This window comes from Hemiscyllium ocellatum, chromosome 19, assembly GCF_020745735.1.
Source record: "Hemiscyllium ocellatum isolate sHemOce1 chromosome 19, sHemOce1.pat.X.cur, whole genome shotgun sequence".
Taxonomy (NCBI): domain Eukaryota; kingdom Metazoa; phylum Chordata; class Chondrichthyes; order Orectolobiformes; family Hemiscylliidae; genus Hemiscyllium; species Hemiscyllium ocellatum.
Genome location: NC_083419.1, coordinates 13,469,256 through 13,576,194, shown reverse-complemented (window position 1 = coordinate 13,576,194; position 106,939 = coordinate 13,469,256). Strand labels below are relative to the sequence as shown.

The window sequence follows — 106,939 nt, the reverse complement described above, 5'->3', positions numbered from 1 at the left end:
TGAGGAACAAGAGATGGCCAGAGTGAGGGTAGGGCCGATCAGGGATAGTGAAGGGAACTTGTGTCTGGAGTCGGAGGAGGTGGGGGGGGTCCTTAATGAATGCTTTGCTTCAGTATTAGGCTCGAACCAAGGTTACTACAGGAAGTGAGAGAAGAGATTGCTGCACCTTTGGTGATGATCTTTGCTTCCTTACTGTCAACTGAAGTAGTACCAGATAATTGGAGGGTGGCAAAAGTTATTCCCTTGTTCAAGAAAAGAAATAGGGATAACCCTGAGAATTACAGACCAGTCAGTCTTACGTTGGTGGCGGGCAAGTTATTGGAGTGGATTCTGAGATACAGGATTTATGATCATTAGAAAAGCATAGCTTGATTAAAGGTAGTCAGCATGGCTTTGTGAGGAACAGATCATGCCTCACAAGCCTTCTTGAATTCTTGGAGGATGTGACAAAGCACATTGATGAAGGTAGAGCAGTGGCTGTGGTGTACATGGATCTTAGCAAGGCATTTGGTAAGGTTCCCCATGCTAGGCTCATTCAGAAAGTAAGAAGGCGTGGGACAAAGGGAAATTTGGCTGTCTGAATACAGAATTGACTGGCCCATAAAAGACAGAGGGTGGTAGTTGATGGAAAGTATTCAGCTAGCTCGGTGCCCAGTGGGATCTGTTCTGGGACCTCTGCTGTTTGTGATTTTTATAAATGACTTGGATGAGGAAGTGGAAGGGTGGGTTAGTAAGTTTGCTGATGACATGAAGGGTGGCGGAGTTGTGGATAGTTTGGAGGACAGTTGTAGGTTGCAATCTACCATCGGGGAGAAGGTTCAGAAATCTGAACACACACACACACACACACACACACACACACACACACACACAAACACACACACACACCAGCCGGTTTCATTACAGTTTCTACCCTACCGTTGTGAAAATATTGAATGGACTCACAAGCTCTTAACATTCGCCTGCACCTGTGTCTTTTGTTTTTGTCGCTGTTTACCTATTATTTACTTATCTATGCTATTTAACTCTGTGATCTGCCTCTATTGCTCACAAGACAAAGCTTTTCACTGTGCTCGGTACACATGGCAATAAATTCAATTCAATTCAATGGGACATTGACAGGTTGCAGAGTTGGGCTGAGAAGTGGCAGATGGAGTTCAACCTGGAAAAGTGTGAAATGATTAATTTTGGAAGATCAAATTTGAATGCAAATTACGGGGTTAAAGGCAGGATTCTTGGCAGTGTGAAGGAACAGAGAGATCTTGGGGTCCACGTCCAAAGTCTCTCAAAGTTGCCACCCGAGTTGAAAGGGTTGTTAAGAAGGTGTATGGTATAATAGAGTAATAGAGTCATACAGCATGGAAACAGACTCTTCGGTCCAGCTAGTCCATGCCAAACATAACCCCAAACTAAACAAGTCCCACCTGCCTATTCCTGGTTCATAGTCATCCAACCTTTCCTGTACATGTCCAAAACTCTTTTAAACACTATAATTGTACTCACATCCACCACTTCTTCAGGATGTTCATTCCACTTGTGAACCAACCTCTGTGTAAAACATTTTTTTTGAGTCTTTTTAAATTTCTCTCCTTTCACCTTAAAAATGTGCCCAATAGTCATTCTTGAAATCCCCCATCCCAGGGAAAAGACAGCTACCATTAATTCTATCCTTACCCCTCATTATTTTATAAAACTTCCATAAGGTCGCCACTCAACTTCCTATGTTGCTGTCCTGTGAAAAAAGTCCCAACCTTTCTTTATAACCCAAACCTTCCATACCCAGCAACGTCCTGGTCAATCTCTTTTGAACCCTCTCCAGCTCAGTGATATCCTTCCTATTTCAATTTTGCTACCTGAGGAATAAGAAAACATCTCTAACTTAAATAGCAGGCCAAATGTGTTGTTTTTTCAAACTTTACTCTTAGTTCTAATCTCTCCAAAAAAGGGAAACATCCTTTTATCATCCTGCCTGTCACTCCATGCTAGGATCATAAGTGTATCAATAAAAGTAGTAAACTCTCATGTTAAAATGTACAAAATGGTAATAAAACTCATCAAGTGTAACAACAATTCAAGTTATGTAATGTGTTGGCATGGATGCATTGCAATGTTTAGAAAATGCCCAATCATGACAACAGGGTGGCACAGTGGTTAGCACTGCTGCCCTGCGGCCCCAGGGACCCAGAGTTCACTCCACCCTCAGGAGACTGTCTCTGTGGAGTTTGCACAATCTCCCCGTGCCTGCGCGGGTCAACCCCACCCCCGGTGTTCCAGTTTCCTCCTACAATCCAAAACTGTACAGGCCATGTGGCCTGGCCATGCCAAACCGCCCACAATGTCCAGGAATGTTCAGGCCAGGTGGACTAGCCATGGGAAATGCAGGGCTAGAGGAATTGATTGGGGGCATGCTTATGGTGTATTGGCTTTCATTAGCGGGGAGATTGAGTTTAAGAGCTGTGAGGTCATGCTGCAGCACTGTAAAACCCTAGTTGGACCACTCTTGGAATATTGTGTTCAGTTTCGTTGCCTTCTTATTGGAAGGATGTGGAAGCTTGAGAGAGCATGCAGAGGAGGATGTTGCCTGGACTAGAGGGTATGTCTTATGAAGGAAGGATAAGGGAGCTAAGGCTTTTCTCATTGGAGCAAAGAAGGATGAGAGGTGATTTGATAAAGGTGTATAAGATGATGAGAGGCATAGATAGAGTGGATAGCCAGAGACTTTTTCCAAGGGCAGAAATGGCTATCAGAAGGGGTCATAATTTTAAGATGATTGGAGAAAGGTTTAGGGGAAATATCAGAGGTAGATTCTTTACACAGAGAGTGGTGGGTGCATGGAATGCACTGCCAGCAGTGGTAGTAGAGTCAGATACATTAGGGACATTTAAGCAACTCTTGAATAGGCACATGGATGATTGTAAAATGTAGGGTATATAGGTTAGTTTGATCACAGAGTAGGATAAAAATCAGCACAACATTGAGGGCCAAAGGGCCTGTACTGTGCTGTACTGTTCCACATTCTACGTTCTATGTTTGGCATTGTGGTAGTTGGTAACTTCCTTTTAGCTTCCAGAATGATCGATCTGCAAAGGTATTAGTTATGGCACAAACAGAACTGGCAAGTAACAGTATCAAAGATGGCATTTATAAACCACAAGGATAACTTTGTTTGTAAGTTGAGTCACGTTTGTCTGCAAACTGGAACTTTTAAATGATTTAATATATGAACATTTGAATTGCTGAGAAAATACACAGATGTATTTGATCTTTGCCACATCAGAAATTACTTATGACCTTGTAAAGCCTCAGAGAGGTTTGCTTAATTTGGCATTTATGTTGGTTGACTTTCATAACTTATCAGTTAAGATTTCTGTTTGTACTGTAAATACAAAATTAGTTCCATAAGAAGTGGAAATATAAAACAGAGCCCTTATATAGAACACAAAATTGCAAATGCACAGCATATAGGTCACAGATAGATATTGAATGCCTAATGTACAAAGATTAGGAGACAGATACGCAATTGGATGCCTGAAAATGAACTGACAGGACATAATGTATGACTCAGTGGCATACAATGTGAAATTTCACATGTTGCAAACAGGAAATTATGCAGTGCAGTAGATAGAAATAGATAAATTGATGCATTACATTTACTATATTGCCATCAAATCCCCATAGCACAGTTCCCGTAAGCTATACCATGCATTACTTGACAGGAATAGGAACATTATAGGGTGGCACGGTGGCTCAATGGCTCAGTGGTTAGCACTGCTGCGTCACAGCACCACGGTCCCAAGTTCAATTCCAGTCTTGGGGAACTGTTCGTGTGGAGTTAGACACATTCTCCCTGTGTCTGCGTGGGTTTGCTCCTGTTTCCTCCCACAGTCCAAAGATGTGCAGGTCAGGTGAATTGGCCATGTTAAATTGCCCATAGTGCTAGGTGCATTAGTCAGAGGGAAATGAGTCTGGGTGGGTTGCTCTTCAGAGGGTCGGTGTGGACTGGTTGGGCTGAAGGGCCTGTTTCCACACTGTAGGGAATCTAATCTACTATTTTGTATATTGCTCCTAAGGTGTAAGTAGAGTCATAGAGATGTACAGCACAGAATTAGACCCTTCGGTCCAACTTATCCATGCCGACCAGATATCCTAAATTAATCTAGTCCCACTTGACAGCACTTGGCCAATATCCCTCTAAAGCCTTCCTATTCATATACCTATCCAGATGCCTTTTAAACATTTTAACTGTACCAGCCTCCACCACTTTGTCTAGCAGATCATTCCATACATGCACCACCCTCTGTGTGAAAAAGTTGTCCCTTCAAAATTTTTCCCCTTTTACCCTAAACCTATGGCCGCTGGTTCTGGACTCCCCACCCCAGGAGAAAAAAAAACCTTGTCTATTTATCCTATCCATGCCCCTCATGATTTTATAATCTTTCATAAGGTCACCCCTCAGCCTCAGATGCTCCAGGGAAAATAGCCCCGGCCTATTTAGTCTCTCCCTCTAACTCAAACCACCCGCCCCCCTCAAACCTGGCAACATCGTTGTAAATCTTTTCTGAACCCTTTCAAGTTTCACATGATGTGGAGGAGCCGATTGGAGTATACTTCACTTGATGAAGGAACAGTGCTTCGAAAGCTTTAAATAAATCTTTTGGATGTAGGGTTGCTCGCTGAGCTGGAAGGTTTATTTCCAGACATTTCGTAACACATCTTCAGTGGGCCTCAGGTGAAGCAATGCTGAAAATTCCTGCTTTCTATTCATATGTTTGGGTTTCTTTGGGTTGTTGATGTCATTTCCGGTGGTGATGTTATTTCCTGTGGTGAAGTCACTTCCTGTTCCTTTTCTCAGGGGATGGTAGATGGGATCTAACTCGATATATTTGTTGATAGAGTTCCAGTTGGAATACCATGCTTCTACGAATTCTCGTGCGGTCTTTGTTTGGCTTATCCTAGGATGGATGTGTTTTCCCAGTCAAAGTGGTGTCCTTCCTTAACTGTATGTAGAGATGTACAGAGGTGCTCCAGTTTCCTCCCACAATCCAAAGATGTGCATGTTAGGTGAATTGGCCATGCTAAATTGCCCATAGTGTTCAGGGATGTGTAGGTTGGGTGCATTAGTCAGGGGTAAATATAGGGTAGGAGAATGGATCTGGTTGGGTTACTCTTCAAAGGTCTGGTGTGGACATGTTGGGCTGAAGGGCCTGTTTCCACACTGTAGGAATTCTAATTCTAAAAGTGTGACACTCCCTTTTCACAGCTTTAAAGTGTCAGTTTTGATTTTGGGCTGAAATCGTAAAGCAGAATTAGCACATGGACCCTTCTGATTTAGTGCAATAATGCTATCAGAAGAGTTAAGGCTAATGTCCAATGTCTATTTACTAAATAGCAACCAAAACTGTACCATCTTGATAATATACAGGGTTGTCTGCATCGATGTTTTCCTTTGACTTCTTGGAATGTAGAATTTATAAGGTTAAATAAATGGTCACAGACAATCCTAGTTGTCATGTCGGGAAAGACAACGTGAAAACAATTTTGCTATGATGTCGCAAGTTGCACATCACCTGGGTTTAAATACCACAGTGTGGGTAGAGTTAGAACACTCTTGAAGAAAACACTATAGGATATACCAGAGTGACTACCTGAAAGAGACATAGAGCACAAGAACATGAACACTCAAAGAAAGATAGCTCAGTCTTTATATAATGTAATTATGTCAGAGCTTCATATAAGATTAGCATTTACAACAGTATTTAGTATAAAGTAAAACAAAGTGTTACTTTGAAGGTAAGCCTGAAGGCAGTAACAAAGGGAGATTGTTGGAGAAACTCAGTACGTCTAGAAGCGTCTATGGACAAAAACCAGAGTTAATGTTTCGGGTTCTTCAGTTTCGCCTTTTTTTGTTTCAGATCTTCAGCATATGCAGTTCGTTGTTTTATTTTAGAATGAAGCCATCCCTTGATTGCCTTCCCTTCCATCAGTCTGTTTCGAACTGAAGACGTGTAGTTTGGTAATAAAAAAAACACAGGCCAAAGGAGGAGCCGGTGTTGGACTCACTGGACACAGTTAAAAACCACACAACACCAGGTTATAGTCCAACAGGTTTATTTGGAAGCACTAGCTTTTGGAGCGCTGCTCCTTCTTCAGGTAGTTGGGGAGCAGGACCATATGATCTTAAAATGAACATTAAAATGAACATGGTCTTATGGTCCTGTTCCACAATCACCTGATGAAGGAGCAGCGCGTCGTAAGCTAGTGCTTCCAAATAAACCTGTTGGACTATAACCTGGCGTTGTGTGATTTTTAACAGAAGACTAATAATTATTTTAGAAAGCAACATTCAGCTCCTCAAAAGCCTACATGAAGATAAAATACCCTGTGGTTGAGTATAATGGATGTGAGATGGAGGGTGTCATTCATGTATTGGCCAGAGGGGGCGCGGTTGGGGATGAATGAGGTGCACTCTGGGGCGGAGGAGGTCTAGCCGCGGTGCCCCCTGGTCAGAGGAAGGTCTGGGCCGCGGTGCACTCTGGGCAGGGTGCAGTAAGATGGCGGCTCCCTCTCCCAAATGGAGACGGGTAACCGGAGCCACCGGACCGGTCCCGCGGCCCCGACACGGTCACCGGGTGGTGGCGATCAAAGAGTTGATGATCATATTCGGCGGCGGCAACGAGGGGATCGTGGACGAGCTGCACGTCTACAACACCGGTGGGTGAGAGGACGGTGTTGTGTGGTGAGACAAAAAAAGACCCTCCTCGGAGCGGGAGGGAAGGCGCCATTGGTGCCAGTGTCCAAGATGGCGGCGGCGGCTGGCGCCCAGCGGGCCCCTGTTTCAAACAGAACCCCGGCTGTTCCCCGGCGGCCGAAGGGTCCCCGCGAGGGTGGGAGCGCAGAGGCTCGGAGCTAGGGCCGTGCCTCGCCCTTCGGTGCGGTCCCCGGCCGCTGACAGCGCGGAGGGCGGCTGGTTTACCGCCTGGGAAGTGGTGGGGGGGATAGATCCGGGGAGGGAGGGAGGGGGGGGCGGTTTAGGGGTGAGGGGAGGGGGTGAGGATACAAGAGATTGAGGGGTGAGGGGGGTGTCGAGCCTGTGCTCGGAGTGAGGTGACCCCCCCCCCCCCGGTAACTGTCACAGGCACCTCAGGGTGGGGGTGGGGGGAGGGAGGGAGGCGGTACAGGACAAGGCGGAGGAGCCAGCGCCACTATGGCCGCCCGACTCTCTCCTTTATTCTTGTCATTTTAATAACATGCTGTTACCCACAGCAGCCCGGCTGTGTCTTTTTTCTTATATATTACATATATCTACTGGGGGGAGGAGAGGGAATCTTTTTTGTTGTTGACAGTGGGAGGGACTTGGTTCCGGGGTTCGGTTCAGGGAGAGGCGGAGCTCCGACTCCACTCGAGATCGAGCGCCTGTCTTTTGTTTACACCGGGGCTGGGCTGAGCCCTGGATCTTTCACCCTCCCCATTCCAGCGCCCCCGGAGAGCTGAATGCACCCACCGCTAGATGTGACACACAACGGGACGTTGCCACTTCTCCCACCCACCGCCCCGCCATTCAGTGCCCTCTTACAGCTTTGAGACATGAAAGGCGAACGTTCAAAATCCCTATCACTTGATGAAGGAGCGTCGCCCCGAAAGCTGGTGTGCTTCCAATTAAACCTGTTGGATTATAACCTGGTGTTGTGTGATTTTAAACGTTGAAAATCCCGTCCTGGTCCTTTAAGTCGCTCCTTTAAAACCCCCAGCCTTTTTGGTCACCCGAGAATGTGTTTACCTGTACGTGACTCCATGTCACATTTTGTGTGATTGTCGTTCATGTGAAACGGCTTTGAGATGTTATCTTGTTCAGGGCAGTATGGGAATGCAAGTAGGAACAAATTACTGCAGATACTGGAATCCATTCTGAGAGCAACAAATGCTGGGGATCACAGCGGGTCAGAAAGTATCCACGGCGAGAGAGTAAGTTAACGTTTCGTGTCTAGTTGAAGAGGCTCGAAATGTTAGCTTACTGTCTCTCCGTGGATGTTTTCTGACCCGCTGTGATCTCCAACATTTGTTTTCAATCGAAATGCAATTATTTAAAAATTATGCAAGCTTCTGTTGTAGCAATTTGATTATGTTTGGGCGGGAAGTGTGACATTTTAAAGGCTGAATACCTTCGTGTAATGGAGGATGCACCATATTGTTCATCCTTTTCACTCGTTCCTTGTTTACATTTTTTGACGTGTCTTCAGATTTGCTGCTTGAAGCTAGCCCAGGAGCTGACATTTTGTGCAGGGCTCCCCCTGCTGTGAATCTCTCCATGAATGAGAATTGCTGTTCATGACCCGCTCCAATCCCGACGTTACTGAAGTTGAAATTTCTTATTATCGCACCAAGATGGGTTCTTGCTGAAGCCCTCTACTTTGTCACTTAACCTACTGCGAATACTCTTACAAGGATGCCTTCCTTGAAGCTCTCTTCCTCTCTCTAGATCTCCTGCTCCTTGGATGCTGCCTGACCAGCAACACATTTTTCAGCTCTGACCTCCAGCATCTGCAGTGCTCACTTTCTCCTAGTTGATTTTAATCTACTGCGAATCCTCTTGCAAGGATGCCTTCCTTGAAGAAGTTCTCTTCCTCTCTCAACATCTCTCCTTGGATGCTGCCTGACCTGCTGTGCTTTTCCAGCAACACATTTTTCAGCTCTGATCTCCAGCATCTGCAGTACTCGCTTTCTCCTAGTTGATTATAACCTACTGCGAATCCTCTTGCAAGGATGCCTTCCTTGAAGAAGCTCTCTTCCTCCCTCTACACTTCCCTACCTTTTACCTTAGCCTGCTTGGCACACTTTCTTCATTCCTGAAGAAGGGCTTATGCCCGAAACGTCGATTCTCCTGCTCTATGGATGTTGCTTGACCTTCTGTGCTTTTCCAGCAACACATTTTTCAGCTTTGTCACTTAACTGCCAGTTTCAAAGCAGAACACGCATTGAAAAATGGCAATATGACAGCATTAGGGTTACAAAAACTGAAGATACTGCAATAGTAGATCAGTATTGAGATTAAAAGTTAATACTGACTGATCTGTGGCGCGAATTGTAGTCGTTTGAGTTGCAGGATCTTTTTTTCAAAGTACTGAGGTAATTTTTTAACATTTAATTTGAACATACTCCCTTTTACATCCTGAATTGCCACCTCATACAAATTTAGTATCAGCCTAAGCACGTCGAGATAAGTTATAACATTTAATAGTATGTTTGTTTACAAACAGTTAATATTAAACTTAAATAAAATACTCAGTATTGAACTTTTGTGTCTTATGGATACTTGATTGCATTTGAAACATTTCATTTGGAGATTTTTAAAGAATGTATACATACATTAGAATTTGCACTATTTTCTCAGTTTGTTATAGTTAAAAAAGAGTTTATAGTCCAATAAGTTTATTTGGAAGTACAAGTTTTCAGATTGCTGCTCCTTTGTCAAGTCACTAGCTGTGATTTTTTACTTTATCCACCCCAGTCCAACATGGACACCTCCACATCTTGACCTGGGTGGGGGTGGAGGAATGGGGTAGAGCATTTAACCATTTGAGTTTGTCCATTCAGTGAGCTGATTTGTTGCACAACTTGACATACCTGTTTTCGCGTCCATACCTTTAGGTGATAAAGAATCTGTGGATGTTACATTTAAATATTTTTTAAAAAAACCTAATGTTAATTGCCATTTTCAGAAGACAGTTCCAGATTTCTGTCACCTTTTGCATTAATTCCTAAAGGCCTTGTCACTGATATTTAGATTGTGCTCCCAGGTTCAAGACTCTAAGTCAATGGAAGTAGTTTCACGCAATCTGCCCTATCTGTTCAATTTAATACCTTTAAAATATTGATCAAATCTTCTCTGACCTTTCCAAATTTCAGAGAGTGTAATTCTACTTTTTGTATTCTCTCCTTGGATTTGAAGGATTCTCATTGCTTTGACAGATGCACATTCTGCGAATAAGGGTGAAAACACCAATTTATAGTTTGATGTCATCTTGTGTGACACTAAACCAAGTCTCTGAAAAAGAGTCACACTGGACTTGAAATATTAACTGCTTCTCTGTCCACAGATGCTGCCAGACCTGCTGAGATTTTCCAACATTGTCATTGTTTTAGACAAAATCTTCATTTGTGTAACACATTGCAGATTGTGCACATGAGGGTCAGTTGTGGCAGTGGCTTTGATTTTTGAGACAACTCAGCTCTCTTTCTGAAATCTGTGAGTGAGCCCACTAAATGCTGATCTTGTTTTTGCCAAGCAATAATTTATCATCGTGGAGAATCTCCTAAGATAGCAAAATCTCTACTGAACAGTACTGTGTTTTGTTGACTGTAGGATTTGGATTACATGGTGGGAGTTGCCAATCCAACATCCTTGCAGTTTAAACATTAAGAATTATGTTGGCAAGCTTCTGAACTCCCACCAAGCTTGTCATCACCTTCCAGAGGCATTGACTCGATTCTATGAAATCCCTGGCATCCTGCTTATGTGAGCCTAGTGATTGCAAACTGGAAAGCATTACAAATGAGCCAAAACCTCTCCACTGCCTTTGCATATAGATGGATCGCTGGTAGTTAATTAGGTGTGTTGTGGAACTGTACTGTTCTAATTTAAATGCACTGCGTTTGTTAGGAAGCACATGCCTGTGCTACTGAAATGATAAAAGATAAATATGACTCAAGCATCCTTAATTTTTTATGAAAACCGACCTCAACACAATCAAGATTCAGAACCCATTTCTGACTGGTATTTATGCCACAATTTTGCTTTGTGCTTGGAAGTGCAGGATAAAATGGGGCTGAATCAGCATGGTTTCATTAAGTGGAGGTTATGCCTGACACATCTGATGGAATTCTTTGAGGAGGTAATGAGCAAGTTAGACAAAAGGAGGCCAGTGGACGTGATCTATTTGGATTTCCAGGAGCCTTGAACAAAGTGCCACACAGGAGGCTGATAAATAAGAGCCTGTGGTATTAAGAACAAATCAAGATGAAGATTGGCAGGAGGCAGTGTTTGGGGATAAAGGGGTCTTTTTCAGGATGGCAGCTGGTGACTCATGGAGCTCTGCAGAATCAGTGTTAGGACTGTAACTATTTACATTATATGTTAATGATTTGGATTAAGGAATTGAGGGCATTGTTGCTAAGTTTGCAGATGACACAAAGATGGAGGGTAGAGGAAAAAGGGAGGCTGTACTAAAACCTGGACAGTCTAGGAGAGTAGCAGGTGGTGCACAATGTGGGAAGTGTGAGGTTTTGGTAGGGAAAATAGAGTTGCATGCCATTTTCTAAAGGAGGATAGGCTTTGGAAATCTGAGGCTCCAAGGCACTTTGGGGTTTAGGATTCTCAAAGTTAATGTGCAGGTTCAGTTGGCAGGTGGGAAGGCATACACAATGTTAGCATTCATTTTGGGATGGCATGGCGGCTCAGGGGTAAGGATTGCTGCCTCACAGTGCTGGGGACTCAGGTTCGATTTCAGCCTCAAGCGATTCTGTGTGGAGTTTGCACATTCTCCTTGTGTCTGTGTGGGTCTCTGCCAGGTGCTCCGATTTCCTCCCACAGTCCAAATATGTGCACCTCCGATTTCAATGTCATCTGCAAATTTACTAACTATACCTCCAATGTTTGCATTCAAATCATTTCTATAAATGATGAAAAGTGGTAGACCCAGCACTGATCCTTGTGACACACCACTGGCCACAGGCTTCTTATCTGAAGAGCAGATTACAATGGGATCTTGATCATATGGGCCAATTGGCTGAGAAGTGGCAGATGGAGTTTAATTTAGATAAATGTGAGGTGCTGCGTTTTGAAAAGCAAATCTTAGCAGGACGTATACACTTAATGGTAAGGTCCTAGGGAGTGTTACTGAACAAAGAGACCTTGGAGTGCAGGTTCATGGCTCCTTGAAAGTGGAGTCGCAGGTAGATAGGATAGTGAAGAAGGTGTTTAATGTGCTTTCCTTTATTAGTCAGTGCATTGAGAATAGAAGTTGGGAGGTCATATTGTGACCATTAGTTAGGCCACTTTTGGAATATTGTGTGAAATTCTGGTCTCCTTCCTATTGGAAGGATGTTGTGGAACTTGAAAGGGTTCAGAAAAGATCTACAAGGATGTTGCCAGGGTTGGAAGATTTGAGCCAGTGGGAGAGGTTGAATAGGCTGGGGCTGCTTTCCCTGGAGCATTAGAGGCTTAGAGGTTTAGAAAATCATGAGGGGCATAGATAGGATAAATAGACAAGGTCTTTTCCCTGGGATGGGGGAGTGTAGAACTAGAGGGCATAGGTTTAGGATGAGAGGGGAAACATACATAAAAGAGACCTAAGGGGCAACCTTTTCACATAGAGGGTAGTGTGTTTATGGAATGAGCTGCCAGAGGAAGTGGTTAAGGCTGGTACAATTGCAACATTTAAAAGGCATCTGGATGGGAATATGAATAGGAAGGGTTTAGAGGGACATGGGCCAAGTGCTGGCAAATGGGACTTGATTAGGTTAGAATATTTGGTCGGCATGGATGAGTTAGACCCAAGAGTCTGTTTCTGTGCTGTACATCTCTATGACTCTGTGCTGAAAAGATGGGTTGGCCATGCTAAATTACCCATAGTGTTCAGGGTTGTATAGGTTAGGTGTGTTAGCCATGGGCAAGGCAGAGATGGGGTAGGGGGAATGAGTCTGGGTGGGATGCTGTGTGGAAGCTTGGTGTGTTAGACCGAATGGCCTGTATCCATAAAAAATTTGAGAAGTCTCGAATACAAGAGCAGGGATATACTGCTGAGGCTGTATAAGGTTCTGGTCAGACTGAAATTTGAATATTGTGACCAGTTTAGCCTGCTGTCTAAGGAAGGGTGCGCTGGTCTTGGAGGAGGTCCAGAGGAGATTCACAAGAATGATTCTGGAAATGAAGAGCTTGTCATATGAAGAGTAGTTGTGGACCAGGGGTCTGAATTTGCTGCAGTTTAGAAGGATGAAAAGGTCTGTCATTGAAACTTAGAGTAATCCGAGAGATCTGGACACCTTGGACATGGAGAAAATGTTTCCACTAGTAAGAGTGACGAGGGCCTCAGGGCACAGCCTCAGAGTGAAGGGATCACTCTTTAGAACTGAGATGAGGAATTCCTTATGTTGAATTTATGGAGCTCATCGCTGCAGAAGATTGTGGAGGCCAAGTCATTAAATATCTTTAAAATATCTTTAGAAAGGCGATCAATGGTTGCAGGAAAATGGGTTGAGAAACCTATCAGCCACGATCAATAGCAGAGCAGATTCAATGCGCCAAATGACCTAATTCTGCTAAAATCAGCTTTAAAAAAGCAATGGAAATGTTTGTGGTTTTAATCTTCCTAACATTCTGGCTGCCCTAATGCTATTTTAGTGAATGATTGAGAAATTAACACTTCCAAAAATAAGTGTTTGAAGGCATATTTGCTTATTTGATTTAGTTGCTGCGTATTTACATGCAAATGGGAGGAGCATTGTCCGGAGAAGCTCTGGTAGGGTTAAACTTGTCATTAGTTGGGAGTCACTACAAGGCATTGGAATCAATATGATTAGATTAGATTACTTAGTGTGGAAACAGGCTCTTCAGCTCAACAAGTCTACACCGACCGTCCGAAGAGCAACCCACCCAGACCCATTCCCCGACATTTACCCCTTCACCGAACATGACAGGCAATTTAGTATGGTCAATTCACCTAACCTGCACATTTTTGGACTGTGGGAGAAAATCGTTGCATCCGGAGGAAACCCATGCAGACATGGGGAGAATGTGCAAACTCCACATAGACAGTTGCCCGAGGTGGGAATTGAACCAGAGTCTCTGGCACTGTGAGGCATCTGTGCTAACTACTGTGCCACCGTGCCACACAGTGGTAGTGTCCAGACTGCAAGGCTAGAAGATCTGTATTCCAAGATCCCACCTCTCCAGAAGTGGGTCAATGTGTCTAAGCAGATTGATTAAAAATATCTGTTGGCCATATTCAATAAATGCACTTTGAAAAGCAAATTTCGTTGATCAGGATTTTAGCTGATCGATGCTCTTATTTGGGACTGGTACAGCTGATGGCGATGTTATAGTGAACATACAATAAGCTGAGGGCTCTAGAATTTAAGACCCGATTCTGCATTATGTAGAACTCTTAGAATAAGAACAATTCTTTAATATGTGATTTCAATTTTAAGTTCCAAATGCATTTTGCAGTGTTCACATAAAGTCACGGCAAAACCTAAATTTTGATTTGATGGGGAGTAGAAGTAGTGGAAACTGCCATCTTTGTATGAAAATCATCCTTATTGTAGTGTATCAGTTGGTTTACAACTTGATGACATTTTAAGGGCTATAGTGTGAATAGCCTGATCATATCACAGCATTTAGCATTCAGCTAAAAACTTGTGTCACTTGCTGTTGAACCACTGTGAAACTACATACTAAAAATAATTAGAAAAACAGATAGTCAGGCAGAACTCGTTGAAGGAAACCACACCAGGAGTTCTCTCTCTAATGCTGTTGTGGGTCTACGTATAGCACATAGATTTAAGCAGTTCAAGAAGGCAGCTCACCCTCACCACCAAAGGTGATGAGGGATTGGCAACTAATGCTGGCTCAGCATTAACCTGGATGAATAAAAAAAAGATACTGACCAGGGTTGAATCGAGAAGAGAGTCTCAAACCGATTGGAGTTGATCATCCTGAGCAATAATCTTTTGAAAAATATTTTTATCATGAATCAACAAATCTCACCAACCAGCAAGCTGAAGAAGACTTTTAAAATTTCCAGTGAGATGAAATCTCTCAAAAAATGAACATTTTTGTTATGAAGAGAGTCCACCAAGTTACATCAGAACCAGGCTGTTTTTATTTTAAACTTTGCAGGTTCCAAGTACTATTTGGAAATGAGATTTTGTTTACCAAATAGCATTATTTGTTAAAACACAAAAAGAGTAGTGTATATTATGTATAAAGTGCAAACAAGTATAAAAACATATTAGTTTTTTAAAATTGCTTTGTGTTGTGAGATTTGCTGGTAAGACCAGTGCTTGTTGTTATCCCCATGTAGTGGTAGTGGTGCTGAGTTGCCGCCTTGAACTGCTGGAATCCAGATGGTGTGATTATGCCCATAGTGCTGTTAGAAAGCAACCTGCAGGAGTTTGGTCCAGGAACAGTGAAGGAATAGCGATTATAGCTCCATGTCAGGATAGTATTTGGCTTGGTGGGGAATCTGCAGGTTGTGGTCTTACACTGGGTTTGCTATCTTTGTTCTAGGTAGTAGATGTTACAGCTTTAAAATATGCTTTTGAAAGAGAACATATTGTCCAGTGATAGAGTGAGTAAATATTTACTTTGGTGAATGGGTGATCAAGTAGGCTTTTTGCTCTGGTTAATAGTAAGCTTCTTTTGTTGGAGTTGCATTCATCTAGAAGTCTGGAACTCTTGGATATTGAACAGGCTTTGGGGGGATGGAAAGTGAGTTAGTTGCCTCTAACCTGCACTTGTAACTACATTTTGATGTCCAGTCAAGTTCAGATTTTGGTCTATGATAACTGTCAAGATGCTGGTTGTGGGTGGTTCAGCAAAGGTAATGCCCTTGAGTATCTTGCGGAATTATTCCCTTTTGGTGACTGTCACTTGCCACTTCTTGGTCCAAATTGATATGTATTACAGGTCTCGCTACATATTGATATGTCCTGCTTCAGTATGAGTGTTCTGCAGCAATAGTCTGGAAGTGAAGTGATTGGCCTCATTAACCACACCATATTCTTTTGTTCTAAATATGGTTCCAACCAGTGGAGAACTTCTGCCTTGATTCCATTGCTCTGAATTTCATATTTCATAACATTTGTACAATTCTTTCTTTTCTGAAGAAAGACACAAGTTTCTGATTGAAAATATCTCATTGCCTGTTTCAAACACTAATTACAATTAATATGATGAAAATGTCTATGTTCTTAGAAAAATATTAAGCAATGCAATTATATTAATTTGAACTTGAGGTTCATAATGTGAAGTTTGTATGTATTTGTTCCTTTAATATGATTTTGTTAATTGAATCCTATCCTTTTTCTGTTTTCTGTGAATATTTGATTACAGCTACAAACCAGTGGTTTATCCCTGCAGTTAGGGGGGACATCCCACCAGGTTGTGCAGCTTATGGCTTCATCTGCGACGGCACCAGAATCCTGGTATTTGGAGGAATGGTAGAATATGGAAAGTATAGCAATGACCTATACGAATTACAGGCAAGCAATTGTTCCAACTACTACATTTATTTTGTGGTGTTAAAATTTCATCTCAACTCCTCAGAATCTTAATTTCTTCAGTTCAGAGGTCTCTTTGATAAATGGCATATTATGTTTGCAAATGTAATTTTCTGTTTGAAATTTCAAATTAGTGAAACATATTGGAAATTTGACATTTTAAGGTTCTCATCTATATTTTAGAATTCTTCCCCCACCTCACCCCTCCCTATCTCTTTGCAAGACCTCTAGATTTCTGTACCACACTAATTCTGGCCTTGTGTAATCTCGATTTTAAATGCTCCACCACTGATGGAAAAACATTCAGGGATTCTTTCCCTAATTCTCTCCACTTCTCTGCTTATCATACTCTCTTTAACATGCTCCTCAAAATCTTTGAACAGGTTTTGGTTATCTGACCAGATATGTCTATCTGTGATTTTATCTCATTTTAGTTCTGTAAGGTGCCTTACATTGCGGTAAAGAACACTATATAAATACACGTTGTTGTTTACTTGATTGTAAAAATCAGTTATTTTGTTTTGTAGGCGAGCAGATGGGAGTGGAAGAAATTAAAACCAAAACCACCTAAAACTGGTCCACAACCCTGTCCCCGCCTTGGCCACACCTTGTGTCTTGTTGGGAATAAGTGTTATTTATTTGGTGGCCTGGCTAATGACAGTGAAGACCCAAAGAATAATATTCCAAGGTACCCCCTGCTGACTTCTGCTACAAATAGTACTTTATGTTGTAATACTATGATACCTGATGCCGAATGCTGTTGCTAATCATTGGCTATTGCAGTATTGACTTTTGCTACGTTCCATGTGGATTTAAGAGCATTTTCAGCTACCAGTAAATAGGTAGATGACTGACATTTTGAGAATTCCACAATTGTTAATTCCTTCTATTGAGCAATTTTTAATTTTCTATTCATTTATAAAGTGAGTGAAATTGATTCTGACTGCTAGGCAGTGTTATAAGTCAAGCAAATGCAGTAGGATTGGAAAGGTGTTTTTCATGAGACACTTGGAACTAACTGATGCTGTAAAGCAAAGCAAGAAGTAGGATTTTGGATTATATCCATAATAATATTATGTAAGCAGAATTAGAAAATTAGAGGATTGGAAATGAAGATCATGACTGCAATTGCCTCAATCTATCTCTTTTTGCACTGCTTCCTCTTTTAGCAAAGTATATCCTGTGATGTTTCATAGAAGAAGAAATGGATATCTAAGGGAGAAGTTAAAATAGGTGACTGAATGAAAGGTTAGAAAGTTAGTTGCTGAGAAGGCTCTTTAGTGGGCGGCACGGTGGCACAGTGGTTAGCACTGCTGCCTCACAGCGCCTGAGACCCGGGTTCAATTCCCGACTCGGGCGACTGACTGTGTGGAGTTTGTACGTTCTCCCCGTGTCTGCGTGGGTTTCCTCCGGGTGCTCCGGTTTCCTCCCACAGTCCAAAGATGTGCGGGTCAGGTGAATTGGCCATGCTAAATTGCACGTAGTGTTAGGTAAGGGGTAAATGTAGGGATATGGGTGGGTTTCGCTTCGGTGGGTCGGTGTGGACTTGTTGGGCCAAAGGGCCTGTTTCCACACTGTAAGTCTAATCTAAAAAAAACAGATCCTGACGGGAAGGGTGAGAGAGGTAGTTGCAGAGTTTAGGGCCAAGGCAGCTAAATGTATTGCTTTGTGTATGCTCCAAACATACAATTTAAAATCAATTCTGTGTCTTTAAAAAAAAGGCAATGTTCTACCAGACACTTCAAAAGCATGTATGAAGGAAACTGAATGCAGTATGCAAATGGGCTTATGTAAAATATGATTGCCATGAAACTTGTATATTGGCTGTAAATGTAACACAAATACTTTTTAAACTAACATTCTGATGGTGAATTAAATGAGTCTGTTTCATTCTGTATTCACTATTTTCATTCTTATTTGGGAAAAAGTCTGATGAAGGGGCTATTATTTAGATGTATTAATGTCACTTTTGGCACCTGTATTTAAAAAGTAATGGTGCATGGGTATTGGTTACATTTGTGAAGAGTTATCTTTAAACAAAAATAAGATAGAAGAGTCTTTCTGGGCTCCTTCAGAGAGCAAATGGCTGCAGACCCTTGTAAGATAAATTTTTAAAAATTATTTATACGCCAGTGGTTTAACATTGAAGTTTGTTAGATTGTTTTGAGTACACAATAATCGAGGATTGATTTTCGTTTAGAAAACCGTGAGATTGTAAGTTTTTAGGACAGTTTGGAGCAGCTCTGACTGGAATCAACTATGGTTTGTCTCCAAGGAATGAGTTTTTCATAGTAGTTTGAGGGCTAAATTAACCCAATCCATTAGTTTGTCGACCTAAACTATATTCATGTAAGAGGACTCCAATTTCAAGGGAGGAAACTGGGAAGAATTAGTTGTGTAAAAGTTGAAGATTTGATATAAAAGCATAATTTCTCTGGACTTGTTTTGCTGTGAAATGATCGTTTTAGGAAATAGATTGAGGCCTTTGTTTTACTGTGGGTTTTAAGATTATTCTAAATTGTCTTCAATATTTAAATAGCTTTTGGTTGTTTTTATGTCTTTTGTGAAATAAACTTACGTTGTTAAAGAAACTTTTCAGCCTTCTGCAATTATGCTTCAGTGATTGATTAATTTTTTTTGTATTAGTTAACATGGTAATCCATCAGTTGTTCCATTAGCTGGAATCATAACTTTCCCTTTAATCTGTAGCTTGGCTGTAACCTTTGCACCACAGCTAACCTTTCTACCTTGTTTGTCAATGCACTTAACCCCCTCTTCATTGGTTTGCAGCTGCCCAGTTGTCCAGTCCTTTTCTGACACTGGTTTATTAACTCTTGCATTCATAAAAACAAAAATCAACTGTGCTTCACTTGACTACCATTAACAGACCAACACTGGAATCTGACTAATATTACATTTACATTTAAAACCTCACATCTGTGTACACACCATTGGTAAAAGTCATAAATTCTGTGAAACGAGTAAGTGATTTTTGTTATAATTGAAGACACACGAATGTATAATGTATTATATGATAAAAGTATGACTTTGATATGGGAGCTAAATTATGGCTCTGCATCTGGTGAAATTATTCCCTGTGCTCTATCCCATCTTTAATTGAAGAATGCACTTCGGAAAATATGACTAAGTCTGCAAGGAACATCTCCATGTTTTGAGAGAAGAAAATTTGACTGATTGTGCCTTTAATGTTTCTAGAGTGTACGGCTAAGGTACTTTTGTGTCGATTTGAGAATGCTGAATATTCCATCAAGTGTGATTAAGATCTGTTAAACTTTCATCAACTTCAGTATCAAACTCCTTTAAAGTTGATTGGGGGTTAAAATGTAGCTTGCTTTTATTGTTGCTTGTTGATGGTTGAAGAGTCACCACTGATGAGGTAGACAGCCAATCCATTTTTAAACTTGGGTTGGTTTTCTCAGTCTCCATCTCATATTGTTAAATGTGAACATTTTTTTTGTTTGCTGTATACGAAGGTACTTGAATGACTTGTACACTGTGGAGCTTAGATCTGGATCAGGAGTGGTGGGATGGGACATTCCAGTTACACATGGCACTCCGCCACCTCCAAGAGAATCTCACACTGCTGTTGTTTATAAAGATTCGAAGAAACCAAAGATGATCATTTATGGAGGAATGAGTGGATGTCGACTTGGAGACCTTTGGATATTGGATGTGGGTAAGTACACAAAAAGCTTAAAGTCCACCTAAATGTTTACGGGCTCCAATTGTGTATGGCCCTGTGACGTTTTACATGTAAAATGTACTACTGAAAAAATGTTTGTTGTTCAGAAAGTATGTGGTTCATTTTCAAATAGTTATTTATCCTGACAGGTGATATTGCAAAAATACATGGGAGGGCAGATGAAGAGAGACATTGCTTGTCCTTTTTGATCCTTTCACTTCAAAACTCTTCTTGAATGTTCTTCTCACAGCTTGTATGGTTAGCCAACAAGAGGAATTAAGACCAGAGCATCATACTCATTAAAAGGAAGAAAATTGAGTTGCTTATGATTTTCAACAGCTAGTTATGTTTGGGACTCCAAACCAGATCACCATCTTCATGATCTGGTTAAGGACTGATCATCTTTCATTTTTAAAGTGACGGAAAGGTTAGATCTCGGGGCAAAAAAAAAATAAGGCCACAAGATTTCACAGTCTTGAACAAAATAACAGTACTTTACAGTTTTTAGAAAAGTAATACAGTTTCTGTTAAATATACAATTATTTCCAACGGCCAGAATTAGCATGTTATAAAGACAAGTAATATATTGTCCCTACAGTGCATTTCAAAGGCAGATTCCCCACCCCAAAATGAAATACATTTAACAGCACAGATGTTCATCAAATCTTGTTAAACTTCACAAGTGATTATAATTCTTCACTCTTCCTCATCTGGCCATAATTCCCTCTCGAGAGCAACTTTGTCATGGACTGTTCCTGCTCTTGTCAATCATCCTCCTATTCTGGGTTCACACTCTCGTTGGTTCTGAAACTGTTCCAGTACTTGTTTACTGAGGCATCTCCAGCCTTTTGCCATTAACTAGCTTCAGTGAGCTAAAATCTGCTCTTAGGGTTTTCCCAGACCTTAATTGTATGAAACCGGTGCCGCTTGTGAGCTTTTCGATTCCATTCTCTCAGGTCAACTGAAGTATTAATACTTGCAGTCGTCTTCTGAGCCCTTAGTGATTACCCCCAGAAGTGAACCTTTACTTTCTTTCACTCCCCAGGACTTCATCTGAATCTTAAATTGAACACTTAGCTGCTTGCTTCTTTCTGACATTTTCTAATAACACAACCATTTAACTGCTCTTGATTACCCTGCAACACAGCTCTAAGTTAGTACTCCTAACATTGAGTCTGCTCTCTGTCTCTGTCTCACAAGTCAATAACCTGCAGTCCCTGTCTATATTCTTTCAAACAGTTCTTCTGTGACCCCCAAAGTGACCTAATAAATACCTTGCAATGAGCCCAATTCTTTTGCAGGACAGAATTGAATGTTGTAACTTCACAACCTCTAGTTCTGTAAATGTTACAGTTTTCACAGCATGCTGGAGGTGGGTTTCATGACAAACTACAATATGCAGATGATTGGCTATATTATAGAGTCATAGAGATGTACAGCATGGAAACAAACCCTTTGGTTCAACCCGTCCATGCCGACCAGATATCTCAACCCAATCTAGTCCCACCTGCCAGCCCCTGGCCCATATCCCTGCAAACCCTTCCTATTCATATACCATTCAAATGCCTCTTAAATGTTGCAATTGTACCAGCATCCACCACATCCTTTGGCAGCTCATTCCATACACATACCACCCTCTGCTTGAAAAAGTTGCCCCTTCGGTCTCTTTTATATCTTTCCCCTCTCGCCCTAAACCTATGCCCTCTAGTTCTGGACTCCCCAACCCCAGGGAAAAGACTTTTACCTATTTATCCTATCCATGCCCCCAATAATTTTGTAAACCTCTATAAGGTCACCCCTGAGCTAGATATCGCATTGGCATTGTTTTAGATGTGCACAAAATGCTGATAGTCTTTACTAATTTTCAACATCAGATGTCTCACCATATTGTGTGTTTAGGGCAAACCAAAAAATGCAAGGATACTTATTCAAGCAAGCACCCAATGTTTGCAAGTAACCACATATAGATATATCATTTAGAAAACAATCATGACATGTGGTGGTGCGAGGATCATTTGTTCTTTCCAGATCCTTCAAATTTGGCTGTCCTTACACAAGCACATAATCATTACTTTCATTATTCATGCTTGGACAGTGGGTCACTTCTGTTGTCTTCCTCAGACTAGAGTTGATTCCTTTGTGGCTTATGTTGACGTGACTTGATTTAAGCAAGACACCTGTTTGTCACACTGAATATCTGCCTTTTTTGGGTTTAAGACTTCCAGACCTGTTGCTGCTTGTTGATTCTGGAAGCTTTCATGCTCTGTGTTTGTGTTTGTATTTCCATCATAAACGTCCTTCAATGGATATGTATTTTTTAACAGCATACATATCTGAAATGTCAATGTATATCTGCTTTACTTCCTTGTGCTTCACTTCCAAGTGGTAGCTCTGCAAATGAAGTGACATCATTTGTAACTACTTTTGCAACAGGTGGAAATGGTTTGAGAAAGATGCTTCGGAGTGGTTTGTGGTCAACCTCTATTATGTGTTTCCCTCCTGACGTCGTACTGGCTTAAATACTCAAAGCAAAGACAGTAGCCAGGTGCTTGTGATCTGTGCACAGAGTCTTTTATTTGGAACACAAATTAGGAGCAGAAGTAAACCATTCAGCCCCTCAAGCCTAGCCACTAAAGAATGAGTCACTGATCTGTTTTATCCGCTCTCCCCTCCTCCAATGCTCAGTAACAGCAATGTATACCTCTACAAATGCAGTGCAGAAATTCACTAAAAATCTTTAGATACCACTTTCCAAACCCCTGACCACTGCCACCTAGAAGGACAAGGGCAACAGGTGCATAGAAATGCTGCCATCTGCAAGTTCCCTTCCAAGCTACTCACCATGCTGAATTGGCATTACATAGCCATTCCTTCAGTGTCACCAAGTCACAATCCTGGAATTTGCTCCCTAATATCATTGTGTGTCTCCTTACATGTCATGCATTGAAGCAGTTCAAAAAGGCAGCTCATCATCACCTTCTCAAAGGCATCTAGGGTTTGGCATGAAATAATCACTTCAACAAAATTTATATTTTGTAAATTAAGCTCTTCTCTACACTAGATAGGCTGGTCATTTTTAATCTTTTCATTTGACAGTTTCAATTTCACGTCATCACCTTGAGGAACTTGACGCAAATATGTAAAACGCAGAACCAGTGTCTGATGCTTCACATCAATTGATGCTTTCCTAACTGTCCCAAAGCAATTAATGACTCAAAATGTGACAAGACAAACTTGTTGTAGGATGTGGGATGACTCTTCACAATCTTCTCAGCAGGCCCACTTTTTATTTTCCAATTCATAAGATTCAGTGAGATCTGCAATGCAATGCAGTCTGCAACACTCCTCCACCCATCAATTATAGCAATGTTACTAATCTTATCTGTTCAGATTTCTTGCCCAACTGTGTATCAATTTCATAATTCTCCCATCCAGACCAGAAGAATTGCCAATTACCCTCAAATCTTTAAGTATATAGGTCCAGTTTCTAGAAAGTTCAGAGGCATCATGACTTACCCAGCTGTTGATGTCCTGTGACAGGTTTTGATCCAGCTTCCATGAAAACTACTCACATGGACAAGACAGGTCTTTTAAGAGTTCTAAATATATTACTCCCACTCACCTGCAGATGTATGGCAAGCTCTAATAGGTCAAACTGCTGTTCCAGAGTGCACTAAATCTTCCCAGCTGGAACTTCACACAGGATAATTATTCTTTGTTGGTTTGCATATCTATTGGCTGACCTGCAAAAGACATGCCTCGATCCAAAAACAATCAAAATCCCAGTGACTCTCTTCTAGCACCATGTTTTCACAAAATGTGAGAGCCTTTGTTATTTTAAATTTGATTTGAGCAGTTAAACCATATCACATGTCTATGGCAAACCAAAGCTGTGGAGGTAATTATTTAAGTAGAATAGACCATAATCAATGAATTTTAAGGTCAGAGGCTTTTCTGTTGCAGAGCTTAAAAATGTCCAGCCTGTTTGGTATAGGGAAAAACTTAATTTACAAGTATAAATTTGATATGTTCTTGGTTTAATTACAATTCTAAGTAATCATCTCAAAAGTGCTCTCTGACTTTGCCCTGCTGCTGAAGTGATTATATCATGAAAGTAGTCTTAATTAACTTTACAGTAAATACAAATTTAGAATACAAAACCTGCTGTGATTCAGCGTTAGTTAGGCAAATATATCATGCCCTTAAAAATGGGTGGATGAGAGTTCTCAAATTTCCACTTCATATTCTCTTCTTTGGAATAATGCATGTTTTTGTGGCAATGTTATCCTGTATTTGCACAATAGCTGATTTTAATTGGATACTGACACTGGATGCACAAGACCAAAAGAAATATCTTTGCAATGATTTCCTTAAATGTTTTTAAAATATTGTTTTATGGAATTGTGGATATCATTATCTGGTAAACCATTGGAAATCAGCAGAAAGCAGGAAATTAGCAAGCACTCAACACAGACTACGTTTCAGTGTCTACACTGGAGTTTTGCCAAGTGGGATTGGGGCTTCTGTTGTAGTTGTGAGTGGAAGTTTTGGTTTGTGCGAGCGCCATGGAAGCAATGCACCCAACACTCCTTTTAACCCTGTTCCAAAACGCAGTCACATCAGAATCAATAACATTTTCTGCCTCCAAAAGTGCTGTCAGACCTGTTGAGTTGCTCCAGAAGTTTTGTTTCTACCCATGGTTTGTTCCCTCTGTTGGCCTCTGTACTGAGCAACATTTTTATCCTCAATGATTTCAATATTCATTTTGGCTCCCTTTTATCCTCTAGTAACGTTCAGTCCTCCTTCTCTGCCCATCTGCCTTTCCTTACTGTATTGCCCTACCAATACATATAGCCTTATGGATAACTTTGTTATTGGGTTGAGAATATCATTTCAATTTCCCGTCCTTTCTCTACCAAGCTAAATTCACCCTTCTGCTGGTTCCTTGTACCCTAGCCCTAGAAACTGGATCACTTTCTAGTTCCTCTCCTGTGTCCTGTTGTGCATCTGGTAATTTCTGTTATGTTTTAATCCCTTAAATTCATTGCTGGTAAACTACCGAGTAGCTATTCTCTCTCGCTGGTTTACGTAGTAGCTGACATACTAACTAACTTTGCTTATTGCTCCTCCACTTTCAAAGCTGTGTCCTCACCCCTTTTGTTTAAAAAAATCTTGCCATATTTTTGACCATGCAAACTCGTCCTCCAGCTCGTCATCTTTTTCTCGCTAAAATGCTTGACTGTGTAATAGTTTCCCAATCCACACCTATCTTTCGCGCAGTTCTTTTTGTCTCTGAGTAGATTTTCACCCAAAGTATGGCACATCAGTACTCCCAAATAAACTAGCAAATGCCATCCCCAATGAATGACTGGTGCATTGTAAGTCAGCATCTTCCCTAACCTCACTGAGTCTTTGGTATGTTCTAACACCAGTGTCTCTTAACTGTTTTCTCTTGTCCATCACAATGGGACTGGCCTGTTAGGTTCTATTGGTGCCTGTTCAAGGTAAAGAATCTCCAGCACTGTCTTCTCTTCCCACCCCTTCACCATTGTATCCAAGACGCACACTATCTCCTAACGTATGAGCATCTCCATGCATGCTGTAACATCAACTCTCTCTCTTCAGCACAAGCATCGAATTTTCCATTGACTCAACTCTGTATCTGGCATCCAACCTTGGCTGTGCTCCATTTTCTTTTCCTAGGTAACACTACTAAGATCGAAACCTTCCATTATAAATTAATTATCCTTCATGCTTCCATTCCCTGGCTTAGACTTAGTATTTTTGCTACATTTGTGCATTGTGCGACTCTGAACTGAGTTTCTGACTATCATTTTTGGAAAAACAGCTGTCTGTTTGCACCCCCACTGCATTACCAATCTTCACTTCAACTCTTATTATGACTAGAATTGACTATTTCTTACTACTTGATCAGGTCTATTGCTGACCCCTCAGTAAACTTCAATTCATCCCGTAATCAGTCCACTTTCCCCCGTACTATTGCCCAAAATCTGGTTTTCAAATCCTGACATATAAATGTCTTCATGACCTGAGCCTTCTATTTCTGGAAACTCCTTTCAATCCCACAGCCATCCCATCTACCACTTTAATCTTCCCTGCTTTTTGTTAAGCCTTCTAGAATCCTATGTTCTAGAATTCGATCTCTACACTCCCTATCCACTTCACACTCCCTAACACCCACATTCTCAATTAAGATTTTGGTTACCCTTCCTAATATTTCTATCATTGTTTTAGCATTCATATTTTCTGCCAGGGTACCTTTAGAGAGACTTGTAGTATGTATTGCTTGTTAAAGATACCATATAAATGCAAGTTGATCTTGGAGCTGTCCTTCGTATGTTTGCAAAAGTGTTGATTGATGTGTAAAGCTGTGCACAAATGATTAAATTGCTTGTCTTCAGCTTAATATATCACTTATTAACTATCGAAAAAAACATGAAGTGAATTGCAGACTGTGGGACTATCTAAAGGGAAACATATTACTTTTGGACTCTTATCTGACCAACAGCGTTGTGCAGATGTTTACTGTATATTGTCAAGTATTTCTTCCATTGTTTACAGAAAGCTTGGTATGGACTAAACCAGCAACCAAGGGTTCAACACCACTCCCTCGGAGTTTGCATTCTGCTACTGTTATTGGAAATAAGTAAGTGCTGTTATCTGTAGGTTATCTGAAAAGATTAGTGAACAAGAAAAATGATGGTGATAGAGAGTCATTGTTCATGGCCACAGGGTAGTGAGTGCATATCATTTCTCATGCACATGAGTTTAAAAGAAGCGTACCACCTCAATCAGAATGATAAATGCTCTATTTCAAATAATTCGGAGAGGTGTGAGAGAGATTTTTGAAAATATGCATTGATCCATCTTTTACTGGGTACTTAATTCTGGCAGGTGAATATCGTGAATGATGAGCATCTGGGTGCTACACTCAAATCATTGTGACTTTTAAAACACCTTTCCAAATATAAGCTTGCATGTACTGTAGTTAAAAACTGAAGAAGACTCCTTTCCCATTCCTAGCCAACAGAAATGATTTGCTTCTAGATGAAAGATTCTTCATCAAGGTGGTGAATCAAGTCATCTCTGCATGCTGGTCACATCAGTGCTGATTCATAGCTGTTGAAATGCGAATCACATCTACCTACCACTTTTGATTATAACCACGTGCGTTTGAATATCTGCAGAATTGTTTTCAAATGTAGTCATCCACGCAGGTATCCTTACCCCTATGTGGAAGGTTCCTATAGTAGTTCTGCTAGTTTGCTGTTCTTGTGAAGCAGGTTTAAGGTTGCAGCAATTAAAAACACAACACAGACTAAGTGGCTGGCAGTGAGTGTATTTCAGTCTCAGGCAGTATTTTGCGTTTGCATCACTTGCGCCATAGTTTTATAAACCACTTGAGTGGTTTAGAGCATTCAACACCAACATTGTTTAATTATACTTTTATGAGAAATGTATTACCATTGTAGTGAACCTTTGACGCGCTGATCCTCCAATTTTTATAAGTTTTAACTAAATTATCACTGAAACTAAACTTCAAATATAAATGGCATTTGAATTTCTGATATTTTATACCTGGTTATATTATGTTGATACATTTTTGTTCATTAAGTTGTAATTATCATTGTTTAGCATCTCATCTGTTATGTAACACATTTTCAAATTAGGTGCTAGAATCCTGTTATCAGTGGTCTTTTTAGTTTGCGTAAACTCTTACCTGTACTTGTTGCTTTGATAATTACATATTCATTTAAATTCTTTTATAAATTAGACGGTCAATTGTCCAAATTGTTTGGGTTTCCTCCCAACACTTATTTCTAAATGAGCTTTTCAAAAGTATGTTTCAGAGTAAGTGTATCTGAACACTCCAAATTTCCCATCAGTTTGGATAATTGACATTCTGTTGCATTTAACCAGCATGAACCATAGCCGATTGTGTTTTGCTTGTTAAGTCTGATATATCTGTTTCAAATACAATTGCACAGTTTTGTTGTAAATGGTTTTGAGCACAACCTGTTTATGTTTTTGTCTGTATTTATTTTCCTTTAGAATGTTTGTCTTTGGTGGCTGGGTACCACTTGTGATGGATGATGTGAAAGTTGCCACTCATGAAAAGGAATGGAAGTGCACAAATACACTTGCTTACTTACATTTAGGTCAGTCCCTTGAGTTTCCTTCTTAAGCAACTAATGCATATGAAATCAAACCATATTTTCCCCACTTGTTATCTCCAGCCATTGTTTACAAATTGTAGCCAAAATAATGTGTTTTCCATTTCTCTTTCTTGTGTAATTTTGAATTTTGTCCATTAGGTGAGTGTTGTGGGTCAGTCAGTAACTCAACTGAGCCAGAAAATTGCAGATTCAAATCTCATTCTGGAGACTTAAACACGCAATCAAGGCTAACCGTGCAGTTCAGTGTCGATGGTGTCCTGCACTGTTAGTGACACTGTCTTTTGAATGAAATGTTAAACCAAGGCTTAGTTTGAAAAAAGAATATTAATGATCAACAACAGTTTATTCAAGATATTTTTTAGCCGAGAGAGTTATCTATGCTAGAAAGTAGTCTAGAATGTAATGATTCAAAATTTCCCAGCAGTATTTTTCCACTTCACTTTTTGAGCAGAATTATTGTGCAGTTCATTACAGAAACAATTTTAGGTTGAACAATTTAAATAATTTGATTGTTTACTTGATCTAAATTCAACAAATAATATGTATCTGTTTGAGGAGGCAATTCTTCATGTTATACTTGAACTTTTTGCTATCTTCTAAATAAGAGCAAAGTCTGTTTCCTTGAATGTCCACATTTATATTGATTGTGCTGATTTGTTTTCATTTCAATTCATCCAAAATGGATATTTAAGATGCAGCAGATATCTCGATTTCACATCTGTGGCAGAAATATGTTGAATGCTGACAATATTTTGCTCGTTCTGCCTGATCGTTATTATGTTAAGACTATAAAAAGTAGGAACAGAAGTAAATCCTCGAGCCTGCTGTGCCATTAAATAGGAATGTGGCTGATCTGACATTTCTTACATCCGCTTTCCTAACTTTTCCCCGTAATCCTTGATTTTCCCCAAGTGATCAAGAATCTGTCTCTCGCCGCCTCAAATATACATGGAGTCTCTGTTCTCATGGCTCCGCAATCCTCAGAGAAGAAATTGGCACCCCTAAAAGTGAGACCAAGCCCTCTGACCGTTTACTCTCCCATGAGGAGAAACATCCTCTCCACATTTACCCAGTCTTGGCTCAGAATTAGGCTCTTTACTGCAGTGCCACAAGAGCCCTATCAATTCTTTTATAGTTTCAGTTAGACTTCCCCACTATTGTCTCATAACACTCTTGAAATAATGGCCAACATTTCATTAGCTTTCCTGATTACCTGCTGCAGCTGTGCGCTAGCTTTCTGTGTTTCATGCACAAGTACCCCCAAGGCCCTTTGTGTTGCAGCTTACTACAGTCTTCAGTGTTCTTTTGTTCTCCCTTGCAAAATGTACAACTTAACATTTTCTCACATGCTCCATTTGCCAACTTTTTGCCCACTTATATAGCATATCAAAATCTGTCTGATTACTGTGTGTTCTGCCTTTCCACCTATTCTTGTGTTGTCTGCAAATTTGGCTGCAGTATATTTGCTGTCTTCCTCGAAGTCATTAATATATATTGTAAACAGTTGCTGTCCCAGCACTGATCCCTGTGGAACCCCACTTGTTGCACATCAGCAACTTGAAAAGGAATCCTTTATCCTCACTTGCTGTTTCTTACCTAATAACCAATTCCATATCCATACCAATATATTACCTCCAACATCATAGGCTCTTATCTTATGACTTGACCTTTTAAGGTACCTTGTTGAATACATTCTCAAAGTCCAAATACAACACATTACTAGTTGCCGTGTATTCACTCTGGTTGAGACTTCCTCAGAAATCTTCAATAAATTAGTCAGATATAATTTCCCTTTTGTGAAGCCATGCTGACTCTGCTTTATTAGATTATGATTTTCCAAATGTTCACCTGTTACTTCCTTTAATTTTTCCAATGATAAACGCAAGGCTAATCAGCCTATAGTTATCTACTTTTGCCTGCTTTCCTTTTTGAAAGGGCGTGTCACATTGGCAGTTTTCTGATCCTCTGGTCCTTCCCACAAGTCTAAGGATTTTTGGTAAATTATAATCAATGCATCCAGTAGCTATGTAGATACTTCTTTTAAGATCGTCAGATGCAAGCCATCAGGGCCAGGGGACTTAGCTGCCTTTAGACCCATGTGTTTGTCTAATACCACTATTCTGGTGATAGCTTTGCTATTTAATTCTCCCCTCATATTCTTCAATGTTATGGGATATTCATAGACTGATGCAAAATATGTTCCCCATAACTATCTTCCCAGATTCATTTTCTAAGGTGCCTATGTTCGTTTGGATCTCTTTCCTCTTCTATGCATATTTTAAAAAGTCCTTATTGTCAGTTTTTATATTACTTGCAAGTTTGCCCTTGTAGTTTATTTTCTCTCTTTATTAGTTTGAGTCCTCCTTCGCTGGATTTTGAACTTATCCTAGTCTTTGGGGCTATCACTGACTTTTGCCTCCTTCTGTGCTTTCTCCTTCAACGTTAACTGCCTTGCTTAGCCGTAGATGGTTCATCCCTCTCTGAGTATTCTTCCAGACTGGGATATATTTCTGCAGAGTGTCACAAATTGCCTCCGTAAATATTTGCCACTGCTTGCTTACTATCTATCTTGCTTATTTATCTGCCCACTTTAGCTAAATGTTTAATCTTCATTTCATTATAATTCTCTTTGTTTAAGTTAAACACTATTGTTTCCAACCCATATTTCTCACACACAAGGCAAATATTAAGTTCGTCATGGTATGATAAATCTAATTAATTTTTTTCCCATGCATATTTCTGTTTGTAAAACACTGTGAAATGTAGTCCCGTAGCTTATTTTTGCAACAAAGCACAGCATTTTATTGTCATATTTTAGGGACAAAAGTAATTTACAAAAATATCAAATCCCATGGTTATTTTTTCATATTTTTAAAAAAATTAAGGTCTAAATCTTTTGTTGGTTACCAGTTTCAGACTTCATAGCTTTAATGCACGTCACCATAGATCCTTTAATTATGTAGCTACTTCAAACAGAGCTAGCTTTAGGAGCATATTGTCAGTATGACTCACCGATAGCAAAAATACAATATTTAATTGCCTTTACTAGGTGGTTAAATTTTCTTAAACCACTAGTTCATAAAGTGCATCCATGAATAAATAGTATTTATGTGACTGTATATTCAGATATAACCTGGTTAAAATCTGGTACCATGAAGTGTACTTTCTTTATTCCTCGCATCAAATGCCTTATAATATGAAACTGTTGAAATTGTATTTGTTGGAAAGAGTCTCTTGAGGTATTTAATTTGTAGCTGTGTTGATAATTTTGCAGTATATGTAATAATTTTGATAATTTGCTTTGCCTTTCTGCAAGTGGTGTAATTTAAAGATATGCTTTGGTAAAATGAATTAAATTAATGCTATATTTATAGCAGATGGCTACATCTGGACACCTGTAGTCTCAGACACGTTGGAGGACAATGTACCGAGGGCCAGGGCTGGCCACTGTGCTGTTGCGATTCACACTCGTCTTTATATTTGGAGTGGAAGAGATGGCTACCGGAAGGCTTGGAATAATCAAGTCTGCTGCAAAGATCTTTGGTATTTGGAAACTGGTGGGTGTTGCATAATCCTTAAAATAAAACTTGCTCTGATCCTTTTTTTGTTAAACTGCATTGAAAATTGTTGTAGAAGTCAGTTGAAAGTATGGCAAGGTGATGTGTTTTTAAACAGCAAAGGAGAAATTTTAGAGTCATAGTTATACAGTATAAAAACAGTTCCTTTGGCCTACCATGTCTATGCTGATCAAGAAATACCAACCTGCACTTGGTCCATAACCACCTGTGTCCTGGCAATTGAAGTACTCATCCAGATGCTCCTTAAATGTGGTGCGAATCTCTGCTTCCACCATCTTCTCAGGTAGCACATTCCATATTTTTACCACCCTCTGGGTGGAAAATATTCTTTCTCAGATCTCCTCTAAACCACTTTTTCCTCACCTTACATTTATGCCCTGTTGTGTACGTCTGCCATGTAGACACTATGGGGAAGAGGTTTCTCATGATTTACCCTGTCTATGTCTCTCATAATTTTTGTATCTCAATCAGATCACCCCCCTCAGCCGCCTCTGCTCTAGGGAGAGCAAGCCCAACCTATCCAGTCTCTCATCATAACTGAGACTTTTCATCCCAGGCAACATTCTGATGAATCTCTTCAGTGCAATCACGTTCTTCCGATAGTGTGGCGACCAGAATTGCGCACAGTAATCCATTTGTGGCCTAACCAGTGTTTTATAAAGTTGTAACGAGACTTTCCTGGTCCTATATTTTATGCCCAGGCTAATGAGGGCAAGCATCCCATATTCCTCCTTCATCCTGTCTACCTGTATTGCCATCTTTTCAGGGAGGTATGGATTTGTACATCAAGATCCATTTTTTTCCTCAGTATTCCGTAGGGTCCTACCATTCATTTTGTAAGTCCTTCCCTTATGCGTCATTTTGGATTAATGTCAGAAAATTCTTCATGCACATTAAATACGTGGAGGAGACCACCTGAATAAGTAGAATAAGCAAAGATCTGCGATCATATGAAAAAAACATATCTGGTGCTGTACTTTCTGGGGACCACAGTGTACAGCTGGATTGCTGTGTCTGTATTGCTTAACACAGAAGAGTGTATCAGAATTAATGAGTTATTTTCTGGCTTCAAAAGTTTAGATAATGGTGTGCCACCAGGATCAGTCCTAGGGCCTCAATTATTTGCTATCTATATTAATGACTTAGAGGAAAGGGTACAGTGTAGTGAATCAAAATTTGTTGAATAGATGGGTCCACTCCTTTTTGTCATTTACATAAAATGATTTGGATGCGAGCATAAGAGGTATACTATTAAGTTTGCAAATGACACCAAAATTGGAGGTGTAGTGGACAGTGAAGAAGGTTACCTCAGATTACAACAGGATCTTGATCAGATGGGCCAATGGGCTGAGGAGTGGCAGTTGGAGGTTAATTTAGATAAATGCACGGTGCTGCATTTTGGGAAAGCAAATCTTAGCAGGACTTCTACACTTAATGGTAAGGTCCTCGGGAGTGTTGCTGAACAAAGAGACCTTGGAGTGCAGGTTCATAGCTCCTTGAAAGTGGAATCGAAGGGAGATAGGATAGTGAAGGAGGTGTTTGGTATGCTTTCCATTTTTGCTCAGAGTATCGAGTACATAAGTTGGGAGGTCATGTTGTGACTGTACAGGACATTGGTTAGGCCACTTTTGGAATATTGCATGCAATTTTAGTCTCCTTCCTATTGGAAAGATGTTGTGAAACTTGAAAGGGTTCAGAAAAGATTTACAAGGATGTTGCCAGGGTTGGAGGATCTGAGCTACAGGGAGAGGCTGAACAGGCTGGGGCTCCTTTCCCTGGAACGTCGGAGTCTGAGGGATGACCGTATAGAGGTATATAAAACCATGAGGGGCACGGATAGGATAAATAGACAAAGTCTTACGCCTGGGGTGGGGGAGTCCAGAACTAGAGGGCATAGGTTTAGGGTGAGAGGGGAAAGATATAAAAGGGACCTAAGGGGCAACTTTTTCATGCAGAGGTGAAACGTGTGTGGAATGGGCTGCCAGAGGAAGTGGTGGAGGCTAGTACAATTGCAACATTTAAAAGACATCTGGATGGGTATATGAATAGGAAACATTCTGGTGAGCCTTAGTTGCACTCACTCTTGGAAAGTATATGCTTCCTTAGATTCTGAAGCAACTTGACAGTGGAGATATTGAGATGTTTTCACTCGTGGGGAATCTTGAACTTGAGGACATAGTTACAGAATACATGAATTTAGAATGGAGCTGTGAAGGTTTTTCACCTCCTGGAGGGAGTGAATGTTTGGAATGTTCTACTTCAGGGAATTGAGGCTAAATCACAAAGTATTTAAAGAGAAGGTAGATAGATTTTTGAAATATCGGTGAGTTAGTGGCTATGTTGAGCTGCCAATGTAAGAGGAGATCAACAATGATATTTTTGAATCTCAGAGCAGGCTTTTGAGGGCCCAAATGACCCACTCCTCCTATTTCTTATTTTCTGTGCATTCGTATCTGTTTCATAATTTTGTGTGCTTCAATGAGATCATATTCTTCTAATCTACCAGTCTCCTCGATCTTTCCACAGAGGCTAACCCTGCATACCAGGAAACATTCTGGTGAGCCTTAGTTGCACTCACTCTTGGAAAGTATATGCTTCCTTAGATAAGGAGACCATAAATGTTTAGCTGAAATGTAACTCAGCTTGTTTTGTAAGCCTATGGTAGAAGTGAAAACAATTGAGAGAGAGTAAAATGTAATCAGATGCACAAAGGGTTTTGTGGTGCACCTGTGCGTGTCTACTCTAGGTTTCTTTAGGATAAGGTTGATATTTGGATAACTGAGGAGATCAGTTTACTTGCGTATTTTCTTCAGGGCAGATTCTTGTGGAAGGTTTAATATTATAGGTTTGGGCAGAGGGATGTAAGTGATCTACAGTCAGTTCTTCAATAATGCGATGGTTGTGTCTTGTGCAACCCCATAGTACAGAAAAATCGTGCTTAAAGTGTTGGTGCTGTAATTGTGTTACAGCCAGCACACGTTTTAAAAGTTTGTGCTGAGGAAATAGCATCCCCAATTAATCAATCGTATTTCAGCCAATTTGTGTTGACAAAACGGGTGTTATAACAGAAAGACCTGTATTAAAATAGTTTTCCTAAAACAGAATCTGAATAAGTTTCTTTTCTCTTTAGAAAAGCCCCCTGCACCTTCCCGTGTGCAGTTGGTCAGAGCTAGCACAAATTCACTCGAAGTATGTTGGGGTGCAGTTCCTACAGCAGATGCCTATCTTCTTCAGCTGCAAAAGTATGATATGCCACCATCAGCTGCCACCACCACCACCACCACCACAACTACCATGGCAACTCCAGCTTTGAGCAATACTACACTACCACAGAAGACTTCATGTAGCCCTGTTTCACCTACGCCTGCTATTCCTGCTGCACCATTGCATTCACCACTCCCTGTTTCTAAAGTTGCTTCTCCCACGAGTGTACTGATCCCTGGAATGACAAGTAAGCCACAATATTTTTAACAATTCTAGCTTCATCATGTGAACCTTTGTTTTCATGTTTATCATGTGCCATTTGTATAAGAATTTATACGTAAGGCTCATTTTTACAAATATTGAAATGCTACAGGAATATAATCTTTTAATGCACTTTACCTGGAACAAGGTGGCTTTTATGGCTTTGGATTTTAAAAGCTCTCTTTTAAAAATGTATGAGACTATTGATTTTTGACTAATGATCCTATTTCAAGTTATATGCAGGTTTTTGTAAATTTCTTGGCTGAAATTTTCAAGGCAGGTGATCAATCCTTTAAGTCAAGATTAGAGTGGTGCTGGAAAAGCACAGCAGGTCAGGCAACATCCGAGCAGCAGGGAAAAAAAAAATCAATGTTTCGGGCAAAAGCTGAATCCTGATGAAGGGCTTTTAATGTTGCCTGACTTGCTGTGCTTTTCTAGCACCACTCTAATCTTCACACTGATCTTTAGCATCTGCAATACCCACTTCTGCTTGATCACCTTTTAACAATATCTAGCTACTGTGAAGCATTCATTCACTGCTTGATTTAACTTATTTTCTTGTTTGGTTCTATCTGATATCTTCACCACACCTCATACTGATTGTCTTTTACTTTTATTTTATTTATATTTTTTCATGGGCTGTGGGTGCCATTGATTATGCCAGAATTTATTGCTCATTCCAAATTATCCTCAAAAGTTGGTAATGAACAGCCTTCTCAAAATGCAGCACCCTTAAGTGTAGGCATGCGCACGGTGCTGTCAGGAGTAAGTTCCAGATTATTAATCCCAGGATAGTGGAGGTAAAGTGATGTAGTTCCAAGTCAAGATGGTGTGGGGTTTGGAGTAGAATTTGCAGGTGGTGATATTCTTCTTCATCTGCTACCTTCTCCTTTGAGATAGTAATGGTCACAAGTTTGGAAGTTGCTGTCGAAGGTGCCTGGGTGATTGCTGCATTGTATTTTATATATGTTACGCGCTGCTGTCGCTGAGGTGAAGAGAGTGAATGCTGAACGTGTTGGGTGGGGTGCTGGGTTGGTGAGTAAACTAGGATGGGGACATAGCTGGCTGGCCAGCATTTATTGCCCACTGCTAGTTGTTTTTGAGAAGTGATGGTCAAATGTCTTCTAAACTACTGCAGTCCACGTGTCGTAGATAGATCTATAATGCCATCAAGGCCTGAATTCCAGGAACCTGACCCAGCGACAGTGAAGGCATAACGGTAGGTTTTCAAGTCAGGATGATAATTGGCTTGGAGGGAGCTTGCAGGTGATTGTATTCCCATGTATCTGCTGCCATTTTCCTGTGATCATGGGTTTAGAAGGTGCTGACTAAGAATCTTTGCAGTTCTGCAGTGCATGTTGTAGATCGTACACATTGCTACTGCTGAGTGTCAGTAGTCGAGGATGTGGGTATTTGTGGGTGTGGTGCCAATCAAGTGGGCTCTTCCTGAATGGTGTTAGAATTGCACCCAACCAGGCAAGTGGGAGTATTCCACCACATTCCTGTCTTATACCTTGTAATAGTGGATAAGCTTTGGAAGTCTGGAGGTGGATTACTCACCCAAGCTGTTATCAGTAAGCTGATTATTGCTGAGCAGGTGCTGCTTGATGATACCTTCCATCACTTTACTGATGATCAGGAATAGACTGATGGAGTGTATTTGGTTGGGTTGGATTTGACCTGATTTTGTGTGCAGGATGTACCTAAGAAATCTTCCACATTGTCAGGTATATGGCAGTGTTTGTAGCTTTACTGGAACAGCTTGGCTGGGGGTCATACAAGTTCTGGGTGTAAGTATTCAGTACAATTGCTGGAATGTTGTCAGGGCCAGTATGTAGTGCCTCCAACTGTCTCTTGCTATCATGTGCAGTAAATTGAATTGGCTGAAGACTGGCATCTGTGATGCTGGGGACCACTGAGGAAGCAGAGATGCATCATCCAGTTGGTACTTCTGGCTGAAGATTGCTGCAAATAATTTTGCCTTATCTTTTGTGTAGAGGACGTGGCTATTTATGTAGAAGCCCCCTACGGTGAGGTGTTTAACTCCCAATCATGACAGGACTACAGATCTTAGATCTGGTATCTTTTTCTCTTTTCTGTTTCTGTTTGAAGGTGTTTAAAATGGTGCACTGCATTTTGGGTTAGTATTGTTGGAACCTTTGAAACTTTACCGCTGGTTTCATTGACGCGTACACCCCTTCAGTTGAGAATCTCTGTGGATCCTTCAGGGCTGTGGGAGCTAACTGTATGTGTATTTTCTTTTGTAACTAAAATGAAGCATAAAGTTAATATAACTATTGTGAAGATGTTAGGTTTTTACGTTTTTCTTCCAATTTTTAAAATTTATTACAGTCTGTTCTTCAATGCAGCAAACTATTATTTTTTTAAATTAGAGATGTTCAATTTTCACTACTCTTTAGTTTATTAAATATTCTACAGTTATGGGGATTTTTCTTTAATTTGGGCCTGTGTTTAGTTATATTTTATATGTCGCAAGTTTGAGTGCTAACTTGGACAGTGAAGATTATTCCAAATCAAAGCAAGATCTTTCTTCGAAAGCAAGACTATTACCTTGTCTAATTTCACAATTGCAGCATTTTCAACTGAGAAATGTTATTTCATTTGAATAACTATTTTAGAGCTTCAGTTGATGATTTGTTTTTGTTTTGTGTAGTACTTTATATAGTTATTTTTTTAATCCTGTAAAGGTGCTGTAACTACAACGCAGGTCTCTGCTGCTCAGGTATCTGCGATGTCTTCAGCAGCAGCCCAGCTGGTCACAGTTTCTCAACAAGCTGTGCAGACAGTAAAAGCTGCTGTTTCTTCCTTACCTGCTGGAGTTCGTCTTGTTGTTCCAGCTCAAAGCACCACTAATGCTGTTCCCTCTGTAGTAAGTGTGAGTATTTGTTTTCCTACATCTCTTATTTATCAATTGAGTTGTTATCTCATTTTAGTCATGAGACTTGCAGGAAGGAAATGCATGTGTTGTATATAGTGGGTATGGGAAAAGAAAATTACGGGAGAATACAACTAATTTGAATGACTTTACCAGATAGTTGGTACTGACATGAAGGACCAAGTAGCCTCCATAACAGAATAACACAGCAGGGGAAGAACTGTTTGGGTCCAGCATGTCTGCATTGATCATTATACCATTCTAAACTAATCCCACTTGCCTGCACATGGCCCTTATCCATCTATGTTCATGTATCTTTCTAAATGTCTTTTAAATGTTGCTATTTTACCTGCTCTACCACCTCTTCTGGCAGTGCATTCTAAGCACCTATCTCTGTGTTTAAAAGTATTAAAATTGTCTTGGCATTCAGCATGGATTTTTTAAAGGGCGATCCTGTCAGACTCCTGCACAGATACATTAACCGGAGATCCTATCTGAATTATTGATTTTTTTGAAATGCTGACTAGATATATTGATGAGGGTAGTGTAGCTGATGAACTTCAGTAACACATTTGACAAGCCTGTACAAAAAGGTAAAAGCCCATGGGATCCAAGGTAAGTTGACAAACTGGATTCAAAATTGGCTTGCAAACAGCAGGCAGAGTGATGGTGGAGAGATGGTTTTGTGATTGAAAGCTCATGGCCAGCATTGTACCACATGGATCAGTAGTGGGATCTTGTTTATGATGCGTGCTAACAACCAGGATCTGAATGTAAAATTTATAAATTTGCAGATGACGTGAGAATTGGTGGTCTATAGTCTAATATATTGATCAGCTAGTAAATTGGGAGGAAGAAGGGCAGTTGGGATTTAATTCTGCTAAGTGTGAGGTGATGCATTTTGGGAGGTCAAATAAAGGAAGGATTTATGCAATGAATGGTAGGCCCCTAGGGAGTACTGAGTAACCAAGGGTCTTTGGTGAGCAAGTCCATAGATCATTGAAAGTGTCAGCATGGTTTGGGTGCTGAAGAAGGCATACAACATGCTTGGTTTCATTTGCCAAGGCATGGAATATAAGACCAAGGAAGTTTTGTTGCAACTTTATACAACATCGGTTAGGCCACAGCTGGAACACTGTGTGCAGTTCTCGTCACCACACAATTGGAAGGAGATGATTGCAGTGGAGAGGGTGCAGAGGAGATTCACCAGGATGTTGCCTGTGATAAAAGGTCTCAGTTATGGAGAGGGAGTGACCAGCTGGGTTTGATTTCCTTGGGGAGGAGGTGGCTGAGGAGGGACCTGATTGAGATATACAAAACTATGGGAGGCGTAGACAGTGTTTATCATGAGAATATTTTTCCAATGGCAGATGTATCTAAGACCAGGGGGCTTAAGTTTGAGATGATAAGTACGTGGTTTAGAAGCAATCTGAGGAGTAGGTTTTCCACCCAGAGGGTGGTAGATAGATAGAATGTGCTGCCTAAGGGGGTGGTGGAAGCAGGTACCTTGGTGACATATAAGAAATATCTGAATGAGCACTTCAAATGCCATAGATTAGACGATTATGACCAACTATAGGTAAATGGGATTAGTGTAGTTTGGTATTTGTTGGTTGCATCGACATGGTGAGCCAAAGGGCTGTTTCTATGCTGCTCCATGTTGTACTACTATTACTCTCCATTTATTTGAAATCCTGCTTGTAAGTTCCAGAATGTCTTTTCAAGTATATTTTTCACTATTGTCAGTCAGATAGAGTGAAGGAATTGAATCATGAAGTTAAGACAAGCATAGTCAGTTTTTCTTTTAATGTGGGTGAAAGAATCTTGTAGGACTAGTTATAATCACTTTGTAAATGATCACCATAAGCAGTTTTGTGAGAAAGGAAATCTAAAAATGCACCATTATTTTACAATACTTGTGTGAAAGTGCCTTTATATTATGCAGGTGAACACCCCAGCCACAACAATGCTGAAGACAGCAGCTGCACAAGTGGCAACATCAACTGGCTCTCTAGGCCCAGCTTCGACCCGACCTATTATCACCGTGCATAAATCGGGTGCATTGACCGTGGCTCAGCAGACTCAAGTTGTTACCACTGTCGTGGGTGGTGTCACGAAAACATTCACACTTGTCAAAAGCCCAATTCAAGTTGGCGGTGGAGGCTCCTTGGTAATTAGTACTTAAGAATTATTTGATGGCTGTGCAGTATCAGATTTATGCTAATAGTTTAATGAAGTGCAGTTGACATTGAAGGGCGGATTCTCAATTTAGCACTTGGGTAGTAAATTGACAGCAATGAGTGCAATGGAAATGTGGATCACATGGTTTCTATATATGAGCAGCTACTCCATAATGACAGTTTCACACCTGAATGGCAATTTCAAAAAAAAGCCTTGAAGACCTGAAAAAGCGTGACCTGCTTTTCATTGCGAAAAGGAAGCTCCCTGCATAGTGCAGTGGTACGTTGGTAACAGAGAGCTGGTGAAATGGGAGTTAGTGTCAGATACCCAAAACAGAATTGGAGAAAAGGATTTGTCTGTGTACTTTTGAGAAAACTAACTCCCCTTTTCTTTGAGAATCCAGAACTTGCCCACAGCCCAGACAAATGGAGGCTGGTATGTGCCTGCATCCAGCATAATATTTCTGATTCTTCGTAAGCCAGAGGCATATGAGCCTTCAGTTTTGGCTGTGCTTTTGCACCAACATTTCTTGTTCAGTTTTGCTAATTAACCAAACTGGGCTCCTAAAATGCCTTGCAACAAAGTAGTGTGCCCCCTGATATTTCCCACAATGATTTGATATCAGCTATGCCCTCAGAGCAGCACTAAGTGAAGAGGAGTGAAAATTTATGGAAGAAATGGCTTTGAGGTTTAAAATCAGAAATTGCTGGGAAAAAACTCAGCCTGTCTGGCAGCATCTGTGGAGAGAAAGCAGATATAACCCTGTTCTGAACACAAAGTTCTGAAGTTGCTGGGCCTGAAATGTGAACTCTTGGCACAAATGCTGTCTGATCTGCTGAGTTTTTCCACTTTGATTTCCAGCATCCACAGTTCTTAGTGTTTTATTTAAACCTGTGTAGGTTATTCACTTCCACTTGAGTTTGTTAGAATGACAAAAGCAGAGGCCTCAGGACTAGGCCCCTGTCATCTTGTTAACTTACGCATTATATGATGAAACTTGAGAGAGGATTTGTAATTGGGCAGTTATGCTTTCATCCATCCTGATTTTGCCTAGTATTAAGATGTGTTATTCTCACTGAGGTAAGAACCTTTCTCTAGCAACAATAATTTGTTTTGTATGTTTTAGGTTGCTAACTACTTGGCTCAAGCATAGTCAACTTTTTGAACAATTGCCTCCTTGCTTTGCTGCATTGCATAAAAATAAATATTAATTTTAACTGGTATCTAAACTAATGTGTGAACATAGTGATTTTTGTTTTAAACTTGCACGTCTAACTTTCTTTTTGTAATTTGGTCTTGGTCTAATGAACTTTGTTTCCACAAAAATCATGTCTGTATTAAAACACAAATTTGAGAATTTTCTTATCAGTTGTAGATTATTTAGCATGATATGTATATTATGGCTTTCTTGGTCCTACTTCTTGGGAATTTTTTTTCTTTGCTCTCTCATTTTAAAAAGCTCATTGTCCTTTCCTTAATTCCTTTTAAGTTTTAAAATCTAACTCTGTTAAGCATTATGGTTTATTGTCTGTCTTAAAGATTTTATGAACTTTGTGACTATGTGCGTTGAGCTGGAATTTGTTCTGTTTAGATCTCCAATCTAGGGAAAATGATGACTCTTGTTCAGACAGCTCCTGTACAAACTGGTGCTCCAATCACAGTCCAGGCCACTGCTGGGTCTTTGGCACAGTTCATCCAGGTATGTGTATTACATTTTGTCATTGTGACCTAGAAATGACTCTGGCTTAATAGTAAATAAATTAACTGTACATTTAGCAGTTGTACCAGCTCTGAAAATAGCAGAAGGAAGAATGCCAAGAGTTTGTTTATCTTTGAAACTGCTTACGGTGACTTCCAATGTAATTTGTTTCTTATATTTTATACAAAGTTTATGTATCTGCAACTTAAAAATGTTGCATACTCTGCGTAATTCTGCATACACACGTAACATCCTATTGTCACATATTTCTTATCGCACCTGACATTATTAATTAGTTTATCAGTGGTTCCCTTTTCATTTTGTTATTTCAAACATCACAGTATTGGTGTATGTTGGTGCCTCTGAAGCAAGTCTCTGGAGTCTTTCCAAGCTGCTTACCATCTTCACTATAAAAGTAGCACCATTAGCAATTTATTTTTCATAGATATATATTCTTTTAGTAGCTTTCAGTTGTTCTTTGTCTTTTCTATGATATTATTCCTCATGGACTGGACTGTTCCTCACATTTGCAAGATCAGGTGGTACGGTCTGTACACAGATCTTTCTGTGCCACACCATACTTTAGTAAATATTTTACACATTGGGGCAGTTTAATTTAATTCTATTTTCCTTTATTACCCCAAAATTAAGCATAGTTTGATCGAAGAGCACTGCAACAAGCATTTGAGGTTGAAGCAGCAATACTTGTGCTATGTGTGTAATCGAGTTCAAATATAGTTCAGGCCAAGCATTCTAAAGTGTGATTGGGACACTTGAACCATAATTAGGCTGAACTTGTACATTGCTAGTTGCGTAGACTTAAATGGGTTACTCCAAAGGATCTTGTGCTACTTTCTATCAATGTATACGACAGCAAGGTGAAGATTTGATTCCTGGGTTATTCTGATGAATTTGTGTTGAGGTACAATTGGGCATATCATAAACTTGTTTTAAATGCAGGGAAACCTCAATTATCTGAACGAGATGGGCGGGCGCTATTTCGTTCGGATAATCGATTAAATGCCTTTCCTCTGGGACTCGGGGTTTTTTTTTAAAAAGTCTGCTCCCCATTCAAGAGACTGCTGCAGCACACCGTGCACGAGTCCCTGCTCCCAACACTGCCCCCCCCCCGCCCTCCCAAACCCAGTCCAACACCGCCTGCCCCCCAAACCCATCCAACACTGCCACCCTCCCACCCGCCCATTCAACACCTCACCCCCACCCACCCCAAACCCTGTCCAAAAACCTCCCACCACCATCCAATACCCCCTGCCCCCTCTCCAGCTGCCCCGAAGTATATACCAACAAGATTTCTGCTGCTGCCTTTGTGGGGTAAGTCTTTAACATGTGCGTGCGTGCACACACACACACACACACACACACCTTTTTGCTGCAACGTTTTGACAGGTTCCTCTGTTGCTCTGTACAGGTCAATGTTAGAGAGATTATCTGGCGAAAGGGGGGTTTAGGGTACATCCCTGTGTAGAAGTCCAGGGAAAGTGTGGGGAGAGAGAGAGGATGGGCAGTCATCGTTTAATCAGTGTAAACAAAAGACATGCAGAAACGCATCTTTAATGTAATATTTCTATCGGGACCTCGAGATCTCCTTCAGATAATCAGATATTCGGATAATTGGTATTCAGACAATTGAGGTTCCGCTATTTGAAGCATATTGATAGAGCTGTCTTTCTGGCTGATGCTGCCTCCAATCACTAGGGAACTAAAAGCACTACTTACAGCACTGGGCAAAGTATTACGTGCGGTGAGGTTCAAAGACTGCAGTTTAGTTCTGATTGCAGTGTTTTCATGCTGTTTCACCAGCCTCATAACGGCAGTTTTTGAGTACATTTTTAAGTTTCCTAAGTTTTTAACTGCTTTCCTTACAAATCTTAATCCCATCTTTTTGACTTATCGTACCATAATTGTTAAATAAATCTCCAGTACTTACTAATTACTGTGAAAGTATCAAATCCAGAGAATACTTATATTCAGTTGCAATGGTTACATGAAATACAAAGTGGGAGGGAATCATGCTTTAGCTAAGCAATGAATCCCAATCTTGCACCCAGGCTTATAATTGTTTTAGCATTGTGGCATTTTCCAACATGAACAATTCTGTAACAATTGAGATTAACTTGTGAATCTGTTTTAAAGTATTTTGTTGAGGCTCACTTAGCTGGTGATCACTTTTAGGTAGGATCAATAGCAATTAGATTATTGTTCTGCCCCCTTTCACAAATAGTTAGATTCCTTCATATGTGCATGAAGAATCAGGAAATACAGCACAAATACTGATGTAAAATATATGGGAAAACATGTTTAAAACATCATGTCAAACTGGAATAGCTTGTAGAACAATGAATCCAGTAAGAATAAATTTGGTACAAGGAAGGTGTGTTGATAAAATTTACGTGCATGTCCAGGTTCAATGATATAATAATTTTATTCTGTGTCACACTGCTTCTGAGTGCTCTGTCCTGTTGCCTGCCTACCAATGCTTGTTTACTTAATAGACATGCATGGGAATATTGCATGTTTCCTTATTAGCACAGGCACAAATTAATACTACAAATTCATTGTGGATCATCTCTGTTTCTAAATTAATTTGTGTTCTTATTGTAAGAACCATATTGTTAATGTTATATTTCGTTAAATGTGCATGTCTAAGTGTTAGAAAATAATGAAATAATTTTTTTCAAGCCTGCATCTTTTATGGCTTTTATTGTTTCCATTTTGATGCATATTTCAATTTTGGTTTAAATCCAAAGGCAAAGGGTCCTTTTCCTCCAGGGACTATAGTGAGGCTTGTAACAGCAGCAGATGGTAAGCCAGCAACAATAATCACAACGTCACAAGCTGGTGGAATAGGTACGAAGCAAACGATCCTGGGTCTTAGCAGTGTCTCACCAGCCAGCAGTAAACCTGGAGCAACCACCATCATAAAAACCATCCCTGTTTCAGCACTGATGGCTCAACCCAATGTTACAGGTACACAACGGAAATTTCTAGATTTCCAATTTAAATCTCATTAACATTTGTCTATTTTTCATCATTTGAGATTTTCTTTTATTTAAAGACATTTTTTTAAAACCAGTTCTGCATGCATTCATTTTCAGATACATAAAAGGTTCAATTAGCAGTGATTCTTAAACTAGTTACTTCCTATCTACTTGTCAAGATTTCATATTAAAAGACGATATTAAAAGTCAGCATAAAAATGAAAATTATTTTTCACAATTTTAAGTGTTGCCAGAAGTTAATTGTAAGGATCCTATGGAGGAAGCATTTTGGTTTGAAGTCATGCCCCTGAAGGAGGCTGTTCAGCTCCTGGTGAGATCAATGGTATAACACAATCTCAAACATGAAACTTGCAAAACTACATCAAATGAAAGTGGAATCCTTGCTGAGTTTGGCAATATTTGTCTTTTATAAACCTTGTGTATTTTGTGAAAGGAGTTAGATGAACTAGGTAAAGGAACTAGTGAGTTTTGAGAAGATTTCTAGCCCAGGTTGAGGTTCTGAATGTTGGTTTGCTCGCTGAGCTGGAAAGTTTGGTTTCAGATGTTTCATCACCATACTAGGTAACATCATCCGTGAGCCTCTGGCTGAAGCACTGGTGATGCTTTTTATTTGTGTGTTTAGGATTCCTTGGGTTGGTGATGTCATTTCTTGTTCTTTTTCTCTGGAGGTAGTAATTAGAATTCAAGTCAAAGTGTTTGTAGATAGAGTTCCTCCATCAACAAACGCATTGACTCAGATCCCATTTACCACCCCATGAGAAAAAGAACAGGAAATGACATCACAGGAAATGATGTCACCACAGAAAATGACATCATCAACCCAAGGAAACCTAAACACACACACAACGTGGGCCATACCACTAGTGCTTCATCGCAGGCTCGCTGACGATGTTATCTTGTATGGTGACGAAACGTCTGAAACCGAAACTCCCAGCTCAGCGAGTAAAGGAACTGCATACTTCTGTTTTTACTGTTCACCCATCAAAAGGGACATTATTTTGTTGTATCTGTCCCATACCAGCACATGTTTTTGGATATTTTAAATATAATTTGCACCCATTGGGTTGGAGTTGAACAATAACAAAGCTTTTATGCTACTTGGTATATTTGTATGATGATAGGTATGTAATTTATATTATTTTTACAGTTCACATTTCCAAGTAATGGCATACTACATGTCAGCGTCCTTATGAAACGATGCCCTGGAACAAAGGTTGCTTGTAAAGTGATACTCGCTCACTGACAATCTATTGTGAATGTACCAATGCCAAATCAAGAGGCAGCTCACCACTAGTGTCTCAGGAGTGACAAGGAATAGTCAGTAAATGCTGGCCCAGCCAGCGAAGCCCAATTTCCCATTAATGAACTTTTAACAAGTGACTGAAAGCCTCTGGAGTGGTATTGGAAAGGCCAGAAGACCGCCAGATATAGGAGCAGAATTATGCCACTCAGTCCATCAAGTCTGTTTTGCCATTCAATACGTTTCTCATCCCCATTCTTCTGCCTTCCTTCTGTATCCCTTGATCATCTTACTAATCAAAGACCGATCTATCTCTGTCTTAAATTTGCTCAGTGACTTAGAGCCTCCACAGCCCTCTGAGGCCTGAGGTCCACAGAATCAGCATCTCCGGCTAAAAAAATTCCTCCTCATCTCCATTCTAAAGGGTTGTCCCTTCACCCTGAGACTGTGCCCTGAGATCCTAGTTTCTATTACTAGTGGAAACAACTTTTCCATGTTCACTCTATCCAGGCCTCACCATATCCTGTAAGTTTCAATCAGATTCCCCCCTCAACTTTCTAAAATCCATCAGTTACAGACCCAGACTCAACTGCTCCTCAGATGACAAACCTTCATCCCTGGGATCATTCTTGTAAACCTTCCCTAGACTCTTCCAGCACCAGCATAACTTTTCTCAGCTGAGGGGCCCAAAGCTGCGCTCAATATTACAAATATGGTCTGACTAGAGCCTTATACAGCTTCAGTATACATCCCTGCTATTGTTTTCTAGCCCTCTTGAAATTAAAACTAACATTGCATTTGCCGCCTTAAGCGCCAACTGAATCTACATGTTAATCTTGAGAGCATCCTGAACTAGAACTCCCAGATGGCTTTCAGATTTCTGAAGCCCTTTCCTCATTTAGAAAATAGTGTACGCCATATTCTTCCTACTAAAATATGTAACCTCTCACTTTGCACATTGTCTTTCATCCATCACTTCTTTGCCCATTCTCCAAGCCTGTTCAAGTTCTTCTGCAGCCTACCTGCTTCCTCTGCACCACATGTCCCTTAACCTATCTTTTGTGTCTTGTGCAAAATTAGCAATGATGTCTTCAGTTCATTCATCCAGATTTGTAATGTATGACAAGAATAGTTGTGGTCCGAATACTGACCCCCTGCGGAAGGTCACCAGTTGCCATTGTTATGAAGATGTGGGTGGCTGTACCTTTTAAGAGAGTTGCAGGACTTGGAGGCACAAAGAGTACTGGAAAATTTACAATGTAACCTTTGATCCAGCAGCTGGCAGTACCTGGGTTGCTACGAGACAAAAGAAAGACAAATTTAAATTCGGCCAATCAGTTTAAATTATACTCCAAGGTACTAATGTTCAATCAAGTTTGAATCTAATATTTTGATAATATTAAGACCAATGGAACAATCCGATGCTTTGGGGTATAAGACCGGGGAAAATTGAACAGTTGGAGAAGAACTGCCAAGCCACTGGCATGTATAGACTGCCAGAGAAATAGCTCTCTCAAAGGTACCTTCATCAATGAACAATCTGTGAAACATAATTCCTAAGAAGAAGAAAAGAAGACAGAGGACGATATAAAGAGAAGAATCGAAAGTTGTCTGGTTTTGAAATTTGAATTTTTTGATAAATCTGAATCGGGAGTTTTGTTGGACTCTTTTATTGTAGATGGGGAAGGTAAGATTAATGCCTCCATAATCTCTTCAGCCATCGCCTTCAGAATGCTCGAGGAGTGGTAATGAGAGTAGGTTAGAGAAAGCAGTTGTAAATAATGGATGTAGGTTTGCTGGCTGAACTCAGACGTTTCGTTACCATAATAGGTAACATTTTCGGTGAGCCTCTGGACAAAGTACTACTGTTATTTCCTGTTTTCTATTTCTATGTTTGGGTTTCCTTTGGTTGGTGACGTCATTTCCTGTGGTGATGTCATTTCCTGTTCTTTTTCTCAGGGGGTGGTAAATGGGGTCCAAGTCAATGTGTTTGTCGATAGAGTTCCAGTTGGAATGCCATGCTTCTAGGAATTCTCATGCATGTCTGTGTTTAGCTTGTCCTAGGATGGATGTGTTGTCCCAGTCGAAGTGGCGTCCTTCCTTATCTGAATGTCAGGGTATTAGTGAGAGATCAGTGCATCGTCCAGAGGCTCACTGAAGATGTTACCTAGTATGGTGACAAAACATCTTAAAATGAACCTTCCAGCTCAGCGAGCGAACCTCAACCTGAGCTACAAATCTTCTCAAAACTTGCTAGTTGTAAATAATTGTTAATTAATTATTCTCTGTTAGGCTTCAAAAAATAAAGATTTTTTTATTTTAAATAGTGACTTTTGGGAATAGTTCTTGGCCTTTCAAACTTTCACAGAGTAAATCATTTCTGTGTTGCTGGTTAAAATTGGCACGGTAGGGGTTTACCCTGTCTCATAACGCCATCCTGAAAAAGACCCTTTTACCTCTACGTTTTGCCTTTTGCCAGTCAGCCAATTCGCAATCCATGCCAGTACCTTGCCCCTAACACCATGGGCTCTTACCTTATTTAACAGCCTCCTGTGTGGCACCTGATCAAAGGCCTTCTGGTAATCCAAATACATCACATCTACTGGCTGTACTTTGTCTAACTTGCTTGCTATCTACTTAAAGAATCCTAACAGTTTGTCAGGCATGACCTCCCCTTGACAAATCTGTGCTGACTCAGCCCTATTTTATCATGCACTTGCAAATACTTTGCAATATCATGCCTAATAATGAACTCCAAAATCTTACTAATGACCAAGGTTACACTAATCAGCCTGTAGTTTCCTGTCTTCTACCTTCCTCTCTCAACTAGGGCTGTTACATTAGTCACCTTCCACTCCTCTGACACTTTCCCTGACTCCAGTGATTTCTGAAAGATCACCATTAATACCTCCATAATCTCTTCAGCCATCTCCTTCAGAACACTCGAGGAGTGGTAATGAGAGTAGTTAATAGCTATTTGCATCAGTTTTCATGTTGGAAGACACCAGCAACATACCAGAACCTCGAGACAGTTGGCGGTAGAGGTAAGTGTAATGATCATCGCGAAGGAGGAGGTGCTAAGAAAGCTGAAACGTCTGAAAATGGATGAATCGCCTGGACCAGATGGACGACACCCCAGAGTTTTGAAGGAGATGACTGATGAGATTCTGGAGGCGTTAGTGGTGATCTTTCAGAAATCACTGGATTCAGGGAGGGTCCCAGAGGAGTTGAGGGTGGCTAATGTAAGACCCCTAATTAAGAAAGGAGGGAGGCAGCAGTCAGGAAACTACAGGTAGTCCTCAAGTTCTCCTACAGGCTGGTTAGCCTGACCTTGGTCATAGGTAAAAAGTGAGGTCTGCAGATGCTGGAGATCAGAGCTGAAAATGTGTTGCTGGTTAAAGCACAGCAGGTCAGGCAGCATCCAAGGAACAGGAAATTTGACGTTTCGGGCATAAGCCCTTTATCAGGAATCTTGGTCATAGGTAATCATTATTAGGGATAAGATTGCAAAGTACTTGTAAAGGACGAGAGAGAAGGCTGAGGGCGGATTCAAAGATGCTCCCAGGATGCTGCCTGAATTGGAAGGCTTGTCGTATGAAGGGAGGTTGAGTGAGCTAGGGCTTTTCACACTGGCAAGAAGGAAGAAAGAGAGGTGGCTTGATAGAGGTATACAAGGTAAAGACCGTTATAGGTAGAGTGGATAGCCAGAGATTTCCCCCAGGGCAGAAATGGTTATCACAAGGGGTCATAATTTGACTGGAGGAAGGTATTGGGGAGATGTCAGAGGAAGGATCTTTGCGCAGAGTAATAGGTGTGTGGAATGTGCTACCAGTGGTGATAGTAGAGTCAGAGACATTAGGGGCATTTATGTGACAGCTGGAAAAGCACATGGATGGCAGTAATTTGAGGGGTGTGTCTGTGAGGTTGATCTTAGATTAAGATAAATGCTTGGCACAACATTGTGCACCGAAGGGCCTGTGCTGTATTGCTCCCTGTATGCAAAGTCATGAGGTCTGCAAAGAGTAGATACAGAAATACTGATTGAGGGAGCTCGGATTTAATGATCTGCAAAGGCAACAAAATTTGAATTGCTATAAATGAGTTGGGAAATAGGTTGAACCCTTTATTTTGCTGTGAATTTTAAGATATTTCAGAACTTTTTCCAATATCTAAGTGTTTTTGTTTGTTTTTGTCCTTTATGTAATAAACTTCTGTTGTTAAAGAAAGTGCAGCCTCCTGAGAGGTGCACAAACTGTAGAGCAATGGTTATTGGAGACTTGAATCACCCTAATATTGGATTGAGCGGTGTTTTTATTAAGGGCAGAAAAGGTTAGGTTTTCTGAAATGGGCTAACATGAATTTTCTTGATAAGTCCCTTTCCTGCCCAATCATGAGGGTATTGCTGGACCCAATACATTTATGCTTGATGGTAATGTTTTTTCTATAAGACACAGAAGTGTTCAGACACTCAAAGGCCTGAATCAAAAATTAATGTATTTGAGGTATTATATCTTGCCAAGTCATTCATTGCCCTAATCCAGTTTGAATATTTAAAGGGGGTTATAAATGGAGCCCCGCCAGATGAATGGAGTTGTGTGGATGAACCATGATAACACAACAGGTCTGAGTAGCTAAATGGTATACTACTATTTCAGTTTTCCTCCTAATGAGTGAGCTGCTGTTACCTGGCAAGATAATTTACTTTACCAGCTTTTTGCTTCTGTTGCTCCCATCCACCAAAATTATTCTGCAGAGCATATCATTCCAGCTGCTATATGAGACAACAGAGACTCGAAGCATTTTGGGTGCAAAGTTGAGTATACTTTGGTTAGGTATAAGTCAAAGATCATCTCAAAGAAAATGAATATCAAACTCCAGAGATTTAACTTGTGCCAATATCAGGTGACTGTCTTAACATTCTCATTGTAAATTTTTGGTTGTAGATCTATTTGTTTAAATATAAGGAACTCGCTTGAATTGGTCACATGCATGTGGAGTACTATGTAAATGAACAGCAGATGTTTTCAATCGATGTTTTTAAAGAGCCAAAAATAGTTTTTAAAAAAAAGCTGCCTTGTATTTTTTCATTCATAAGATGTGCTTGTTGCTGCCCGGGCCAGCATTTGTTTCCCATTCCTAGTTTCTTTTGAGGAGATGGTGGTGAGCTACCTCCTTGAACTGCTGCAACTTATTTGGTGTGGATACACCCACAATGCTGTTAAGGGAAGGAGTTCAAGAATTTTGATACAATACTGAAGGAGCGGAGGTTGTATTTCCAAGTCAGGATGTTGGGAAAGGAGGCACAATTACCTCTAAGGCTGTGTAGGCTGACCACATGCTGGTACACATAAACTGCTGTCATACACAGACCTCAGCCTGTTCGGCAAAAAAATAATGTTAGAGAGCATGTTGCTTGGAGGAGAACTTGCAGGCAATGTTCCTTTTAAGCTGCATGGTTGTGTGCATGCAGTTCTGATGTTCTCTGCACTGCCATTTGCATTCTGTGCAGCAGACAGAAGGTTAGAGGAAATACTACTTGTAGATAGTAGTGTTCCCATCTATCTGCTACTCTTGATTTTCTAAATGGTAATGTTTTTGTCTAAAACTGGCCTAAATTGTGTGCAAATTTCCTCCAAACCAAACTAAATGGTCTTAAAAATTGCAAAACAAGATTTGACAATAGCACAGTTACACCTGATATCTCGGGCAGTATTCATGTTAATTTGTTATTGACATGTTTTTCTTTCAGCTATAACTTGGATCTTTTATTCTTGTTAGATTAGAGCCAGACACGTAATGATGTAATGTATGGTTGGGACCAAAATCTTCCTAGCTACCTTTTTCTCTTCTCTTTGACCAGCCAAAGTTCTAAAGGGAAGAATACTGTGAATTCAAATTTTAAACGTTGCATGTAAAAAGTGAATGTTTAAACGCTATTTACAAATACTAAACAATAATCTATATATTTTTCCCCAGGTGTATCTGCATCCCCTGGTATAAAATCTCCAATAACAATCATTACAACAAAAGTAGTCACATCAGGAGCTGGAGCTCCGGCAAAGATCATTACAGCTGTGCCAAAATTTACTACAGGACAGCCTGGGGTCACACAGGTAGCTATTGCTTGTTTCAACCCTGAAGCAATGTTAACATAATTTTAGTAAAATAATGAATAATCTGTCCCCTCCTTCCTCTTCCTCCTCCATTACCATTTTGTAGCCCTATCTCTTTCAAGTCCCGCAATCTGAAAGCATCCTTGGGTTAATTCCATTGCATGCTTCTATTTTGCATATACTTGATGGGAATGATTGAAATTTGTTCTAACAAATGAACATATAAAAAGTGAACTGAATGGATAGGCAGCAGGTAGATTCATGATGGACACTGAATTCAACCATATCGTTTAGCTGTGCAACGAAGACTGATGCCATGTGCTTATTATTTGAAACCTTGGATTCTAGAGTGGTGACATTTAGCTTTAGGTTTGATTTATATTTCTGCATCATGTGTGCTAGGAAGTGGAGAGGACAGTTTTTTGTTCCGTTTTTAAATTTGGGTTTGTTTATGCATATATTTTTATTGAGGTTTCACCATCTTAACACAGACTTGAGTTAATAATTCAAAGTATTAAAAGGTAGAGAAACTTGGGCTGTGATCAGTGACCTCGAGAGACAGAAGTACACTAAGTTAGAGTTACTGTGTGACTATAGATACTAGATACTATTACATGCTCCTCATGGTTTTATAAATCTCTATAAGATCACCCCTCAGCCTCCAACATTCCAGGGAAAAATATCCCAGCCTATTCAACCTTTCCCTATAATTCAAACCTTCCAGTCCTGGCAACATCCTTGTAAGTCTTTTCTGCCTCAAACTTAACAACATTCTTCCTGTTGAAAGGTGACCAGAATTGTAATTTTGTCACTTTTCTAGGTGGTTCTGAAGACTCCTGGAACACCTGGTACCATCCTGCGAACAGTTGGTGGGACTCCTGTCACAGTTAGTGGAGTCAGATTAGTTACTCCAGTCACCGTATCTTCAAGCAAGCCAACAGTCTCAACTTTGCTAGTAAAAGGAACGACAGGTATTACTTATAATTTGTAGTTACTCTTGTATGGTTGAGATTACTTATAGTTTATTGTCAACTATACTTATTTTAGAAAACTCTTAAGCCTAAAAATAATAATGGGATCTGATTGAAAACTTAATTCTGTCATAGCCTCCTAAACCGAGCGATATAATATTGATCTGAGTTTTAAGGAAAAGATGGAATACATACCTTGTTAGATCATAATCCTGATTTTGGTTGCAATTCCTATTTTAATCAACTTATTACAACAATCGGGTTGCACTGACGTGTGAAGACGAGGATGTACTACTGTAAATGAACATGCCCTTTACGCATTTGTCTGAAACTACACATGCCAATCAGCCCTCCTCTTATCCCAGTCAGCAGTTACCACTTGAATTATGAATTCTACATGTTTTGTCTCCAGCCATCCAAGTTTCATGAGTCATAAATGCTGGCACTTTCAGTCCAAGCTTTAATTTGTGCTAGTGATCATGTGTGATATGACAAAGATACCGAGAGCTGTATAAGGTTTGAAGTGCACATGAGAGCTGGAACTCAAATTGTGGTGAAACGGACTTTTACGATAGTATTACTTAGTTGTTTCACCAGTTTCATTAAAATTCTAAGCTTTTTCCAACTTAATAGATTTTTGTCTTGATCAGTAAACAGTTTATCAAGTATTGTTGTGACCCAACATTGAATCTTGAATTGTTGTTAGATAATACCTCTTTTGCAAAATGTTTTTATAGATGCTTTCAAAGCATATGAAAGATTCAATAAGTGGAACTCAACCTAATACTAAAACCCCTTTTAGAGTTATTCAAAAGTGTTTGAAATTTGTTTTCAAAGAAATGTCTTGAAACAATAAGGTAGCTTATGTATTACCCAACCTTCCAACATGCCTTTTGGTTTTCTGGAATACTTCCAGTTTCATACTCTCAGCAGCACTGAGCTTAAACCATGGCTGGAGTTGGAAAAGGTAGGTGGAAAATTTGTAAAATCCTTCACTGGGCCCTTCCATATGCTCTTGATCACCTGATTGTCCAGAGCTCAATGGGGCTGGACTCCGATGCAAACCAAATGCAGACCTCTCGGTGACAGGACAGGGAAAACTACTTGCTGTGCCATTAAGTGAACAGTACTCAGCTGACCTAATTTTTGTATATCTCTCCCAAACCCACCAACACGCGTGCGCACACGGACACATTCACACACACAAAAAGAAACTGCATGGCTTTGCAACAATTGACGTCTGGTAAAGGGCAGTGTTCTGCCAGCAATGGTAATCTATTTTAGTGCAAATTATTGTTGTTTTTCTGCGTTGTATGAATAATTAATGTTGGTGAACCTATACTCTGCCTGCACAATGCGAAGGAGGGAAATTTTTTAGTTTCTATTTACATCATTTTGGATTTGGTTTCTGGGCTATTGCAACTGAAGTTCTGAATCATGTCATTTGGATCAAAATAAGTCCTATATAGCTTCAAGGTTTCTTAACCAGCTTTTATTGGTTCTTGAAAGCTTATTGTTGTCAACTATTACTATGTAGGTGTTACTACATTAGGGACTGTGACGGCTGCAGCAACTACAATTCATGCTGGAGTAACTGGTCTCGCATCATCAAACTTCACTACCCCTGTCACGGCTCTGGCTAGAATAACAACGCTGGCAACTCAAGCAATTAGCACAACTGTTGATCCTTTGGCTGTAGCACCAACAACATTGCAAGTTACACCAGGAATCGTCTCAACTTCTTCTGTAGTTAGCACCGAGGTGAGTGTTTTTCTGTCTTTGTCTTCTACTAATTAAATGACATGTAGCGTACTCTCAATCCTATTCTTGTATTTGCATTGGAATATCACCACCCTGCTTTGCATCTCTTTAATCTTCTCCAGCTCATATATAATGCTTGCATATCCCTGCCATAATTTCCATTCTTGTCACTCTGGTCTTTGGAGCAAAGCCTTTATCATCTTTTATTCCTCCTTTGATAGCCGTACATCAGCATTTGGTGCTATGGCATTTCCACTCTTTGGCATTTCCTTTCCACACTATTCTCCACCCTGGTCCACCATTAAGATCTTGTCTAAAACTCAGGTTTTTGATTGCCCTGGCTGTCGTCATTTTGGCTCAGCATTTTTTATCTATGTTCCTGTGAAGCACCTTGGACCGCAACATGTCAGAGTAGAAGTAGGCCATCCAGTCTTTAGGCCAGTCAAAGAAGTCATGGCTGATCTGTTGGTCCACATCCCTACTTTCTTATTCCTCAATTCCATTATTGATTAAAAATCAATCTGATTCAGTGTTGGATATACTAACGATCCAATCTCTATGTATCCCACTGCAGTAAAGCATTTCATAGATCCACTATCTGCTGAGACTTTGCTAGAATCTAAGGATGCTTGGAAAACTACAACCAGTGCATTCACTATTCCTCTACTACTTTCTTTAATTTGCTATGAAGGAGCTCATCAGATCCAGGGAACTTATTGGCCTTTAGCCCCATTGCTTTCCATTTACTTTTATCTGATAGTTATTGTATTTATCTCTTCTCCTCATTTTGCCCCTTGATTATTATTGAATACGCCACTGATGTAACATATTTATTCAATTTGGCTGCCATTTCTTGGCTCCCCATTATTATTTCCACAATACAGCCTCATTCTCTAAGTGGCCAAGCTTTGGCCTCTGTCCATTTTGATATTGCTTGCTAGTTTGCCCACATAGTGCTTTCTCTTTTGATTTGGTGCTAATGTTAACTTCCTGGATTAATCACAGTTGGTTTATCCCTTTGCTGGAATTGTTCTTCCTCTCTTTAGTAAATCTTTGTTGTGAGCCAAGGAATATTTTCTTAAAAGTCTATCATTGTTCCTCAACTGTCTTTTCTGTGAAACCCCTTTCCTAGTCCACACCAGCTGACTCTGCCCTCAGTCTTTTGTAAATATTCTTATTTAAGTTCAGTTCAGCTGTTTCTGACCCAAGTTTCTATTATCAAACTGAATGCTAAATTCTACCATTTTTGATCACTGTTTCTTGATGAATATAAATAGTGATTTGTATATATTTTTAATATAATTTATTTTAAGTCTGTGTTCGTACCCATATGGACTTCGTGTCTGAGTAATTAACAATTAGCTTATAAATATTTCTGTAGCTTTGGTGGTTTCTTTTCAAGATGGTTTGTAAGAGATACTTTAGTTGCATTAATGGGTTTCTGTTTGCCTTGTTTTAAATTTAAACAATTTGTGTCGCTGTCTTATCACCCACAATCTTATGATGCATTGGAAAGATGGCATAGTTTGAACACCATATTTACAACTTATTGCCAAGAATGTCCTTGGCATTCTGATTTGGAGAAGGGAATTCCTTTGATATTATTTGCCATTAGGGATGCTCCTCATCGGCTCACAGCATTTTGTTCTTTGCAGCTAATATATGAATGAGGTAAGAGGACCACTTAAACAATTAAATAGAAATTGGTGAACTGAAGCCGGCAACCTATGTCTCGAATTTCAAAGAGCAATGCATGTGACTTAACTAAAGTATATTTCAAGGCGCACCACAAACAATTAAAGCTAGATTAGAGTGGTGCTGGAAAAGCACAGCAAATCAAACAGCATCCAAGGAGCAGGAAAATCAACGTTTCGGACAAAAGCCCTTCATCAGGAATAGATAATTAAAGCTAGACAAACAAACAAAGCTCAAGGTTTTCCTGGAGGTAAGACTTTGTGTTGTTGCCAATCTGTGCAGAATCATTAAAAGCAAAATTCACTGGATAAAATGGGAACTCAAAAATGAAAATCATGTCGAGAGTTTTCTGAAGAGGAGAAAGAACCAATCAGTGTGTCATTTTAACATGTTGAAAAGATCTATGATAGTCAGGGAAAGCTGCTGTTGTGATAGTAAAGAAAGTAGGAAATGAAATCAAATCACGGTGGCTCAGTGGTTAGCACTGCTGCTTCAATTCCCGCCTCGGGCAACTGTCTGTGTGGAGTTTGCACATTCTCCCCATGTCTGCGTGGATTTCCTCCGGGTGCTCCAGTTTCCTCCCACAGTCCAAAGATGTGCGGGTCAGGTGAATTGGCCATGCTAAATTGCCTGTATGTTAGGTGCATTAGTCAGGGATAAATGTAGGGGAATGGGTCTGGGTGGGATGTTCTTCGAAGGGTCGGTGTGGACTTGTTGGGCCGAAGGGCCTGTTTCCACATTGTAGGGAATCTATTCTGTCTATTGTAAGTCGAGAATGAATCTGAAATAGTAGATTCAAATGTTAATCCTCCAACAATCAGATTTGGAAACGTGAAGGTGCTTGAAAACTTAGGTGGCATGGTTTCTTATCTTTTAGAAGTCTATCAAAGTGACACGTGAAGGCTATTACCAAGTTATAGACAAGTTTGTGGGAATAAGCCAGGAAAATGATTTTAGCAGTTTGTGATGTTCATGTAGAGAATGTGTATTCCCAATAAAGCAATGTCCATACATAGATAATACTTAGATCAGCTCAGGTAGGGGAAGAGATTAAGTTTATGGTGGCCATTGTAAGTATTGAACTGAGTTAAAGTAGTTGGTGCTTACTGAGCATGATGGTGCTAAAACTAGATTCTGCATCAATTATTGTAAAGTCAACTTGGTAATGAAATTGATTTGCCAAGGGGACATTAGAAAGTTCCTTTTACAAAAAATTAATGAAATACTGACATTTGTAACACTGTATGAACTTTTACTATTGCAAAAACATGTAATTTGGACTGAAAAATATGCCAGCGCTGTTTCAGCAGTTTTAGCAAAACTAGGGAAGACTATTTAAACCATTTGACTGAACTGTTTGACTCAGCTACAAAGAGCCAATTTGTTAATAAATTTTGCTGAGTGAATTTGCCAAGACATAGGTCACTTATTTTAGGCCATACTGTGGAATAGGGTAGAGTAACATCTGGAGAAGCAAACGTACAGGCAATTTTGGTCTTTGCCTATGCCTAGGAAAAGATGTGAAATTTTATGCTACGTTGGCATGAATGGATTCTATCGTGTGTTTGTCCCAAACCTGAGCATATCCATTCCACCTGTGAGAAGAAGGCATCAGATTTTATTGGATGCATAAGTTTCCAAATGTCTTTCAACATTGGCATCAAGCACTGAAGAACTTGATTCAAGCTTATTGCCCAGAATGCCCTAATGATTGGAATAAATCTGGGGTCTGATTGTCTAGTAATACAATCAGTTGGGATCACAACACCTAGAGGATCCTTTATTCTGAGGTTTTTTTTTTAAGCCTACCTCATTATACATTACCAGATCCAAAGTAGCCTGATCTCTGCTTGGTTCTACAACATATTGTTTTAGGAAACTATCTCAAATGTGCAGTGAATTCTACCTCATGGGTACCTCTACCAATTTGATTTGTCCAATCTACATGAAGATTAAAGTCACCCATAATTAATGTGCTATCTATTGATTTGTTCTCTTTTCCATAGTATATGTTGGCCTATTAGAATTCTTCTACTCATATCTTCAACTGCATTGTATTTCTTACTTCATCTATATGGATTCTACTTTTTCTGATCCAAAATCATTTTGTTGTTGCTGCACTTATTCCATCTTGGGATGTTTTATTCTCTTTTGGAGGTGCCATATAAATGCCACTTCGTGCAGCAATTACCATTGGCTCCCTGTCCCTCCTCTTTAATTTACTCATTAGCTTCTGTAATCTTCAATCAAAATGTTTGTGGCTGCTTGGACTGTGCTACTTCATCCACCCCCTACTTCCAACTTTTGGGAGCTTTTGCCATTACATTCCCTGTGCTTTGGAATTTCTCTCCTCAGTCTCCTTGCTTCAGTTTCTTCATTGCCATTATTAAAAAAACGTTTTTGAAAGTATACCGACCTAGCTATGCCTTCAGTCGTTTCTCCTGACTTTTCTCCTAATTTCTCTTTATAATTCAACCTATTTTGTAAAGTCCAGGTATATCTTATGTGACTGTTCTGGGTGTGACTAATGAATACTGATTGCCAGAGTTGCCTTCAACACCAAATCTCCTCATTTTGAAAATACACAATCAACAGAATAGTGAATTTGAAGTGCAGAAGTGATGCAGGATTTTAGCACAAGTGAAAATTTACATTGTATGTCATGCGGGTTATAGATTATTTACGGTTCTTTACATTGAAGAGTTATTCCTGCATGTTTACTGTACAATTCTATTAATGGTTTCTTGCCATGTACGTTTTGTGTTTTGACAGCCTGTTTTTGTGATATCAGGAGAAGCAGTGCCCTCTCGTGTAACTGGCTTGGTTGCACATGCTAGTGAAACTCAGGTGCCAGTGGCTGCAGAACAAGCCACAACTGCAGTAACTGTTTCAGATAATAGTGTACAAACTTCAGATCAACAAATACAACAAGCAGCAGACGAGCCAGCTCATGAAACTACAGAAACAAATACTACAAACACAGCTACCTCCAGTACTGCAAATATGTCTCTTAATCAAAGTGAGTAAACTAAACAACAAAGAAGCATCTAAAAGTAGCTCACCTATTTAAATGAGTGATATTTCTTTTTTTAATATTGAAATAAAGTTTCTACTATTACAAGAAGCAATAGGTTAACATTTTCTCATTCTTCGGTTTCAGGCTAATTCAGATGTACTAGTAACCACAAGTAATTATAGTTTAAAACATTTCTTTGGTTACAGTCACTCTAGTGAAATGAGTGCATGCAGATATTGCAGATGGAAATAAATTCTGCCAGAGTAGTTGTCACACTTATACATTACAGATACAAGACATATTTCATTAAGGAAAATGTTCACTTAATGAAGATCAGTCTGATTTTTGGCTTGGAAATTGCAAGCTTTTTCCTATTTTCAGCTCCTTTTACCAAACAGCAACTACTATTTGATTATTGCTGTTGCAGAAACACAGACTTGGATTTGACTTTGGGCTTTAATGTGCTACTGCTGAAAATGTGTTGCTGGAAAAGCGCAGCAGGTCAGGCAGCATCCGAGGAGCAGGAAATTCGACGTTTCGGGTATAAGCCCTTCATCGGGATGAAGGGCTTATGCCTGAAACGTCGATTTTCCTGTTCCTCGGATGCTGCCTGACCTGCTGCGCTTTTCCAGCAACACATTTTCAGCTCTGATCTCCAGCATCTGCAGACCTCACTTTTTCCTTAATGTGCTACAGTGAGAACATTGAAGCACAAAGAAGGAGCAGGAGTAGGCCATTCAGCCTTCAAAAGCCTGCATTCCTTAAGATCTTGACTGATCTGTCAGGCCTTCAATTCCTCTTTCATGTCAGATTCTTACAGCTCTCAACTCTTGGATATTTCAAAAATCTATCTACCTCCTCAGTAAATACTTTGAGTGATCTAGCCTCTCTGGGTTTGAGAATTCCATAATTCACTACTCTCAGTAGAAGGTATTACATTGTGAATCCATTTCTGTGCTTTAAAGCAGGTTATCCCACATGCTAAGTGTTCTTTCATAAGAAATATTTAAACAGAAGTTACAATTTATGTTTTTGTATAAGATGCGTTATAAATCAAAGATCATCTTGAGGTGTTTTCAGAGGTATAATCAAAAAAAAATCTGAATGTTAGGCAGAGGAATGTCCAAAACCATAATTAAAGAGATGCAATTGGAGTGTCGGAGGAGGAGAGGTAGCTGGAGAGATGGAGTGGTTTTAGGTAGTGAATTCTGAAGAGTGATGCTTAAGTGCCTCAAAATATAATTGCCAAAGGTGCGATGCAGGAGCCATAGAGGAAAAATGTCAAAAAGGAAATAAGGCTTGCAGTGGTCACAGAGATGAGGTGGGGAAAGACCATAACGGAGACGAAATACGAGCATGCTTTAGCTTAGGGGGACTGACTGACTGGGTGATAGTTTTACATCATTGAGTACATTAGCAGAACCTAGTGCAAGCTAGAATATGGACATGCATTCAAATGATCCTCGTGGTGTTCCTGCTTTCAGAATCTGGTGTCAGCACGGCAAATGGCATTGATATGCTGATCACCAGAGGGAAGATTGGGAGTAGGTCATTTGGCCCCTCAAACCAATCGACAATTTAGTAAGATTGTTGCTGATTTGATTATAACCTCCAAACCCATATTCTCACTTACCACCGATCACTGTCCCACACCTGCTTCCAGTAAGTAAGTTCCAAAGACTCGTGACCCTCAAAAGAAATTCACTTCATGATCCTCAGAAATAAAATTCACCATGTAAATGGTGACCCCTTATTTGAACCAGTGACCCCTGTTCTTGATTTTTCCATAACAAGAAATAGCCCCTCCACAACCAAAGTGTCAACACCCATCAAGATCTTGTATGTTTTAATCAAGCCAACTCTTACTCTTCTGAACTCCAGCTGATAAAGACCTAGCCTGTAAAAACCTCATTAAACAATCTACCCATTCAGTTTCTGAACTTCCTCCAACACAATTACATCCTTCCTTAAATAAGTGACCGAAACTGCACACAGTACTCCAGAGGTGATGTCACTAGTGCTCCATATAGCTGAAGCAAAACCTCCTGACTTTTGTATACAGTTTGCCACGGTTAACGCTCTATTGATTTTACTTAGTACATGCTGTACCAGCATATTAAAGTTGTGCAGTTCACGAAGGAAGGCACTCTGGTCTATCTACATTTCCACAGTTCTGCAGTCTAGATAATATGCTTCCTTTTTTCCTTCCTGCCACAATAGGCAGTTTCACATTTTCACACATTCCACTCCATTTGCCACGTCTTTGCTCTATCTTAACCTAACTATATCTTTTTGTAGTCTCTTTGGTCCTCTTCACAATTTAGTGCAGCAATGTCTTCAGGCCCTGCATTCAAGCCATTTATATAATCCATCCTTGTGGCACCTATTAACATGCTACCTGCAAAAGACTCATTGATGCTTTCTGGCTGTTTCTGATTGACTAGCCAATCTTCTGTCCAGGCCATCCATACATCGTAAGTTTTTATTTTCCAAAGTAGCCATTGGTGTGGCATCTTATCAAATGCCTTCTGGAAATGAAGTTAGGCTTCATGGTTTTGAATGAGTACAAGTGGAAAGCAAAGAGAGGGGTATTGGCCAGGAGGGCGTTGACATTGTTGAGTCTGGAGATAGGCTCAGAATTCTAAGAGCTCCGAGGGTATGTAGGATATTATGAGGTAATGCATTATGGTTTCAGTTGCAGTGACTGTTGTTAAGTCTGCCAATGCTAAGTATTATCATTCAAGGTGAAGGATGCTTATTGTGGCAAACTTAAGTGTAATCGCTAACTCTGTTTGCTTTTATCAATTGTGTAATTTAACTCCTAGAAAGATCATGTCTGCATTTTTATAAAAATATGTGCGTGAAAATCTTCTGTGTTGCATTCAAGCACAGTTGAAGTGAGGAAGAATGAAAATGATATTGATGTGGGGCTTGGGAGCATTCTTGCAAGAAAGTACAGCACAGGATGAGCTTTATTCTGTATCGTGTTTCTCAAAATGAATAAAGAAGTTTGAATTCAGCAGAGTTAGTGTGAGTACAAAAAATATAAAATTTAACGCAAACTTTCCAAAGTTATTTAGTCTTTTCAGAGGGGTGATTAATCACTCTAAAATTTCATCCATGATCCAAGAAAATACGAAAGTAAAGTTTGATAAATTCTAACCCATTATTCTTGTTAGGCCATAGAGTACATTTTTGCTAACCTATTGGGATATGTATGCCACAGTTCAGCCACCAGATGCAAGTAACAATGGGATGCCAGAAAGTGTGCATGGAGAAACAGCAACTGCAGGAACAACCAATACAGCAACCACTGTTTCAGCAGCGTGCACTGGGGCAGTGACCACTGTGACACAGTCTACACCAACTCCAGGCCCTTCGTTGCAGGTAAGAAAATAAGAAAATGATTTTTTTAATGTGTGGTGCACCATTTAGTATAACTTTTAAGCTACTTATACTCAACATACAAGAGGAAGTTTGGAGAGGCTGCACTGCACTGAAAACTGGCTTGGTATTCAAGGCCAATCTGTAGATTTAAGAGTTCCACCCAGCAGTGCTCTGTTTTGAGAGGGGATCTTTTAGCACATGTGCAGCAAGACCTGGGTAACATCCAGGCTTGCACTGGCATGTGACAAGGAATATTTACCCCACATCAAGATGGTCATTGCCTGACACTTAAGACAGGAGAATCTCATTGTTTTTCCATGATATTCAATGGCAATTCCATGACAACATAATACAGAAGAAGAGGGAGATTATTTGGTGCAACTCTTTGGGCATTTTGCGAGATCACGATGATCTGATCATCTTTAACTCCACTTTACTGCCTTAAAAGGTTAACCAGATTTCCCACGGATAGATTTTAACTCATTGCCTTTAAGGTGGGGCTGGTCCACTTAAGAGCATCATTGAAATCAGAAGCAGATATTAAGAAATAAATCAGAAATAAAGTGGCCCATTGTAGCCTGCTGGTTCAGAACCACAGTAATATCGGACGGACAGACAGAAAAGGGATGTCTGGTTTGCAAGGTGGGGAGAAGTGGGCTGCTTAACAACCGGGCCAGTGAAACATGTTTCTGTAATCGACCTCTTCTTGGTAAAATTAAATAGTGGTGATGTTTTGATGGTTTTGCTTTAACATTTTTTTTCACTTGGTGCAGCAACTGGAAGTTGCTGTGAATGATAGGAGTGAGCAAGTAGTTAGCACATTTAGGTTAATAATATTGTGTGCATTTTAAATTTTTAATAGCCTATTCAAAATGTGTTCCTCCGCACCTCAGGCTAATTATGATATGATCCATATGCCTCTTGCAAGAATCTTAGTCATGGCCTCCTAAATTTTCTGCTGTCACTGACAATACTTGAAATATTTCCAGTTGTGGGTATGGCTAATTGTTTAGTTGTTTTGCACCTAATTCTAAATGAGCGGTGTTATCTACTGAGCATTATGAAAATTAGAGAAGAATGAGCAAGCGCAGAAGGATGTCATCTGTTTAGGTTTTCAGTAAAACACTTCAATTAATCCTATCCCTCTGCTTTTGTCCTTAAGACCTGCAAATCTATTCTTTTGCAATATTTGGCTAATTGTATTTTATTTACTATTGAAACTACTTGTAGGTAGTGCATCCTAAATCATGGCATCTCACTTGTTCTTCATGTTACCTGAGTTTTTTGTTTGGCTAATTACGTTAAGTCTGTGCTCACTGCCACAGGCAGCAGCTCATTTTTATTTAGCCTATTTGGGGAGGTGGGAGTGGGGGGAAGTTGGATAAAGCAAATTATTAGTGACCAGAAGTGTTCTGTAATGGTTAAATCAAAAGACAGAAATTGGTGGAAGGTTTCATTTAAGAGTGATATTCTGTATCTATTGCTGGAGTATTCACTTTTCACTCTACCATAACCAGGCTGCTTCAACGGCATCAGATGTGACTTCAAGCAGCAGTGCGTCTTTGTCAGATCTGAGCACATCGCAGTTGGCACCTGCCACTGAGACTCTTCAAAACCCAGGAAGCTCTGAGCTTCAGTCGTCTTCCGAACAGACATTAAAGAACTTTGCTCAAGCAGTAATGCCACAGTTGGCTGAAAATCAGCAACCTGATCAGTCAGAGGCCTTCCAGGACCCTCAAGAGAAAATGGAAAGTGGTAAAGCACAGGAGCAGTTGAGTCAAAACTCAGAGCAGCAACACCAGCACCCTGTCACTGCCTCTGAACCCTTTGTTATTGAAGCAAAACCAGCAGACAGTATCCAACACAAAGCAACTGGTGGAGATGTTCCAATATCCTCATTGCCAAAAGCCACAGGTAAGCACCATGTCTTTATTTTACCAGTAATTTTTAAATATGGTTCGGGAATAAGCTGTTGTTTTTCCAAAAGGGAAGAAGTAGTCACAATCCCTTTTCCCTGAAAATAACATCTTCTGATAGCAGTGCAAGTTATTATGTTGTCCGAAAGAGTTCGGACTCCATTTGATATAGTATGTTCATAAGTTGAAGTGATACAGTAGATTAAAGTTGATTTGTAACCACATATGAAAAGCCTAAACACCTTTTCTAAGTATGATGGAAAATGTAGCCCATATTGTGGGCATGTTGGGATGTTGCCAATTTTCAAAGGAAACTGAGCTTAATTGTAAGTTTTCAAAATGGAATGATCTTCACAACTTAAGTCAACTGAGACAACAACTGAGGGACATTGTTCGGATTGTCGTGATTAAAACATCCCGAGCTAATGGAACATGAAAGGGGCATCCACAAACAAAGTTAAAAACGTCACAACACCAAGCTATAGTCTGACAGATTTATTTGGAAGCACTAGTTTTCAGAGCGCTGCTCCTTCAGGTGGTTGTGGAGTATAAGATTGTCAGACACAGAATTTATAGCAAAAGTTTTCAGTGTGATGTAACTGAAATTGTATATTGAAAAAGACCTAGATTGTTTATTAAGTCTCTCATCTTTTGGAATGAACATGTTGGGGTTCAGTTCTTTCATACGTAAATTGCAGAACTTTTTTAAAGTTACATTCTCAAGTGATCTTTAAAAATTGGTGTTATATTGGCCCACATTTACAGTGTGAGGTGCCCTGTATGAGACTGTGCTACAATGTTCAGACTGATTCTAATCTAAAAAACTGATTTACAGAATCTTACATGGGTTCGTGTAGTTATTCAGTAAAATAAAATGTAATTCTGCAAGTACAAATTCACCCCACAAACTTGTATGTGTGCATGTGGGTTTGTGGGTGAACAACGTTAGCTAAGTCACATGAGTATCTGCCACGTATACGGTGGGAGGTGTATTGATAAAGATATGAGATGTAAATTGTAAGATAATCAATGACAAGTTAACTGCACATATATAGTCATGAAATGTGAGAACGAGACGACAAACTTTGTTCTGGCTTTGTTTCAGAGACACCTGGGTAGACTTTAACTAAACGTGTCTCCCAGCATATACTTATCAAATAAGTTGTATAATAACCGTACCCAGGATTTGAAGTGGTTCTTTAAAACCACAACAGCATAGAGGCAAAGAATATTGTTCTTGGGTTAATGCTACAAATTAGTGCAACAGGATTAAAAATTTCACTTTTATGCAATCAGAACTGAAATCTGTCGCTATGGCGGCAATATTAATGGCTATAATTTGTTTTTCATCAATAAGCAACGCACACATTGAATGTAAAGTACATGATTATAAATTATTGATGAAACCATTAAACCTATCTGCGTTTGATTTCTAAAGTAATCCATCTGCCTGGATAGGTTTGCATTCAGCCCCTTGCTGAGTATCAAGTTTAGGTGTTTTCTTATAATGTGATGTTTACACACAGGATTGCCTCTGGATTTATAAAAGGATTTAATTGTATTTTGTAGAAGTTACTTATACCTTTTTTTCAGAATGGCTTTTCAGAACTAATTGTTTTAATATTTTAGAATGCAGTGCAGTAAAGCCTCCCTTGGAAGATCTTGCTTCAGAACCAGGTGTGCCTAATGTAGATCCTTCTCAGCATTTGCAACATTGCCAGAACCTTATCACTCAGACTCCAGAGCAGCCAGCACAACAAAAGGATCCACTGCAACCTCCAGTGCCACTCAGCACAGTGAGTGCTCCTCCTCAAACAGCAATGCTGAGTCCTAATGATACAAACGTACAGAGTAGTCAGCAAGGCCAGGTCACAGAGGATGCCCACCAACCTGCCACTTCAAGTATGTTCCAACTGGCTGGAAACTTTATGCTCTTTCTATTCATGTTTCTTCCATACTATTTATAATTGTAAACATTTGCTTATACTAACTCATAGCGTGCAGTGTAACTATTAAAAAGGAATTCCACTGGATGCTGTGATTCACATTTGATTCAGTGGAGGCATGGTTCTGTGAACATGTGCCAACTGTTAATTTTCACTGTAAGGAAGAATCAGTGTGCAGGATCACTTTTGTAATATGAAAATGATTCAAAACAAATATCAGGAATGCTAGAGATACTCAGCACATCTGGCAGCATCTGTTGAGAGAGAAAGAGAGTTAATGCATTGAGTCCAATCTGACTTCAGAATTGAAAGATGTTGGAAAATGTTCTCTTATAAACTTTTCACAGTGAGGAGTGATGGAAAGTGCATAGTGTAGAGGTCCAGTGTAAAAGAGAAAGGGGTTGTTCACAGTGGTGAAAGGGAAAAAATAGGTATAAGATAAGTGTAATATTAAGTTGTGAAACAGCGAGAATGGGTCCTCTACTGAGAGCAAAGTGAACAAGACAAGGCTGTGGTGAGGGGTAAGGGAGGAGAGAATGAATGTAAGAAAAATGGAGAATAGACATCATGGTTAGCTTCTGAAGTTAGGGAATTCACTCTTGAGACCGAGAGATTGTCAAGTGCCCAAGTGGAAACTGAGGTGGTATTCTTCAAGCCTGCATTGTGCTTCATTGGAACAAAATAAATGTGTGGTGTTGCATTTTGGTAAGGCAATCAGGGCAAGACTTATACACTTAATAGTAGAGATCTGAAGAGTGTTGCGGAACCCAAGAGATCTAGTTCCTTGAAATCGGAGGCACAGATAGACAGAGTAGTGAAGAAGGCATTTGGTATGCTTGCTTTTATACGTCCATACATTAAGAATAGGAATTGGGATGTCATGCTGCAGCTGTGCAGGACATTGTTTAGATCGCTATTGGACTACGTTCAATTCGGTCTCAGTGATTTAGGAAAGATGTTAAACTTGAGCTGATGCAGAAAAGATGGCCAAGGATGCTGTCGGTGTTGGAAGATTTGATCTATAGGGAGAGACTGAATAGACTGGGGCTATTTTCCCTAGACTGCCGGAGGTTGAGGGGTGACCTTATAGGGGCATAGGGTGAATAGCCATGGTCTTTTTCCCAAGTAGGGGAGTCCAAAACTAGAGGGCATAGGTTTAGGGTGAGAGGGGAAGGATAGAAAGGGACCTAAGAGGCAACTTTTTCTCTCACAAGGTGGTGTGTGTATGGAATGAGCTGTCAGAGGGTGTGGTGGAGGCTGGTCTACCAGGGTTAAAAGACATCTGGATGGGTGCATGAATATGAAGGGTTTAGAGGGATACATGTCAAGTGCTGGCAAATGGGACTGGATTAATTTAAGATAATGGGTCAGATGGCTGAGTTGGACTGAAGGGTCTGTTTCCTTGATGTTCCTAAGACTCGATGGAAGCAGGAACTGGACAGAATTCTGTCAGTTTCAAACTCCTAGCATCCATAGTATTTTACCTTTAAATGATTCAAAAGTTAGTTCCGTTGCCAGGTATTAAATCGGTTGGCTAGATGTTTTTAACATATGGCTGAAGTTAACATTATACCTGATGGGAGTCAGCTCAGTTGGTTAATAAGACACAGAATGAAGCCATCGCTAGGGGTTCAAATCACCATACCAGCTGTGATAGGAGCAAATTACTGCAGATGCTGGAATCTGTACTGAAAACAAAAAATGCTGGAAATAGCAGCGGGACAGGCAGCATCCATGGAGAGAGAGAGAGCAAGCTAACGTTTTGAGTCGAGCTGACTCTTCAGAGCAGCTGCCAGCTGTGGTGGCTGATAAAGGACTGTTCCTCATCTTGCCCCATGTTTTCAGTAGTGACTTCAAGCTATATATAAACAATTGTCTCTTGATGTGAAACCAAAGCAGTGTGAGATTGCCAACTTAAAGGTGTTCTCCACATCTTGGCTTCACTGTATTGGCTTCCAGTCCTAGGTCTTCCTCTTGAAAAGTGCTTTAGTACTTTGGGATAGAGAGATAATCATGTCATTTGTTTTTGTAGTAGAATCAGAAAGTGTTGGAAAAACCTGAAACACAATGTTTTCAAAGAGCACTCACCTCTTGCACTCAAAATGTTACCTCTTTCTCCACAGATGCTGTCAGACCTGCTGAGTTTCTCCAGCATTTCATCTTTGTTTCAGACTTCCAGTATCTACTGCTTTGGTATTATTTAAACATTAACTTTGTATCTTGGTGCGTCAGTGTTTGCATTACAATAAGGTACATTTGATGTAAAATTGTGATTCCAATAACTTGTTAAAGCTTGTAAATTAAAAGATTGCAAGTCTTCAAATATGTTTTTGTCCACTATTTAATGGTATTTAGCAGAATGAGGGATATCCAGGATAAGTATTTTACTTGAGATTGTTTTGATCTTTAATGTAGCCTGATTTATACTAGTTGTTTGCAGAGAATATTTTATTGAAATTTCTTGCCATTTCGTGTTAATATGGTGGTTGTTGTAGTAGTAGATGTTTTTCTGTATCAAAGCCTATAAAAGTGACTGAAATGCCATACAGGTATCCCTGTCTGACTATAATTTGAAAGCAATAACATGTCCTTATACATCTAATTAAGTTCAATGTTTTTTACATTGATTTCTTCTTTCTTATGGTATATATATTAATTACACAAAATTTTGTATCAGAGCTTGGATCATATGCATTAGGACACAAGGGTCAAAATATAATGTTAGCATTAATAGACACATCACTTTTAAAATATTTTTGTATGCTGTCAGTAATGTCGATAATTAAACACATGGTAAGATTGAATGAATTAACATTTGCCATATAGAAAGTAACTTCTTAGGTCTTCTGTTTCTAGGTCCTGCCGCTTCTCTTCCATCATCCTCTTCCACAGCAGCTGTGTCACCAAATGAAGTCTCTACTAGTAATCCGCTAGCAAATGGGGTAAATAAAGTTATTATAATTACTAAATAATGGATTGTTAAGTTATCAATATAATAGATCTTTAACTGCCACCGCAGAACAGTTAAAGTTTCATATTCCCTCTGGATATTTAAATGTGAAGTAATAATACAATAGAATTAGAATTTCAGTTTTATAGTCACGTGCACTGAAGTATAGGGATACAGTGAAAAGTTTATAATGTCACCTCTCAAAGTGCCACATTAGGTCCAAATATATAGGCCCAGTATCACATCATGGCAAACTGTGATCTAATCTATGCATGAAAGCAAGTCAAAATTGAATCAAGAGTTTTTAAAGACTTTTACAAGGTCATGTCGTCAATCATTAGATAGATGTTCTGTGTTCATTAATGTAAATGGCTGTGGATAGTTGTCAAATTTCTGAGCAGTGGTTGGTTTTTCGGTGATGCTTTCTTGCTCCAAAACAGATGTAAAACCCGAACAAGATTTCTTTCATTTTTCTAGAAACAAGAAAATTCTTGCACACAATTAAAGGTAACGCCAAAGAAAGAAGGCAATCCATGGTATGATGTTGGAATCATCAAAGGAACCAACTCTCTGGTAACTCACTATCACTTGCCACCAGAGGGCAGCCACGGAGAGGTGAGTGAGATTTAAATGGTGAATTTGAGGGTCAGCCCTGCTTCGTGTTACTTTCTGCTCATAATTAACAGAGGGAAAGATTTGCTTTTACGACTTGACTGGCTTTAGTTCTCTTTCTCTGAGCAAGTTTTGTTCCATTTAGGGCTTTTAATTGGAGATATTTTGCCATTACATACTCCCTGTCTCATTCCCTTCTGCCAGTCAGCTGTTCTGACTATGGTAACAGCTGACACCCATTCCTGCCACTAACTTTACAATTTATGATGGATTAGTTCCACCAAGAATAGATGACTGACCTTTTTTTATGAAATCAGTTTGTCAGATCTGTTGTCATTAAATATGGATTGCCTTTCAAAGCCGCAATATTTTTGTCGGTGCTGTTTATTCACATAACATCATAAATTTGAATAATGGTTTGTTTTAGTATCAACATTATATATGCAGTGATTGTAATGAGTCAGCCAGGTGAATGTCATGAAATGAGTTCCCTGACTGGGGCTGTTCATCTGGTCCAGTCAGGGTGCCCTGGCTGACAGATATAAACAGGAGAGTCAGGCATCCTTTCCATTTTGAGAGCTGGCTCTGAGCAAGCTGGATTGGTGTCAAGGACCCACTATGTGTAAATCTAGGGTGACTTACTGATGGGATACTGGTCACCGTGGAGATGTTTCAGTGGCATTCAGAGAAAAGCATGCTCGTGAAGAAATTTGCTCACAGCAGTTCTTTAAGTTGGGGTAAGTATTTCTGGCATCATGCTGTTATTTGGGAAGCTTGAATCATTTGATCCTGCCGTCTCAGACTGGTCCAGTATGTGGAAAGAACTCATTGTTTTCTTTCCAAGGAAATGACACTGGGGCAGATGAAAAGCAATAAATAATTGTCCTGATAACTTGTGGACCCGCAGCTTTTTCAGTTATGAGGAACCTAACTTTCCCTGAGGCACAAGGCACTAAAACCTCTCGAGTTGATGGATTTAGTTCAGGAATATTATGACCCCCAAGCCTCCTTTAATTTTGCAATGCTATCGATGTTACTTTGGAACTCGAGAACCGGGGGAATCTGTATTGGGAATTTTGACTAAGTTAAAACAACTGGCAGCGGCATGTGACTTTGGTTTAACCCGTAATGAGATGCTGGGAGTCAGCTTGGTATGTGGAATTAGTGACGTGACCATTCAATAGCGCCTACCAGCTGAAGCCCAACTGGACTTCAAACAAGCACTACAACTGGCTTCATCACTGGAGAGGGTGAAATGACATCAGGGATTCAAGACTTCACGAAGTGCAAGCAACAGTTTGCTTCAGGGGAGGAAATTTGATGTAGGAACCACCGGAATGGCCTTGCAGGGTCAGAGGCATGATGGACATACGGTCAGATCCAGTGGTGTATAAAGTTCAGGTAGGGGTGAGAGTCCTGAACAAGCTCATGGGCTGTATGAAAGCTGCAGACTCTCAAACATTGCGCAAGCAAAACGTGCCCTTTCCAATTATTCCGGAACCAGTGGGTTCTCCCTCTCCATCAAGCATTGGAGAAGCCTCAGAATCTGAGATGGACGTTGTTGCCTCAACACCTTTGCTGCCGAAAAAGAATGAATTTCTTCCAAGATGCTCCAGGCACAAAGGCGAGCTACTATGTGGTACACGCCACTCGTATCCCAGCAGAGGTGGAGGAATCTGACCCAATGTAAAACACCCCAGGGGGAGAGATATTTAAAAAAACCCAGCCTATGTCCTCTGACATAGGGGGAGTGGTATCATGATTGTAATGAAGTTAGCCAGATGGGCCTCATTGAATGAGTTACCTGATTGGGGCTGTTAATCTGGTATAATCAGGGAGCCCTGGCTGATAGGTAAGAACAGGAGGGTCAGACATCCTGTTCACTCTGAGAGCTGGCTCTGAAAACGCCGAATCAGTTTCAACGATTCTCCACGTGTAAATAAGAGTAACTTGGTGATTGATACTGGCCCCTGTCGAGTTATTTCAGTATGCATGAAAGAATTAAGAATTTATGGTTTTAGGATAGATAATTCATTCTAATAACTTCATATGTAAGCACAAGCGAATGCCAAGTGCCAAAATTTTAAAAATGTAAAATGTGTTTCGATGTAACTGTCTGTTTATTCCTCCCTTCCCTCCTTCCTTTATTGGTACCCTTTTCTTTCAGGTCTTATCTATAATTCTGATCAGAGCCATGTAATGACCATTAACGTTGCTATTTATAAATCTAATTTAGAATAGTCACCATTGTAGCATGAGAACATTTTGTAGCCAATTCATACACTGTAAAGTCCCACAAATGTCAATGCAATAGAAGACTAAGATGTTGGCTTTCGGCATTGGGGAATAAATGCTGGTCAAGATGCTAAAATATCTCCCACCTTCTGCTTGCGTATTGCTGTGAAATCTTTCACATTCACCTGAGTAGGTGTTGAGGGCAGGTTAACATTTGAACTAAAAGAAAGGACACCTCAGGAAGGACATACTGGCACTGGAACGTGTCCAGCAGAGATTCACACTGATGATCCCTGGAATGGTTGGTCTAACATATGAGGAACGGCTGAGGATCCTGGGATTGTATTCATTGGAGTTTAGAAGATTAAGGGGAGGCTTAATAGAAACTTACAAGATAATACATGGCTTGGAAAGGGTGGACACTAGGAACTTTTTTCCGTTAGGTGAGGAGACTAGGACCCATGGACATAGCCTTAAAATTAGAGGGGGTCAATTCAGAACAGAAATGCGGAAACATTTTTCAGTCAGAGAGTGGTATGCCTGTGGAATTCATTGCTGCAGAGTGTAGTGGAGGCCGGGACGCTAAATGTCTTCAAGGCAGAGAAGTGATAGATTCTTGATGTCTCGAGGAATTAAGGGCTACGGGGAGAATGCAGGTAAGTGGAGTTGAAATGCCCATCAGCCATGACTGAATGGCGGAGTGGACTTGATGGGCCGAATGGCCTTACTTCCACTCCTATGTCTTATGGTCTTAAAGCTATCTCCTAAAAATGTAGTATTCCTTCGGTAATGTCTTTGGAGAGAGCTTGAATACAGGAATGCCAATTTGCAGGTGACAGCGCTGCTAATAGGTCATGATTGATTCCTTTACCTCAAAAATAGATATTTCAATCAGAGTTTTTAGGATAATTAAATGACTTTTCAAAAACCGATTTGAGTAATAAAATGATTACTCCCAAATGGCATGAACCTTTGAAAAATGGCAACTTCGCAAAACCGAATTGAGCTTAAATATTTCTTTGTGTTTCAGGATGCAAGTGCTAATATTCCAGACTATAGCATGCTCAAAAAGCAAGAACTCCTGCCAGGAACTGCATACAAGTTCAGAGTTGCTGGAATCAATGCATGTGGAAGGGGCTCATTCAGTGAGATATGTGCATTCAAAACCTGTCTCCCTGGATTCCCTGGAGCTCCATCTGCTATAAAAATTACCAAGGTACAAAGTGGAATCAAAGACTGCAGTCTACCAGAAATGTTTTTCTCTACACTTTGGAACTATTGTAATCTATTGAGCTTTGTAATCTTTTACTTGTAGAAACATTTTCACTTAAAATCAGTAACTTCTGGGGAAAGCAAGGCATTTTGTGATGCACTTCAAATATATATTTTCAAATTAAGCCTAAGGGATAAAATGGCAACACCATAATAAAAATAATGGAAATGTGCTTAGGTAGTGAGTAAGCAATTATTGTAAAAGTTGTAGAGTCATACAGCACGAAAACAGACACTCCAGTCTAACACACCCGTGCTCTACTAAACTTTCTTATCTGCTCCAGTTCCATTGCCAGCATTTGGCCCATGTCCCTCTGAACCCTTCCTATTTATACAGCCATCCACAAGCGTTTTAAATGTTTTAATTGTACTTGCATCCTCCACTTCCATTGGCAGTTCATTCCATACATGCATCACTTTCTGTGTGAAAACATTACTCCTCAGGTCCTTTTTAAAGTTCTCACCTTAAACCTACACTCTCCAGTCCTTGGACTTCCCCACCGTAGGAAGTAGACTTTGGCTGTTCACCCAATCCATCCCCCCCCCTGTCCCTATAACTCAAACCCTCCTAGAAGCATTCTTGTAAATCTTTTCTACAGCTCCTCAAGTTTTAAAGCATCCTCCATAGAGAAGAGTGAGAATCATACGCATTATTCGAAAAGTGGTCTCATCAATGTTCTGTACAGCCATAAGATGACATCTCAACTCCTGTACTCTTCTGACCGATGAAGGCACGCATGCCAAACGCCGCCTTCATCACCCTGTTTTCCTACACCTCTGCTTTCAAGGAACTATGCATCTGCACCTTTCGGTGGCTTTGTTTGGTAACCGGGGTCCACCATAAACGATGTAAATCCTATCCTGGTTTGGCTTCCAAAATGCGACACCTCACGTTTATCAAAATTAAACTCCATCTATCACTCCTTGGCTCATCTAATTAAGATTCCGATGTACTGTGAGATAATCTTCTTTGTCCACCATTCCACTTATTTTGATGTCATCTGCAAACTAACTTTTACCATTCCTCCTATGTTTACATCTAAATCATTTGTATAAATAACAAAAAATAGTGGATCCTTTTGGCACTCCGCTGGTTGTAGACCTTCAGTCCAAAAAACCACCCTTTGCCACCACACTCAGTTTACCACCTTCAAGCCAATTTTGTATCCAGTTGGCTAGCTCCCCCCGGATCCAGTGTGATCTAACCTTACTAACCAGTCTATCACTTTTCAAACGCTTTGTAAGTTAGCTTTTCAGCTTTGAATGCTGTGTCAAGAAATGTCAAAGAAAAATGTCGATGATTGCACTGATTTTGATTTCTCAATATTCCCCTTTTTAGAGTGTAGATGGTGCTCATCTTACCTGGGAACCACCTGCAACAACTGCTGGCAAAATTCTGGAGTACTCTGTTTATTTAGCAGTGCGCAGCATTCAGGTGACAGAAACAAAGTCTGGAAGCCCAGCGCAGTTGGCCTTTATGCGGGTATACTGTGGTGCGAAGCCATCTTGTGTGGTGTCCTCATCACACCTTGCAAATGCACATATTGATTGTACAACGAAGCCTGCCATAATTTTTAGGATTGCAGCGCGGAATGAGAAGGGATATGGACCGGCTACGCAAGTTAGATGGCTTCAAGGTAATGAGTTTACACTAATTTGGGTACCCCTTCAGTGTGTTTCACTGGGTTGTAAGATACAAAATTCAAAGCTTTTAAGAAAATAATATCGATTGTTTGTCTATCACTGTGAATATAACTCTGGTAATTGATATGGATATTTTAGCATGAATGTGCACTTTTTAATTTGCTGGCTAGCAAATTGGTGCTAATAGAGCAGAAGATCAGGGTTAACAACAGAGAGCAAGGCAAAGTTAGAAGGAATATTCCTGCATTATTAAGCTTTATTGTGAGTACTTTGTTGAGGCAAAAAGTAAAATGGAACATGATTTGAATATTAAAAGGAAGAGGGAAGGCAGTGAGGTGAGTGGTATTGTCACTGGATTAGTAATCCAGAGACTCAGGCTAATAATACAAAGGCAGGGAGTTCAAAACCAACCTCAGCAACAGGTGACATTTAAAGTCAGTTAATTAACAAATCTGGAATTGATATCTATTCCCGGTAATGGTGACCACAGGACTATCATTTGATTTGACATGGAAACATACTTTGTATTCGTTATTGTCCTTTCGGGTTTACTGTCCATCCCTTGTCTCATGCATATGTGACTGAAGATGCACACAATGTAGTCAACTTGGAGTAGCCCACTGAAGTGCCTTTGACTCAACAAACCACGGTTTAAGGATAATTAGAAATGGGCAACAATTGCTGGCTTGCTGCTGATGCCCAGCTCCCATGAAACAACTTTTTTTATATAAAGGCTGTAAGGAATGCAGAAAGAAATGAGATTAAGAGAAGATAACTCCTGTTGTAGTAACAAACAGCAAGGCCAATTGGCTTGATTTACAAATTGTATTACTTCTGAAATATATGAAACATAAATGTACAGCCATAGTACAATCTGATTTTGGACAGTACTGGGTGCAGGTTGTCTGCTGCAAAATGCATTGTAAAAGTGTAAAATGTCCAATTATTATGTAATTGATTTCTGTAATCAAAATATTTTCAAGTACAGTATTACAGTTTTGGGTAAAATATCTGAGTTTATGGTTATAAGCCATTGTACAAAATCAACCTTGGTGAAATATTTAAATTAATATATAACTAGTTTTGGCCTGAATGACTGGGCGAAAGGCACGATATGACTGCGTGATTATTGGTGATCAGACATGTGGAATCTTTTTGTTTTTGTAAAACAAAAACCTTAAATTCCGTAAATGTTTCTATATGTTACTTAATCATTTACAAGTGGATCTTTCCTGCAAGACTTGAATCTCCATACATATTTTAAATACAAGTGTGATTTGATTTCACCTGGTGGGAGGTTTCAGTTGAAGCAGACCCGGCGCTCAGCAAAACAGCCACGTCCATGTCTCAATGCTCGATTAACTGTCTTTAAACTGCTTTTCCCAACACTGATACAATTCCATGGGGTTAGAATGACACCCCCGCTATCCCTGGCCTTGCCTCACTATATACCCGACCACACCCTACCACTCAGCTTGTCGCTCAAGGACTGTACAGTTCAACCTGTGCAAGTATACAGATCTATACACAGAAAAGCAGGATGAAATTGCACAATTCAATTTCTGCCAAAACTCTGGGTTGAGTCCATTGTAATAAAAATGAAGTAGAAATCTTCCATCATTGTATACCAGTACACCCTTACTCTACAGAAAATGGTTCACAGGAGTAGATAATCCAAAGGGTGGATGAATGATATGGAGTCATGGGTTCAAATTCGCCATGGCAGGTTGGTATGTTAAATTCAGTTCATTAAGTGAAGCTGCCAGATTGTCCCAAGAACCATCTGGTTCATCTAAGGAACATATCTGACATTCTTACACAGTCTGGTCTACATATGACTCCAGACCCGTAGTAATTGGGAGCTCTCTCAACTCCAATGTGAAATGACCACTCGATTGTGGTCTTGATATAAATGGACTGTAAATGTTCACCTTGGCAGCAAAGTCCTCTGTCCATAATTAATAAAATAAACTTCTGCCAATTATGTTGTATTTGATATGAAAGCATACAAAACTCTCTTGAAATGTGGTTTGTAGTCTTGCAATTTAGAACCAGTGATCTGTCACATATAGGATCACAGGTGAGTGTGTGATACCACAGCACCGCATATTAGTGTGGATTTTTCAAAGTTTATTCAGAATCACCACTGCTGAGCTGTATAGTTTGAATGATGTTTTAACAGTATTGATTGAACTAGTTGAGTGAATTAGAAATACTTCTCAATTTAAGAAATACATCTCATCGTAAGATGTTAAATTTTTTCTTTTTTGTAACTTAGCTTATAAGTAGCTTACATTAAAGCTCTTGCTGATATTTTGGGAAATATTACAAAATATAAAAATTTTAATTGTTTATAATAGTTGATTTCTCAAGAGGATCATTGGCAAAGGAAATGCCTAGAGAATGAATTAATACAGTGGTGAATGTAACATTCCTGTGTGCGTTGCTGGAGACGCATGTGTATAAAGGAACTTTCACGATTTGGGGTTTTTATGTTGTTTAGACACAGGTGTTCAAGGAAGCAAAGGCACTGTAAAACGGCCGACAACATCACCAGATAGGTAAGTGAGTTTCTGCGAGGAGGTACTTTCCTTGGTCTTATTCTTATTGCAATATAAATAGATTTAAATAAACAAGACTTTCACATAACTCTACTGAAAGTCGTAATGAGGGAAATTGCTCTGCACCAGTAGCAAGAAGTGACCTTGCAATGAATGGACAATCCATTTGCAATGATTGGGATTTTTCTTTTCCATTGAGATTAACAGCAAAGAGAAATGAACAAGGTTTCTAATTGATTTCCAAGTTGTTATCAATCCACCTTGCATTAACAGTACTGGTGCGGACCATTTTTGCTATGAGGGTTTATCAGCCAGTGTTTTAACTGGAAGGTCACGCGTTTTCGTTCCAGTGTTGGTATCACCGTTGTTTAAATAACTTGCATCCAGTTGTTATGATCATGCCTGTTCTCCTTTCATTAGGCATTATTATTTTACACCAGTCTTTTGAACTTTACTCACATTTTAAACAGCACCTTTTTCACCTTGAAAAAAGGTTTATTGGTTCCAGGTATGATGATCAAAACATTTAATAGATGTACAAGAATGAATTTTACACACACACGCATAAAACTGAACTCTTGTATGTTAGAGTTGTGGTTCCACTTGGTGCCTAATTCAGAAACATACAAGTGCATGCCCTAACATACTGGTCACCATACATTTCTTCACTCTCCTGAAAGCCTGGATCAAAATGTGTTCACCTGTGTGCAAAGTGCCAACATTTCTACTGAGCTGAAGTCTCACTAAATGTTACAAACTTAGGAATCTGTGTCACCCTTGCAAAAATCTACCTTACAGCAAGGTAGCTCGAGTCAAATAGAGAAGTGCTAATAGAATGGCAACCATGTAACTTCTGTCAATTGTATAATCACTAATCTCCTTGAAGGAAGGAAATCTGCTGCCCTTACCCCATCTGGCCTGCATGTGACTTCACACCCACAAAGCGGATGTGGTTGGCTGTTAACTGTACTCTGGGCGATAAATGCTGACCTAGTCAGAGATGTCCACATCCCATGAATGAACTTTAAGAAACATCTTGATTGGCTTCAATTTGGGGAGGCAACAGCCTAGTGGTATTATCGCTGGACTGCTAATCCAGAGACCCAGAGAATATTCTGAGTACTCTTCTTCGAATCCTGCTGCAGTGATCTGTCACATATAGGATCTGCTGTAGTGAAATTTGAATTAAATATAAATATGGAATTAAGGGTTGAATAATGACAATGAATCCATTGTTGATTGTCATAGAAACCCATCTGGTTCACTTTAGGGAACAAAACTGCCATCATTACCTGATCTGGTCTACATGTGACTTCAGATCCACAGCAGTGTGGTTGTCTCTTAACTGCCCTCTTGGAACTTAAGGTTGGGCAATAAGTGCTGGTCTAGCCAGTGTCGCCCTCATCCTGTGAATGAATAAAGAAAATTATTAACAACTGACAGGGGCCTGATTTGCTAGTTGTTCCAGAGTCTTTCAAATTTAGCACAAGTTCACAGCATGTATTACAGTCTTGCCGGCCAAGTTCTTCAAGGAAACGGAATGCCTGAAACCCATTATGGAATTGTTTAAGTGGGCCCTCACCAGCATTCCTGCTCCTCTAAGATCTACGTGTGGCAGTGATTTTCAGAACCACTCTGTGCACAGACAGTTGGAGCTGCTGCATGCAGCTTAGAGGGAATATTGGCTATCACTGTCGTTTTAGATGAATGGAACTACAATAATTCTGTTTTAGATTTCAAGGTAGATTTCCATGCTGAGAGAGTTTCCGTGCCTCATTCTCTCCACAATCCCTCATTTGACTGTGACTCCTCTGTAATCAATCTCTTAAGCTCTTCATTCCATTCGTGTTCCATAAAACCATAAGTAATAGGATTAAGCTATTCAGCTCCCTGAGTCTGCTCTACTATTCAATAGGATCATTTCTCACATCCGCTTTCCTGCTGTTTCCCTGTAATCCTTGATTTCCCCTGTTACCAATGATCTATCTCTCTCAGCCTTAAATATATACAAGGACTCTGCCCCCATAGCTGTCTGTGGCAAGGAGTTTGAAAGGCACACAAACCTCTGAGAGAAGCAATTCATCTTCATTTGAGCCTTAAACTGGTGTCCCTTTATTCTGAAATTATGTCATCTGGTCCTGGACTGTCCCGTGAAGGTAAATATCTTCTCATTATTTACTCACTCAAGCCCCTTACGAATGCTATATGCTTCAATGTAATCACTTCTCATTCTTTTAAACTCCAGTAAGTGGAATTCCGATCTGTTTAACCTTTGCTCATAAGACAATCCCTCCATAGTGAACCTTCTCTGACCTATGTCTAGTGAAATGGTACCTCCCCTTAAATAAGGGACTAAAACTGCTGTCATCTGCTCCAGATGTGGTCTCACCAGTACTTTGAACGATTGCAGTAAGACTTCTGTACTCTTGTACTCTAACCCCATTGAAATAAGGGCCAACATTCCATTAGCCTTTCTGATTATCTGCTGCGTCAAAAACGCATGGTGGCAAATGACACTGCTCAAAAGGAAGCCATTGGAAGAGGGAAAGAAGAGGTATGCTTATTGGAATATTAAAGCATATGGCCACAGTAAAATAAAGCTTTTAACACAATGCCTTGTGTCATTGCAGCACTAAAAGCGGCGGTGCCAAGAAGTCAAAGTCTGAATGATGAATAGAAGAAGTTTTCTATTTGCTTAATGAAAGAAGTAAAGTACCGTTGGATAGTATTTGTATTTATTTTGTAAATGTTTTGTAATATGTTTCTGTTATACTCTTAATCCCTATAACTTGTGAGCTTCTTAGAGAAGGAATTTAATTTGTATTAATTGTACAAAGTACATTTCTTGTTTAGAACTGTGACAATAGGCTTCAGGCAAGTTTTAAATGATAGCTTTTTAGAAACATAATGTAGATTTTAAATTTATATTAACATTACTGTGTAGAGTTCATGTAGGTGGCTTGTTTCTAAAGTGGCTTATTCTGAAATCACTACAGTAGTGACTGGATGTTTGCCGTGCAAGCAGTGGTTTAAAAGAGTTTTCGAAGAAATGTTGGTGTTTCACCTTGTTGCAGGTGGATTAGGTAGGTCTTTAAAGCATGTTTATATGTGGATGACGTTTGGGACCAAAAAAGGCACTACGGAGAAGCAGCTTCCTTCTCAGAGTAGCACTTACACAGATTCTGAATCACCATTAGAAACAAAAGTTATTAAACAACCTTTCTCTTTGTGTGTGTGTGTGTGTGTGTGTGTGTGTGTGTGTGTGTGTGTGTGTGCGCGCGCGTGTGTGTGTGTGCGCGTGTGCACGCACAACCAAATGGCATTTTTGTGCATGATTTGTGATGAGAAATTTAAAACTGCTTTTTTATTTTAAATTTTTATACAAATATAAGAATGAATGAAGACGTATTGGGTATATAGGAGTTGTATGACCTCACTGTTTACAAAAGTCCCCATGAAACATCACTAAATCAATTCTTCATAATCAAGGCTTGCTGTGCGCACAAGCATTCCCTCACAGAAGCTGCAGGGAAAATCTAGGAATTGTGTGTGGTAGAGGTAATGATCACAGTCTTCCTGCAGACACTGATGACTGTACAATGGCACAAGCAAAACAATTGCTTGAAATGCATTTTAATTCAATTGTATTTAAGTTAAAGTTCCTTTTACAAGAATTTCTTGCTTTGGTGAACATAGCTAATTGTGGGGTCATGCAACTTTAAGGATTCATAACTCAGTCATTTAGTCAAACTGATTGGGGTTGAAAATTAGTGCTTTAATACTGGCAAATTTAATCATAAAATTGTATAGCTCAGAAGACTACATTTGCTATGGCTAACCAGTGGATTTGTATTTATCATTGAACTCAATCATTTATAATAATTTCTTGAATTTTGCTTTTATTTGCTTTTCTATTTTTGTTAACCTGCTCACCAAGTTATAACGCAAAAGATGCAGAGAAATCCTGAGGTGGATTTTAGAAAACTGCACACAATTCTGCACAGAACACTTCTGTTAATCTCACACTAACAGTTTCAGCTTTAATGAGGTGCATTGGGAAGTATCAGTCCAGAGGAAAGATTTTTAGTAACATCACTGTTGTCTCTTTTGACAGATATGTATAACACACTGCAGTAATCTTTAATTGGTGAGATGTGTTAAGCTTTTTTGCAGTAAATGCCTCTTTAAACAATTCTGTGCAGTTTAGTTTAATTAAAAGGATACACTTTCCACCAATGGATGGATAATTTGACATAATTCTTCATGCCTTGTGACTGGATATTCACTTTATACCTCTAACTTAATTAAAAGCAAATGTCATTTTTTTAAATTTAAAAAATGTAGATTTTTGTTTATAAACTGGGCTAGTTAAGCTTCTCAGCAGTGTCCTTTCAAGACAAGTATCTAACTTTCAGCGATTAAAAGTGTGGCCTGAAATAGGATTTGCTCAGAACCGTTCATGTTAGGTTTCAACTGTAATGAAAATAAAGGAAAGAATTGCTGAATCTGGATGTTAATCTCTCGACCGTATATACAAGCCCAACTATTCACAGCGACAAATGAGTTAGATTCTAAAAGTGTATTAAAATGCATTTAATATCATTTACATTGAAAACTACGTTATTTTTATATTCTTGAAATATTGAAGATCTGATTGAACCACCCCTTAATAATTGTTCCAAAAATACTAGATCTCTGCCATTTTTCTGTTTCATTTCTATGCAACCAGAGTGGCTAGGTAGGCATCAGCAGCCATTTTCTTGTTTTGCTCAAAGTATATTTTTTATTTGGATGAGAATATTCTACTTGTAGTTTTGTTTGTCATTTTTATTGTTTTATGCAAGACCTTGTATTGTAATTTTCTTCATTATTTTAAGAACCCAAATCATTAATACAGACTATACTCCTTTGCTTTAACATGCATTCAGGAAACATTCTTTTCTACCATTTAATGAAAATCAGAGTCAAACAACAGGGACATGTTTAACAGTATTAGGAAAAGTGTGTAGTTTTGGCCATCTGTTTTTCCTGAAAAATTGACTTGGATGATGAAACTGTGTTTCTATTCATGATGTCTCTTTTTGTTTCCACAATATCTGTGGTTTCACTTCCATCCTGAGCCTGTTTTTTATTGACTGTTTACAAAATGACATTTATTCTTTGTGAATTCTGCAACCAGCCCCTCCCTCAAGGACTGAAAGAATAAGAGAGACAAAAGTGCCTCCGGTAGCAAAATCAGATGTCCCAAATATCAACACGTTTTCTGAATTACTACACATGTCCTTCAATAATACCTGCAGAAACACTGACACAAAACTGAAGTGTCCAGTCCGGTTTATAGGAAAGTAACTTTTGGAATAAAAGTTAATGCGAAGATGCATTGTATAAAGGTTGTGAAATTAGATTGAAAATAGTGCATGCTAAAAATGACATGGAGTTCATCTCTGATAAGGTAATAAAGGTTACGAAGTTTCTAAATAGAGAAAGAAGGAATTTAGTTTATTTGTGCAAGTGAGTAGCATATTGTACAAAAGAAGCCACAAAACAACAGGCTGCCCACTAATAGCCCAGAGTTTGAGGGTGACATAAATCATGATATGTTCCTCTCCAATACCCTTGTCCCCATCTTCTGGATTGTCAGTTTTCTTAATTTAGCCCAAAAATCTTGGTTTTCTGTCCTCCTTACTTGGTAACTTTGTTTTTACCTGCTCGACCCTCCTTGTATAATTTCATAACATAATTTCTTACAATAGAACTGCTAATACAGATAAAACCCCATATAAAACTAGAGATGTCAGTCAGAGATGTGGTGTCAATATTACTCTCATGGCATTATTTAAGCTGGTATTTTCTCCCCTGTTTGGATGGTGCCAGCTTTTTAATGTAAATATAGTTCCCTATCCATTCAGGAATGGAGACAACCAAGGTCCTGAAAGTCCACAGGAGGTCAAATCTTGGTGTAAGGGCCAAAATACATGTGCTGTCTCAGTCTCAATAAGATTATTGGGGTTAAGAGATCGAGAAGAATCCCTGCAGTGGAGGTGACGGGGCCATGTGTCACTAAGGATGTGGTGCTCCCCTTTACTTCCATCCCCATCCTCTCTCCAAACTAATAAATAAATCGTGCCCCTTTCAGCAAGAGTCTGCCAGCGCAGCTGCTGATTTTCACAGCCATCATGTCCAATACCTAATGATTTTTTAATGTACACCAGATTTGAGATATCTGCTAAGGCATCAGTGTTTATTTTGCCGCAGTTCAGTTGGAACATGACTTTCCTCCTCCATATTTATTTATTGACTATAGATTTGCATCATCACAGAAGTTTGAATTTGTAAACGGTGCAAGATAGTTTTCTGGCAGATTCAGAAAGTATTTAAATGTGTCATTGACTGAAGTATACCATTACTAAGGTGACGAAGCAGCAACACCCTATACATCTTTTGAAATCATCTGGTAGTATCTTAAGGCATTCTGACTTGTTTTAAAATTAGCCATGAGTTGTGTTATTGCGGGCAAGGTCAGCATTTGTTGTCCATCACCAGTTACTCTTGGGGTGATATGGTGAACATCCTTGTTGAACTGTTGCTTTTTGAGTGGTGCAACTATTACCATAGTGCTGTTCACTTGGGTACCTGTGGTCAAGAACAACTATCAAGGATGGAACGATGACAAGGAGTTGTGAAAATTTGATTTGATTTCTTAAAACCTAAGTAGATTTGGTATATCTGCTCTGGGGAAAAACATGTGAAAATTGAGCACCAGGAATTGCAAACAATTATTTCATATCCTATTCTAATTAAAAAGCAATAGAATTTAGTTATAGTCACTGGAGCAGACTTAATAAAGAAATCCCAAGCACAATTAAATACAGTACTTGCAAAAGAGGCGTATAGAAGTTGCTGATAAACTGTTTTTTAACAAAATCCGAGTGCTGACTCACTCATCATCCAATCCTGGTAAAAATCAATGCTTTAAATGTTTGTCATAGAATAACACACTGTCCTTTCTCTTGGAAAAGCAAGTCTGTGTGCTGGTATCACACACCCCCGCCCTCCCAATCACTCCCTACAAGGATTTAGTGGGAAATTGATTCAAAAATCTCGCTGATTGGTAAATTTACTGAGAATACCAAACCAGAGTACCACTCTAGATGTGACTCAAAACTCTCTGGATAAAGTTGGTTTTGGTTTATTTATTCATTTATATAAAACTAATTTTATTCTTCGTGTCTACGATTTCATTGCTGGAGCTTTGCTGAAAGCTGCGCTTTTTTATGGAAGTGTTCATATTTGGAAATCTTTTAACAGAAAAGATAGTTTTAAAACTAAGTTTGATCTCAAGTAGAATTTAATGTAGAATTAATTTTCACCATAAAATATTGTAAGTGATTAGGAAAGACTGTGGGACGGTTCCTACAGATTGGAGGGTAGCTAAAGTAATCCCTCTATTTTTAAAAAAAAAAGAAAACCAGGAATCACTGACCAATCAGCCTGATGCCAGTCATGGGGAAGATGCTTTAAAGTTGTAATATTTGAATCCATCATAAACCATTTAACAGCTGAACGTTTGAAAACCAGTGACAGGATCGTACAGAGTCGGCATAGATTTATAATGTGGAAGTCTTGCTTGACAAATCTATTGTAATCTTTCAAGGATGCCAACTCTCAATTGTTGAGGGTGAGCTAGTGAATGTGGTTTATTTGGATTTGCAGAAGCTTTTCTCTGATTTTCCACATAAGAAACTAGCTTGTGAAACTAAAGCACATGCTATTGTGGAGGGGCTGTCGTTTGTGAAATGGATAGAAAGTTGGTTGGCGGACAGGACACAGAATAGGAAGAATGGCTTTTTTTTGAATGTCAGGCAGTGACCAGTAGGGTACCACAGGAATCAATACTAGGGCCCCCACTATTCACACTTACATATAAATATTTATTAATAATTTAGATGAGGGAACTAAATGTAATATCTCTAAGTTTGCATATGACATAAAGCTGGATTGGTGAGGGCTGTGAGGAGGATGCAGGGATCCTTCAGTGTGATCTGGGCAAGTTGAGAGAATAGACAAATGCATGGCAAATGTGGGATTATCCATTTTGGGATGAAACAAAGGAAGGTGGATTATTATCTGAATAACTCTAAATTGAAAGAGGGGATTGTGGAACAAGACCTGGGTGGCGTTTCCATCAAAGTAAACATACAGTTGCTAAGGAAAGCAAACTGTACATGGTCCTTCATAACAAATGGATGCGAATACAGGGTCAGTGATGTCTTGCAATTACACAAGACCTTGGGTGAGAACACACTTGGAATTTTTTTGTAGGTTTGCTCTCCTTACCTGAGGAACAGTGCTCTTGCTATAGAGGGAGGCAGTGAAGATTTACCAGACTGATTCCTGGAAAGGCAAGACTGATGTAAGAAGACAAGGTGAATTGGGTAGAATTACATTCACTAGAGTTCAGAAGAATGTGGGGAATCTCAGAATCCTATAAAATTTTAACTGCTGTTGATATGGTAGATGCAGGAGGGTTGTTCTGGTGACTCGAATCTAGAACCACAGTTTAATGATATGGGGCAAAACATTTAGGTCTGAGCTAAAGAGAAATTGCTTCACCCAGAGACTGGTGAGTCTATGGAATTCTCTGCCGTGGGGAGTAGTCGAGGCCGAAACATTGTATGATTTCAAGAAAGAATTGGATATGGCACTTCGGACTAAAGGGATTAAATGTTGGAGAAAAATGGGAATTAAGTACAGCCAAAGCTTTAGGCATGATTGACTCATTCTACCATTCTGTGCACATTACTAACACGAGTGAAGTTACAGCACTAGAATTTTCTATGTTTTTGAAAGGTAATTTTATTGTGTACAGTTCTTCTGAATAAAAGGGAATTTTAATAACAATCTTCGATTATTACTGGTAATCTACTATCCTTGTGGAGGAAAACTAAAAAGTCACTGCCTCTCGATTTATGACGTTGATAACCTCCAACAACTTCAACTAATAACATTATTGTACATAGTACTGAATGCTCTCATCTTGCTCTTCTCCCATCAGCAGTATTGAATGTGCTCGAAATATATCCACGTTTTAGTGCACAAATACAGTTCCTTGTGTGCTTTATTTCCGAATGTAATTTGACCTTTCAGACCCCTCTCTGATTTTTCAAAGTTTGCTTTGATCAGTGCTTTTCTGCTCTAGCTTTCCAGAACCTTGCAATTTCTTGAGCCCAGCTGATGCTTTGAGAGTCTCTTCAAACCTAATGAACTCTCACTAGTGACTGATACTCAGGATATTTGCATGTGTTAACATTTCATTGTTCTTTGAGTTCTGAAGATATGGCATGGTACTTGTAGAATACCAAGATGATTTGATACGACTTACTTCACAAAGCTGTCCTCATTATGGAGATGACTGAAATCACTTCTAATAAAAGAAAGCTGCAAAGTATTTCTCCTGCCCCAGGTAGCCGAGGTGCTAGTCAGAGCCCTGATAAACCAAATAAAATGACATTGTTTACTGATATTGTTTCCTCACCCAAAGAGCAAATTTCTCAAGAAATTTTCATGGACTTCTGCGTTGCTAACTGTGACTGTTTTTTTCCAACTAAGTTTTAATTCTGCCAGTGTTAGTAATGTGCATAGATTGATTGACTCATTCTGTAATGTCTGAACCTTTAGTGGTGCTCATTTCATCTAGAATGCAGGCTTCTTAAATTGCTAGATTTATTATGTCTTCCTTTTGTGTCAGATACCTGAACGTTCTACTGCAAATATACAGTCTATCATAACTCTCTATCATGCAAAAACTGGTCAAATCTGGTACAGTTTTTGAGTGAGCTGCCACGAATAAAATCGTAAATTGGCTGTTTGTTGTGGTGATAATGCAGCCAAATTGTTCAGCATAACTATGGCAGCAGAGAAAGTCTTTCTTATCCAACAGTCTTCCAAGTCCAAATTCTGTCCCAAGTTAACAGTTTTCAATTCCATGAATCCCTGGCTTGCTATCAGCAATCCCATGACTTCACTTCATTTCTCAGGGCGCAATCTCTATCTGTTTGACTCAATCTCCACCCCCCCCCCCCCCACTCCATGTCCACCCCTATCCCACTCCCCTCAATCCATCTTTCTCTCACTGTCTGTGCCCCTGCCCCCATCATAGAAGTAATACCTCTTTCCAGCTGCTTTCAGTCTATCAATGAGTCAAGCTGCCAATCTTGCTGAGTTTCTCCAGCACTTCCTGGTTCTGTTTGAGATTTCCACCATCCACTATTGTTTTGGGTTGCCCACCTGTGCACATCAAGATGATTGTAACACCCAAAAGAACAGTTGAATCCAAGGTGATATGTCCAAGGGGCTTTCCAAATGTGTGTATCTTCCTGTTATGGGTAGTGTATTAATATGCAAATTATATAAGATGCAGCTAAGGTATTTCTGATCAGACACTATAACATATCTCAATTTAAAAGGGCTTTCAATTCTGGCTGAAGATATTTTAGATGCAGAGGGTTAACCCTGCTGATAGTTTCCAGCTTCCCAAGCAGAATGTGAAGAGATGCAGTTTAGAGTTACCTTTTGCTGATCTGGTCTTAGCCAGCCAGGGTGGTCCGGGTTTGGGCAGTAGTACATTTTTGGTTGTGTAGACTAAATGGTCCAAACGGTTTCTACTGTATTGCCTAATTCTGCGAAATAATAACAGCAGACTCTGAATGTCAATTACAAAATGGTGCACAGGAGCCCAGTCTAGTTTGTGTCCATTCAATAATTACCTGATGTTAGAATGTTTCCAATCAGACCCCCTCCCGGACTGGATTGCAGAGGACAAGGATGAAGCAAACTGGTCATCGGGGAAGTATAAGAAATAAACAATCTTTGTATCCTCTTTACCATGTAATTTTGGGGGTTAGGGGGAGATTGCAACAGACTTCTGTTTGATTGTTGTATCCAACATGGAAAGAGATCTATCTGATTCAAGCAAGAATTTGATTAGTCTGGCGTAGGGATAACTGAATTGGATTAGTCCTTAAACGTAGTAGAATTATGTAGAAATTACAGCGCAGAAACAGGTGATTTGGTCCAACTGTAACAGTATTTAGGTTGTGTGTGACCCCTCTCCCATTCCATTTTACTGAAACATGTATGCACACCCTATTCCTTTCTGTCATATGCTAATTGTGTAGTATTGGTGACATATCAAAGATCAGATTCCACTTTTAATTTCATGCGTAATTCTTAGAGTCATGGAGATGTACAGCATGGAAACAGACCCTTCGGTCCAACCCGACCAGATATCCCAACCCAATCTAGTCCCACCTGCCAGCACCCGGCCCGTATCCCTCCAAACCCTTCCTATTCATATACCCATCCAAATGCCTCTTAAATGTTGCAATTGTACCAGCCTCCACCACACCCTCTGGCAACTCATTCCATACACGTATCACCCTCTGCGTGGAAAAAGCTGCCCCATAGGTCTCTTTTATCTTTCCCCTCTCACCCTAAACCTATGCCCTCTAGTTCTGGACTCTCCGACCCCAGGGAAACGACTTTGTCTATTTATCTTATCCATGTCCCTCAATTTTGTAAACCTCTATAAGGTCACCCCTCAGCCACCGACGCTCCAGGCAAAACAGCCCCAGCCTGTTCAGCCTCTCCCTGTAGCTCAGATCCTCCAACCCTGGCAACATCCTTGTAAATCTTTTCTGAACTCTTTCAAGTTTCACAACAACTTTCCGATAGGAAGGAGACCAGAATTGCACACAATATTCCAACAGTGGCCTAACCAATGTCCTGTGCAGCCACAACATGACCTCCCAACTCCTGTACTCAATACTCTGACCAGTAAAGAAAAGCATACCAAACGCCGCCTTCACTATCCTGTCTACCTGCGACTCCACTTTCAAGGAGCTATGAACCTGCACTGCAAGGTCTCTTTGTTCAGCAACACTCCCTAGGACCTTACCATTAAGTGTATACGTCCTGCTAAGATTTGCTTTCCCAAAATGCAGCATCTCGCATTTATCTGAATTAAACTCCATCTGCCACTTCTCAGCCTATTGGCCCATCTGGTCCAGATCCTGCTGTAATCTGAGGTAACCCTCTTTGCTGTCCACTACACTTCCAATTTTGGTGTCATCTGCAAACTTACTAACTGTACCTCTTGTGCTCGCATCCAAATCATTTATGTAAATGACAAAAAGTAGAGGGCTCAGCACCGATCCTTGTGGCACTCCACTGGTCACAGGCCTCCAGTCTGAAAAACAACTCTCCACCACCACCCTCTGTCTTCTACCTTTGAGCCAGTTCTGTATCCAAATGGATAGTTCTCCCAGTATTCCATGAGATCTAACCTTGCTAATCAGTCTCCCATGGGGAACCATGTCGCACGCCTTACTGAAGTCCATATAGATCACATTGACTGCTCTGCCCTCTTCAATCTTCTTTGTTACTTCTTCAAAAAAACTCAAATCAAGTTTGTGAGACATGATTTCCCATGCACAAAGCCTCTTCTAGGGAAAAGACCCACAAGAGGTGATTTATGTTGTCTTCCTTGTTGCTGTTAAGCAAAAACAAGTCCCTTTACTATTAGATCCCTTTCCCTCTTTTGACGTTCTTTCTGTTCTGCTGTCACCACTGAAAACTTGCTGGTTCCATCGTTGGCCATAGTTTGAAACCTTAAAATGGGAATCTTGCCTTGGACTACTCACGAAAGGAAAGGGATGTCCATTTCCTGAGGTCTTAAATGACCCTGCAGATTTATTATGTAACTTAATTTAACTAACTTAATTTCCTGTAAAATGCATGTTTACCTCAGCTGCTCCTTGTGTTCAGTGTTTACATTGTGCTGAGTACCCCCAACTGTTATGGTGCGGAGGAAAGCCGGCCCATTAGTTGTACACTGAATGAACATTTCAGCTTAGTGCCATTTTCCTGTCTTTGCTCTGTAGCCCTTTATGTTGCTGTCATTCAATTGTCATCTAATGTTCATCTCCATGCCTTGATTGAACATGCTTTTTCTACACTTCCAGGCAGTGCATTCCTGACCCTAACTACTCACTGTTTATAAAAGGGTTTTCTTACATCGCATTTGCTTTCTTTGCAAATTGCTTTGAATCTGCCGCCTCCCATTCCTGATCCTCTAAATGGCAGAAACAGTTTCTACCTTTTCACTCTGTTCAGAATCCTCTTGATTTTGAAAAAATTACATTGAATTTCCTATTAGCCACACCCTCTACAAGAGAACAATACCAACCTCTCCCACCTGTCTCTCACCACTGTGCCAGGTCTTGTCAAGAGGTTTCTTCTGAATTCCTTATTGGAATTATATGTGACCACCATATATTTATGACCCAAAGTTTGGAACTCTGCATAATCTGCTGCACATCTAATTTATATACAAATCACTGAGCAAAAACATACAAATTAAAATACTTTAAAGGAATACGCTATCAGATGCAAAAGGTAAATATTATTTAGCATTAAATTAGCACAGATGATTAATGTAGGTTAATAATATATTTGAAAGATGGAAGAAAATGTGCAATACTTGAAAATGATCAAAGAATTACAGAGAGTGAAAGGAATACTTTGGTAAACAATGAGCAGTGCAAGAACACATTCACAACTAAACTGGCAGCATAAAGGGTGGGTTAGAATGTTTGAATTTAAATGAAGATGTCTGTGGGTAGAGATGCAGTGGACAGTTTACAAAACAGACTAGCTTTTGGGTCTTTTGGCACTTTTCCAAAACTACACCTGTTCTGATTAAATAATGTGAAGTGTTTACAGATTTATTCTTCTATTTAGACATTCAGTTGTTGAAAAGACTATTAGAATAATTCTTGAACAAAAACCATGAGGCTGTACAGAAATGGGCTTCTCTGCTTTCGTAAAGCAAAGCACTTGGTTATTTGGTTGAGATCCATGTGATAATACAAGGTTTCTTAAAGACTCTCTATGAAATTCAAAGATTTTAGTTTCAAGTTAAAGATAACAAAAGAACATAGGAATTTCAGGCAGTTATAGTCTCAAAATATTTCCAGTTGGGGATTGGCCCAACAAGGGTGTTCTTAACAGTAAGCAGGATTGGAGTTCTTGAAGTTAGGAATGTATCAGTGTTAGGTTGTGAAAAATGTAATTGGGTAGCACGCTGTATTGCCCGAACGTAGATGAGCAGATGCCAGCTGTAGTTTGGCCATTTTTTGACTATGTTTTGGACAAGTTCAGTCTTACACATTTTTGGTTGGAGTTCTTGATCTGACTTTGGGGGAGCTCTCATGTGATAAGTACTGCCAGTAAGACCCAAATTACTTTGTCGATTTCACCCTGTGTACCATGAGAGCCAAAGTGCACCATTTGGATGGAATATTGTTCTTCATTGTTGGGTCATAGAGTTCCTACCTAACAGTACTGGGTGGGCATAGCATCAGGATAATCTGTGCAATTGGGGGTGGACAATGAATATGGTATTTCCAGTATCATCCACACCTAATAGATGAATAAAAAGTAGATTTTCGTGATCAGTATTAATAAATTGCCGCTGGTGTTGCCCGTGGTCAGTGATGAATGCTTATCCCTTATTTATGTATAAAATGACAATAGAGAGAAATACTTCCAAAACTTCTCAAGTGGCCAGAACAGGCAGTTATATTTCTATGTGCCAAAGGTCTAAATGTGTGGACATAAACATTACCAGTGATAAATGACGACCTGTCCGACATTGCAGAAAGAGAGGGCCTGTCTATCCATGCTTTACATTTCAAAGTAGTTCTGCTGGTAATACTCAATTTTTTTTAAATAGGATTATTGTAAGATATTGTAGTGATATTTGTAAAATATATGAATTCAGAAAGGTTTAAAGTGACTTATTTATTAGAACATAAGCATTTATATATTTTCATCACGTGTGGTACTGTACATAGCTTCAAGATCAACTTTAGCCTTCACGTAAAGAGTGACGTTGAGCAAACCAAGCCAGTGTGTGCAGGCATTATTAGTGGTCATTTTCAAGTCATTGATAAATAAAGTTTTTCTAAAATTGTATGAGCAAAGTGTATGATTTGGGCAGCTGGGAAAAGCATTGTTTGGAATATCCCAGGTTAGATATATCTGAGGATTTTGAGGTGGAAAAGGGGAAGATATTGTGGATGTACTGGCATAATAGTCTGATTCCTCTTTGATACAGGAGCAGTACCAGAGGACCATGGAATTGCAGTTGTTCAAAAAGGGGACAGACTTAAATCTGGCAATGGCAGGCCAGTCAGCTTCACCTCAACAAGGGGAAAAGCTTTTAGCAGCAATAATCTAGGACATAATCAACAGTCACTTGGCCAAATAGATTTGTTACAGATAAATCATTCTTGGCTGACTAGATTGAGTTTTTTTTAATATAACAGAGTTTGTGGTGGGAATGTATTTTCCATGAGGCATTTGTGAAAGTTGCAAATAAAAACCTACTCAGGAAAATTAAGGTTTATAAAATAAAAAAGGCAGTGCAAACATGATTTCCAAGTTGCACACATTACAACAAACCATTTTGGTAAATGGTTGTTTTTACAGATTGAAGGAAGGCATATAATGGGATTCCTCAAGAATCCATAGTAAGGCCATTGCTTTTCTTAATCTATAACAGTCAGCTAGATTTGGGTGCGCAGGGCAAATTCCAAAATTTGGAGATGTTACATAACTTGGAAGTATTGTGAATGTGATCAAGATAGCAACAGAGTTCACGGAGACGTAGGCTAGTGGAATGGACAGACAAGTGGCAGATGGAATTTAAGGCAGAGATGTGTGAAGTGATACTTTTTGAGAGGAAGAATGAGAGAGGCATTATGAAATAGTTTTAAAGTGGTGCAAGAGCAAAGGGTGTTTGTGCACAAATTGTGATCGGGCAGGTTGAAAACATGGCTGATAAAACCTACAGGAAAGATAAACAGAAGCAGAGAGAAACACAAGTAGGTTATGATGAATCTTTATAAAGCACCGGTTCAGCCTCAACTGAAGAATTGCGTCCAGTTCTGAGCATCAACTTAGAATGAATGTGCATGTATTGGAAAAAATGCCACCGAAATGATGCTCTTAACAGGATTATCTGCAATTTTACCATGGCGATAAAAACTTTGATTGTGGAAGCTTTGCAGGCAAATATCTTTTAAGCCACAAGGCTCCTTTTGAGAAATTAGCTCTTAAAATGTTTTCTGAGCATTTTCAATGCTCTTCTTGGTTTCTCTTACAGTAGTTGTTTATTGTCATAGTATGTGCTACTTTGTCATCTATATTAGGGTACTTTCCATCCAGATCAGTAGCCTTGCATTGAACTATGAATGTATGTGTGAATTATAAACAGTGAAGGCCTTTCAGCCCCTCGAGCCTGCTCTGCCATTCAATAAAGTTCACAGTTGTGTCCTCTCCTTCACATTGCACCCTGCTCCTGATGACCTTTGACTCTTGTTAGCTAGCAATCTATCTACCTCTGCCCTAAACATATTCAATGACCTTGTCTTCAAACAAGAAGATGGTTCCAAAGCACCTCAATCCCGAGAGAGAAAAGACATCTCCTCATATTTGCTTTACATGGAAGAACCCTTAATTTTAAACTCTGCACCCTAATTGACAACATTGCAGATGACCATATGCTATATACATGATGATTTTCCTAAGCATTTAAATGCAGGGTTGTGGAGTGTGAACAGGGAAGTGAGTTGAATTGGATCACTCTTTCCAAAGAATACTGATGTGACTGAATTGCTTACTTGTGCAGTGTTAAGATATGAATAATTGAAGCAACGAAGCTTCAATATTTCTTCATGTTTCTCACCAGCTATGTACTTGAACATTTACAAAGTTTAATGTTACTTTTACAGTTTTGGTTTTATCCCAACATGTTTGTCTTGTGTGGCTAAATGACAATTTTCATAGGCAGACTGTGTCTCTGAACATAAAGCATGCTGTGGAATTAACTCCCAATGCATGGGAGTGCTCACTAAACAATCTGTGGGACACCTAGCACGTTCTGACATTGCTTCTGAAAGCAGGAAATAGCTGTCAGCTTAATGCATTACAAGATAAACCACTAAGTTGATTGTTAACACATGGAATCAGAAAGACACAGTTAAATACTGATTCCTTTATTAAATAGGAAAATTTGAAGCAAAACCAGAATACCTTTATGTTAGTGCATCCTCATAACAATAGTGCTTTTGTGGAGCCTAATAGGCAATAGGAATTTAAAATGAAACAATTGCATTCCTGGTCTGATTTTTTGTTGCAAATTCCAGTTCACTTGTGGTAACCAAGTGGAATTACTAGACTTAAAGTTCGGGAATCTAAACTGTGATTTACTTCATAGGAATCTCTTCTAATCCGTAAACATACCATGAGCTTGACAGACTTTACACCTTGTGTTCATTGTAGATTGTGCTGTGTCCAATGCATGTTCCTACTCGGATTCAAATTGACCACAGTGATGAATAATTACTGGTTTAGATCAGACTATTACACTTTTGGCCAAAGTGTGTCAGCCATCCAAGCAGTTTTCTACTTGGTTGGTCCCTTTTATTCAATCAGGTCAATAACAGAGCTCAATCTTGAAATAGTTGTTAGGATTAGAGGTGAAGTTGCCAAATCTTTTCCACCTGAAGGGCGGTTGGGGTCTGGAATTCACCACCCAAAGTTGTGTAAAGGCAGAAACCCTCATTGCATTTCGAGTAAAATAATGGCTTATGCATATGGAGTGCCATAATCTACAGAGTCATTATCTAAGGCTAGTAGCTGTTTTTTGGACCAACACAACGAGATTAAATTACCTCCTTATGTGCAATTGATTTTCTGGTAAAGTTATTTATCACTCACTGTATCCATGGACTTTGATTTTGAATTTTAGCAAAGGCAAGTAGCTTCCATTTTAACTCTGATTTAAAACTAACATTGTCGATGAAGATATCACAAAAACCCATGTGCTAAAATTGTGCACCAGTCAATATTTTGGTGCACAATTTTAGCACTTGGGTTTTTGTGAAATCTTAATAGGCTGCAGTAACGTTAGATGAAATAGCCTGGTTTACGTTACACACTGAATTGTATGAAATAAACTCCCAAGAGAAAGGGGAAAGTAAACCTTTCTGCACACCTTCCATAGTTTGCACCTATTTATCTTTAGGAACAGTTAAGCTAATATTCTTGGGCCTTCAAAAGCAACTAAGGTGTGCATTTTAAGGATGACAGTTTGTAATTGATGAATCCTTGTATTGGTTGGCAAGCTGGCTGCATGAGTGCAGGACATCCCTCGCTGGAGATGTTGAAATCTTTGGAGGGCAAGTTTTGAAACAAAGGGGAAAGAGACCTTGGGATGCAGAAGACTTTAAATTCCTCTACGCTTAAAGATCTTTCTTTATACTGTACTGTAGGGGCATAGAGCACCATATCAATAAAACAATTTGTGGCACATGAACCACACATTATAAATTTTTCAGTGTTACAGTTAATGGTTTAACATATTGTTTTATAAATCTCTAACTGTAAGCTAGTGTTTTTTTTTGAAGGATTAACATTAAACTGAACAGAATCACAATAATTACAGCACAGAAAGAGCCCATCTTACCTATCACATCTGCAGCAGCTCTCTGAATGAGCTTGGGAGAGTTCAACCTATCATGTAATGTCAGCCACATTCAGCAGCTAGAAATGAGTCACAAAGTGCACACTTCAGCAGAAAGAAGCTCACTTGTTTTCCAGTGTTCAGTTTTGTGATTACTCATTTATCTGTTGCTGATTAAATTATTTTATACCCCAATGCTATTCTGCAAAAGCAAATCAGCTATTGCTGGGGTCGAAAGGAAAATGTTTGTTTTATTTTTGTCTAAAATGATTTAAATGCATTTATATTTTAAATACAATTAGATTTGGTTGAGTCCAAACATGAGGGAGGATGAAATGAAAGCATGTGATGATAAAAGGATGATCCTTTTTATGGAAGATTTTTTTTTAAAAAACCATCTTGAATCATATGGCTTGATTGGCCTGTGTCTGTGCTATAGATTCTAATTCAATATGTAAAATAGCCTCAACTTGACCAAGTTTGAACAAAGATTGGATTTTTAAAGCAGCAATTTATCTGGTTAAATCCCAAGTTGTGCTGCTGACTTAAATATATATATATTTACTGTATATGCTGGAGCGCTTGCTTAGAGCATTTCTGAGATCCAGATTCTCGCAATGTGAAGCATTGGTCAATGTGAGATGGCACACGGGCTAGGGCAGTTTTGTAAACAGTATGCAACTTTGCAGGAACTTTTTGCAGGTTGCCAACGTTTCAGGAAAGGACTTCCACACTGTTTCAGTAACACCATTTAGTATTTTTAAAATGTGTATTGCTGCGTTGGTGTTTGTGGTAAATGTGAAGGCAAGTATGTGTGAGGTGCTGGTTGGCCTTTTTAAATAGTTGTATGTGTAAATATAACATGACAAATATTTACATTTCATGGCTTTCCCAGCCATTTTGCGACCTAAGTCACAGCTAAGAAGAAAATTTACTCTGCTTTGGTGGCATAGCCATCAAATTGGAAGTTTTAACTTCACTTATTGAGACACAGTTATGCAAGATGTGATGGAAGAAATTAGGCATTCATTTTAATCATCCAAACTGTTGTAAGTCATATTTCTACATTAAAATAGGACATGTTCCAAGTCCTTTATAGCTGTCGATCAAAGGTAACTTTGTAAAGGATTTTTAAAATATAAAGAATGGCTCAAAATAAGGTGAAATTGTCAGAAACATTAGTGAATGTTTTGCCAACTGCTCAAGAGTTTGGCCCTTTAGTTACAAAACTTGTAACTAAAGAACTTGTGTTCTTCAGCTGGTATCATTTTTTACAAAACATTTGAAGAGCCTGCACTTTCTGGTGCAGCCAAGAAATGCTTATATACCACAACGTGGTGCTCGGGTTCTAACTTGTATATATCAAGCTGTGAAGCTGCCCATCTTTAAATGAGCAACATGATAGCACTCATGTCAGGTAAAACACAGCTATCAAAGCTTTGTGTTTCACCAGGAAAAGTGTAATGTAGATTTATTTCTTCGATTGGTCATATTTTACTGCTTGTTTGTGCTTTGTAGGAAAAAGTATTATCTTTGTACATTCTCAACAGTTTAAAAAAAATTGCCAATAACTTTTTATCCTACTTACCATTTTCTCTTCTGTCAGTTAATTACACAAAAATAAAGGATTTATATTATGCCGGTGTTTGTAGTATCCCATGTTTCACTGTCTTCAGTTTCTTGAATATTTGTCACCTCTGGATCTTCAACACAAACTGGCGCTCTCAGGAAGCCAAGTAAGTTTGTTACGAAAAGCTCTTCTGAACATTTTTTTAAATACAGTATTGTCTGATTGGTGTCTTTTAAAATTCAAAACAATTGTACTTCCTTATTGGTTTTTAAATGCGGCCTCAAGACGTTTTGGACTAAATTACCAATGTATCTGTCATGATCTATATTTGTTTCTAAGCCAGCAAAAAACACCGATCGCATCGTGGTTGTCACATTGCTATTCATGGACCTTGGTCTTGTACATATTACTGTTCCATTTCACAGCCACAAAAATGAGCACAAATCCAATCCAACCATTTGACATCTCATCTGAAATGCAATGGAAGGCATCACAGACAGCTTTATCAAATCTTGCCAATAACCTGCTTGCAGAAGCTTCTTTTGGGTTTTACCAGGACTATTCTGCTTCATACTTTGTTACAACCTCAATCCAAAATTGGGAGGAAAAATGGCTGAATTCTACAGGTAAATGTGTCTACCCTTGATAATCAAGAGCTTTCTCCCCTTGACATCACCATCCCCCATCACCAAATCTTCATCTACATTAACAACCCGGGACTTATTGGTCACCAGCTACATGAATGCTAGTTTCCAGAGCAGGTCAAAGCTGGGTGTTCTGAGGTGAGTAACTCCTCGAATCTGCCTTCCAGACAGTAGAAACATTTTGAATCATAAATCAGGAATTTGATAGAATACTCCCTGCTGGCCTTGATGAGTACAGCTGAAATAACACACTCAAAGCACCATCCAACAAAAAAGACACTGCGTTCACCACCTTACACCACAACAACGGACACCCGAGCTACAAATCTTCAACCAGTCTTTTACACCTTCTTTCCTACCACTGCTGATACACTGTGGTTAAATTGTACTATGTACAAGGAATGCTGTACAGTGAGCAGAGGGATGAATATAAATATTTCCTTTATCATCCTGGTATAAATATTAATCTGTTTTTTCTTGATGCAATTAGTCTAATCTCCATACTCTCGTCTTTTCAAACATTGAAGTGCACAATATGCGAGAAATAAATTTGAGAAAGTGGACCTGGTGATCTCACAGTTTAAAAACCACACAATACCAGGTTTGAGTCCAACAGTTATATAGACAAAAGAGCAGTGCTCTGAAAGCTAGTACTTCCAAATAAATCTGTTGGACTATAATCTGGTGTTGTGAGTTTTAACTTTTCCACCCCAGTCCAACACTGGTACCTCCATATCATAATTTTTCATGTTCTAACTGTTAATTTCTAAGTACTGACGAGAAATGACAGGAGAATTTATTTTTAATTTTGTAAAGGATTTTTTAAAAATAAAGTAGGGATTAAAAACAGCTTGTTCTAGTTAACTTTTCTAATTGATACCAGTCTGAGGATATACAGAAGTATGAACTATCCAGGTGCTAACTGTACCAATTCTAGATTAGAGTGGTGCTGGAAAAGCACAGCAGTTCAGGCAGCATCTGAGGAGCAGGAAAATCGACGTTTTGGGCAAAAGCCCTTCATCAGGAATAGAGGCTTAGCTAACTGTACCAAGCCATATCAACTGATAAAATGAATTGACATGCTCGACGTGATTCTGATATGTGTAGCCAAGGGAGATCTCGGTAACAGCACCTGCTCAAATAAGTCCAGCCAAGTGGTGCAGATGAGTATAACTTGTGTATTTCAATATCTAACCACAAACTATATTTACTGTCTGTATAAATCATGTACAAACTATGTTTACTTGTAAGCACACTGACTCATCAGCACATTTGCTCTTAATTTTGTCCATGTTATTTACTTATTCCTCCAAGAGTGACCACACTTTAAAGGCGACAGCTGTCATTGGCCATTAAATCCCTTTGGAACATCATGAGATGCACAATCTTGTCAAACCCTCCTTTTTTTTTCTCCAGGACTATTAGTTGTGGCTTTATTTGCCTGAGTCCCTGGAACACCTCTACTCAAAATCTGCATCGTTTTACAACAAAGCTTTTGTTTCTTCAAACACTCAACTATTTTTGACTCGGGAATAGCCTTTCACCACACGTCTGTGAATTACTTTCCAAATGCATTTTCTATTAAAGTTACTGTATAATGCAAAACATGGATCAGGGATGGACAGGACTGGCAGCTTAATGTTCCAGAATACAAATGCTACAGGAACAACAGAAAGGGAGGTAAGAGAAAGAGGGGGACTGGAGTTTTTGATGAGGGATAGCATTACAGCTGTACTGAGGGAGGATATTCCCAGAAATACATCCAGGGAAATTATTTGGGTGGAATTGAGAAATAAGAAAGGGATGATCACCTTATTGGAATTGTATTGTAGACCCCTAATAGTCAGAGGGAAATTGAGAAAAAAAAATTGTAAGGAGATTTCAGTTATCTAGAAGAATAATAGGATGGTTATGGTAGAGGATTTTAACTTTTCAAACATAGACTGGGACTGCCATTGTGTTAAGGGTCTAGATGGAGAGGAATTTATTAAGTGCGTATAAGACAATTTTCTGATTCAATATATGGATGTACCTACTAGAGAAGGTGCAAACCTTGACCTAGTCTTGGGAAATAAGGCAGGGCAGGTGACTGAGGAGTCAATGGGGGAGCATTATGGGGCCAGCGACCATAATTCTATTAGTTTTAAAATAGTGATGAAGAATGATGGACCAGATCTAAAAGTTGTAAGTTCTAATTTGGTGAACGACCAAGTTTGACGGTATGAGACAAGAACTTTTAAAAGCTGATTGGGTGCAAATATTCGCAGTAAAGGGACGGCTGGAAAATGGAAAGCCTTCAGAAATGAGATAACGAGAGTCCAGAGAAAGTATATTCCTGTCAGGGTGAAAGGGAAGGCTGATAGGTATAGGGAATGCTGGATGACGAGAAATTGAGGGTTTGGTTAAGAAAAGGAGGAAGCATATGTCAGATATAGACAGAATAGATCAACTGAATCCTTAAGAGTATAAACGCAGTAGGAGTATTCTTAACAGGGAAATCAGGAGGGCAAAAAGATAACTTCTCTGTTCTCTTAAATAGGGCGGCAAAAGTATTAGATATCCCTTTTAGTGCAAATCTAAGCAGAAGATGCAAATCAGGAAACAAATTGAAGTGTTGGCATACTTTTCAGCCACCTGTTTTACTTCTCTAACTGTAGCCTGCATGATTTGCATGACTAGAAGTGTCTTCCGAATATGCAAAACACTTTTCAAAATGACTCAAAAGTAGCTGACAAGAGCAGTAGATATTTGACAGTAACAGCTTACTGAGTGAGGAGCATCAAACTGATTAAATAAGGTGCTACTGCAGAGAACAGTGAATGTAGCCCAGTCCATCACCGACCCCAACCTTCCTTCCAGTGCCTCCGTCTACACTTCCCACTGCCTTGGGAAAGTAGCCAACATCATCAAAGTCCACTCTCTTCCATCGAGTGCAAGGTACAGACGCTCGAGAAAACTTTCCAACAGATTTAAGAACACTATTACCAAACTTCTGAAATGGACCTTTCATATATTGTTGATCTTTCTCTGCACCTCCTCTGTAGTTGTATTCTGCATTTTCTGTTCTATTATCCTGATATATGATGATAACCAAGTCACATCCTTCTTTGGGTAGGGAAAGGTTCTATAGCACATCCATACATACTATAACTGCAGTTAGTCATTCCCACTAACAGCATGCATTAATGAAATCTTGATTACAGAGGCTCACGTTAATACTTGCATACCCAAGTGTGAGAGGAGAGGCTGTAATTCATCTGGGAAAACTGGCCAAAAGGGAAAGGATTGGCAAACAAACTGTTGGTCAAAATATCTTAAAACTAATGGCTTAAGCACAGAAGTTCATGTTACAGAATCACAATGTTACAGTGCAGAAGGAGGCCATTCGCCCTATCATACCTCTGTCGGCTCTTCAAATCAGAATAGTTATCCAGTGCCAATCTCCTGCTTTATCCCCAACCCTTGCACACTATTTCTATCTGAAAGATGTCTTGAATGCCTCCATTGAAGCTGTCTCCATCACGTTCTCAGGCTCATAGGCTCCACCTGATGACGAACTTAGACTGTCCTCCTCAGATGCTGCCTGACCGGCTGTGCTTATCTTGCACCACACCTTTTGACACTGATCTCTAGCATCTGCAGTCCTCACTAGGTGATGTGGTTATCACAGAGATGTGGTTGTAAGAGGATCAGGGCTGGGGATTAAATATTCAAGAGTACATCTCCTATCAAAAGGACAGACAAATGGGCAGAGGGGGCAGGGTTGCCTTATTCATAAGAAATGAAATTAAAGCAATGGTAAGAGTCCAAAGAGACAATCTCTGTGGGTGGAGTTGAGGAACCACAAAGGGCGAAAGACCCTGGTGGGTGTTGCATTCAGGCTCTTAGCAGTAGTCAGGATATGGGGAAGAAAATAAATCAGGAGAGAGAAAAGGCATGTAAGAAAGGCACTATTACAATAATCGCAGGGACTTCACAGGGACTGGGAAAATCAGGTTGGTAGTGAATCTTAAAAGGAATTCGTGGAGTGTCTATGAGATGGTTTCTTTGGAACAGCCTATGGTTGAACCCACTGAGGAACAGACAATTCGGGATTTAGTGATGTGTAATGAGGAAGACCCGATGATGCAGCTTCAGCTGAAGGAACCCCAACAGGACAATGACCATAATAGATAGAATTCACCCTGCCGTTTAAGAGAGAGAAAAGCTGGAATCAAATGCAGCAGTAATACAGTTGATGACAAAAACATGAAGCAGGAGCTGGCTTGGTTGGAAGGGAAGCCTAGCAGGGAAGATGGTGGAACAGCAGTGGCAAGACTTTTGCAGTGGGGGGGGGGGGGTATTCAGGATGACCCGCAGAAATTCATCTCTGGAAAAAGGGACAGACGAAGGGGAAGTTGAGGTAACCATGGCTGAAGAGGGAAATCAGGGACAGGATGAAAGCGAAAGAAGAAGCATACAAGGTGGTAAGGATTGGTGGGAATCCAGAGGATTGGGAAGTCATAGAGTCTTAGATGTGTGCAGTTTGGAAATAGACTCTTCAGTCAAATTTTCCATGCTGACCAGATATCCTAACCTAATCTGGTCCCATTTGCCAGCACTTGACCCATATCCATCTAAACCTTTTCTATTCGTATACCTAGCTGAAAATGTGTTGCTGGTTAAAGCACAGCAGGTTAGGCAGCATCCAAGGAACAGGAAATTCGACGTTTCGGGCCAGAGCCCTTCATCAGGAATGAGGAGAGGGTGCCAGGCAGGCTCAAATAAAAGGTAGGGGAGAGGGGCGATGGAGATGTGATAGGTGGAAGGAGGTCAAGGTGAGGGTGATAGGCCGGAGAGGGGGTGGGGGCGGAGAGGTCAGGAAGAGGATTGCAGGTTAGGAGGGCGGTGCTGAGTCCAAGGGAATCGACTGAGACAAGGTGGGGGGAGGGGAAATGAAGAAACTGGAGAAATCCGAGTTCTTCCCTTGTGGCTGGAGGGTTCCCAGGCAGAAGATGAGGCGCTCTTCCTCCAACCGTCGTGTTGTTATGTTCTGGCAATGGAGGAGTCCAAGGACCTGCATGTCTTCGGTGGAATGGGAGGGAGAGTTAAAGTGTTGAGCCACGGGGTGGTTGAGTTGGTTGGTTCGGGCGGCCCGGAGGTGTTCCCTGAAGCGTTCTGCAAGTAGGTGGCCTGTCTCCCCTATATAGAGGAGGCCACATCGGGTGCAGCGGATGCAATAGATGATGTGTGTGAAGGTGCAGGTGAATTTTTGGCGAATATGGAAGGATCCCTTGGGGCCTTGGAGAAAAGTAAGGGTGGAGGTGTGGGCGCAAGTTTTGCATTTCCTGCGGTTGCAGGGGAAGGTGCCGGGAGTGGAGGTTGGGTTGGTGGGGGATGTGGACCTGACGAGGGAGTCACAAAGGGAGTGGTCTTTGCGGAAAGCTGATAGGGGAGGGGAGGGAAATATATCCCTGGTGGTGGGGTCCGTTTGGAGGTGGCGGAAATGGCGGCGGATGATACGCTGTATACGGAGGTTGGTGGGGCGGTAGGTGAGAACCAGTGGGGTTCTGTCTTGATGGCGGTTGGAGGGGCGGGGCTCAAGGGTGGAGGAGCAGGAAGTGGAGGAGATGCGGTGGAGGGCATCGTCGATCACGTCTGGGGGGACTCTGCGGTCCTTGAAGAAGGAGGCCATCTGGGCTGTACGGTATTGGAACCGGTCCTCCTGGGAGCAGATGCGGCGGAGATGAAGGAATTGGGAATATGGGACGGAGTTTTTACAGGGGGCAGGGTGGGAGGAGGTGTAGTCCAGGTAGTTGTGGGAGTCAGTCGGTTTATAGAAGATGTCTGTGTTGAGTCGGTCGCCTGAGATAGAAATGGAAAGGTCTAGGAAGGGGAGGGAGGAGTCTGAGACAGTCCAGGTGAATTTGAGGTCGGGATGGAAGGTGTTGGTAAAGTTAATGAACTGTTCAACCTCCTCGTGGGAGCACGAGGCAGCGCCGATACAGTCATCGATGTAGCGGAGGAAAAGGTAGGGGGTGGTGCCAGTGTAGTTGCGGAAGATGGACTGTTCACATATCCTACGAAGAGGCAGGCATAGCTGGGGCCCATGCGGGTGCCCATGGCAACTCCTTTAGTTTGGAGGAAGTGGGAGGATTGGAAAGAGAAGTTATTCAGGGTGAGGACCAGTTCAGTCAGTCGAAGGAGGGTTTCAGTGGAAGGGTACTAGTTGGTGCGGCGGGAAAGGAAGAAGCGGAGGGCTTTGAGTCCTTCGTGATGGGGGATGGAGGTGTACAGGGACTGGATGTCCATCGTGAAGATAAGGCGTTGGGGGTCGGGGAAGGGAAAATCATGGAGGAGATGGAGGGCATGGGTGGTGTCCCGAACATAGGTGGGGAGTGCTTGGACTAAAGGGGACAGAACCGTGTCGAGGTACGCAGAGATGAGTTCGGTGGGGCAGGAGCAGGCTGAGACAATGGGTCGGCCGGGGCAGTCAGGTTTGTGGATTTTGGGCAGGAGGTAGAAACGGGCGGTGCGGGGTTGTGGGACTATGAGGTTGGAGGCGGTGGATGGGAGATCCCCTGAGGTTATGGATGGTCTGGGAGATGATAGTTTGGTGGTGGGAGGTGGGGTCATGGTCAAGGGGGCTATAGGAGGAGGTGTCCGCGAGCTGGCGTTTAGCCTCAGCGGTATAAAGGTCGGTGCGCCAAACTACTACCGCACCTCCCTTGTCTGCCGGTTTGATGGTGAGGTTGGGGTTGGAGCGGAGGGAGTGGAGGGCTGCACGTTCTGAGGGTGAGAGGTTGGAGTGGGTAAGAGGGGTGGACAGGTCGAGTCGGTTAATGTCGCGGCGGCAGTTGGCTATAAATAGATCGAGGGCAGGTAAGAGGCCAGCACAGGGTGTCCAGGTGGATGGGGTGTGTTGGAGGCGGGAGAAGGGGTCGTCAGAGGGTGGGCGGGAGTCTTGGTTGTAAAAGTGGACGCGGAGGCGAAGGCGGCGGAAGAATTGTTCAATATCTCGCCGCGTGTTGAACTCATTGATCCGAGGGCGTAGGGGAATGAAGGTGAGGCCTCTGCTGAGGACTGATCTTTCATCCTCAGAGAGGGGGAGGTCTGGAGGGATGGTGAAGATCTGGCAAGGTTGGGAGCTAGGACCTGGTGTGGGACTGGAGCTGGGGGTGGGGGTGGGGGCAGAGATCGGCGTAGGGGTGGGTTAGACGTGGTGACGAAGTTTGGAATGGGGGCGGGGTTAAGCGTGGGGGTGGGGTTACTCGTGACGAAATTCGGTGTGGGGGCGGGGTTATGCGTGGTGACGCAAGTCGGCGTGAGGGCAGGGTTACGCGTGATGACAAAAGTCGGTGTGAGGGCGGAGACACCTGAGGCGTTGCGATCATGCAGGTTAGTGATGTCAGTGGGGGCGGAAGTGGCTGCGGCGACGGCAGCCGAAGGGGCGGAAATGGTTGTGGTGACGAAAGAGCCGTTGTCATTCCCAGTAGCCACGGGGGTGACGAAAGAGCCGTTGTTATGAATAGCCTACTATTCATATACCTAACCAGCTGCCTTTTAAATGTTGTAATTGTACCAGTCACCCCCACTTCCTCTGGCAGCTCATTCCATACATGCACCACACTCTGCGTGAAAAAGGTGCCCCTTGCATCCCTGCTTACCCTGAACCTATGCCCTGTAGTTCTGGACTCCCCCACCACGGGGAAAAGACTTTGTCTATTTATCCTATCCATGCTCCTCATGATTTTATAAACATCTATAAGTTCACCCCTCAGCCTCCGATGCTCCAGGGAAAAAAGCCCCAGCCTGTTCAACCT

At 40.1% G+C, this 106,939-nt stretch overlaps 1 protein-coding gene across 3 annotated transcripts; it reads left to right on the top strand.

The window, feature by feature from the left end:
- The first annotated feature begins 6,530 nt into the window (after positions 1-6,530).
- Positions 6,531-81,137, top strand: LOC132824861 (host cell factor 2-like). 3 transcript variants are annotated; one of them, XM_060839659.1, is made up of 25 exons: positions 6,531-6,711; positions 16,109-16,257; positions 16,803-16,963; positions 19,770-19,972; positions 26,561-26,645; positions 28,052-28,158; positions 31,554-31,733; positions 34,885-35,205; positions 37,928-38,115; positions 40,061-40,285; positions 41,888-41,995; positions 44,764-44,983; positions 52,232-52,368; positions 53,189-53,339; positions 54,877-55,100; positions 59,568-59,814; positions 63,038-63,198; positions 64,716-65,112; positions 66,744-67,016; positions 69,917-70,002; positions 70,488-70,625; positions 73,888-74,073; positions 75,469-75,766; positions 78,277-78,334; positions 80,965-81,137. In XM_060839659.1, exons 1-25 carry the CDS (start codon positions 6,552-6,554, stop codon positions 81,002-81,004), a joined length of 4,503 nt encoding a protein of 1,500 aa, XP_060695642.1. In that variant the 5' UTR covers positions 6,531-6,551; the 3' UTR covers positions 81,005-81,137. The 3 variants fall into 3 exon arrangements, 2 of the variants coding, with proteins under 2 accessions (XP_060695642.1, XP_060695641.1); XM_060839658.1 differs by having other exon boundaries at positions 31,551-31,733; XR_009645721.1 differs by lacking the exons at positions 75,469-75,766; positions 78,277-78,334; positions 80,965-81,137 and having other exon boundaries at positions 31,551-31,733; positions 70,469-70,625; positions 73,888-73,973.
- Positions 81,138-106,939: the final 25,802 nt, after the last annotated feature.

Coding starts and splice junctions, on each gene's coding strand:
- LOC132824861 (XM_060839658.1), top strand. CDS start 6,552: ATGGCGGCTCCCTCTCCCAAATGGAGACGGGTAACCGGAGCCACCGGA. Junction 44,984..52,231: donor GGCTCAACCCAATGTTACAG/GTACACAACGGA, acceptor ATTTTTCCCCAG/GTGTATCTGCATCCCCTGGT. Junction 59,815..63,037: donor AAATATGTCTCTTAATCAAA/GTGAGTAAACTA, acceptor TGTATGCCACAG/TTCAGCCACCAGATGCAAGT.